This window comes from Danio rerio, chromosome 17, assembly GCF_052040795.2.
Source record: "Danio rerio strain M-AB ecotype USA chromosome 17, GRCz13ab, whole genome shotgun sequence".
NCBI lineage: Eukaryota > Metazoa > Chordata > Actinopteri > Cypriniformes > Danionidae > Danio > Danio rerio.
In genome coordinates this window covers 15,766,492-15,910,670 of record NC_141037.1, presented here as the reverse complement: position 1 = coordinate 15,910,670, position 144,179 = coordinate 15,766,492, and the positions used below count along the sequence as shown (strand labels likewise).

Sequence of the window (144,179 nt, the reverse complement as noted above, 5' to 3'; positions counted from 1 at the left end):
AGCTTGTTGTGCATGTCTTGAAATACATAAAAAAATGTAATTTTCAGCTAACATTAGATATATATCTTACCTCACAGTCTTTTCCCATTAAAAATTAACCTGAATTGAAGCTTGTTTTTCAAACACTAAAGCACCGCCTTCTTTGATTTGTTTGGCAATCATTTTCAGAACCTGTTGTCATTCTAACACCAAGTGTCTACATCAGTTATTGGCCTGGTTGACAAAGTAATACTTTTATAAAAACAAAAATGGGGTTAATCAAGGGATAGTTCACCTAAAAATGACATTTCTGCCATCGTTTTCTCTTGTCCAAACCCTATTTGATTGTCTTCTGTCAAAGCTCAAAAATGCAGCTAACTTCCACAGTAATTTGTATTTCCATATGGAAGTTGATGGGTGCCAGCCACCAGCATTCTTCAAAATATCTTCTTTTTAAAGAATAAACTCATAAATGTTTAAAACCACATGGTGGAGAAAAAATGAGTTATTTTTCATTTTTGGGTGAACAATCCAACTAGAAAATAATCATTAAAAGAGTCTTTCCCATAGATAAGTAATGCACTTAGTTCTACAGTCCTCAAGTTAGATTTGTGTGAGAAAAACAAAATGCATAATTCAGATACAATGAATGACAAAGAGCAGCTATTAATATTTTGTTTATGTGTTTCATGGAAAAGACAATTATATATGCATCAACTGATTTAAAAAAAATCAAAACAAACCAAAACAACAACAACAACAACAGGATGCAATAACAATTAATAGATCATTTATGCATTAATCAATGAACACAAGCAAATAAATCTAATTAAAAAAACATTACAATGCATTGTGTTGCAGGAAATATGCAAATGTTAAGCTCATTTTTGCATAGAGCCAGGTGACACTGACTGCAAAATAAACAGAGTCATGCTGACCTCACCCAGCTTGTTTGCCTTGTAAATACCTTCTAAATGGCATTTCATTTCTAACAAAACAACTCTGAAAGCAATAAATATATTGTAAAAACTTGGGCTAGGCTATAAAAAAGTCTGTAAGAAAAACTACTCGACAGTAAAGATTTTATTAGAAAAATGTGTATTTACATACGTGAAATAACATGAGGTCTAAAAAAATCTGTAATAGCTCACTTAAACATCTTTACTCAAACTTTTAAATCATTCATTACTCTGGTTCTCCCATCAGTTTTAAAATTCACTTTTATTTAAGTAAAATATAAGGTGAAACACTCGCATTTTAGACACAAGAAAAACATTCACTATATAGAAATAGTTTTAAGAAGTACAAACAAAACAACACTCATCAGATATCTAGTGTTTTCTTTTATTTGTTACTCAGACAGCTCTATTTATGCGTATTTCCCTTTTTTAAATGGCAGTTTAATCGAAAGTGCATTTTTAATTATATCAAACATATATACATTTTTGTATAAATACATAAAATACATGAAAATCCTGGCTTGTAAGTCATTAAATGACATTATTATTATTATTATTATTATTATTAAAAAATTTACTATTGTTGAATGTACTAATGTTCAATTCCTCAGATAACTTAAAGTATTCATAAACCAGGTTCCCCCTCCTTCATTTTCACATTCAATTTACTTTTAAAATCTAAAGTGCTTTTAAATTCCAACAAAAATACATATGTACATTTTAAACAATGCATACAAACTAGTGCTGGACAAAGATTAATTATAATTAATCACACCCAAAATAAAAGTTTGTTTTGACATAATACGTTTGTTCATTATATATTTTAGTGTCATATGTATTATATTATGTTAAATGCAATACACACATACATAAAAACAAATCTATAAACAAACTCTTTTTAGCATAGATATGTAACCCACTGGTCCTACTGCAGGGGTGTCCACACTTGGTCCTGGAGGGCTGGGATCAAACCGGCAACTCTCCACATGGGAGTCGTGGTTCTAACAAGGGGGCTAAAGACCACAGCTTCTAGCGCCACTAGGAGTGAGGTTTACCTGCATAGGACTTTGCTAGCTGGCCTTTGTTACACTCACCCCCTAACCCTCTCTCCCATCCCTGATGAGCCCCCACATCAGTCCTACTGCACCCAATCCGGTCTGAGCTGGGATCGAGTCTGCGATAGGGTATATGCAAAGCTAGTGTGTTTCCCACAGGTTTCTCATACCGATAAATTTCCAGTGACCTGTTATTGTGTTTTTTTCCATTTTATTTGGTTTCTTGTACAGCATCGATGTTGTAATGTCATTGGAATACAATTAGTTAAACAGACTTTGACATTAATTTAGTTGCTCAAGCGTAAAACGAGACACAAAGCCGTTTACTCGCACACACCCGTCATAATCGGCAGGCTAGTGCAGAAGCACCATTAAATATATTGGGGTAAAATAAATGCTCATATTATAAAGACATGGGGGGGGGAAATGTAATTTAATGCAGTGCTTTTTGTACAATCTGAGACCCACTTTATATCAGATATCACTCCGCCAGTGGAGATTGCTGATTTTTAAAGAAAACAGACCTTAAACGCACCGATTTTGCATTGGCATTCAGTTCACCGGAAGCAATTAACCCAGGTTAATGGCAAATTAAAAGTCCTATTAGCATGCTTCAGCATATACCCCATTGTTTGTATAGGAGTTGGTTGCTCTAACAAGGAGGCTAAAGACCATGGCCTTTAGCATCTGTCGCTAGAACACCTTTAGGGGTCAGAGGAGTGAGGCTTACCCCCATAGCACTTCACTAGCTGGCCTTTGTTACCCTCACCTCCTTAACCCCACTCCCATCCCGAATGAGCCCCCACATGTAATTCACTGGTCCTACTGCACCCAACCCGGTCTGAGCTGGGATCGAACTGGCGATTCACACAGCACACTCTATATATTATGTCAAAACAAACTTTTATTTTAGATGGAATTAATCTTTGTCCAGCACTAACAAAACTAACAAAAACATTTGACATTTTTATCGAAAGACTAAAAAATCCTACATTGATACTATTGAATATTTACTCTGGTAAAATGGCCAGTAGGCCAGGCAGTTTGGCAGTGAATGGGTTTGTAAACATATGTGGACATGCTGCTGTCATTAAAGAGCTGTATTGTCTATTTTTTTCTCTTTTACTTTTTGTGAAATTAAGTTCTGTCTGCTTGAAAGAGTTGGATCATGTGTTTTGGATCTTTGTGCTGGTCCTTTTACCATCATAAAGTTATTGGATACTCGCTTTCCAATGAGATAAGCCATTTCACAGATGCACATGAAGATGCAGACCACACTGGAAATCACCATGAAGAGTATGAAGATCTTCTTCTCTGTGGGACGAGAGATGAAACAGTCCACTGTATTTGGACAAGGATCCAGCGAGCACTTGACAAGGCGAGGAAGATCAAAGCCGTTATACAAGTAATGAAGAATATAAAGAAAACCAGCGTCGACAATGATTTTAATGAGCAAGCTCAGCAGGTAAGTCCACCAAAGACCACCACGCTTTTTTCCAGGGTTGGCGTATAAATGCTCTCCCTCATGGACGTCTGTGTACTTCTTGTTTTTGTCTTCTCTGAGTTTGACGTGGGCTATGACCATGAGCGACGGACATGTGACGAAGATGAGCTGTAATGCCCACAGATGGGTGTGAGAGATGGGGAATGTGGTGTCGGTGCAGACGTTGGCACAGCCGGGTTGCCTGGTGTTGCACACTAAGTTTTCGTCACCCCAAACGCGTTGAGCTGCCACTACAAACACCAGGACGCGAAACACAAACACCACGGATAGCCACACTCGACCAAACACGGTCGAATATTGATTGACCCCGCTCAGAAGGGACTGCAATCCCGACCAGTTCATTCCTGATCACAAGCGACGTCCTGAAATGTATGACAAAATTATTACTTTTTTTTTTTTAAATCACAGAGACAGGACATTTTTTTTAATCATTTTTGGTTTTTTTATTAAAGCTTTTGAAGTCATTATTATTATTATTTTTAACTTTTAACAAATTAACAAAAACAAAACAAAGCATTCAAATTATTATAAAGCCATATAAATAATTATATAAATAACAAAGCAATTTATATAATTATATAAACAATTTGATTAAAATTACAAGTATATAAATAAATAAATGCACATACATATATAGACACAAACAATATAAAGGTATCTAAACAATGGTAAACTGATAGCAGATTATACAAGTTTTTTGGGCAAGATTTTTATCAGCTTTCTTCAGAAATCCTATAAAGGGATTCCAAATTTTGTTTATTATTTTTTTTTTTAACACCTGTTTATACGTTATTTTTCTAATGCCATACAATTTTTACAACCATTGTTTAAAAGGAGAGCTTTCTGTATTTTTCAACCCAGGCTCATTCTGATTATGTACCCCTACATACATTTCTGGAGAGCGCCAAATATGTCCCAGGAGCTACATTTTGTTTTCGCGAATCCACAAGTGCTGTGTACACTTTTTGAGATCTCAAATTTCTCTCGCGCCTGCTGTTCTCATGCAAATCCTTTTGACTGACTGACTGACTGTCGACTGACTGATCGGCTGACCCGCCCTCCTCCTTCCCTAAACCCAACCAATAGTGTTTTCAAAAGCACCGATTGACCCGCCCACTCATAAAAGCCCTCACCTGATTTTTACCACGTTTTCAGATTCTCACCCTGTTATTTACTTCTTTATTTTATTTTTTAGCTTCTGTTTTTGTCTTACCCGCTTTCTGGAACCGTTCCTCACCAGATTCGAACCCTGTTGTCGTGGTTGACTTCTCTCTGCATCTCAAATTCGCCAATGTACATGGCGAGCCTCCGGACAAACTGGTAACAGCAGGAAAGCTGTCCGTACGGAGGTAAGCTGTCAGCTGGTAAGCGCCACAAGGAACGGCATCATACCGCCCCGTTGCATTCATTTTAAAAACAAAATGCAACCATACGTACTTCTGGCTACATAATTCGCAATCTACAGAAATGTATATAGGGCTTCATTTTCAGAACGAGCCTATGTTGATTTTTTTTCCTCAATGACGAGCTATTGTAAGTGTTTCATGTAATAAACAGAAGATCAACAATTTCTTATCTGAGCTTGTGCAGGAAAGAAACAGGACATTTTAGTTTGGGTCATAGAATCTCTTGACAACCGGTGTCATAAAAGTATAGCTCTAAATTTAACCAAAAACATAATGGCTTTTCATTATGTCTTTGTGTGTGTTACTTGATTATCTTTTTAATTAGCCAGTGGAGATTTACTTCTTTGATTAATCTTTAAACTCCGCAGGCATTCAGGCATGCAGAACAGGTACTCCAGATTGTGGCTTCGGAGTGTTTTTAAATGGAAGTTTGCGACAGGTAACCTTTTTTGGAAAAAAAAATGTTTTTTTTTTTAGCAATGATCGGGATGACACATTTTCTGAGTAACAAGGCAGTGTTGACAAGGTTTTATAAACATGCATTTCACCTGCTCATTATAAATCTTTGCTGCTTTAATTTGCAGGCAGAAATGTGGATTTGTCACGCTGCCGGATCACACCTGGGTTTGTCACGACAAGATGTCTCATAGCTGCTTCTAGTTTTATATATATACACTGTTGAAGTCAGAATTATTAAACACCCTAAATTATTAACGCACTTGTTTATTTTTTCCCCAATTTCAGTTTAATGGAGAGATCTTTCAAATAAATTTCTAAACATAATAGTTTTAATAAACAATCTCTAATAACTGATTTATTTTATCTTTGCCATGATGACAGTAAATAATATTTAACTAGATATTTCTCAAGACACTTCTATACAGCTTAAAGTGACATTTAAAGGCTTAACTAGATTAATTAGGTTAACTAGACAGGTTAGGGTAATTAAGTTATTGAATAGCGATGGTTTGTTCTGTAGACTATCGGAAAAACATATAGCTTAAAGGGACTAATAATTTTGATCTTAAAATAGTGTTTAAAAAAATGTAAAACTGCTTTTATTCTAGCCGAAATAAAACAAATAAGACTTTCTCCAGAACAAAAAATATTATCAGACATACTGTGAAAATTGCCTGTTAAACATAATTTAGGAAATATTTTAAAAAGAAAGAAATCAAAGAGGGGCTAATAATTCTGATTTCATATATATAAAGTTGGAAATATTAGCCTCCTGTAATTTTTTCCCCAACTGCTGTTTAAAGGAAAAAATATATTTTTTAACACATTTCTAAACACAGTAGTTTTAATAATTATTTTTAAATAACTGATTTCTTTTATCTTCATCATGATGACAGTAAATAACATTTAACTAGATATTTTTCAAGATACTAGTATTCAGCTTAAACTGCAAATTAAAAGCTATCTAGGTTAATTAGGCAAGTTAGGGTAATTAGACTAGCCATTGTACAGCAGGGGTTAGGTCTGTAGACAACTGAAGAGGGCTAATAATATTGACCTTTAAAAAATTTAAAAACTGCTTTTATTCTAGCCAAAATAAAATAAGACTTTTCCCACTAGAAAACACATAATAGAAAATTCTGTGAAAAATTAATCTGTGATTATCATAAGCTATTTGGTGCCTAATCTTTAATAATGGTTCTTATAATTAATGTCCTGTTTTTCACTGGGGTTTTACACTTACACAATTTACATGAGTATGAGGAAACAATAATGTTTGTGGCTTATGCCGAATGGAAATTTCCTTGTACCAAACTCTTAATCTTCTTATATATACCCAGATTTTCTTCATGGGGCACCTTTAAAACAAAAGAAAATGTTCTAGAGCCGCAAATCAGCATTTTAGAATGAATTTTGAAGGATCGTGTGATACTGTAGACTGGAATGATGAAAATGCAGGAATAAATACATCTGAAATATGTTTACATGAAAAAACATACTTCAAATTGAATATATATATATATATATATATATATATATATATATATATATATATATATATATATATATATATATATGCGCTAACTTTAACTATAACTTATCAGGATTTGTCACTAGCACTACTTTTGCCTTACAAAACTAAATTTACTTTATAAATGCACCAGTAAAATAAGCACACATAGTATTACAATAATTTAAAGATTAAAATGAAGTAAAGAAAAACAAAGAAGCAGTAGCCAGATGTATTAGATAAGCAGAATATTCTTCAGTGTGACATAATCCTTTAATTGGTCCTAGAATTTACAGAGTATGAGGAAACAATGATGTTTGTGGCTAATGCTGAATGGCAATTTCCTTGTACCAAACTCGTATTCCTCTTCTTATTATTATAGGGCACCTTAAAAACAAAAGAAAATGTTTCAAGAGCCCCACATCAGCATTTTAAACGGAATTCTAAAGGATAGAGTGATACTGAAGACTGGAATAATGAAAATGCAGAAATAAAATGCATTTGAAAATTTTCTATATATATTGAAGTCAGAATTATTTGCCCCCTGTTTATTTTTTCCCCAATTTCTTTTCAACACATTTCTAAACATAATAATTTTAATAACCAATCTCTAATAACTGATTTATTTTATCTTTGCCATGATGACAGTAAATAATATTTCACCAGATTTTTTTACAAGACCCTTCTATACAGCTTAAAGTGACATTTAAAGGCTTAACTAGGTTAATTAGGTTAACTAGGCAGATTAGGGTATTTTGGCAAGTTAATGCACAGCGATGGTTTGTTCTGTAGGCTAAAAATATATAGCTTAAAAGGGCTAATAAATTTGTCCTTAAAATGGTTTATAAAAAAAAATTTAAACCGCTTTTATTCTAGCCAAAATAAAACAAATAAGACTTTCTCCAGAAGAAAAAATATTATCAGTCATACTGTGAAAATTCCCTTGCTCTGTTAAACATAATTTTGAGAAATATTTAAAAAGAAAAATGTATTATGATCCTGTACAGTATACTTATAACTTAAGATTGCACGATCTTAAGACCTGTTTGCTTGCTAGCTTTTATTTATAGCTTACGTAGTAATTAATTAACACATAAAAGAGGTTCTTACCGTGTTTCGCGGAACTGACAGACATTGAAAACAAATCGCACAGAAAAAAACAGCCTAAATTCATAGAAGAGGGTGGTGAGCCCGCAGAAAGGCTGTCAGAAATCTTGTCAGACCTGATCCTGAGAAGTAGGCCTAACTGAAGTGCATTGGGCTATACCCGAATGTGTTGTGTTTTTGTCCACCTGTGATGATGGGAAGGGTGTGGGCTGTGTCGTGCTGCAGTGCTACATATACAGGTATTACCTTACACCGGCGGAGACTGTAATGTGAGCTGGCTTGTAGCTAATTGAGAGGCCTGTATTTCATTTCACACATGCAGAAAATATTATATAATTATTAATATTGTTATTAATTATAAAAGTATCGTAAGGAAAACACGTTTAATTGCATGGTTTATAATGGAAATAATGGCTGTTTTAATCCATGCTATTACTCTGATTTACCAGGAGATGGTGTCATAACCTCATTTTCGAACTAGATCATAGCCTATTTGACCACTTCCCAGCAGTATGAACAGATGGATTGAATATTCAGTTTAAGCTAAATGTTTACTTGAAGTGTGTGACCATTAGACAGATTATTTGGTTATTTAACATTAAAAGTTGGTTAAGCTACAAGATTATTCTCATTTAATTACCACCGCTTTGTAAATGCCACAATGCCCAAATACTCGATGTTGAAAAAGGCATATATGATATATAAAGATTTGATTTATATTGTGAAAGGTTTATATTATATATGGCTCTAAAATAGGCTATTCATTTTAAAAAATTGTTTCAGTTGAGTTGCAATGTAGATACACTCACCGGCCACTTTATTAGGTACACCTGACCACCTGCTCATTAATGAAAATGTATAATAAGCCGATCACATGACAGCAGCTCAATGCATTTAGGCATGTAGACATGGTCAATACAATCTACTGCAGTTCAAACCGAGCATCAGAATGGTTCGAGCTGATCAAAGGCAACAGTAACTCTTGTTAGGTTTGCAGAAGAGCATCTCTGAATGCACAGCATGTCCAATCTTGAGGTGGATGGGTTACAGCAGCAGAAGACCACACCGGGTGCCGCTTCTGTTAGATAAGAACAGGAAACTGAGGATACAATTTGCACAGGCTGACTAAAATTGAACAATAGAAAATTGGAAAAACGATGATGAGTCTCGATGTCTGCTGCGACATTCACATGGTAGGGTCAGAATTTGGCATCACCAACATGTAAGCATGGATCCATCCTGCCTTGTATGTATAGTTCAGACTGGTGGTGGTGTAATGATGTGAGGGTTATTTTCCTGGCACACTTTGGGCAAATTAGTACCAATTGAGCATCATGTTAACACCACAGCCTACCTGAGTACTGGTGAGGGATGCTGGGATGCTGACCATGTCCATCCCTTTATGACCACAGTGTACCCATCTTCTGATGACTACTCCCAGCAGGATAAACCGCCATGTCATAAAGCGTGAATCATCTCAGACTGGTTTTTTGAACATGAAAATGAGTTCACTGCACTCAAATGGCCTCCACAGTCACCAGACTCAACCCAATAGAGCACCTTAGGGATGTGGTTGATGATTTGCATCATGGATGTAACTTATTACATTTTCCCCCAAACATTTCATTTTAATATTTTATTTCTTTATTCTCATTTGTATGTATTATATATATTTATTTTAAATACATTTTTGAATCATTTATAGACTATATATGATTTGATTAAATTTTTATTATTACAGTATATTTATCAGGTAATTGTGTGTGTGTGTGTGCGTGTGTGTGTGTGTGTGTGTGTGTGTGTGTGTGTGTGTGTGTGTGTGTGTGTGTGTGTGTGTGTGTACGTGTGTACGTGTTTTTGTGACATATCAGAACACAAATCTGTATAATGACATGGGTATGACACAGGTTTTACAAAAAGGTGGTGAAATATGAGGACATTGGTGACGTCCTCATTTCTCAAAACGCTTATAAATCCTACAGGATGAGTTTAATCAGAGAGTAAAGCTGCACACACTCTCCTGTGATGGTTGGGTTTAGGGGTGGGGTGGGGTGAGGGCAATACAATATACGGTTTGGACAGTATAAAATGAATGGAAACCTATGTACTGTCCCCACTTTTCACAAAAACAAACATGTGTGCGTGCGTGAGTGCGTGCGCGCGTGTGTGTATGTTTGTGTGTTTGTGTGTGTGTATAATATGTATTATCTTTTTATACTATCATTGGTCATTTATCTTAATATATTTTATTGTTTTTATATCAAATAAACTATATGATTTTTTTTCTAAAATGTATCTTGTCGCCTCCATTTGCAGAAAACAAATCATATTTGGTGTTTTACATTTTACAGTATGCTGCAATAATCACACACGACAGATAACAATATCTATGACAAATTATCTTCGTAAATGTAAATCGCGTGAGAAGATTCAAGATGATTGGTCAAGACGCATCACCGGGGGGAAAAGTGACATCTATCCTCCATAACCATTCAACACTGTTTATGGCCCACGTGACTGCACTCACCAAATCATCGTCCACCTTTACTGACCGGAATTGTCGCCTGGTTACTGGAGCTCTATGGTAGAGGAGAGCTAGCCGGCTAGCAGCGTCTCTCAACCCTTTCTCCCTTTGTCACGGTATTCACATCTACCGTCAGCTCTTTGTAAGTATCTGTTTTATATAATATGTACGTTTTTTCCCTGTCATTTATAAACACCTAGATAAAAGATGAAACTTGAACTTCAGCGTGTATTTAAATATATACGCATTTAGCGGCTAAAACACGCTAGCCGGACAGGAGCGAACTAATCTCGTAAAACATTTGGCACTTTTGAAATAATAATGTACCTTTGGGTTGTATTGACAGCTTATAATGTGACATATAAACATGTAATACCGAGTTAAACTGTCAAATAATAACAATCTCGTTGAAATTGACTTTAATTAGGAAAAGCTGGATTTCATGTTAACGCAACAAGGCACTGGACATAATGCTGCTCCTGTAGAAATTAAGCAAATACGTATTTTAGAATTTTGATATTTGATTTATATGTCTTTTTTTAAATCAGTCCTTTACACATTTAAATTAATGTGTTGTCAGCAAATGTGGTAGCCCATTGTGTGCTCTGCATTAAATGTCTTTGTCTTTCTCCCCAAATTATATATACATTTTTGTTGACTCCACCTCATGTCGTTCTAATCCAAAACATAATTTAATATATTCTGTGGAAAACAACACAAAGGCAGGCAAAATTACATCTTCGGTCACCATTCACCAAAAACATGCAATGATGGTAAATGTTGACTGAGGCTGTCATTCTGCTAAACCTTTGTTTTCCACAGCAGAAAGAAAATTATAGGCGATTGAATAAACATCAAGGTGTGTAACTGATATATTTTTCGTTGTGTGAGTGTTTGCATGTGTGAGCTATCCCTTTAAGAATGAGATAATGGTCAAAAAATAGAATGGATTATGCACGTGTCAAAGGAGATGCATCTCTGCATTTTTATGTTTAAACTTTTATGAGTGATCTGGTGATTTCCCAAAATTTGAATGCATTCTCAAATGTTTTATTTGGCTTGTATATATCCTAAGATGGTTTCAGCTGTTTTCAGTCCAGGAGGAAAGTCTTTAATTCATTTAGTCATAAAATAAATATAGCATGCACAAAATAAACCATCAGTATTTTTGTTTTGGGTACAAATACATTCCTAAATAGGGGTGCTTTAAATTACATGGATTGATGTAGTTTCTCATTGTATGATAATCTTGGATAAAAATACCATGGTTTCATGTTATCACTGTATTATGATTACTGCTCTAAAGTAAGTTCTTTTTAAATGTCTAAGTAAAACAAACAAACAAAAAAAAAACTTAACTTCTTCTCTTCATTGAACATAATTTATTTTATTTTAAGAAACCTTTTTAGTATTTTGGAACTGTTAGTATGTCAGGCTAAATAATTAAAATAGATCATTGAGTTTTGTTAGTTTCAAAAACACAGATTTCTTTACAGTACATAAAAAAAAACATTTAAAAAAATCATATACCTTAGGAATCGTATAACAACAAACAGTATTAAAACCTTGACTTTTTCAAACCGTGGTAAACCTTGAAAGTGATTATCGTCCCATGCCATATTTACATGTTCAGACTTTCTCCTTAATAATATAATAAAAAAAAAGTATTCTTTGCAAATTCTAAATGGTAATATCTAGGGCTGCACAATCGTTTCAGCATTGGTATTGCAATGTGCAAGTCTGCAATAGTCACATCGAAGGGATCTGCAACTTAGCTGGGATTATAGTTGACCAGACAATTACAGTTAACAACATAGTGGAATCATTTCAAATTTGAACCATCGGGTGAAAGTTTATTATTTGCAAGTTTTTAAGCCCTGACTGAAAGAGTTTTGAGCAAACTTAAACATTTGGGCACAATAGGTTTAACAATCATAGCTTAAAGGTTACATTTGCATTTCATTAAATGAATATAGTGTTATTATTGTTATTATTATTAATATTGTTGCAATTATTATATTATTATCTGAATACTGTTTGACCCCCCAGAAAATCATAGTTTATTTGCATTTTTTGTTCATTGTATATATCTATGCTTGTCATTTTTTAAATGATATTTTACAAAGATATGCTCCCCTACAGCATCATCCCAGTCTATCTAAAATGATGAATTCCTTACATTCTATTGAAGTCATCTGGTAAAATTGTATTATATTGCAATATATATAGCAGTAAAAAAAAAAAAAAAAAAAAAAAAAAAAATATATATATATATATAGCAGTTAAGTCATCTGGTGAAATTGTATTTATATCGCAATATATATAACTGTAAATGAAAATATTGCAATATCAGTTGCAATGTCAGTTTATTCTTATGCTTATGCTTCAATATCGTGCAGCCCTAGTGAAATCATATTATCAGCCAATGACTATTAAAGAACAACATTGTTCACAGTGAAATCAATAGTGCTAATGTTGTTTTTAACTCATACTTGCATGTAATTTAAGCTCGAATATTCAAAGTACCATGGTAAACAATAGCGTGTGACAAGTTGTCACTAAACGAATGTGCAAATCTAAAACCAACTTTACCTTAACTTTACTTGGGATGTGAAATTAAATCTCGTTTTATGACATTTAACATAACTCGATTTGTTTAAACAAGAACAAATATTTGTTTCCAAGTAATTAAAATAACTTTTCTTGTAATTATATTAAGTATTTTTTGAGGTCTCTGGAGTATATTTGTTCTTGTTTAAATTAGGGAGGCACAATATATTGTTTCAGTATCGATATCCCAATGTGAACATTCGCAATTACATCGTGAGTATACGCAAATTTGAGTCTGGATTATAATCACTGTATACTTGGATACATTTTGACTCTTCAGAATACAATACAGTTTTTTTAATTGCCATATTTTTATTTATTGAATTTATCTGTGCTTATAGATTGTTTTTTTTTTATATAATTTATGCACTCTAATGAATCTCTTCAATCTAAAATGATAAATTCTTTACAAACGTTTATTCAACTCATCTAGTAAAATTGTATATATACTGCAATAAATATTGCATAGTACAAAAATGTATGTAATTTTTCCAGTATTGTGCAGCCCTACTTTTATTCATAAGCCTGCTTCATTTGAATCTATTTTAAGAAAATGTCTTATGCCTTTGTCATTTTGCTTCCCCTGTAAACCTAAAAAAAACTTAGTGCCATGATCAGGTACAGGGAGGGAAGAGTCATTCAAAACTTAAGCTACTTATTTTTTTGTAAAATAAAAATATATCAAGATAGGTAAAAATTATATTATTTAAAATAAATGTTAAATCAATATACTGTAAAATGTTGAAATATTGCGAAGACTAATGCATGTTCTATATCACTTTACATTCGCTAGTCTATTGCCATATTGTGTTTCCTTCAGATTATTCATCAAATTGTACTTGGTCTTTGCCTGGCCTTAAAAAAAATCTTAAATTGAACTTTATTAGACCTGTTAGCAAAAGCTTGTATAATACCAGTCTGGACAAATACACAATTCAGGAATGAAGAAAAGTTTAGTCCTTATACTTATTTTCTTTTTTTTAGGTGCAAAGGAGAGACAGTCACGAATGGTGAAGATAGAATGCAGAGTTCTCAACTTGTTTTCTGTTCACTTATTGAAGGTAAGTGCAAACGATACTGCTTGTTAGATATTTTTCACTTACGCAATATACACAAACACGCCTGTATGTTTTTATAATGAGAGTTCATAATCCATCCAGTGCCCAAAGTCAATATCAACTGCAGTAGAATGAGGTCTCTCTTTGGCTGTAGGCTATATCCGGTAATCGTTCGGTGTTAATGGTGACACGTTTTGATTCACTGCACTTGCTGGTTGTTGTGAGCCTTTAGGATCCACTGCCCTGGTTATTTATTGGTCACCATCCTCTTTCCTCTTCCAGGCTGCACATTTATGGCGTTTGTCAGTGTGAGTGGAGACTTCTGCCAGGCACAGCACCTGGTCATTGTAGACAAGTGAACAGAGGGCCTGCCATATGAAGATTATACTACCTGACTGCCCGTCTTACATTCTGCACTTTTGGGGAGCATCTTTTTTTGTCCAAAGTTGAAGTGTATGAATTAATTTGAGCCAATCAAGGTACTAGAGAGTGAATTGTTTTGTTTTTTTTCGCTCACTCTAGTGCCAACTGATCATCTCTTCTTTCCTGAATGGGGTAATTATAAATTGTGAACCAGAAGGATCGTCCCCTTCTTTAGTTTTATTTTAAAGCTGTTGGAGCGAGAACGTGGTTTACCTTTTTAGAACATTCAGTGATTTGCCTTAAAGTCAAATTGTTTAAACGCTTTGGAGTTGTTGACTCTTCCCTGTAAAACAATCGGAAGTTGTTGCTTTTTTCCTTCAATAAGTACAATTATAAATCATTTGAGTGTCAAAATGAATCGCCCCGCTCCTGTTGAGATCACTTATGAATGCATGAGGTTTCTCATCACCCACAATCCCACCAACTCACAGCTGGCCAAGTTTACAGAGGTAGGTTTCTAAGTGGTTAATATGAATAGCAATATTTACATGATCGTCAAAGTTGAACATGACTTCATTTGTCGATCTCTTTCAGGAGCTAAAGAGTTTTGGGGTGCAGACTCTGGTTCGGGTTTGTGAGTCAACTTATGACAAAGCACCGGTGGAAAAAGAAGGCATTGAAGTTTTGGTGAGATGTACTATTTTTATTACATTAAAAAAATTTTGTGATATAAAAGTTTTTGTTAATTGCTCGCATAAGGAAGAAATCATGTCATGGCCTCATTTATCAAGAGTGTTTAAAATGTTCAATATTTAGTTCTACGAATTACATTTCGAATGGGCCCAAGTACAAGTAAATCCATATTTATCAAACACGCACACACAGTTTTTATGCACGTGAGTAAGCAATCATTGATCAGTCACACGTGCAAGGTTACCATGCTCGTTCAGGTTTATGGTTATTAGCTTTGGGAACCTCTTTAATAATAAAACATGTATGGTGACCACACTTCTCTTTTAAAATCATGTGAATGTATTTTTTTGTCACCATAAAACTGTCAAAGAAAAGGAATTTCACAAAACACTGAATAGGCTATATGCACAGGGTTTTTTCATTTCAGCCAGCCAGTCTTAGCGCTTTCGGTGAACTGCCTTTCTGTTATAAAATAAAATAAAAAATCAGTGATCTTCACTGCCTGATAGATTTACGATATGAAGTGGGTCTCAGTCATGACAAGAAGCTTTTCTGCACTTGACTGCTGATACTGAGCGCTAGTTGGTTACACAGTCTTTCATCTTTTTTGGTGCTTGAACAACTAAATGAATGCTTAAGTCTATTTTACTGAATGCATTGTAATTACATTACAACATCGATGCTGTAAAAGGAACCTTATGAACAGGCACGTGCACACATAGGGCTCAACCTGTGCAGTGCACATTGCCTTTTTAGTCATGGATAGAAAGTGCCCTTCCAAAATTATCAAAAGTGCCCCTGTGACGCGACACACCCTCCGTCCCGCCCTTTAGTAGGCGCGCGACAACACCGCTCTTGAGTACGCGTGCTCAACCCCCCCCTCCCCCGCTTTACAGTACACGCGCGACAACACAGCTGATCAGAACGCGCGCGACGACACCGCTCTTCAGTACGCGCGCGACAACAACAACAACAGCAACAACAACTGCCCCCCCCCCCCCCCCCCCCCCCCACTCTTCAGAAAAATTATCCTGCACAGGCCCTTTGGATGGTCTCTGCACGGGCCTGCTTATGAAACTGAAAATAGTCACATTACGCTTTCAATGGAAGTTCATCATTGGCTGCAAAACACAAGCTGTGCATAGAGCCCATTAAAGATATTGGCAGATTAAGTTGAATCCAACCAACAAGTATTATTTAGTTCACTAAGAAGATCCCCAATGCAGTTATTTCAACTGGGTCTGAAGAGAGAACTGTCCCAGAAAAAAAAAATCATAAACATTTATGACAAATTATTAATTAAGTGTTTTATAATTAAGGGAAACTGGACATGCATGGATTGCTTAATGCATACTGTGATACTCAGTGTTGGGGGTAACGCATTACAAGTAAAAAGAGTTACATAATAATGTTACTTTAAGTAACGAGTAAAGTAACGCATTACTTTAAAAAAAACAAGTAATAGTATTTGACTTACTTTTTAGTTTAATTAATTAGCTTTCAGAAAAAAATTGAATTAAAGTGAAATTAGTCACAATAGCTGTGCTTTATCCAAAAATCCAAATGAACTTTATGCACAAAACTGGAATAACAAATAAAATATATGCAAATAAAGCAGCGTTTCCATCCAACGAGTCAAAGAGAACAAAATCATCACTTCCTCAGTAACTGGCACCAAATATCAACGGTAAAAACGTAATTTGCTGTGGTAGGAGAAGCTGAATCAACATCAAATCTTTAAAATCACATGATCTCTTACAACAAAATTACATGACTTTTTTTTAATTAATTTTTTTTAATGTAGCTAATAAATCACGAAGTCAATGAGAGAATGTGTTCATTGTTTTGCTTTAAACTTTCAATAATCTGTATATACGGCTTCTATAGCTCTGGGGTCAGGAAGTTCTCAGATAACATTATCCTAAAAAAATTTTTTTTTTTTTTTAAAGGTTAATATAGGTGTAGGTTTTGCAGTGTGTCGCTGTGAGCAGAACTCCTTTATTAAAAAAGGTTTATGAAACAAGTCCTGAAAGAGTTCAAGCCTCAGCCTGATAATAAAAAGTAACTCAAAAGTAATGTAATACAACTAGTTACTTCTTTTGGGTAGTATCTCAATATTGTAATCCACTACTTTTAAAAGTAACTTTTCCCCACACTGGTGATGCTTTTTATGTGTAGTTTGCAATTATACCACTAGCTTCTCTTTGTAAGTATGCTCAGGAGTGTATTTACACTTGTACACATTTGTATGTTTAAGTACAAGTTGGTTCACCCCATACTTTAACTGCTCTTATGAACACATCTGTGCACACACACTCTTAACAAGTACACAGAAATCATTTTTCTTTTTAAAAGGGTGTCTAATAAATGTCTTAACATAGTCGTCTTCGATAAAACAAAGCTACATTTGGGCTGTCAGTGAAAATCGAATAGACGTCTAAGAATAGGCCAAAACTAGACTAGTCATCAAATAAACAGAAATGAATGACGCCACATATAAAGTCTGTCTATTTGACGTCTAGTCTAGTTTTGGACTATTCTTAGACGTCTATTCGATTTTTACTGAGAGCTCAAATGTAGCCTTGTTTTAGCCAAGCTGTCTATGTTTAAAGGTCTATAAGATGTCTATTAAACAATTGTTTGCTGGGTAAGTCCAGATTCTTACATTAACCAATAATTAGGAACCTTTACAGTAGAATAATTGGTACTTTGAATTTAAATGTACACTGTGTTTTCTTTTAGGACTGGCCTTTTGATGATGGTTGTTCACCACCTGAGCAAATTGTTGATGACTGGTTGAATCTTCTCAAATGTAAATTTAAAGATGAACCAGGCTGTTGCATTGCAGTACATTGCGTCGCTGGATTAGGGCGGTAAGTGCTATCAGATCAAATGCCGTACAATTAAGTTTACTGATATGAAATGTTAGTTTGTGGACGTCTCTGTGCTGTTACCCAGTGTCATTTTAAAGTTATCTTAGAACTGATGTGCATGGACATGTTAATCTTTTGGAACGGTTTGTGTTGTAATGGTGTGAAACTCGGCTTTTATCTACAGTGCATCTGAAAAGTATTCATAGAGCTTCACTTTTTCCACATTTTTTAATGTTACAGCTTTATTCCAAAATGGATGCAATTAATTAATTTCCTCAAAATTCTACACACAATACCCCATAATGATAATGTGAACAAAATAGTTTTTGAAATTGTTACAAATTTATCCAAAATAAAAAACCTGAAAAATCATATGTACATAAGTATTCACAGCTTTTGCTGTGAAGCTCTAAATTGAGCTCAGGTACATTCTGTTTTCACTGATCATTCTTGAGATGTTCCAGCAGCTTCATTGGAGTTCACCTGTGGTCAAATCAGTTGATTTGGTCATGATTTGAAAAGACATACACCTGTCTAAATAAGGTCCCAGGGTTGACCTTAAACCAAGCATAAAGACAAAGGAATTGTCTGTAGACCTCCGAGATAGGACTGTCTCGAGGCACAAGACTAGGGAAGGTTAAAAAAAAGTTTCTGCTTCTCTGAAAGTTCCAATGAGTACCGTGGACCGTAAGTGGAAGATGTTTGGAACGACCAGGACTCTTCCTAGAGCTGGCCGGCCATCTAAACTGAGTGATCAGGGGAGAAGGGCTTTAGTCAGGGAGGTGATCAATAACCCCATGGTCACTCTGTCTGAGCTCAAGCATTCTTCTGTGGAAAGAAGAGAACCGTACAGAAAGTCAACCATCTGTGCAGCAATCCACAAATCAGGCCTGTATTCTAGAGTGGCCAGATGGAAGCCACTCCCCGTCTTGAATTTGCCTAAAGGCATCTGAAGGACTCTCGACTATAAGAATCAAAATTCTCTGCTCTGATGAGACTAAAAAAAAAACTCTTTAGAGTGAATGACAGGCATTACGTTTGGAGAAAACCAGGCACCGCTCATCACTCGGCTAATACCATCCCTACAGTAAAGCATGGTGGTGGCAGCATCATGCTGTGGGGATGTTTTTCAGCAGCAGGAACTGGAAGACTAGTCAGGATAGAGGGAAAGATGAATGCAGCAACGTACAGAGACATCCTGAATGAAAACCTGCTTCAGCGTGCTCTTGACTAGAGATCTGCGCGGGACTAAATTTTGAATCCCGCTCCCGCCAGGTTTTAGCCCGAACCCGACCGCTCCCGCTTAAATTAAGCACTTGTTGTCCCGCTGCCCGACCCGCCCCGTTTTCTACCCGCCACGCCCGATCCCGCTAAAGAGGGGAGGGAGAACAAAACCGAAAATCACCCAGTTATACGGTCCAGACAGCCTATAACAAGCTGTCTGTATAAACACACACACGCACAGCACCAAGCACACACACACAGACAAAGCTCTCTCTCGCTCTCTCTCTCTCATTCGCGCGCGCACTAACACACACACACACACACACACACACACACACACACACACATATAAGCACCAAGCACACACAGAGGCAAAGCTCTCTCATTCACGCACGCGCACACACATCTCTCATTTTCGCGTGCGCATACACACACACAAACAAGCTAAACACAGCATCGCGCTATTTCATTTACACACATACATACGCGTGCTCACTCGGGAGTCGGGAGCGATATTGCTAGACAGCCCGCTCCCATCCCAAATTAAACCCGTTACCGACCGCTCCCGTGATTTATTCGGAAATTTATACCCGCGCCGCAGAAATCTGGTCGGCGCCTGCGGGACAGCCGCGGGAATGCAGACCTCTACTTTTGACCTCAGACTGGGGCGATGGATCATCTTCCAGCTGGACAATGACCCAAAGCACACAGCCAAAATATAAATGGAGTGGCTTCGCAACAACTCTTTGAATGTCCTTGCGTGGCCCAGACCTAAACCCTATTGAACATCTTTGGAGAGATCTGAAAACGGCTGTACACCATCGCTTCCCATCCAACCTGATAGAGCTTGAGAGGTACTGCAAAGAGGAATGGGCAAAAATTCCCAAAGGTGTGCCAAAGGCTGTAATTGCTGCCAAAGGTGCATCAACAGAGTATTGAGCAACACTTGAATGTGAATACTATTGTACATGTGATTTTTTTTTCAGGTTTTTTATGTTAATAAATTTGCAACAATTAAAAATATATATTTTTTCACATTGTCATTATGGGGTAGTGTGTGTAGAATTATGAGGAAATAAATTAATTTAATCCATTTTGGAATAAAGCTGTAACATAAAAAATTGTGGGAAAAGTGAAGCGCTATGAATACTTTCCCGTTGAACTGTAGATCAGGAAATAGGAAATGTCCTATATAAAAAGTGACCTGACTCAACTGAGTTTGGTTTTCAATTAAACTTTTATTTTTATTTTTTTGGCGATCAGAGCTCCTGTCTTGGTGGCCATAGCCTTAATCGAATGCGGGATGATGTATGAAGATGCAGTCCAGTTTATTCGTCAGTAAGTCACGAAAATGACCTGTCTATTCTTTAACTGTAGAATATGATTTTGTTGGTCATTGTGTGATTTGGCCGATCATTTCTCTTTCAGGAAAAGACGCGGGGCTTTTAACGCCAAACAACTTATGTATCTTGAGAAATACAAACCCAAGATGCGGCTGCGCTTCAAGGATGCCAATGGTCAAAATTGCTGCATTCAATAAAGAAACATTTGTTCAAAGGATCTATTGACATAATTATTATTGTTAGTGTTGTTCTGATCGGGTTTTGTTTAATTATTATATTGGACCAGGAGTTTGCTGTACAGTGCCAAGCACACAAACAGGTTACACAGTATTAGTGTTTTCCTTTTTTTTGATGGCCAGGCAATCCAGCCAATCATGCAAACTCACAGGCTAAGCGGCGTATCACTAGTGATGTTTTTCATTGTGACAAACACATGGGTATAATGACCGACTGCAGTTGTTAGTGTTTTATTCCCTCTCTGAACCTAGGTGTCCTCCCCAGTTGTCTGGATTGTGTAACAACATCCTGCAGTAAGTGAAAAAATCACTTTGTTGGTGCTTCTCTTGAAGTCTGTCAGCTTCTCCAAAGTTATATGGGCACAACTACTGTATCTAATGTTCTAGATATGAAACATTCCAAGGCATATTCACAAAACTGTTGGACACTAGAGTTATGACATGGGACAGACGAATGAAATCCTAGAAAATCCAATCAACAAAACCTCTTCCGCTCACTGATTGTGAAATGAGTCAAATTCAAATAAAAAATTAAATAAAAATGTTGCTGTCGTTCTTTTTTTTTTCCTTTAACACCAAATTTACTTTAATACAAGTTGAAGTGTACAGTCTTGTTTGTTCTACCATTGTCAAATTGTAAAACAATATATTTTTTTTAATGTTTCATATCATTGTTGTCCATTTTTCCGGGGCTGGGTCGTGGGGGCAGCAGTCTTAGAAGAGAACTCCAGACTTCTCTCTCCCCAGACACTTCCACCAGCTCTTCTGTGGGGATCTCGAGGCGCTCCTAGAACAGCTGAGAGACATAGTCCCTCCAGCAGCGTGTCCTGTGTCTTCCAGGCCTATGGGAACACCTCCTTAGGTTGGTGGTGTTATGCAGATTCTAGCTCCAACTTGCCTCAACACACCTGCAAGGATGTTTCTAGAAAGCCTAGTAAAAGCTTGATTTAGCTAGCCTAGGTGTGTCTGATTTGGGTTGGAGCTAAAATCTGCAGGACACAAGACCTCCAGGACCGAGATTGAAAAACCCTTGTCCAGGAGGCATCCGAAAACAGATGCCCAAACCACCTTAGCTGACTTCTGTTGATGTGGAGGAGCAGCGGCTCTACTCCGAGCTCCTCCCAGATCACAGAGCTTCTCACACTATCTATAAGCGTGCGCCCTGCAACCTGTGAAGGAAACTCATTTCAGTATCCGAGATCTTGTCTTTTCGGTCTTGACCCAAAGCTCATGACCGTAGGTGAGAGTAGTAATGTAGACTGACCAGTAAATCAAGAGCTTTGCCTTTCGGATCAGCTCCTTTACCACAACAGACTGATACATCGACTGGACGACCGCATTGCTGCTGCACCAATCCGCCTTTCAATGTCACGCTTTATCTTTCCCACACTCTTGAGCAAAACCCCAAGATACTTGAACTCCACCTGGGGCAAGGACTTTCCTTCAACCTGGAGATGGCAAACCACCTTTTTCTGGTAGAGCACCATTTCCTTTCTCTAATGTATATAAGATAAATGCTATTTTATTAGTAATATTCTTTATATATCTATATAGACCTACAGATTTATTGTTGAGAAAAGTATCATGTTAAATCTAATGTTCAACAAGTCTTTAAGAATCTTTCAGCAGAATATTTCGAGCATGTTTACTTTTCTTTCTGTGGTACTTTCTTATCTTGACCACGAGTCGGTGCAATCCAGATTCACAGTGACAAGACAATCAAATGGATGTTTCCTGACCGCGAATCATACTATGGTGAAGGCTGGCTTTATGAATATTAATAACGTTGTCTAACCGATACTTTACGAAGTAGGGAACGTCAGTACTGTGTATTTGATTAACACGAGCTAGCTAAACTTTCGCAGTAGAATAATTGGTACTTTCGTTGTCCAAACAGCTGTAGATATATGGCAAGTAGCTTTAACATTTATTCCTGAAAATTTATATATATATATATATATATATATATATATATATATATATATATATATATATATATATATATATATATATATATAGACCATTTTGAGGGATGAAAACAAAAGCAATGGTTCTGTTTTACATTAATTTCTATAGCTTCTGAAAATCCAAAAATAGCCAAATATTGACATAATGTTATGATAGCTGTTTAACATGGAGTTTTGATTGAATTGCTTCTTGTTACAGTTATGAAATGGTTTTATAACAAGCAGGAAATGTTCATGGGCCAATGACACATTACGTTACTTATTCATTTACTCACTTCATTCGTTATGTATTCCTGTCGTTGCGGTATATATTTTCTGTCATTATTAGTAGCCCACTTGTTTAGCTTCTAGTAAAGTCACCTCTAATCCATCCCTTTACCTATTTATTTTAAAACCGACTTAATTGTGAGATATAAATTCAGATAAGAGATCGCAGAATTGCGGGAAGACATAAACAAATTGTAAGAAATAAAACCCAAATTCTGAGGAAAAAAATATGATGGAAATTCTCTGGATTGTGTGAAAGTATGTTTGAATCCTTGAAAGTTTCACAGCTTATACCTTTTATATATATATATATATATATATATATATATATATATATATATATATATATATATATATATATATATATATATATATATATATATATATATATATCATTATACAAACTAATTATTCTGAGGAAAAATGTCATAATTATCACCTTTTCAAGTGATGTCATTGGCCCATCTGCTTGTGATCGAAGTGTTTCATAACTGCAACAATTCAGTCATAACAACGTTAAATCAGTCATACATTATTTATCAACATGTTGCTCTTTTTGGATTCTGTGAAGCTTTAAAATTAAAAAATTGAATAGGACCAATATGCTGGGACCATTGTTTTTGTATACATCCCAAATGGTCTAAACACTTTTGTTGGAAATTGTCGGAATAAAAAGTCGCAACCTACCATTTTAATCTCTGGAGTGGAAACAAGCAAACATTCTTTAAATAATACATAAGTATGATTCAACCAAACTTAAATAATCAGTTAACGCTAAAATGGCTTGCCATAAAAACCTGCACAAAACACCGAAGCCAGTGGATTGGGACGCCGTTGTGACGTAAATGACCCAGTTCAGATGGCGCATCCTTTCTCCACATTCACAGGACAAAACTCATAACGCGCTGACTGAGAGCTTGAATAACACTATTAATAAATTAATTTATAGTCCATTCTTCTTTTGGAAGTTTAACATAGACGTTCATGTTTATATATTGGTCGTTCTGTTTGATTTCGCCGTCTTGCAATCATGATGCCGGTAAGTTTGTTAGAGCTGATGATACTTTACCGCCTCAGAGCTGTCAGTCAGAAGGATGATGGACAACTCTGTCTCAACATTCATTCATAAATTCATAACTCGTAATATTGAGCTGGACTACGGGGTTCCGTTAAATCATTCATTGAATGAGTGAGAATGTGAAGAATCGAGTTAGCGAGACATGTAGAAGATAAAAAATCTCTGATTTATATGGCTGTATAATGGATTTATATTGTGTGGTGATTCTTATAATTTAAATGTTATTGGTTACCGTTATATTAAGCGCTTGATGCTGAACGCATTCAACTTTCTTTAAAATATTCTTGAAAGCTGAAAACAATCCCAATCATATGTATAGAGAGGTCTCATGAAATATTCGGACACATTTAAACAGCTAAAATGCATTTATTCCGTATTAATAGCGATAATTTTGTTTAAGATTGAAAAGAATTGCGATATTTCATGCATTTCAGAAGAACTTATACAACAGCCTTTAAACAGTTTACAATCGCTTTTGGCTAAATGGCTTAAAGTTCATGTACAATAGCATCATGCTTTGATATTTTGGCCATTTATTGGTCATATATGTTTAATATAATTTTATAATATAATATAAAAGTAAACTTGTTGTTAATAGGTATGCCTTATAGAACTTTGGGTATTTCCAGTTTATAGCATGCTAATAATAAAAAGTACAAAAAACAACCACCACAATAATGCAAGTGCTTTAAGACAACTACAAATAAATCCAACATTATGGATGTGACATTTGCTGTAAAATCCCAAAACATAAAATCACAGAGAAAGTATGTCAACATTATATTGAACGATTGGTTTATATTTTCCAAAACAACTGACCACAGAGTTAGAAGATCAGAAAAACTTCAATCTGTAAACATTTTTCATATTTTAAATGAGGAAAATAATCATGTGATTTGGATGTGACCAGAGAAGTCTGTGAGTTTACAGCATACAACATACTTTGCAAAAATTCTGTGATTTAAACTCGACAACCCAAAAAACATTGCTAATCAAAAGGATAAGAGTTGACTCACTGTAGAACAAAAATGATTGATTTTATTTTGTTTGACCTTTTTTGCATTTATAAGGAAAAAGCTCTGTTATGGATGTGACTGATGTGAAATTGCCACTTGTGTGACTTTGGTAAATCAAATTTAATTGTTTGAAAACATTAACAGGGAAATTTTGAGTGGTTTTAAAGTGCTGTAAAATTCTTGCTTACACAAAAAACTCATGACGAAAATGTTTTTTTCATGGCAAGGTTGACATTTGCATGGAATTGCTCCTATCACAGTACCGTGGTGCTTATGGGTTTTGGCGTATTGGTTAAATCACTGCATTTGTCTGACATATTAGACTGGTATAGTATGGATTTTAATATTAAATATTAAAGTTATGACTCATGAGCATTTGAATGAATTAATTTGAGCATTTCAGATTTTCACTATAGGCACAAAAAGAATTTGCATGTATTTACGTATGCCTTGTTTAAAAATCACTAAATTGGATTTTTTAAAATGTAAGCAAAATGTTTTTGTAGTTTACTTGGGCTGTTGTGCAACAAGTGTGTGCATTAAAGAACTTGAACACTTTTACATTCACAATCATTTAGCAGATGCTTTCATCCAAAGGTTTGATTAATAATTATGGTAAAAATAAAGAGGGAAAAAGTGGTTAGCACTGTCACCTCACAGCCAGAATGTCTCTGGTTCAAGTCCTGGCGTGGATTTCCCCCGAGTGCTCTGGTTTCCCCCACAGTCCAAACAAATGCGCTAGGTGAATTAAATAAACTAAATTGGAAAGGCTACTGGCTACTGGAAAGGCATCCGCCGTGTAAAACATATGCTGGATAAGTTGGTGGTTCATTCCACAGTGGCGACTCCTGATAAATAAAGCAACCAAGTCAAAGGAAAAAGAACGAATGAATGCAAGACTAAATAGTTTAAAAGTTCTCTTTATTTTGATACTTTAACCAATTTTCTTTGATTTGAATTAGTTTCTCTCACACTAGTTAAACAAAGAAATTCATAATTATAATACTATTATTATTTAATTCATATAATATTACCATTCCAGATTAGGCAAGTATAGAGTCTAGATGCAAAAACCTCCAAATTTTCTTTTAAAATTAGCTTTTTTTTCTCCGACTCCTATGAATAGGCTTAGTAATTTTACTTTTAAAGTTACAAACAAGTTATTTTCATTGCCTTGAAAGTTAAATAACTCAACAAACATAGGAGCCTCAGAAAAATGCTTATTTTTGTGAAAAATTCAGATGCAAGTTCAGATGCAAAAACCTCTTAGTGCCGTCTGAAATTTCCATCAAAAAAGAACATTTATCTCAGCCTCCTTTGTTTATGTTGACATATTCCAACTTTAAAGACACGGAAAAGGACGTATTCTTTGCCATAAAAGTGATGTTACTGAATATATACAGAGGAGCCTGATAAAAATGCTCATTTTAGAGGAAAATTTCAGATAACTTTTAGAGGTTTTTGCATCTGAACTCTTCAATTACAGATGTCGTTAAGAGGTTTTTGCATCTGAACTCTTCAAGTGTTCCAAATAACCAAACTGTCTTTCATTCAAAAGAAAAACTTTTTAAACTTCTGCAATCCCAATTGCAAACAATAGATCTGACTTTCATGTCTGGATGTATTGCAAAATTGCATTTCTTTCATTTATTCTGTTTTGGCTGATATTAGTTCCACATTCTTGTTGTGTTTGTGTTCCTCATCCTGTCAGGTGTTGTACTGTCATTGTTTCTGTGTGAGAGTGCTGCAGTTGTGGCTGAGCAGAATGAAACATTAGCCTGCGGGGGAGTATTTTAAGGCTCTGAGCGCTGAGCTCTGGAAAGGTTGGGTCAGTTGTCAGAATTCCTGAATTGTGACACACTCAGGGTTGTGTGCTTTTAAAATCCCCCACACCCAAAGTCTCGGAGCACTTTCTCCAGCCATTGCACTGAATATTGTCTAAGTAGAAATTGGCGTTTTATCTCTCATCTCTATGAGGCAGCAGCGTCTCTCAGTAGGAGACTTTAGAAGAGCGAGAGCCGAATAGGGTCAAAGATCAAAGGTGAACGAAAGGAGCTTCTTCTGTACTAAAGTTAACCTTTGACCTTTGCATGAGCTGGAGTTCAGACAGATTGAACTGTGAGAGGATTTAAAGTGAGCTGATAGAGTTAATGGACTGCGCACATCCCCTGTGGTGTATTAAAGACTGATGCACTTTTCATGTTTACCCTCTTTGCCTGTACAATAGACCACAGGAATTGTTCCCTGACAGGACAGACATGTGCGATTTACCTCAGGACCTTAAATTGACGTGTAACTGAAAGTAACAGTGCTTAGATGTCTGTAAATCCAGCTTAAGCTTGAAAATTGATGCGCCAAACAACCAACACACCCATTTCTTTTCAGAGCTGTGGTTTATGTTGACTTACTGTGGATATGAATATTAATAACTCTAGAACTGCCGGATAGGAAACGCAGAAGTAATTTCATCCTTTGGGACGGGATAAATAGAATATCAAATATGATAAGCAAGCAAAAAATATCAGTCTTCATGTTAGGTTAAAGTCACAAGGATTTTCTTAAGTTTGCTGGTTACAATAAGCAATGATCATTCATATTAAATGATAAATATGCATTACCTGACAAAAGTCTTGTTGCCTATCCAAGATTTAGGAACAACAAATAATAACTTGACTTATAGTTGATCAGAAGTTTCAGAAGTGGCTCATATGAAAGGCAAAGGGCTCTAGATTACGCTTATTTTACCAATATAAAATATGATCATGCCTTGATTTTTAATGATTTAATTAGGACAGTAAGGTCTGACTTTGCTTAGACAAAAGTCTTGTCACTTAACAGAAATAATGTACAGTATAGAATATAAAGTCATGGTGCAGTGGAAAAAGAATGAATATTGTGTATGACTCCCATGAGCTTGGAGGACTGCATCTATTCATCTCTGCAATGACTCAAATAACCTATTAATAAAGTCATCTGGAATGGCAAAGAAAGCGTTCCTGCAGGACTCCCAGAGTTCATCAAGATTTTTTGGATTCATCTTCAGTGCCTTCTCCTTCATCTTATTCTAGACATGCTCAATAATGTTCATGTCTGGTGACTGGGCTGGCCAATCCTGGAGCACCTTGACCTTATTTGCTTTCAGGAGCTTTGATGTGGAGGCTGATGTATGAGAAGGAGTGCTAACCTGCTGAAGAATTTGCCCTCTCCTGTGGTTTTTAATGTAATGGGCAGCACAAATGCCTTGATTCCTCAGGCTGTTGAGGTTTTCATCCACTCTGCAGATCTTTCACACGCCCCCATACTGAATGTAACCCCCAAACCATGATTTTTTCCTTCATCAAACTTGACTGATTCTGTGAGAATCTTGGGTCCCTGCAGGTTCCAGTAGGTCTTCTGTAGTATTTGCGATGATTGGGATGCAGTTAACAGATGATTCATCGGAAAAATCTACCTTCTTACATTTTTCCATTACTAGTAATCAAGTTATTATTTGTTGCTCTTACAACTGGGATCGACGACAAGACTTTTGTCAGGTAGTGTATATTTAAAATAGTTTTCAAGAGTTCACACTTAGCTGATGATTGATTATAAAGCTTGCTTGGCATGCTATCCTGCGAGAGAACCCTGAGCTCATAAGATCCTCGAGCCCCAGGCTCCCTCCCTTTTGTAAGTTGAGAGGGGAGTTTGAGCTCAGGTAGAACTCGAGAACTCCCCTGCTGTAGTAACTAATGAACAGATAGTGATTGCTCTTAAGAGATAACTACTTGGAGTATGTCTGTGGTGCTAATTTGGTTTAGGTATTAACTTAAGTTGCATATTTTTAGACTGTGGAAGAAAACTGGGGAATCCAGGGTGAAACCATGTGAGCATGGGGAGAACGTCTAAACTCTGCACAGAAACGTTGATTGGCTTGATAAGGACTAGAACCAGTGACGTTCTTGCTGTGAGGCAACAGTGCTAACCACTGGGCCACTGTGCCACCCATCTAGGAAAGGAGGAGGAGTAGGGGTGGAAGGGGAGATTCTTTAAAACAAAGATGGCTGTTATATGGAACTTAGGGTATTTATAGTGGCTTAGGAATCGTCTGATTGGTGAATCAGAATAATGCGAGACCAGCCGCAAGCAATCATAAGCATGTGATCCTCTCGAAATTAGTTTATATGTAAACTTCGCTTAATTCTATTTGAATGCAGAAGTCCCTGTCTTTATGATTGAATCATTAGATCATTCATTCAAATGTTTCATTCAAAACAGACGATTCATTTTAAAATGAAGCTAGTGACTCCTTCTGAATCGATCATTGAATCATCGGCTCACCTGATTCATTAAACAGATTCATTCAGCAAGTTAACACTGCAGCTTTGCTCTGAGACATACAATATTTTTTTATTATAAAACTAGCAAAATCTGAAATGTCTTGGTTGTTGATCTGTTCCAAAAATTACTTATATAGGTAAAATAGACTCTGATATTAATATTCAGTTTAATTCAAGTTTATTTATAGTGATTTTTACAATAATCATTGCTTCAAAACAGCTTAACAAAAGGCGCACATAGTCAAATTAAGTTATGAATTAAAATCAAATCTAAGTTATTATATATAAACAGTTAACCAGCAGTATCACTGTACTATCACTATATAATATCTGTCTTACAACAAAAACAAAGACTTTTAGCTTTCACTCTCATCCTAAATGAAGTCTAAAAATGTGATAATCTCAGCTAGCACATTGCTAATACGAACACTTCAGCTTAAGTCACATTCCATGCTATTAACTATACTGGCTTATTACATGCCTGTTATTAAGATATTAACTGTTTACTAGAAAAGTAAAGATTGTAGACAGACTTGAGAGAGCTTTGTCAGAAAGTTTGACAGTTTCAATAATTGAAGTAGTTTTAAGAAGTTTTGAAACAGTTGGCATATAGATAACTACATGTGTTAGCATATTACTAGTATGGACTGGCATGTTTCTTGTTAGGCGGTGGATATGGTGTTTGAGTGGTTGCTAAGGTTTTGCCAGGGTGTTACAAGGTGGTTGCTAGGGTGTTCTAATTTCTTGCTAGGTGGTTGATAAGGCGTTGGTAAGGTGTTCTGAACGATTACTAGGCGGTTCTTAGTGGTTGCTAGGGTGTTCTAGGTGGTTGTTGGGTGATTGCTAGGAAAAACTTTTTTTTTCCCCCCAAAATATAATATATTCCCCAAGAATAATATAATAATAGTAATAATAATAATAATAATAATATAAACATAAATACATATATATATTCAGCGTGCATGTTAACAGACGGGACTTACACCGGCAGCAGAGCAGCGCGTCAACGTCATGCAGGAACGGTGCGTGAGGTGCACAGGTGTGTTTTTTTCAGCGCACATGCTCAGTTTGCTTTTTGATTAAACTACATTGCCTTCTCCAGCGTTGGTTTGGTTATACATAGAGAATAGTGTATTTATTCTGGGATTACCACTCCTAATACATACACTTGCATATAAAGTAAATAGTGTCTCAAAGCAATTACTGGGGCACTGACGATTGGGTCTATCGATACCCCTGGTTTGCAGCAAATAGATAATTAATCCCCAATTGGTGCTGTCTTCAGCCTGAATATTCACAAACATCTACCACTGCTAGTACGACATTTCTGACAAGCAAATTCTGTGCCAAGTGAGTTTATGTTTGCATATTGGGTAAGTAAGCTGCAGAATGTAGTTTGTTTACTTCATTTCCTGTAGATACAAATATCCAAGCGGTAACGCTTTCTTTTACAACCCGCAAAGTACCGCGTAAGTACAGTGAAATTACAGTGTACTTTTCTGTACTTACTGTGTAAGTATAATGAACGTATGTGTAGGTATGAGGGAACAAACCGTAATGCTTGGGTAAAAAGGGGGTAACAACCAGATGTTCATCACGAAAATTACCGCGTAAGTACAGTGAAATAACGGTGTACTTTTCTGTACCTATAGTGTAAGTATAAATAACGTTTACGTAAGTATAAGGGAACAAACTGTAATGCTCGGGTAATAAGGGGATAACAACCAGATATTCAGCATGAAAGGTACCGCGTAAGTACAGTGAAATAAGGTTGTACTTTTCTTTAAATTGCAAAAGAACAAACCATAATGTTTGCGTAAAAGGGGAGTAACAATAAGATATCCATCACGCAAAGTATATTAAGTTTACGATGTACATTTCTTCAAGTATTGTATACATATGAAGAATTATGCAAGGATGGTGACAACCTATTGCTATCTGCAAATGTACTGTATATGCACCTGCGTGAGTACATTAGTACTCTTATTCAGTGCTTGGGTTTTATATGGGGTGTTTAATGAATAAAAGGTTTACAACCTGTGAAATTATGAACCCTTATTGTATACTGTATGTATTTTAAATCTGCAATTCAATATAAAATATATTTCCATACACTACTTACCTTATGTTTACTCGTCGATCTCACCAAAGCCATCAATGTCTCCATAACTCACTATCAACAAATAACTTTGCATGACATAGGCCTACCGTCAGGGTTCAATGCAGATTAAAACAGGCTCGCATCTTTACTGCTGTTGCACAGGGGGGCTAACTGTTGCATTTCAGTAAATGTATAGCTGATGCTTTATAGAAAAATCTAGTAATTTGGTCTTCAATCAATAAAAACTGCTGCTGTAGTTTACTCTGTTCTTAGTGTTCAAGTATACACTAGTATGTTAAAGTTCAGCTTCTTCCCTCTTTGTTCCCTGTAGTTAAAGGGTAAATACAGTATTTGTTCCCTCCTTGTTCCCTGTACTTACAGGGTAAATACCACATTTGAGGGTTGTAAATTAAAGTGAAGCTTTGTTCCTCCCTTGTTCCCTGTACTTACAGGGTAAATACCACATTTGAGGGTTGTAAATTAAAGTGAAGCTTTGTTCCTCTCTTGTTACCTCCTTGTTACCTGTACTTACAGGGTAAATGCCACATTTGAGGGTTGTAAATTAAAGTGAAGCTTTGTTCCTCTCTTGTTACCTCCTTGTTCCCTGTACTTACAGGATAAATACCACATTTGAGGGTTGTAAATTAAAGTGAAGCTTTGTTCCTCTCTTGTTACCTCCTTGTTACCTGTACTTACAGGGTAAATACCACATTTGAGGGTTGTAAATTAAAGTGAAGCTTTGTTCCTCTCTTGTTACCTGTAGTTAAAGGGTAAATACAACATTTGTTCCCCCCTTGTTCCCTTTAGTTTACAATGTAAAATCTTGAAGGCAGTGAAATAAATATACAAACACACAATATATTTCTTCTTTACTTTGTAACCTTTATTTTAATAAATAAGCATTTTAAAAGACTTCATATTAATCAAACATTGTCTTGTCTATCATTGCCTATACTCATTCATTTTCTCTTCGGCTTTGTCCTTTTGTTAATCTGGGGTCGCCACAGTGGAATAAACCACCATCTTATCCAGCATATGCTTTACGCAGTGGATGCCCTTCCAGCTGCAACCCATCTCTGGGAAACATCCATACACACTCACTCACACGCATTCACTACGGACAATTTAGTCTACCCAATTCACCTGTACCGCATGTCTTTGGACTGTGAGGGAAACCGGAGCACCCGGAGGAAACCCACGCGAACGCAGGGAGAACTCCATGCAGAAACCTTCTTGATGTGAGGAAACAGCACTACCTACTGTGCCACCGTGTTGCCACCCAGCTGCAACCCATCACTGGGAAACATCCATACATACTCATTCACACACATACACTACGGACAATTTTACCTTACCCAATGTCACCACATATTTTTGGACTTGTGGGAGCACCCGGAGGAAACCCACGCTAACATGGGGAGAACATGCAAACTCCACACAGAAATGACAACTGACCCAGCTGAGGCTCGAACCAGCGACCTTCTTGCTGTGAGGCGATTATGCTACCCACTGCGCCTGCCTATACTCAAACAGCAAAATAACACATTATTTCCTTCCCCCTTTTTTTCTGGCATCTCTTGCTTGGCTTCCTCTTCTGCTCTTCTCAGCTTCCACTGAGGACTCTGATGGTGAGTGGCTGATGAAATCCCATGGGTCTTGCTGCTCTGCATTTATATAAAATATATAAACAGACAGAAAGGCTTTTAGTAAGCTATAGACATGTTTATTTTCCTGTTTAATGTGTGTGTAGTGGTTGTCCAACAATTTCACACACTAAACATTTACAGATACCATACAGACACTATACATTACTATCAAACAAAAGTACTATCATCAGATCATATGGGAGATTGTGATCATTTATAGTGATAATAATTAAAGCGCAAAGGGGAAAAGGCTTAAATAGTAGGCTACTGTGCTAAAGTCCTAGGCAAACGTTACTAGTAATTGGGTGGGGGGGGGGGGGGGGGGTATTGATATATCAAACTGGCATGCTACAGAAAATATCAATTTACATTTCCAAACATTAATTTTGTCATTAACTTTGCTGTAATTAACGTATAAAGGGAGAAAATCGTCAGCACAGTCAGTATGACAACAGCCACAGAGATCTGACCTGCTCATCATCCAGTCTTTCTGGAATGACATGAAGAAACTAAATCCATAGGAACTTTGGCAACATCTCTAAGATGTGCAAAGTAAACGACAGTAAACATTGGTAAATATTCGCTGCTGGCCGTTTAGATTCGGCCATGAACTAGCGTTAATTTTACGCTAAAAACAAATGAAACAAAATAAATATAATCTGGTTAATGCACAATTTCTAATCGTAACAATAGCCTTATTTACTGACAACGATTTACTCACATGTGTTACATTGTGACAAGACGGAGCAATTCCAAACGTCCCAAAAGTCTGAAAAACCTCGTGGCGTTCTGCTGCAGTTTGATTCGGATCTTTAGAGGCTTCTTGATTCACAACTCGTTTGAATCAACAAATCAGTAGGCGCGTACCTGAAGTGATACAATATCGCGAGATGGATTTCTAATGCACACGGAGCTGTCTGTTGTTCTCGCGATGTTTTGATGTCACACTGATCGGTTTGTTGAAGACGAATCGATTCAACTCTCCGTCCTCCATTCCCAGAATTTCCTGTTCACGGCAGTACAAGGACGGCAGCGCGAGGTAAATAAAACAAGTATTTTTATGACGTTATGTACATATAAGTGTTTGTTTAGGTTTTTGTTTATATCTGAAGTTTGTACCTATTTTTAACAATTACACCCTTTTCACAACACTGTTATGACGCGTTTAACGATCATCAGGATCTAAAATCCTTGAGTTTTTTATATGATTTTTTTTTATAAAATAACATTTATTTGTATCTACGTATGCATTATATAATATGATTACATGTGCGAGGTGTTTCAAACAGTGTCAATGGTCATGAGTAAATTAGAAGTTATTCTCTCTTCTTGCTGGCGTTATCAGTTTCACACTATATTTTTATTTTTCTAATTGTCGAGACAACACCATCGTAAAGTTTTCATTTTATTTGAGCAAAGAAGATTGTAAAAAAAATGTGTTGTACTTTCCCATTCACTGTGCTGAAATGTAAAAAGGGTCCATAACAGTACATCAACCATATTATGTTATCTTTCACTTTATTTAGGACTAATGATGGGTTAAGACATGTACTTTAATCAAAAACTAACCTTAGGGGTAGTTAACCCAAATGTTACATTTACTTACCATTTAATGAGTGACACAGAATTTAAATATGTACACTGAACTGCAAATAATCTTTACTTCAAAGTCTATACTGCCTGCACATATATTTAAGCCTTTTCCCCTCTGCGCTTTAATTATTATCACTATAAATGATCACAATCTCCCATATGATCTGATGATAGTACTTTTGTTTGATAGTAAGTAATGTATAGTGTCTGTATGGTATCTGTAAATGTTTAGTGTGTGAAATTGTTGGACAACCACTACACACACATTAAACAGGAAAATAAACATGTCTATAGCTTACTAAAAGCCTTTCTGTCTGTTTATATATTTTATATAAATGCAGAGCAGCAAGACCCATGGGATTTCATCAGCCACTCACCATCAGAGTCCTCAGTGGAAGCTGAGAAGAGCAGAAGAGGAAGCCAAGCAAGAGATGCCAGAAAAAAAGGGGGAAGGAAATAATGTGTTATTTTGCTGTTTGAGTATAGGCAGGCGCAGTGGGTAGCACAATCGCCTCACAGCAAGAAGGTCGCTGGTTCGAGCCTCGGCTGGGTCAGTTGGCATTTCTGTGTGGAGTTTGCATGTTCTCCCCATGTTAGCGTGGGTTTCCTCCGGGTGCTCCCACAAGTCCAAAAATATGTGGTGACATTGGGTAAGGTAAAATTGTTCGTAGTGTATGTGTGTGAATGAGTGTGTATGGATGTTTCCCAGTGATGGGTTGCAGCTGGGTGGCAACACGGTGGCACAGTAGGTAGTGCTGTTTCCTCACATCAAGAAGGTTTCTGCATGGAGTTCTCCCTGCGTTCGCGTGGGTTTCCTCCGGGTGCTCCGGTTTCCCTCACAGTCCAAAGACATGCGGTACAGGTGAATTGGGTAGGCTAAATTGTCCGTAGTGAATGTGTGGGAGTGGGTGTGTATGGATGTTTCCCAGAGATGGGTTGCAGCTGGAAGGGCATCCACTGCGTAAAACATATGCTGGATAAGATGGTGGTTTATTCCACTGTGGCGACCCCAGATTAACAAAAGGACAAAGCCGAAGAGAAAATGAATGAGTATAGGCAATGATAGACAAGACAATGTTTGATTAATATGAAGTCTTTTAAAATGCTTATTTATTAAAATAAAGGTTACAAAGTAAAGAAGAAATATATTGTGTGTTTGTATATTTATTTCACTGCCTTCAAGATTTTACATTGTAAACTAAAGGGAACAAGGGGGGAACAAATGTTGTATTTACCCTTTAACTACAGGTAACAAGAGAGGAACAAAGCTTCACTTTAATTTACAACCCTCAAATGTGGTATTTACCCTGTAAGTACAGGTAACAAGGAGGTAACAAGAGAGGAACAAAGCTTCACTTTAATTTACAACCCTCAAATGTGGTATTTACCCTGTAAGTACAGGTAACAAGGAGGTAACAAGAGAGGAACAAAGCTTCACTTTAATTTACAACCCTTAAATGTGGTATTTACCCTGTAAGTACAGGGAACAAGGAGGTAACAAGAGAGGAACAAAGCTTCACTTTAATTTACAACCCTCAAATGTGGTATTTACCCTGTAAGTACAGGTAACAAGGGAGGAACAAAGCTTCACTTTAATTTACAACCCTCAAATGTGGTATTTACCCTGTAAGTACAGGGAACAAGGAGGGAACAAATACTGTATTTACCCTTTAACTACAGGGAACAAAGAGGGAAGAAGCTGAACTTTAACATACTAGTGTATACTTGAACACTAAGAACAGAGTAAACTACAGCAGCAGTTTTTATTGATTGAAGACTAAATTACTAGATTTTTCTATAAAGCATCAGCTATACATTTACTGAAATGCAACGGTTAGCCCCCCTGTGCAACAGCAGTAAAGATGCGAGCCTGTTTTAATCTGCATTGAACCCTGACGGTAGGCCTATGTCATGCAAAGTTATTTGTTGATAGTGAGTTATGGAGACATTGATGGCTTTGGTGAGATCGACGAGTAAACATAAGGTAAGTAGTGTATGGAAATATATTTTATATTGAATTGCAGATTTAAAATACATACAGTATACAATAAGGGTTCATAATTTCACAGGTTGTAAACCTTTTATTCATTAAACACCCCATATAAAACCCAAGCACTGAATAAGAGTACTAATGTACTCACGCAGGTGCATATACAGTACATTTGCAGATAGCAATAGGTTGTCACCATCCTTGCATAATTCTTTATATGTATACAATACTTGAAGAAATGTACATCGTAAACTTAATATACTTCTTTGCGTGATGGATATCTTATTGTTACTCCCCTTTTACGCAAACATTATGGTTTGTTCTTTTGCAATTTAAAGAAAAGTGCACCGTTATTTCACTGTACTTAAGCGGTACCTTTCATGCTGAATATCTGGTTGTTACCCCCTTATTACCCGAGCATTACAGTTTGTTCCCTTATACTTACGTAAACGTTATTTATACTTGCACTATAGGTACAGAAAAGAACACTGTTATTTCACTGTACTTACGCGGTAATTTTCGTGATGAACATCTGGTTGTTACCCCCTTTTTTACCCAAGCATTACGGTTTGTTCCCTCATACCTACACATACGTTCATTATACTTACACAGTACGTACAGAAAAGTACACTGTAATTTCACTGTACTTACGCGGTACTTTGCGGGTTGTAAAAGAAAGCGTTACCATCCAAGCTTCTGGGTAAAACCATGACGGTTTTTCATTTGCTGCGAGAACATGAATCTGCCTCTTCTTGTCAATTTCCGGTTTATGGATTGAACAAATTGTGCCCTGGGTGATTGCAAGCAAACACGCACGCATTCGGGCTCGGGTTTGCTCTGTGGAAGGCAGCTTTTCTGGCTGCGAGATTACAACTTGATCTGCACTCAGAACAGAGAGTGTTGGCAGCCCGAGATCTCTAATACGTCCCGCATGGCTGTAGTGGGCAGCTCAGCCAGTGTGTGCTTTAGTTATTAGAGTCCACGCTAGTGTCAATCACTGCTCCCCAGAGCCTCGTTGCTGAAACTGTGATCTTACTGTATTGCTGAATCTCTTGGCCTATCTATCTATCTATCTATCTATCTATCTATCTATCTATCTATCTATCTATCTATCTATCTATCTATCTATCTATCTATCTATCTATCTATCTATCTATCTATCTATCTATCTATCTGTCTATCTGTCTGTCTGTCTGTCTGTCTGTCTACCTTCCTTCCTTCCTTCCTTCCGTCCGTCCGTCTGCTTTTCTATCTGTCTGTCCGTCTGTCCTTCATTCTGCCTTCAGTCTGTCTTTCTGTCTATCTTCCTTCAGTCTGTCCGTCTGCTTATCTGTCTGTCCGTCCGTCCTTCTGTCTGTCTGTCTTCCTTTAGTCAGTCTTTTTGTCCATCTGTCCGTCCTTCATTCTGTCTGTCTGGTTATCTATCTATCCATCCATCCATCCATCCTCCGGTCTGTCTGTCTGCTTATCTATCTGTCTGTCCGTCTGTCCTTCATTCTGCCTGTCTGTCTTTGTCTATCTATCTTCCTTCAGTCTGTCTGTCTGTCCGTCTGCTTATCTGTCTGTCCGTCCGTCCGTCCGTCCGTCCGGCCATCTATCTATCTATCTATCTATCTATCTATCTATCTATCTATCTATCTATCTATCTATCTATCTATCTATCTATCTATCTATCTATCTATCTATCTATCTATCTATCTATCTATCTATCTATCTATCTATCTATCTATCTATCTATCTTCCTTCCTTCCTTTGGTCTGTCTGTCTGTCCGTCCGTCCGTCTGTGTCTGTTGGTTTTATCAATTGTTCAAACATTCTGTCTGCTGTATATCAGTCTGTTTGCTGTTCTTCCTGTAATTCTATCAGTCTATCTTTTATTCTATCCACAGTATAATTTATGATTCTGTTTGTCTTTGTGACATTCTGTCAATTGTTATATCTTTTGTTGTATTGTTCATTCATTTTACTTCCATCACTATGTTTAAATCTCTGCTTTTCCATTTCCATCTCTCTTTTCGTGATTCTCTCCTGCACTTGTTCAGACTCAAACCTCATCTCACCACCTTAACCTATGCCATTTCTCTTACATTGGGGGAACGAAATCTGTGTCTAATGGTTATTGATTATGAGTAAGAGGGAGACTATGAACGCCCTCGGGAAACTTGGAGTTATTTATGAATCCCTTTATGGAACTTATTCTCATTTCTCCCTTCTTTTCAGGTTCCTCTCAATGCTTTTTCATGCTGTCAAGCTCAAAACTTCCATCAAACGTGAAATCCAAACATATTCCGGTGTGTTTTCGAGCTCACTTGTTCCAGGTGTCAGCCGTGAGAGCGAGGAACTGTCAGAGGTGTTAAATGCTTAGAGATTGAGTGTGCTGTTTACTGCTGTTAACTGCACTTAACTATGCAAGTCTTCGACCGGCAGTGTAGTTAAAGATACTTGCCTGGTTCTGTGGATGCAGTCGTTGCTATGGACAACCCTATTGACGTCTCGGTACAGTAAATCAGGTGGCATTCACTGTGTCAACAATCCCACAATGCTTTTGCTGGGGCACATTTACCATCTGCATCAAATAAATTCAAACACTTATAGCAACTTTTTTGGTTTTTAGCAGTTTTAAGATATTCAGTGAAAATTCAAGCGTTCAATTGTCTTTTTTTCATACAGAAGCATTTTAGTCTGTGACATGTTGATATAAACTATAGGAAGCAATAACAGTTTTTACAGTGGAAACTGGGCAGCTATACCCAGTCAGATGTGTCCCAGCCAGAGCTCTATTTGTCAAGACTGCCTGAGACTCACGGTGACAAGGCCTGCCTGTGCCCTGAGATTTATTATTGACAAAGCATTGAGTGCTGCGACTTCACCTCCTTCTTTGGCATCAGAAAATCTTCTCTTGCTTACAGAGTAGATACTGTTTAATCATCATGTGCAAATGAACGTGAGTGCTCAACTTTACAGATTAAGTCAGTATTGATAACTTGTGTACTTATTATTAGCAGGCACATCTATATCTTACATTTTGCAGCAGTGGTATATATTTCATTAATTCATTCATTTTCTTTTCAGCTTAGTCCCTTTATTAATCAGGGGTCACCACAGCGGAATGAACCACCAACATATCCAGCATATGTTTTACGCAGGGGATGCCCTTCCAGCTCTAACCCATCACTGGGAAAACCCATACACTGTCATTCACACACACACTCTATTTACAATTCAGCTTACCCAATTCGCCTATAGCGCATGTCTTAGAACTTTTTGGGAAAATCGGAGCACGAACATGGGGAGAACATGCAAACTCTGCACAGAAATGCCAACTGACTCAGCCAAGGCTCGAACTTTCTTACTGTGAGGCAACAGCACTACCTACTATGCCACCGCGCCGCTGTGGTATATGTTCATTTATCTATTTTTACTTTTTTTGGTAGTGATACTCAGATAACGAGATTTTGCCTAATATCGATAATATATTTACTTGTTGAGCTGAGTTAGCAATAACAATAAAAGTTTTGACAGTATAAGAGACTTAAGGCTGATTTATACCTCTGCATCAAGCGCACACGTATGGTCCGGCATAGACTTTGCACAGTTGCATAGCCCTCAGACAGACAGACAGATAGATAGATTAACGTTAACATTAATTACCCAAAGACCTGAGATTTCTTTGCATGAAAGACTCGCGAATGGCAGATTATCCTGCTGCTGCTTCTCCAATATGGTAGTAGGATATTAAATATGAAAGAAATTTGGATGATGTGTCGAGATAATTGACAGGGCACGTATAAGCAACATAACGATCTGTTAACGAGGAAGTACAATGTCCCAAAGCCTGCATACTCATTTCTTACACACTCAAAAGTAGATACTTTTCTGATGGGAGAGCTGGTGGATAGAAGGGAGTAGAAAAGTGTAAGTTTGATTTAAGAGTTCGACAGTTTTCTTGTTTTTATTGCCATGTATTTCATGTCATCTCTTTGCTGATAGGACTTCTATTTTTCATATACAATTGTATGTTTGTATAATATCTGGAAAAAATAAAATAAAAATATTGAGGAAAAAAGTAGATACTTTAAGTTAATACTTTTACGGTGTAGTATAAGTAGGCTACGTGAATTAGGACGCATCAGTATCGTTCAGAAAGAACAAAACACCTGTGAATAAACTTGACACAGAGGAAAATAACCTACTGCCTGCTAGTGTTTTGGAAGTGTTATTGCAGAGCAACACAAACCTCATGCAGAAGTATAAATGCACGACTATGCACAAAGCTTGTGCAGTGGGTTGTGCCGATCACTCAACACAGAAGTATAAATCAGCCTTAATAAGGGATTCAAGACATTTTTAGAAACTCAGCAGCCATTAGCCAAGTCCTGGTAATCACCTAGAATAGCAAGACACTCACATAGCATTTCTTAGAAACTGCTAAGCAATGCTAATCCATGGTTGAGCAAGCTAGCTACTGCTTACCAATGTCTTTGCAACCAAATGTCTTCTGCATTGGTCTGGGTAACATCTACTATTTAAAAACTGCTTAAGAATGCCTTGCCAATGACCCATAACACCATAGTGAGCACTTAACAACACAAGAGTAACCATCCAGAGCTTGCTAGGAACAGCTTAGCAATGTCTTGGCAATAATCCACAATACCCCACTAACCTCTTGGCATCGCTTTGGTAACTATTTACAGTAGAACACCCTAGAAGCTGCTTGACAATGGCTTTGCAACCATTCAGAACAACCTAACTGCTTAGCAGTGCCTTGGCAACTATCCACAACAACACCCTAGCAAACACTTAGCAGTGTAGTAGAAACCATCTACAGTAGAACACCTTAACAACTGCTTAGCAAATTCAAAGTCCCTTTAAGGCAAGCCATTTCACTTGACGGCCATCTTTGAAATGCCTCTCAGGCAGTATGCTTTGGCATTCTGTCTGAATAAGGAAACATCAAATTCTCCAAAACTGTTAGCCAAGCTTACAATTACATTACATATGTGGAATCACCAATAAAATGAAACAACAACCGTCTTTTAAGTTTCAATTCTAAGTGTCGGGCAAAACTGCCCTATTTTCAGGTGTCCGAGCTAATGCACATGCACACTCAAAAGCAATGAGATCACTACACCAACCTCATTTATGGTCGTTCTTCACACTATCATCTTCTGGATAATGATCGTCTGATCACGCTGCTCAAAAAAACTTTACAAAAAACTTCTCAAGTGCACTTGGTTTATTTAAAATTACATATTAAAGCTTTATTTGGATATATATTCTGTAAAGCAAGTATTCGCTGTGATTCCAGTGCGTTTGTTGACTGTCGCTGACTGTTGAAACTGTCGTAAAAGCACATGTCTGGTCCAAGCTTTCTCCCGGAGATATGTCAGTCTATAGCGATAGCTGATTGGCTACTGTACTAGTAGGTGGGGCTTCATTCGCCATATCGACTGTTACACTTTTCCCCATGCAAAACTAAAAAAATATGTGAATGACATGTCTTGTGTATTCTATAGTCTTTGGCAAATCCTTGTCCTCCATTCTGAACATTTTAGCAACTAAAGCTATGTAATTAGAAGGCTATTGTGTATATTTACCAATGCATTGCTAAACGGTTGCTAAAATGTTGCTAAGGTGTTCTGAAGGCTATTGACTGTCTCCTATAAAGAGCATGTTAAAAGTAGGACTTAAATATTAACAAAAAATATTAACTACTTAACAATGCTTTGACACCATTCAGAAACCTTAGCAACAGTTTAGCAACAGTTTAACAATGCATTGGTAAATATGCATAATAGCCTTTTAACTACATAGCTTCAGTTGATCATCTGAGAAATCACTTGACGATGTCTTTGCAACCATTTTAAAAACTTGCTACTGCTTAGCAACTCACAGTACGCTAGCAATTGCACAACAACACCCTGGTAACTATCTTCCGTGGAAAACCTTAATGGTACATAGGCATGGGAGGATAACCGGTTTCAAGGTATACAGTGGTTTGGAAATGTCAAGGTTTTAAAATTTTTAAAAAGTGTTCTGGTATAGCGTTCCTAAGGTATAGATTTATTTATTTTTATTTTTTTGTTTAAATTTTTTTTTTTTTTTACAGTTTTTTTTACAATTATTTTATGTTGTTTTCTTAGGGCAAAAGCACATCCAGCAGAAAAGGAACCTCCAAATCAAAAGCTACTGGTCCAAAATACTTTACTGTTTCTTAATATAAAATATATAGTGTTCAATGAGGAAAAAAGTTTTTGTTTTTACCCAGTCATTTAAAAAGAACTAATTTTGAAGCAGTAATCACGAAAAAAAAAAAAAAAATTATCCAAGGTTATCGTACCGTCAGAATCTTAGACCAGCCTATGCCTAATAGTACATTCACAGCGCTACTGTTGACAGCTTTAAAATTTATTATATGTGTAGTGAGGCTTTTTTGTGAATATTTAAGTGCTAGTTTACTTTCAACATGCTCTTTATAGGAGACAGTTACTAGCCTTACGTTTTTTACTAGGTCTTAATTTTAACGCTATTTTGTATGCATCATGTATAATAAACAGAAACCAGCCATAGCAACAATCAAGCTCTGCTTCGTTTAGCTTTAGAAACATTGTAGTTGAAAAACAAATTTTATAGGACTGCAGTCTCTGCAGTCCACAAGCATTAGATTAGTATATTGCGATAGGTTGCTGTCGAATCCTGTCATAGGTAATAACCATAAAGCTGTCCTGATTTCAACTCTCCTTGACTCCCACACCAAGTAAGAGGTGACACGCCACTTTTGCCGGAGTTCACCGCTGGCTCCCATTAAAAATGAACGACTTCTGGCTATTTTGACGCTCTCCCCAACAGACAACCATCCAGACCGCCCTAGCAACCGTGTGTTTTTCACAGCAATTCCTTGGTTACCACCGTCTAGCAACACTTTTCTACAAATCAATATACAAATTTAACTTGTTTATAGGAGCAGCTCAGTGGTTAGCACAGTCGCCTCACAGTAAGAAGGTTGCTGGTTCAAATCCCGGCTGGGCCTGGAAGCATTTCTTTGTGGAGTTTGCATGTTTTCCCCATGTTCGTGTGCTTTGTGACAAAACTGGTCGCAAGTGAATGAGTGTGTGTGTGTGTGTGTGTGTGAATGAGAAAGTGGAAGGGCGTCCTCTGCATAAAACATATGCCAGAGTAATTGGCAGTTCATTCCGCTGTGGCAATGCAGAGACTAAGCCAAAGGAAATTGAGTGAGTTTGTTTATTGCTAATTGATGATCTGCACATTTTAAAGCAGATGTCTGCATACATCACTGCATGCTGTCTATCTATTCCACATGCTTCTTCCTTCGATAACACGAGTGGTATTAGCATGACTTCCTGTATCAACTTCACTGTATGAAAGTGTGTGTGTTTTAGCCTGAGCTAGCGTGACGTCGAATTCACTGTCTATCAGTGACATGCCACAGCACTGTCTGTCTACTGTTACCAGATACCTCTTATCTTCCCCTGGCACCTCCGCTTGGTCCTGGAGGGAATGCAGTTTGGGAGAGACAGAGAGAGAGAGAGAGTGTTTGCCACCCACCCTCCCATTTCCCAAATACCCCCAAACCCCGCTCCCCTCCTCTTCTTGACCACTCTGTAGTGTCTAAACACTCTCACACACACTCGGTCAGACAGACAGTCAGGCTCCCAAAGGAGAGAGAGAAGGACACACTCCAATGGGCTCCAGTGAGCCTGGGCGGGTCGGCTCCTCCAGTCCATCAACCCCCAAATCCAGAGCTCCATGAGGAGGTTCTTTAACATGGTGCTCCGCAGCCTGGTCAGCACCTCCAAAGGCAGGCCGTGGCTGCAGAAGAGAGTGCGGGCGCAGGGGAAGGACGACCAAAAGGCGACTAAGGTGAAAGTCTGGTGGGCTTACAAGAATAGGGACAGATGAGGAGTCTCTTAGTTTAGAAGTTTAGACACTTGTGTGTGGCTTAAAATAGCAGGACATGTCTGGCGCGTGGATTTCGGCAGATTGACATTTGTTGTTAAGTGCATGTGTAAGTGAGGAGGGTTAAATGGAGACTTACTATAGTTGGAGTGGATTGCGGATTTGATTAATGAAAGGATGCTATTTCACGCACATGTTTGTGGCATGGTGGAATGAGCTTGGTGTTTGTGCATGAAGGGAAAATGTGGTTTGAGAAAAGTGGTGGTTGATTAGGAGGAAACTTTGTGCTCTTTTAGTATGTTTTGCTGACTGAAATGCACACTCTTAAATGCTGGGTTCACTCAGAAAATGACATTTGCTGTTTGTTCAAGCTACTTATTTAAATTGAGCTGAAACAACACAAGTCTTGAGCTTTTTTGGGAGATGAATTAATTGTTTAATGTTTAATCTACTTACATTTGTAAAAACTAGCATGTTAACTTAATTGCTTCATGTTGTCCCAACACAAATTGATTGTGTGGAACCCAGCATTTTTTACAGTGTTGTGTTAACCTAACGTTGGGTCAAACGTGGACTATGCAATTTAAATTTAGTTACAATTGTTCATATTTGACCCAAAATTGGGATTTTACTACCCAGCATTTTTTAGAGTGCACTTTTAATGGAGGACTATATAAATAAGATGGAAGGTTTTGAAAATGAAACAACATTACAACAAAAATGAAACAACATACAGTACCAGTCAAAGGTTTGGGGTCAGTAGGATTTTTAAATGTTTTAAAATAAGCATTTATTGTATCAAAACAATTGTGAAATGTTATTGCACTATAAAATAACTGTTCAAAAATAGTTTAGAAATTACTTTAATAATATAATCCTGTGATTTTTGAAGATGAATATTCAGCTTCATTAATCCAGTCTTCTGTCACATGATGCTTCAGAAATCTCTCTAATATTATTTATAATAATAATGATAATAATAATAATAATAATAATAATAATAATAATAATAAGTATTATTATTATTATTATTGTTGTTGTTGTTGTTATTATAAATAGTAATAGTAATACAAGCAATAATGATTTGAAAGATAATTTGAAACTACAAACAATAAAAAAGCTATTTAAAATTGTAATAAATATTTAACAATTTAGCTTTTTTTAATTTACATGTTATAAATGGCAAATCATTTTCTTAAAAAAAAAAACACATAAAAAATAAAAAATGTACCCCAGACTTTTGACTGGTAGTGTATTATTTTGAACTGCATCTAAATCTAAAATAATAAGTAGGGCCAGACAGAATCTGTGGATATTTTTTGCTATTTCTGCTGAGAATTTTGGTAAAAATCTGCGGATTTCTGCGGAATTATTTTGGGAGTATCATAACTAAAAGCCTAATATGTGAAATAAAAAAGTAATACCCTTTTAACTTTTATTTAATGTTTAAAATGCAAATCCGGTTAGATTCTCTTTATTTGGTAAACAAAGCAAGTCTTTCATAAAATTTCTCTACTAAAAAACAGAAAATATTACTTTACAAACTGCATTGTACATAAATCAGATGAACATTTTTCAATAATATTACTATAATTAATTTAAAAACTGAATAAATATAGATTTACACACATTTTAAAAAATAAACTGAATTAATGATGGGAAAAAATATACGTAATTCTGCGCGCGCAGATTCCGTGTGGGCCTAGTAAAAGGATTCCACATGAAAAAATACTTTATTAAATTATAATAAATACTACAGCGTTTTTGAACCATACTATAATAAAGGATTTGAATTATTTTCTTGTTGCAACGGAAATGCAACCACTAAATTAATATAAGTTGTAGAAGCTAGTTGTGGAGTTTTCTACAACTATTGTATATATTAGACTACAATACACCACTATTTAAGTGTAAACTAAAGTATATTGCAGTATTTATTGGATGTTTTTATTACATTGAGGGCTCTAGCATTCATTGACAAAGTGTTGTAATACACACAGTACAATATACTTTAGTATGAGATTTACTGGATACTGGAAATGCCTATTATAATTGTTCATGTAGAACATTTTAGCTGACAAAAGATTGTTGGCTTCATAATTGAAACCTTGTGGTTTAAAGGAGAGTGGCAAAGAATACACATTACAAATGACATATAGTCAAAACTATTGATAAAATAGAACAGTTTTATTTTAACACTTAAAATGCTGGGTTGTGTTAACGTTGGGTCAAATGTGGACATTGTAATAAAAATTTAACTGAAAAAAATTAACCCAAGACTTGGGATTGTCCATTTTTAACCCAACGTTGGGTTAATATACTCCTGAATTTTTAAAAATGCCCTTTTAATGGAGGTCTAGAAGTATATTATGCTTAATATAAACATTACTGTCTGCTTTTTTTGTTTGCCTATGGGACAAACATAAGATATATGTATAAAAAGTAAGGGTTTACGGAATAATGAAGCAACATACTTATTCTGAGCTGTACTTACTAAAGTAACAAGGATCCAACATGTAAAATACAATAATACATTGTAATAATACAGCTATAGTAATATATAAAATGACTTGGAGATTTCTACAACTATTGAATATATTAGACTTCAAAACACCACCGTTTACTGTAGTACAAACTAAAGTATACTACAGTATTTATTATAGTTTCTCAGTTCATTGAGAGCTGTAGCATTTAAAAAAAGTGTTGTAATATATACGGTACCATAGACTTTACTATAGTATGAGATTTACTAAGACTGGAAATGACTATTATAGAATCACACAACATTTTAGCTGACACAAGACTGTGGTTTGAAGGATAGTGGCAATAAATACAAATTTAAAATGACAAATAGTCAAAAATAGAAATACCACCGTGTTGCCACCCATACACACTCATATTCACAGACATACAGCCAGTTCAGTTTATTCAGTGTTTTTATTCACAAACTGTGGGGGAAACCGGAGCACCTGGAGGAAACACACGCAAACACGGGGAGAACATGCAAACTCCACACAGAAATGCCAATTGACCCAGCCGAGACTCAAACCAGCAACCTTCTTGCTGTGAGGCAACAGTGCTAACTATATTTTCCCCTGATAGTCAACAGAACAAACCATCGTTATACAATAATTTAACCTGTAAAGTTAACCTAATTAACCTAGTTAAGCCTTTAAATGTCACTTTAAGCTGTATAGAAGAGTCTTGAGAAATATCTAGTCAAATATTATTTACTGTCATCATGGCAAAGATAAAATAAATCAGTGATTAGAAATGAGTTATTAAAAGTATTATGTTTAGAAATGTGTTGAAGAAAGCATCTCTTTATTAAACAGAAATCAAGGAAAAAAGAAACAGGGCGGCTAATAATTCTTCAGACTTCAACTGTAGGGTCATACAACATTTTTCTAAAAATTGACAAACCAATGACATCAAATGATTCTTCCAAATATGATTTGCAAGGTTTTTTGGGGTAAATGTTTATAGTGCTGGATGATTTTTTATGTGGTTTCTTTAGTAAATCCTGTTTAAAATGTATGAAAGTCACTCTTTTCTTTGCTCAGGACACATTCAAGTCTGCAAATAAAAAGGGCTGTTTTACACTTTCATTATCTTGATGCTTAAAAAACTCCCGTTTGTCTTTGGAACCATTTTATTTTCCATGCTAATCCAAACAGTTTGTGTGGCCTAAAGCAGGCCTTCTTTTGTGTTCATAAGAATAAAGTAAATAGTGACAGAATTTCCATGTTTGGATGAAATATTCCTTTTATTTTAAACAATTTACTTTTTGTGATGGCTTTGGCTGGTAATTGAGTTGTTCTATTGCAGCGTTAGCATTATTTGACTTTTTTTTCTTGGCCCTGGGCTATTTTAATATGAGACCTCGTGACAATAAAATTCCAGGCAGCTGTCCAGATCGGGATTATCCGCTGTCTTCACAGATCACAGCAGCATTTCCCTTTCTGGATTTGTTTGGCTTCGGCCAGCGAAACAGTTTTCTTAGCTCTGTGTTGCCACACGCTCGCATGTTTGCACCCCCTCCTAATCAGATTATTATAGCTCTGCCCTGTAATCCAACCCTCACAGAATTTCTCTTTCAATCTGCTGCTTGCTTGTTTGGAGGGATTGTGTTACACTTTAGAAGTAAAGCCTCCATTCCTGGCCCGGGTGGGAATTGAATTCAGCTGCTTTCATAAGATGGCTAGTATTTACATTTTTGAGTGAAGGGAAGGGAAAGTGGGATGAAGTATATGTAAATGTGTTTAGATTTTATTGATGACTGGTGTTATAAAATAGACGCATCGCATCGCCCAAATGCCTGATATACCACAAAAAAAATTGTAATAATTATACTTGGGCAACATAGGGGCTCAGTGTTTAACATTGTTGCCTTACAGCAAGAAGATCACTGGTTTGAGTCCCGGTTGGGTCAGTTGGCATTTCTGTGTGGAGTTAGCATGTTGTCCCCGTATTCACGTGGGTTTCCTCCTGGTGCTCCGGTTTCCCCCACAGTCCAAAGACATGTGGTTCAGGTGAATTGAATAAACTAAATTGGTCGCAGTGTATGAGTGTGTGTGAATGAGTGTGTATGGGTGTTTCCCAGTACTCTGTTGCTGCTGAAAGGGCATCCACTTTGTCAAACATATATTAGATAAGTTGGCGGTTCATTCTGCCGTGGTGACCCCTGATGAATAAAAGGACTAAGCCAAAAAGAAAATTAATGATTGAATGAATAATTATACTTACTGTGCAGCAAGGTCTTTACAAAAGTATAGATGTTTTCCAAAATAGTTTACAAGATTTGTGGATTTTATTTGTTGATATAGAATTGTTGATTATTAAGAATAAGTATTATTTTAGTTGTGATTTCTAATGTTAATTACCTAACACATTATTTTAAAAAAAGACTCATTTGTAATAATTATTCTAACAAAGTTTTTCCAAATTCACAGATATTTTCCGAAATATTTTACATGACAACAAAATGTTTTTTAAATAACAAAACAATTTTTTTTGTGTTTTTAAAATATTTATATAATATAATATATAGTATAATAAGTACTTATTTACCACCCAAAAGCTGACAAATGACATCAGAAATATGTTTTAAGAATACTGTAACCTTTTACGACAACATTTTTTTAAATAAACAAAAACAATTATCATTTTAGTTGTTTATAAAGTTTTTATTTATTTATTTTATTTATTTTTATAGTACTTATTTACCATCCAAAAACTGACAAATAACATTGAAAATCATTTTTAAAATATTTATTTGTAAAAAATATTTTACTGTACCCCAAAGTTTATCTGAAATTATTTAAAAAATATATTTGTGATTTGTTTTTTATTTTTATTGATAACTAATTAATGACTTGAAATTATTGATTATTAACAATATATATTATTTTAGTTGTGCTTTCTAAAGTTTTTACCACACAAACTAATAAATGTCATTTAAAGAAATTGTAATTTGTAATAATTATTCTAATTGTACAACAAAGTTTTTTCAAATTTACCAATATTTTACAAAGTATTTCACATGGTATATTTGTGAATTATCATAATTAAATAATTATAAAATTAATAATGTATTGTAATATTATTATTAAACAACAAAAACAATACTTATTTTAGTTCTGCTTTCTTTTTTTCACAGAGAAACTGACAAATGACATTTAAAAAAATATTTGTATTAACAATGTAACAATTATTCCTACTGTATTGCAAAATTTAGCCAAAATTACATTTTTTTTTTTTTTTTACTAAATATAAATAAATATTTAACATTTTTGGTGGGAAAAATCCCAAAAAATTCATCCCAAAAACATTCATCCCAAAAAATGTATTTGTGTTTTTTTCTTCTTCATGTTTGTTATATGATTTTGCAATGCTTAATCCAATTTGCCCGACCATTAGTTTAAGCCTCTTTAATAAAAACCCTGCTGGATGATCCTTAAAGTATCATCTAATGCCAGGATTAAATAACTCTTACATTGTCGTCTGGGTATGACACAAAATAGGTTGTCCTTTCCAAAGTTTTGACATTTTCCATTTTGTGTGCTTAAAGTCTTCTCGCCAATATGCTTGGTTTTGGTATGTAGGAGATAATAGCTCAGAAATAATGATTACTTATTCTTGAATAAACATGCAATTCCCTTGATTTCAACTCAACTTGTGAATGTCCTTTAATTGGCCTTCGTCTGCCTTTGCAACTCATTTGACCACTGGAATAATGAATGTAAACAGTTTGAGAATTATAAGGCTAAGATGAAGCCCACACAGTCAAAAATGAGAGGCTGTAAGTTGACTCAGATAACCTCAATATTCTTTCCTCTTTGCAGACGATTCTGACCGTATTCCTGAGTGATAATCAACAGTTGCTGACCGAGGTGCCCATTACTCCAGAGACGCTCTGTAAGGATGTGGTGGAGTTCTGTAAGGAGGCCGGAGAGAGCGGCTGCCACCTCGCTGAAGTCTGGAAAGGAAAAGGTACCCATCTACCACCCTACAGTGCCTATAGAAAGTAATATTTGAAATAAGTACCTCCGTGAAGTTGGCACCCCATAAAAACAAATAATCCCCAAAACTATGCCATTCGTTTGTGCAACGTTTGTGTTGATTTGTGCCGCAAAAACGAACGTTTGAGCTGGTTTGGGGTCTGAGATATTAAGCATTATTTTTTTTGACCGTGTGACGTCACTCTCCACCCCTTGTTGTGCAAATGACTTCAAAACAGCACAGGTCGTTTGTGCTCGGTTTGTGCTGGTTTGTGTCGTTAAAACGAACACGGTATCCGTTTTCCTCCTTTCGATATAAGCAAAATATTTCGGGAGCCGTGACGTCACTCTCCACCCCATTTCCTCTAAATCACACAAAACTGGTCTCATTCGTTAGTGCTGGATTTGTGCTGGTTTGTGCCGTTAAATTAAACACTTTATCTATTTTCGTTGTTTAGATATAATCAAAATATTTCGGGAGCCGTGACGTCATTCTCCACCCCAGGTTGTCTAAATCACACCAAACTGGTCTCATTCGTTTGTGCTAGGTTTGTGCTGGTTTGTGCCGTTAAAATACACACATGATCTATTTTTATTGTTTAGATATTGCCTTATCAAAATATTTCGGGAGCTGTGACGTCACTCTCCACCCCAGGTTCTCTAAATTGCACAAAACAGGTGTCATTCTTCAGTGCTGGATTTGTACTGGTATGTGCCATAAAAATAAACACTTTATCTACGTTTATTGATGAGATATTGCCTAATCAAAACATTTCGGGAGCCGCAACGTCACTCAGCGCCCCATTATTTCCTCTAAATTGCACAAAATAGGTGTCATTGGTTAGTGCTGGATTTGTGCTGTTTAAATAAACACCCTATCTATGTTTATCATTTAGATATTGCCTAATCAAAACACTTCGGGAGCCGCAACGTCACTTTGCGCCCCATTATTTCCTCTAAAGCGTACAAAACTGGTGGAGCAACATGGGGTGGAGAGTGACGTCACACGGTCAAAAAATAATGCTTAATATTACAGACCCCAAACCAGCACAAACGTTCGTTTTTGCGGCACAAATCAGCACAAACATAGCACAAACGAATGGCATAGTTATGGGGATTATTTGTTTTTATGGGGTGCCAACTTCACGGAGGTGAATTACGTACTTTATTTATCATACAGCCTGAATTCAAGTCACATTCCAAGTAACTTTTCCAGCCTTTGAAATGTTTTTCCTCCTCCTAACCTGTGCCCTTCAACAACTTTATCCCAAATGTCTTTTAAAGCAGTGTGTAATGTGAGTAAAGGCATATTTTCACAGGGTATGAAGATTTTCTATAGACACTGTATACACTCTGTAAGCAAAATTTAAACTAACACTAATTCAAAATTACGTGTAACACGTTAAAAAGTTTTAGAGCATTATTTGGAAAAAAAAAATGATGATTGATTTTTTTTATTTTTTTATGTGAAAATGTTCTAACACCATGTTTCATGTGCTTGGCAGAGTCTAACAATTTTCCAAACAAATGTTTACCAGGAGTGTCTTTTTGCCATGGCTGTATACACTATAATGGTAAAATAATAGCATTGAGCTGGTGGAAATTCTTATGAAATGTTCTTTTGTAAAAAAGTTCTTGTAATCAGGGCTTGACATTAACACCCACCAGCCTGCCTAATGCGGGTAGATTTCTGCTTTGGCGGGTTTGACAGTCACTCCCACTTGCCACTTTGGCTGGTTGAAAATTTTTAAATTGTGGGTTTCTTAAAAGCAGGGTTCGACTATAAGGATGACCAAATATGCGTGCAAATGTGATATTAGAATTGAGAAACAGCACGACTAACAAAAATAATGGTGTTCGCGCAAGCAAAAGAAAGCAGGTCAATAGTGAATAAGAGGATGATCACTCATGTTAACAGCTGATGTGATGTGAGCGACTATTTAAAACATGTGCGCGCTCCCGTTTCCTTGCGCGAAGCAACTGTGCCTGGAAGGCAACTGTGATCGGTTCTTTTTCAAATAGACTACACAAAAGTTATACGAATACACCTACAGTCTTGCTGCTTACAAGAGCTCCAGATTTGTCTTTTTGTAAGCAGCACCGGTTGCTTTCGCTTTGAACAGATTATTAATTGGTCTTAAACATGTGCGTTTGATCATCCTTTCATTATCATACACAGTATGTTTTTCACCTGCTTTCTTTTGCTTACAATTATTTTTGTTAATATGGTTTAATTATCTTCTTTTTACAATAGCATTGCTTTAATGGAGATTAACTCACCATTTATGTGTAGTTAACTGGTGATCTGAGAGATCTTTAGCCAAGACAGATTACTGTGCATATTTTTGATACATGACAATAATTCTGTTTTAAAGAAAGGCTTTTTAAAGGTTTTTTTTAAAGAAATGTTTTATTAAATAAAAAGTGTAGTATACAGCTATATGTTGCTTGTTTTGACACATTTAAGATTTGTGGCTAAGAAATAATTATTGTTTGGCGTGGTCAAAGATACATTTGGTTAATCCTTAATTTTGAGTTCTAAAAAAGTCATGTGAAATAAAAATTAATTGCAATAAAACACTATGAAACCCCTTTGCTTATACACAACACACAAAACGTGAAATGAATGAGGCGGCATGTGGACATAACACTAAATCTTAATCAAGTATTTTAGCATGTCAACGTCATATTTAAGCATATAAAAATATTTTCCCAACAACAAAATTGTGACTAGTGAAAATAGTACAGAGTGGCTAGTAATGTTGGAAAACTACTAGCAAAAGTACCATTGAGAGTGGTTGAGATAAAGCACATATTGCAGGTGTGTCCAATCTCGTTCCTGGAGGAACAGTGTCCTGCATATTTTAGTTTCAACCCCAATTAGACACACCTGAACTAACAAATCAAGCTCTTTAGGTATACCAGAAACTTCCAGACAGGTGTGTAGAAGCAAGTTGGAGCTAAAAGGACACCGTCCCTCCAGGACTGAGTTTGGACACCCCTAACATATAGCAATAGTGTGCTGAATGGGGCGGGGCATGTCAGAGAATAGAGAGCATTTGATTGGTCAGAAGATTTGATGAAAAACTAAAGTATGAATAGAAGTCAAAAAATGGATGATCCATTGAGCCAGAAGTGACAAACTGCAAGCTTTGAATGTTTATCTCTTCTAAATACAAATTTTGTCAAATTTTGAGCGCACTAGGTCATAGATCTCTTAACACTAACATACTAATGCTAATATCTAAAAAAACATTGTTAGAATTTCACAGGGACTTAAACAATATCAACATTAGCATGTTAATTGATGGTCCATTAGCCTGCCGTCTGAGGCTGAGACTATAGTGTTAATTCAACATATAATATTCATTCATTCATTAAATTTCCTTCGGCTTAGTCCCTTAATTATCAGAGGTCGCATCAGAGGAATGAACCACCAACTATTCCAGCATATGTTTTACGCAGTGGATGCCCTTCCAGCCACAACCCAGTGATGGGAAACACCCATACACTCATTCATACACTACAGTCAATTTAGTTCATCCAATTCACTTATAGTGCATGTCTTTGTACTGTGGGGGAAACCGGAGCACCTGGAGGAAACCCACGCAAACAAGGGGAGAACATGCAAACTCAAACCAGTGACCTTCTTGCTGTGAGGCGATCGTGCTAACCAAAGAGCCACCGTGCCGCCCAACATTTAACGCAGTACTGTAAAACTATGTGGTGCTTTATAGTCTCATCCTGAGTTACTGCTGTTTTCAGCTACTTATGAAAACTAACGGCTTCAATTCAGTGAGTACAGACTTGCCATATGTGCAGTAGCATTTCTATATGCTCTTCTCAATATGCCAACAGTTGTATTATTTAGCTCTTTTACATCCTGATTTAGCACTGAATGGACCCCCTTATGGAGCGGATCCCACAGAGAAAGCAACACTGTCCATCACGGAACAATGATGTCCTTGTCAGAGTTTGTCCTAGACGGTGGGTGGTAGTTTTGTGGGTCGGGATGTCTCAGGGCCTTTAGGTTTGTTTACATGACTCCTGTGGGCCTGTTATTCTAGTGTCCTACGCATGGCACATGGCCCGCGCTGTCTAATAAAACGCCTACAGCAAGGATAGCCAGACCTTTCACATCTGGACGTACCACCATGTTTTCGCTACAGGGCTGTTGTGTAATAGAAAGGGCAGTTTTCAGTTTGAAGTTTTCATATCATGTGGGCTAGATTAAAATAGAGAGGTATTGTATTGGTTTTGACATTGACGTCCTGTGAGTTGAGAGAGAAGGTTTCACATCCTAATGGAAACAAAGAGTGTTTGTGTTGTTATTTTGCAGAAAGAGCCATCCCGTTTGATCAGATGATGTTCGAGCATCTGCAGAAATGGGGTCAGAGGAGAGCGGAAGTCAAGTTTTACCTGCGGCATGAAGAGTGTCCCATCACAAATGCTTCTCAAGGTAAGGAAATTATCTAAGGAGTCAATCACCTTTGGATATATACAGTTGAAGTCAGAATTATTAGCCCTCCTTTATATTTTCCCCCACTTTCTGACTTTCTGTTTAATGGATTTTTTTTTGATACCTTTCTAAAGATAATAGTTTTAAAAAATGATTTATTTTAACTTTGCCATGATGACAGTATATAATACTTTACTAGATATTTTTAAGGTACTAGTATTCAGCGTAAAGTGACATTTAAAGGCTTCATTAAGTTAATTAGGAAGTTAAGGTAATTAGGCAAGTCATTGAATAACATTTGTTTTTTTCTGTAGACAATCGAAAAAATATTGCTAAATGGCACTAATAATATTGATCATAACTTCCTTCGCCTTTAAGTGGCCTTAAATGGCTATTTAAAATACTTTGAATGTTTTAAATTTTGTTACAGACATACAGTGTCATCCTGCAACTGTTTTGCTGCATATGAAATATCTCAAACACAATTTTTAACCGTCCAAAATGGGGGAAGAAAGTTGTTTTTAGTCTCTGATAGTAAAAACATGTTAAAAAATGTATATGTTATATATGCATTAAAAACAGTCAGGAAAAGTTTTTATGTAAATTTGGACTACGAGACCACGTATATGGACATAATTTTTCTCTAAAAGTACATTGTATCAAAAAATGATACTTATGTTTTATTCTAATTAGGTTCCAATAAGCCCAAATAGCAAAGAGAAATTAAAATGCATGTAAAAAACACATTTTTATTCTAGCCAAATAAATAAGAATAAGACTTTCTCCACAAATAAAAAATGTTACAGAAAATACTGTGAAAAATTCCTTGCTCTATTAAACATTAATTGAAAAATATTTGACAAAACAAAACATTGAATCAAATTATCAAATCTATTAACATTTTCTTTACTGTATAATCTGAACATTCTGATTAAAGAGCAGCGAATGAATCTCTCATATTGATTTTTCGTTTGATCACATCAAATAAGAGGAGTCATTTTAAGAAAGCACACATCTGTAATGAAAGCATTCCATTGCTTTCTTAACTGTTTATGCTCATTTAAGACAAAATTTGTTAAAGAAAACCCACCAAGATCAACATGTTTAGATTTTATTATTATTTTTATTATTATTATTATTATTATTATTATTATTATTATTATTATTATTATTATTATTATTAGTAGTAGTAGTAGTAGTAGTAGTAGTAGTAGTAGTAGTAGAAGTAGTAGTGGTAGTAGTAGTAGTAGTTGTATCAGTAGTAGTAGCAATAGTATATGTCTGTTCAAACACGCACCCAAAACCCAGAGTGTCCACTTTCGCACCACTTCAAATTGCGTGAACAGAATCCATTTAAGAAGCAGCGTCTATTTATCAATACATGAACTGAATTTTGAGGATAGTATAGGAGGGGCAGCGGTGCCTGTGATGGAAAGGAAGAGAATCTCGCCATTTTTATATTTATTTCAAGGTGTTTTCATACCTAAATAAAATAAAATAAAATCACAAAACAGACTTACATTTAAGAGCAAGGGGCAGCCTCTGGGGGTTTGGCAATATGGGTTGCGTATGGATCGGCTTTTTAATGTTTATTCCCACCCTTCATTAAAAATATGGGAAAATACCTTTACGGGATGATAGCAGGATAGAATTGTAAAATACGAGAGAATCCGGGGAAAAACGGAAGGGTTGAAAGGTATGAAAACAATATGTTACTGTTTATGATGTAAAAATGACTTGGTTGATTATAGGGACTTTTCTTGTTAATTGATACTTATTAATACGTAGCTTGCTGTACTAAAATGATAAATGAACAGTTCACAGTAAAAAAAAAAAAAAAACTGTTCCCTACATTAGTGATTTAAATACTCCACTTGACAGAGTGAATTCAGCTGCTGATGAACACCTGCTGTTAACAAGCAAAATCACTGAAGGGAAGAACAACAAGAACATAAGCACAATAACTACACAGTCACAGCCTTAAAAGGAGAGTTCACCTAAAATGTAAATCTCCTCATTATTTACTCACCTTCAAGTGGTTCCAAACCTTCCTTTCGTATAATGAACACAAAAGAAGATATTTTAAAGAAAGCTAAAAACCTGTAACCCCTGACTTCCATAATAGGAAAAACATATGGAAGTCAATGGTTACAGGTTTTTAATTTTGTTTAAAATGTCTTCTTTTGTGTGTTCAATAGAATAAACAAACTGATAAAGGTTTAGATCTAGAGAAGGGAGGGTAAATAATGACGGAATATTTAGTTTTTGGTGAACAGTCCCTTTACTTACTACAGAGGATGTAATTGAATAACTTAGAATCAAACAAATGTGTGCATGAAATATAGACATATTTAGGAAAAATGTGGCTTTTATAGTTGATGTATAACTTTATTACAATTTTAATAATATTACGACAAAAAACGATGGATGGCCATAACAGTCAAATTGACTGCATGAATGTTGGCGTCTGCTAATTTTTCCTTTGCCTTTAAATGTACAATGAATTATTCATATGTCCTCTCATAAAAGCAAATACTACTACTGCTACAAATAATACAAATAAACATAAAACATAAGTCATCATTATTGCCACATGTGCTAATGTAATTTGTACTTTGGCAAGTTGCTACAATATATTATATTAAATTATATATTACATGTGGTAGGCGACGCGGTGGTGCAGTACGTTGTGCTGTCGCCTCACAGCAAGAAGGTCAGTGGTTCAAGCCTCAGGCTAGTTGCCATTTCTGTGTGGAGTTTGCATGTTCTCCTTGTGTTCGCATGGGTTTCCTCCAGGTGCTCCTGTTTCCCCAACAAGTCCAAAGACATGGGTTATAGGTGAATTGGGTAAGCTAAAATTGTCAGTAGTGTACATGTGTGAATGAGAGTGTGTGGATGTTTCCCAGTGATGGTTTGCAGCTGGAAGGGTATCCGCTGCGTAAAACATATGGTGGATAAGTTAGCGGTTCATTCTGCTGTGGCGACTCCAGATTAATAAAGGGACTAAGCCGAAAAGAAAATGAATGAATGAATTAGATGTGGTAACTGTATTTTTACTAACATGTTTAACATATTTCTAATAATAATTCATTAATGTTGTCTTTGCAACTAATTTTATTCTTTAGTGCTCTCTGACATGTTCTGTCAGTAAAATAAACATAAGTAGTGATGATAATTTTTTTTTTTTTATAAAATTAAATTATTTTTAGTAACTTTCTGAAACAAACAAGAAAACATTTTGATAACAAAAACACAATCTTCAGGCAAATCTTTCAAACTTTTTAAAACAAACTGGAAACTTTTTGAAACTTTAGCATGTTTGCTTATTGAATATAATTTCAGGAAATTTTAGGCTGATGATTTCTAACTTTCTATTAGATCTAGTGTCCAAACTTAATTTGAGAATTAATTTTGAGAATTCGAGTGCTGTCTGCTTTGTGCTTTGCAGAGTTTTGCCTCTGCAGTTTTCTGCGGTTACGTAACTAATCCTCTTTGTGTGTAATTGGTCTCCCGCCTTCTTGTGCTCGTATCTGAACCTGAAACAAACCACTGCTCCATCAGACTGGAGACAACCCGCAGACAAACACAGACTTTGGATTTCAATATAAGATAATATGAGATCATTCACATTGCTCATACTTTAGAATTAGTTTCTGAAGAAACTGACTTTGTGATTTTAGGTTTTCTGTGATAAGAAAAATTACAGGAATTTTCAGCAAATAGCTTAAAGCTTTTTGGAGTTAATTAATCCTGCTAGAAGGATTGCAGAGATTTTTTAAGGATTGTGCAGACACAGTCCAAAAATATTTGTGTTAAAAAAAGGAAAAGCTTCTCACAGAAATGAGTAGTTTCCAGATAATAACAAATAACACCTAACAGTATAAACATTTCAGTGCTGGAATTATAAATATTATAAATTATAATATTTATAATTATAAATATTGTTGGATTTATTTATTGTTTCTAATTCATAAATATACTTTTGTTAAAGTGTACCATGCATTAGGCATTAACAAAATGAAAAACTAAATTGAAACAGTTTTTATAGACTATATCCTCTTTTTACCTTTTCAATATAATACTATAATAAATATTATTATAATAAAATATTAAACACAAAAAATATAAATTTAATTATTATCAATACAGGCGACACAGTGGCTCAGTGATCAGCACTGTCGCCTCACAGCAAAAAGGTCGCTGGTTTGAGTCCCGGCTGGGTCTGTATGAAGTTTGCATGTTCTTCACATGTTGGTATGGGTTTCATCTGTGCTATAGCTGAATTGGATGACCTAAATTGGCCGTAGTGTATGTGTGTGAATGTATAGATGTTTCCCAGTACTGGGTTGCAGCTGGAAGGGCATCCACTGTGTAAAACATATGCTGGATAAGTTGTTGGTTTATTACACTGTGGTGACCCCTGATGAATAAAGGGACTAAGCCGAAGGAAAGCCAGGAATTGTGATTCTTCGACATAAATACAGATTTTCATACTTTCTGAGGTCAGGAATGTAATTGTAGACCTTCCTAGACTACTGTGTATATAACACTTATATTGTGTATAGTCCTATAATGTGACAAAGATTTGTTAATATTAATAGTAATATCACACACACACACACACACACACACACACACACACACACACACACACACACACACACACACACACACACACATATATATATATATATAGTTTATATCTCATTCTTAATACAAAATAATAATAATAAGTTATTTAGTGCCTTTCCAGAAAAAAAGTCAAATGTCTTTTAGTTTATATACCAATTCAATATGAAATTATATAGTCTTAATATGAAACAAATAAGAACTAAATTACAATAATGTACACTATAAAATTTCAATGCTAACATTTACATTCAGATACTTTGAGTAAATATTAATGTTTGTCACTTTTTAAATGGTATAATACAAGTGATAAACAATATTTATTTATTGTTTAGCACTTTTAAAAGGTATATCAAATTATTTAAAACTGATAAACAATAAATATTATTTATTATTATTATTTTATTAAACAATTTAAAAAGTGATAAATAATATTTATTGTTTATCACTTTTAAATACTTTAATATACCATTCAAAATGATAAAAATGAATATTATTGTAAAATGAGATATGAAACAAATAAAGAAATGTATTTTTAATGTAATTTAATTTTTAAATGAAATGAAATTAAGTTAAATTACATTTAATTTTATTTAATTTTATTTTTCAACTGAACAACAATGGACCAAGTTCTGTCAGAACACCTTAGCAACCAAAAAATATCCGTGTAACATTAAGGCATCTTGCTTTAGCAAGTAAAGCAGCATTTAGCACATATGCACATATATATATATATATATATATATATATATATATATATATATATATATATATATATATATATATATATATATATATATATATATATATATATATATATATATATATAACCCATCTACTTTGTCGTATCACTATATTCTAAATTAGTCTTTGAGAGCAGAGGGCAGTCAGTGGGATTGTGGAGAGACCTATCAGATGCAGCGCGTTCATGAAGGTCTAGGTATTTTCAGAGCCTCTGACAGGATTACACATAATAACACAGCCCTGGATTTACAGAATTAAGCCCCTGCTTATTTATAGATGCCACGGCTAAAAGCGCTGGCGAAACAAAGGCTCACAAAAGAGAAATGACTGGAGGTTGCTAAATGCTGTTCAGCAAAATCCAGTGTCTCGACAAAGAGTAATCAGGGTTAATATGCCAGCTAAAATCCCACTGCTAGATCACATGCTCTGCAGACTGAGAGGTATCCGTAATTTAGTCATACATGCGACTTATTATATATATATTATATGGTAGCAAGCTTTATGTTTGAGAGTTTGTGTTTTGCCATCGTTTTGACTTTGTTCGAGTGCAGGGTTGGATGATGTAATCTTGTTTTATTCCTAACAGGAAGTCAGACTGCAGATCAAGCTGACAGGAAGTGCAGAGGGAATTCGGACAAGCCCTCCGAAAATGGGGTATGTTTACATTCCCGCTTCCCTTCTAAACTGATTATCGTACCTCTTTGAGTGCATACCAATGGTGTAATTAGCTATGTTTACATCCACCTATTTTTATGTGCATTATAAGGAATTTCACATTAAAAATGCTTGATGGAAACTCCAGGATGCACATCAATTCAGAAAATTTTAAGCTAATGTTTACATTCAGGTATTTTAGAAATACCTTTTTAATTACTTTATTATACTATTTAAAAATGATAAACGATAAACATTATTGTTTATCACTATTAAATAAATGCATTTAAAAGTGATAAACAATAAATAATATTGTTTATCACTTTTATTATACCAATTAAAAGTGAAAAATGGTATGGTTTTTAAATGGTATATTAAAGTATTTAAAAGTGTATAAGAGTGATAATAAAAGCGATAAACTATAATATTTATTTTTAAATGGTATATTAAAGTATTTAAAAGTGTATTAGAGTTATAATAAAAGCGATAAACTATATTATTTATTGTTTATCACGTTTATGATACCATTTAAAAGTGATAAAACACTTTAAACACATAAAAGCACTGTAGAAAATGCACAATCCCTTCATCTTGTTGCAACTCAAATCAATTAAGATAACTTAATGGTTTTCTCAATTTTACGCTGATTAAACATAAAACAATTATGTTGTCCCTAAAAAAAACTCAAGAACTTTGTTGTTTCAACTAGTTTTAAATAAGCAGCACAACTGAGTATAAACTTTTTTATCAGATAAGAACAAATGTGCATGAGGATAGAAACGTAAACATGTATAGTACACTTGAGAATATAAGATGTTGATGGTGTTTAATGCATTAGCAGTGAATGAGCGATATGAGATTACTGAATATCCCGGGACAGATTGACTTTGTAAAATTAGAGTAAGATGGGTTTGTCTTTTAGGGCTTTGATACCTAGAGTACACAGGATTTAATATAAATATAATAATACATTTTTTAACTTGAAAAATTAAAAATGAAAATGTGGTCTTTATTTACTTTAACTCTCTGTACTGTAATATTGTTTATTAAATATATGCTTTCTAATCTCTAGTGTGTACAGAAGAATAGTAGTTGACCAGAAAAATGGTCATATCTGCAAGAAATATTGTCCTAATTCGGTCCCACTTAATATTAAGCATCCTCAACTACTATGTACTTACATCAAAAAAATAAATACAATGTACTTACTGTGTTTATAATGTATTTGAGAACACTTGTGGTGCTCTTGAGTTGGGATAGAGGTTGGATTATGGACAGGTTTGGTGGTGTGGGTAGGTTTAAGGGTGGGTTAAGGTGAAAGGGATGGTCAACAGTGCATTTACAAATGTACCTACAAAAGTTAACTACAGATGTAATTACATACATGTATTTAATCAAGCATAAGTACACAATAAATACATGTATTTACACAATAAGGACATTGTAACAACTATTACTTCCTATGTAAGTACATATTAGTGAAGGCCACTTAATATAAAGTGGGACCCTTAATTCTACTAGTATCCATTTTTTAATTATATGTAAATATGACATTTATGTATTTAGAATATAGTCTTATTTAGACTGACTTAATAAAATGTATACATTTAAAATGATTTCAGATTCAGTTAATTTCATTCATATGAACATTTAATTGTAATTAATAAAAAAACTTTGTCTGATTTTTTAAATTTATTTTTTAATCAGATTTTATTGTCACTTGTCATTAGGGGTCAAGCATGGAAGGTGTGTATGCACCTTTTGTATCCATTCCGGTTCTTATTATTATTCTTTCGGCTTTTTCTTCTTCCTCTTCTTCTTCTTTTTCTTCTTCTTCTTCCGCTCTGGGAGTCTATGGCAGCCCTATGAACCGTTTGCGGCATTTGTGCAAAGTTTAGCACACTGATAGTGATATAGGACAGTCTGATCTTCAACCACAACAAATTTGGACTCTCTAACTTAAATTCTTTAGCACCAGCATTTGTCCAAAGTTTCACTTATGTTTATTGCTATACAACATTTTAACAGAATGGGCTACAATCAAAATTCTTTTTTTTATCTCTTCATTCCTTGGCTCAAGCTGATTTAAATGCATCCCTCAAACAAAGTCATTTTTTAATTTTGACTTTTGAATAGTTTTGTCTATTGTCATGAGGCTGGTCTTGCAGATTCCTTGGATTATACATATAATTTATTCCCTAATTGACACAACTTCCTGTCCACCATTTTGAATTAGTTTGAAAATCTGCTGTTTTAAACTCTCCATAGATTGTTAGCCCAAATTCCACCATGGCTCAGACCATGCTTCCAAAAAGTTAAAGAAATTATCCAATCGCTCTGTAACTTGTTGCTGTGCTTGTTTATGGTGTGGCTGCTTGGCCCCGATAATTGCTGCTTGCAGCTAAATTTTTATTTATATTTGTTTAAATAATTTTCTATTATTAAGCTGCTTTAATGTTTTAATTGACTTTTTTTCTATATTTATTTAAAGTTTTTAAGTTGAATGTTAATCTATTATACTCTATTATAACCCTTTTAGTACTGGGTTGTCGCTGGACATATGCCAGAATATTTGGCAGTTCATTGCGCTGTGGCAACCCCTGATAAATAAGGGACTAAGCTGAAGGAATATGAATGCAACTCATTCTTAATACTATTAGTTAATAATAACAGCACTGCTTCGGAAAGCCTGTGAAATAGTAAACTGTTAGGAAAATAATGGCAGAAATAATATTTTTAAGACAGAACTGCTACTTTAAAGAGTCAGTTCTGACTGCAGCCGCCATTTAATTCTGGTCCACATGAGAGACTCCAGTTGGAAGTTAAAAGTTGAAAGCTTCGCAGCTGGAAGCTTGTGTGCAATGTGCTGATAAGCTCCAGTCCTCCGCCAAAGTCATCAGCAGTGGACTGGTTCATGTGGCGGACGCAGGACATTTAGAGAAATACACAGATTTCTCTGTTGCCAAAAAAGAGAAAAAGACACATAACACTGCCTTTCTATTTTACTCCAGATGAAAGTGATCGTGCTTTAAAAATGAGCCTGTGTTTTCTTTTTCTGAGCTTAAAAGCACACATCTACATTCCTCTGTCAGTATTTTGAGAAACAGGAAACTGTGATAATCCAGATTTACATTCAGCTATAACCATAAAACTCTGAAAGATTCAATCATTTCACTTGTTTCAGTAGTATTTATAGTACTCCATTTTAGCTTTTATTTTTATTTTCAATATTTTGACAAATTTAGTACTTAAAAATTATAATTACTTTCCTTTGTTTGAATATTATTTGTTTTAATTTTGAATTTAAATGGCTAAAATGTAATAATGACAATATTTTTATTCTTTTAAATGTCATTTAGCTAGTTTTGTTTTGCTACTTTATTTTAAAATCTTTTGAATTTCAATTAGAGAGGTTTAACTATCTAATATATTTATATTATAATGTCACATATATATTACATATCTATTAGGTAACACTTTATTTTGATGGTCCATTTCAGTATTAGTAGACTGTCTGTTTAATGTCTGTTGATAAGAAACTTTGCTAGTACATGTCAATTTACACTAACTCTAATCCCAAACTAACAGTCTACTTATAATCCAATGAGAATTAGTTGGCATGTAGATGCAATGTAACTTAAATTCAACAAGCGGACCATCAAAATAAAGTGTGACCATCTATTATAAGCTGCTTTGACACCATCTTAATCATTTAAAAAGCGTTATAAAAATAAAAATGAATTGAATTGAATATATTTTTTTCATTCAAGGTACACACTTGGTCAGTTTTTGGGAATCTGGGAATCGAACCCAACTAGCAATGCTAGTGCTTTGCTCTACTGTTTGAACTTTAAGAAAGCCTAACAAGTTCGTTATAGTTGTTATTTACACTGCTACAGAAGATTTGGAAAATAGTGAACATTTAATCTAGACAGAAGAATATTTTTTTTACATCACTGTAGTCGCCACATGATTGTTACACATAAGCAAAGTATGTTCGAGAATCAGAAAACACAGGTTTAAAAAACAACACTTGCTTTCTATTCTTCTCAATATGATACCCATCATGCCTTTTTAAGAACGTTCTTTCTCTGAGCTTAAAAACTCACATCTACAGTACAATACTCTACATCTACAATACTCAGAGTATTTTAAGGAAAAGAAAATTGATGTCTGCATGTAATAATCCAGATTCACATTCAGCAATTATCATAAAACTGTGAAAGTTTCAAACATTTCACTCATTTCAATAGTGTTTATAGTACTCTATTTTAACTTCTATTTAATTGTTTGACACTTTTAGTACTTATAATGTATAATTACTTTCATTTGTCAAAATATTTTTATTTAAATGACTAAAATCTAATAATGGTAATTTTGTTATGCTTTTAAATGCCATTTAACTAGTTTTGTTTTGTTATTTTAATTAAAAACATTTTAACTCAATCAGATTATAATATTTATGTGATAATGGCATATATTTCATTTACATGTATCTATTTTAAACTGTATATATCTATGTTAATTCATTTATCTAGGTTAAGCAGCTTTGACACAATCTAAACAATGTAAAAGCACTATAGAAATAAAGATGAATTTTAATTATAATGGAATATATTTTACATTCATGCATTTGGCAGATGCTTTTTATTCATCAAAGTTTGACATTGTTTAAGTTCTTGCTTCAGCGTACATTAACAACTAAACATTTCTTATACCTCTTCGGAGTGAAGATGAATAAATGTGTAATTTGTAAATCTTGCATTTTTCACCTTGAGGTGACTTTGAAACATACAGACTTTGTTAACAATTTGGCGCTTACGTTTTCAAAATAAAAGTCTTGAAAACATGGTGAGTGAAATATATGCTTAAAATAACTAAGGGAGGAAAACTATCACTGTTGAATGACTAGAAAACGTTTAGCTTACCGAACGCAGACTGAGGCATGCATATTAATGATTTTAGAGTTTTTTTTTAATGATCTCAGAGGTGCATATGAACAAGTAGGTATTGCTGCAGCCCGAAGACCTCCAAGTGGGAAGGGATTACACCACAAGTAGGTTGGATTTAGGTGGTGTAGGTGCGTTGGGGTAGGTGTAGACATTCATAAAGCACAATATTTGACTCTGTGTCATATACAAGACATTTAATAAATAAAAATTCCAGAAATGTACAGCCCACATGAAGCTCGTAGGCCCACCAACTTGGAGCTCAAGTCCCTCCCAGTTGGAGCTGGCTTCGACCTTCATTTATTCCCTTCTCCATATGAGTTGTGTTCATACGATGATGTCTGCCACTCATGAGGTCTGGATAAATGACCTAAAGTAGGCATACATGCAAATGTGAAAGGCGTGGCCTGTGAGTCTCGTCACAGTTTGTTTTGTTTTCTGATTGGCCTATTGTCCACTGGGGTTTTACACTCGTGGAATTGACATGAGAATGAGGAAACAGTAGTGTCTGAGGCTCATAGTATGCCCATTTTTAAATACTGATCTTTTATTATTGTTCTGTGCTTCGGTATACACAGATTTTCATTATAGGGCACCTTTAAACAACATTCTTTTTCTAAGCTCAAAAACTCCCATCTACATTCCTCAGTGAGTATTTTAGGAAAAGGGAAATTGATGTCTGCGTGTAATACTCCAGATTCACATTCCATACTGCTATAATCATAAAACCCATATAAAGCCGCTCAGCACTTGAACAGGTGGTCATCGGGACCTTCCCAGCATCACCAGTTATGTTATAAATGAGCGACGCTATTGCTCCGGTATCTCGATACGCTTTCCTCCACGTGTCCCATCATGCAGCTGTTATTAGAGATAATCCAGACAGTAGGGAGCTTCTCTTTCAAGCAGGATCATGTGATGATATTTTAATTACATCCGGCCAATAAACTTTAGGACTCGTGAAGCCCTGCGCTGGCCTGATTGTATACGGTTACTCTAAAACTGTCAGCATAATATGCAAGTCTGCAAGTGTGCTCCACTTTAAACCAGGTCAAAGGGCTGGAAGGCAAAATATATTAGATGACTAGATGTTCGGCACACCAAAAATCCCGCTCTCCCTTGATAATACAACCTAGCAGCTGCGAATCAGCAGTTGTGCTTTATCTTTATATAGTGATTCTTTTAGGGTCAGAATGCATCAGGCTTTGTTTGGGATGTTGATGTCATTATACACGTGTCAACAGTGCGTAAACTATATATTTAATGTTGTTTGCTTTGAATACATCTTTTTTCCGAGAGATCAGGTGGATGAAGGATGGTTTTATAGCACTGTTCGAAAGATGCTCAGCATGTGCTGCATTCATTTGTGTGAAAATGCAATAAGTTGCGTGATATTGAGAAATTATATTACAAATTCAGGGCTTGACATTAAGGAGTGGCCTGGAGGCTGATTTAAAAGACAAGTGGTCAAAGTTTGTTAAGTGTGTAAGCCGTATAAATTAGAATACCCACAAACTATTAGACCATTCGAGTGCAGGAAGACACTTAATTCAATACTCATAGACGTTTTCTGTGTGCACAGATTGACAACAGATTGTTTCGTTTCAAAAACAGAAACATTTTTACACTGTAAAAAAAATGTAGCATTTCATACAGTTCATTCATGTTGTCTCAACACAAATCAGTTAATTTAACTTAACAAATTTAAGTTGATCAAACAAAACAATTAAGTTGTCAACTTAAAAACCTAATGAACTGAGTTGTTTCAGCTCATTTTAATTAAGTAGTTTGAACAAGCAGCAAAAAGATATTTTTGTAGTGTACCATGATTAACCGCCGCTGGTCTCCCATACGTAATCAGCAATAAACCAGTTAGATTGATCCAAGCCTACAATAAGGCCCAATTCCAATTCTTCTTCATGTGAAGGGGTAGAGGTGTCACAGGGGGACTAGATAGGCTAGGTACCCCCTCAAACCGAGATTTTTCAGGACCATACTCAAAACCAAGGGATAAGAAAATTTCCCAGAATACACCAGCCACAACGGCAGCATAGCTGCATCCGGAATTAAGAAGATCCACAAATTAGTATTTTTTGTCATTATTATGATTTTTTACAACAAACAAGCATATGATTTGTTGGTTTCACACAATTCCTTATTGTTATCCCAACTCAAATAGATTAAGTTAACTTAATTGTTTTACAAATTTAAGTCGATTAAACTTGAAATTATTAGGTTGTCCCCAAAAAAACTCAGAAACTGTTTATTCAGCTCATTTCAATTAAATAGTTTGAACAAGCATTTGAGTGAACTTTTGGCCAAAATAGAGCACTTTCAGTCAATTTCACAGGTCTGGTTCAAATTGTTTTGGACAATGTCGTCATCTATACTTCTCACATCAAAAAATATTTCTGTTTTTAGCACATTGCTGTAGTGCAGTGATGCCTAAATAAGGGCCCGTGGGCCAAAGTTGGCCCATTGTAAACTTTGATTTGGCCCACATCCCATCTAAGAGAGTGAGAAGAATGGAGAGGGATTGGGGAGATGCCTTTAAAAGAAATCATAATTTCTAATTTGATGTAACTTTTTGTTGTAAGTTTGTTTTATTGCTGAGCTAAAAAAAAAAAAAATGTTTTAATTAAATGTTGCAAACAAATCTGATTTTTTAAAAATGTACAGTAAATAATGTCACTTGATGGATATGGACCATGGTAAGCAAATCAAAGCAAAAACTAATGCTTCATTCAACAGTGCTCCATTTTGTTATAAATGAGATTCCTTTTACTATAATAATTTCTTTATAAATATAAAAAATGATGCTTTGTTAGTTATTATAAAGCAATGCTTTTTAGTTATTTTTAAATATTATTAAATTAATTCAAAATTTACAGATGGCATCTTTATTTACCTTTGGCCTCAATCAAGTTTGGTTTTTGGCCATTCATGAGAAAAAGTTTGAGAACCCCTGCTGTAGTGTAACCACACCGTAAACACACTCAGTAGTGTTTGCCACTGTTTTCAAAGTTGTCTGATTTTTCTTTACAGATTTTAATTAAACCATTACATTTAATTAAAAAAGGCAAGCACTGGCTTTATGCATCTCCACAGCGTGGGTGATTCCAAGCCGCAGTCTGGACAAGACTTTCATGTTTGGCTTTGCAAGAATATAAAGAGATCTTTCATCAGGCTCGTTGTTGGGTTTTCAGGCCTGTCAGCTTTGTCTCTGCCCTTGCATTGCTCCGATATCACTATCATTGACCTTCTCTTTCTTTCTCTTTTTCTGCCTCTAGATGCTCCTGTAACATTCTGTGATGATGCTTACAGAGTTACCATTTCGGTCGCACTGTGCCTCCTGCATCCAGCAGATAAAACTTTATTAGATAATCAAAATTCACCGTAAAATGCGATTAGGAGTTCTGCGAGAATGCAAATGCTCCATCCGCAGAGATGAATGCTTAGCCCTTGAAAGTTGCAGAAGATCTGCGCTTGTTTTCCCTCAAGGCACTGTGCATAGTCATAAAAGAGAAACCTTTCTGTTTAAATGCTGCAAAAAATATCTGTGAATTAATGTAATATTTTGTTTGAAGACAACACTGTAAACTCTTCTAATTATAAAAAAACTACAGTATTTACAGAATTGTGCTGAAATAACATTGTTGCTAACTGTTTTTCCTTAATGACCCTGAATTCAAAAATGTACTTCAAATTAAACATTTAAAGGGGACCTGTTATGCAAAAATCACTTTTATAAGGGGTTTAAACACAGTAATGTGCCAACAGTGTATGAATATAACCAGCTTCTCATGGTACAAAACTATTAATTTTAATTTGGCATTCTCCCTTTGTACTATACATGTCATCAGAGGAGAAAAGCCCCGCTCATTAGTGATGATCTCTCCCACATTGGAGGTTAGTCTTGTTTTTGAATCTGCCACTATGCTGACACATAGTCATTTGTAGCTCCGCCCTCTTTTAAAAAGTCTCATTTGAATTTAAAGTGACAGTCATCAAAATTACACAATGAGGATCAAAGACTAAAAGGGGCAATTTCAAAGGGTTATAAAACATTATTTGTGGGATATTTTAATCAGGCATTCTTACAAAGGCATTCTATAGGGATATCAGAGACTTATTGTTCATCTTGTAAACGGGCATAATAGGTCCCCTTTAAATATTTCACCCAAAAAAAGAATAATTCTGTTATCATTTTTTTCAACCTTAACTTGTCCACAACCTCATTTACTTTCTTTCATCTAAAGATGATATTATGAAAAATGCTGGTTGTTGGACTTCCACACTAATTTTTTTTTTCTACTGTAAAAGTCAACAGCTACTTTTATGCGCATTTTGGATATGCGCATAAAAAACGGTTAATGGAAATGACATGATGCGCATAAGTTTTGAAAATGCGCATAAAGAATGTATGTGCATAACTGAGTAGGATAAACTTTTTATTCAATAAGAAAAGATGTGCATAAACTACGATGGAAACACTTTTACTGAACAAATGCCAGGATTCGCGTTAAAGAGGTCATGTGATTTTGTTATAAGAGATCGTGTGATGATAAAAATATCTGCGAATGGACAAACCAACAGGCTGAGCACACTAAAACATCTGAAATGTTGTTTTGGTCATTCTAAAATGCCTTAATCATTTCAGTATTAGTGTTTTTACAATAATATTTAACTCCAGAACTGTCAAGAGCATCTGTGTTCCATGTCTTACACCTTTAAATGCCAAGACGCGTTCACTGCATGTCGGCATTTGTCTTCTGAGGCGCGAGTCATTTAATAAATAAAGAAAAGGTTGACGCAGCTTCTCCTACCACAGCAATTCAGATTTTACTGTTGACATTTGATGCCAGTTAATCAGGAAGTTACAATTTGGTTCTCTTTGACTCATTGGATGGAAACGCTGCTTTATTCGCATGTCTTTTATGCGATAATCCAGTTTTGCACATAAATTAAATTTTAATCTTTTGATGAAAACATGCTAATGGCTGCCAGCAATTAGCATTCTTTGAATTATCTTCTTTTGTTGCTAACAGTAAAAAAGAAACTCATAAAGGTTTAAAACCCCACAAAGGAATGTACAATGTAAAACCCAACAGTCATCTTTATCAAATGAAATGAGTGTAGTTAACTCAAAATTTACTGAAAGTTTATTCTACTCCTTTGAAAAGAGTTTTGAACTCAGTCTTGAAGGTAATTTGTTAATTAAATACCTCATTACTTTAACGTAAATGGAGTAAGTTTACAGTACTCATATGGATTAGTTTTTTTTTTTACTCAAATGGTTTGTAGCAGTCGATTTCCTCAAATGGTTTGAGTTGCCTTAACTTGTTGGGTTTTAAGGTACTCAGTTGGTTTGAGTTCTCTTCATTTATTGGGTTTTATTGTGCTCAAATTGCTTCATGTACTCAAAAAGATTAAGTTCACAGTACTCACTAGGATTACTTTTTGAACTTAAATGGTTTGTTGCAATCGATTTCCTCTAATGGTTTGAGTTACCTTAACTTGGGTTTTACAATGTAAGTGATGAGCTAATTTTCATTCTCGGGTGAACTATCCCTTTAAGTTTATTGTTTTATACTTTAAAATCTTAATTTACTGCTTTCCATTATGCTACTGAATTTTATTTAAGTTTTGTTTTTTAAGTACTCAAAAGTTCTACCCTAAAAGAAAATGAGACACGCTGCACTGCAACTAAATTAAATAAAACTTTTTTTTTCATGTTTTCTTTTATTAACAGTATTATTAATGAAAATGTTTCTTTTATTAAGTTTTACTAATTATTTTTAGTTCAAGTTAGCAATAATAACCCTGACAAACACACTCACTTTTTATAATTTATTTAATGCATTATTGCAGTATAAAATAATTAGTTATGCCATTATGCTGGTATACTAAATTTTTATTTAAGTTTTGTTTTTGAAGCAACTAGATGAAATAAAATTTTTTTTTTTAGATAATTTCTTTTATTAATATTTGTATTCTTTAAAATGTCTGTTTTTTTCCTAAGTTTTAGTTTTCTTTTTTAGTTTAAGTTAGCGATAATAATCCTGAATCTATTAGAACAGAACTGCAACCCATTTTTTTCTAGTTTATAGGCAGTGATTTACTGGCTACTTAAAACGAACAAAAAAACTAGAGCAATTCAAAGAGTAGGAACAGTCCCACTGCTGAATTCTAGGTTTAGATGGTTTGTTCAGAACAACATGTGATTATGCATCTCCAGTTTATGGATTGCTCTTTATTTGTCCCGCGTTGTTCTCCTGCAGTCGCCTATTTTTGCAGAACAGAATCATCCCTCTAAAGAACACGGCTGTCTGATGCACATTACGCTGAAGTGGAGAGCACAGATTTTGGCCTGTGGCACTAGCAGTGTTTTTTTTTTTCTTTAGCGTATGGACACATGAAGGTCAGTCATGAGTGACCGCGGTCAGTTAAATGAATCAGTACTAGGAGCTATTAAAATGCGGAGAGAACTAAATGCCTGGATCAGCATTATTATGCCACTTATTGACTGTGCCCATTTCTGTCCGAGATACCTCATCCAACTGGCACAAAAAGCATCTTGTTAAATTGCTCATCGCTGTTGGAATACTAATAGGCTATAGCCCGCATCTCACAGAAAGACATGCATTTTGTGCAGAATTGTGCATCTAAACCCCCTCGTGTTGGCTTTATTGGGTGTTTTAATTTCGAAATATGCACATTTGTAATACAATTAAGACATGTGTAATACTATTGATTAAACTGAGTCGCAATCTCTTCCCCAGTTTTAATGTAACCAGTTTGATTTTGTTTTTTAAACACTGTCTTTATTCAACTTTTAAGTATGTACTGAAGAAAAACAAGACAAAACATAAATAATTATTGTTAAAATATTATTAATAAAAATTACAATTACATGTATATAAATAAATAAATGCATGTACATACACATGCAATATAAAGGTATCTAAGCAATGGTAAATTAATAGTATGTGATACAAGATACAAGACAAAAGATTCTTATCAGCTTCCTTCAGAATCCTACACTGTTTACTTGTTAAACATCAGTCAGTCTCGTCAGCTTTTGTAATGCATATAGCGCATTGTAAAGCACACTCATGCTGTAAAGTTGTGTCGCAGAGCTGCAAACACTGAAGGCAGATGCTGTGGAGCCAGTCACGCATCTGAGTGTGTGCGGGACAGCGGTGGCGCAGCGCGGGGCTCTGACAGTGGCGCCCCCGGGAGAGGAGAGGAGAGGAGGGGAGGGGAGGGGGCTCTGGGTGTTGTGAACGAGTCCTTTTTTTGGAATCAAGTTATTTGAACTGATTCAAATACAGTTGAAACTGAAACGGAGAGAAGATTTTTTCAACAAATTTCTAAACATAATAGTTTGAATAATTAATTTCTAATAACTGATTTCTATTTTCTTTGCCATGATGATGGTATTTAATATTTTACTAGATATTTTTCAAGATGCTAGTATTCAGCTTAAAGTGACATTTTTAAGGCTTAACTATGTTAATTAGGTTAACTAGGCAGGTTAGGGTAATTAGGCAAGTTATTGTTATTGTTCTGTAGACTATACAAAACAAAATAGCTTAAGGGGGCTAATAATGTTGAAAAATAAAAAACTGCTTTTATTTTAGCCAAAACAAAAACAAATAATGAGCTTATAATAAAATAAAAAAAAAAAAATTAAGCTCATTTAGATGATTTGCTGAAAGAAAGAAGAAAGGTTTTATTATTATTTTTGCCCATTTAAACAAACTTAGATTGTGGTCATCGCAAACGAACTCATCTGACAACCGACTAAAAGCCTCTTAAATGAATCAGTTTAATGCCAATGTAAAAGGATTTCTTGTCATTTGGAATTTTTTAGGCAAATAAAGATGGGGAAAGTCAATTTTGAACAAATAACCATAAAAATAATACAATTTGCATTAAAATAGGCCTACAGGTACCAAATATGATAAACATAATACCGGAAAAAAAAACATGAAGTAGATTTTTGTCCTTCAGGTTTTCAATAGATTTTTACTGTGTAGTCTAATAAAAAAACTACACTGCTACATTTAATTTTTTTTGTATTTAAATGTAAAAAAAAATATTATGGTCTCATAAAAAAGTTTTTTTAAATTATATTTACATTTTAAGTAGCTTAAATGAAATTTATTTTAGTTTTGTACTCTCAAAAAATAAAAAGATTCTTCTGCTTGTTCAAACTACACTCAAAAAATGATTACTGCTGCTTGTTCAAACTACCTGTTCAAAATGAGCTGAAACAACACAATTCTTGTAATTTCTTTGGCCAATTAATTTGTTTTATAATCAGTTCACTTAAATTTGTGACCTATTAAGTTAACTTAAGCGTTTTGTGTTGGGACAACATGAAGGAATTGTGTTGGTTCAACTACCTGGTTGGGGGATTTGTAGTTCCCAGCATGATTTGCATGGGATTGAATTAGGAGAGGGAAATGTTGACAATAAAAGTAATCTTAAGTCTTTAAAGTTTATAGAAAGACTTGTTAGAGTATAATCTATTCTTTAGTTTGAATATTAAAAAAAAAATGTATGTAATCCATTGTGTTTTGAGATTACCACCTTGCAGAAGCACCCATGCTTTGGGTGTTGGCAGCTTAATTAGCACAAATGCAGTTGGTCAGTGAGCAATAGCTGTCCTAAAATTAGTTTGAGATCAGTCTCAATCAACTGTAACTCATGAAATATGCTTAAAAATGGCTCTTTTATAGTTCGTTTTGGATAACTTCAAATAAAACTAGAGACTTTGAAATGTACAACACATAATAGACATTCATGATATTATCAGACCTTTGAGTTTGTATTTAAAAAAAATGTATTTAAACTTTTATTCGATAAAATCATGTTGGACCAACTCACTTGCATTTAATTGTGTAAATAGTTTTTTAGTTGGTGTTAAACACATTTATTGGATGTAAATCCTGCCCACAATTAAATTGAGTTCATCTAATGAGTTGTTTTGAGTGTACTTATTGGAAGTGAGATAAAACAACATACTTGTTGTGGTGTTTTGGACAACTTAATTGTTTTATGTTCAATCCATTTAAATTTGTTAAACAATGGGCTCTATTCACAGCTAGTGTTTTTCAGCTACTTTTAAAATTTCCGGTGAAAGCTTAATTTGACTATTTTCAATTTCATTAGGTTTCTTTTACAGCATCAACGTTGTATTGTAATGACAATACATTCAGTTCATTAGACTTAAGCAATCATTTAGTTGTTCAGGTGTAAAACGAGATGAAAGACTGTGTAAAAGCTAGCGACATCATGATCAGCTGATGAGCACAGAAACGCCATTGAAAATACTTATATTTTATATATATATATATATATATTTATATTTTAATGACATGGCAGGGGGAAATAAAATTTTATGCAGTGCATCTTGTCCGGTCTGGGCCCTCTTTATATCGTATATCTATCAGGCAGTAGAGATCAGTGACTTTAAAAGAAATCAGACCTTAAACGTGACAATTTTATAATGAAAAGAAGCGCTGAGGGTGGCTGGCTGAAATTAAAAGTCAGTGCGCATATACCCAATTATAGTGTAACATAATAGATTTATCTAAATTTTACTATTATAAGGCGATATGTTGCTATTATGTCCAATATTTTTGATTAGCCCATTTATTCTGTTAATCAGTTTAAGGGTGTGCCACTGATACTAATACTGAATCGTCTGAGAACGCTTTGAAATACTCATCCGATAGATTCATTAAAAAGAGCCGACTCAGCAGAACGACTCGTTCAAGAATCGGACATCACTACTGCAGTCTACTCCTGGGCGAGAGAAACACGCACACACATTAACAGCCAAAGAAGTGCTTGCACGTCAAATTTGAGCTTGAGAGAGCGAGCGAGAAAGAGAGAGAGAGAGCAAACTTACGCAGTCTCCATCATCACAGATCCACATTAACATTTGACAAAGGTCACGTTTTCTCTTTCCAACATATCAGTGTTTAACGTAGTGTGTGTGCAGCCTAATTACTCATCAGAGTCACGAGACTGTAACTATGTATAGTAAGCAGAAACGCGCAAAGTCAGTGGCGCGGGAGTGAGGATGACAGCCTGACTCATCGCTAATGTGCTGGATGACTTCACTCCTGCTTTTTGGAGAGGGGATTGCGGATTGGGACTGTGACTCTGGGGGTCTCATAACCACCACAGCGCCGCAGATACACACTACAGCTGCACTGCATCCGTCCGCCGCCGACGCATTGCTCGTAAATGAAGGACCGCGCACCTGACTCTTAGAGAAATAATGGAGTGGAATCACGTCGAGACTGTGCAGGAATTCACAGCTGAAGGACAATGCAGCAAAATTAAGGTCCGATCATGCAGAATAACCTGGGATTCTCACCAGGTAATGTCAGCGGGTTGGTTTGTGTTGCACTGGTTTGATTTGGCACGTTCGTTTAATTCATTTTTTTTGTTGTTGTCACACTTGTGCGTTGTGTTTATGGGCAGGGGCATGGAGAGATTGATTGAGCAGTTGTGATAAGTGTCAAAGTGTTGGATCAGGTTACTTTGTTGTCAAGTTATAGGAGCTGATTGATAGATAGATAGACAACTGTATGTACTGTATGGAGAAGAGATGCTCTGGCTGACATGCAGTATTTGGGTGGTTGATATGACGTTTCAGACTGTAAGAAAATTATTTTGTTATTATGCAAAACTAAATTTTTTAACATGAGATTTATTTTTTTTAATTATTGCATTGTTTTTTTAATCTTAGTGTGGTGAGAGTAATTTATTGTTTTTTCCCCCAGCTGTTTTGTGAACTCCAAAAAGCTAAAATGGCAAAAAAAAAAAAAAAAAAAAAAAACATAAACGCAAAATCATACTCGTATACATATAATTTATATGTTTATAATATTTTTAAATGCAATATTTTTTTTCTATATAGGTAAATAACTTCAGATTTCAAAATGCTGTTATTTTTACAGATTTATTTTCCTTTCAAAGTAATTTTTTCAAATAGTTTTGACTGAAAATCACTTAATGAATGAGTGATTTATGAGTGAGTGAATTAATCCACCATGCATCAAATATTGATTTCCAAACTTTTAAATTAAATCATTGGTATTATATTGCCTAAAGTTAAGCACTTTTGTTATTTAATTTAAAAAATGTTTTACACTTAAAAAATATATATTTTTAAAAGTTTACACTTTTAAAAGTTAACAATTAAAGTTATATTAAAATATGTCATATCTGAATGACATAATCTGACATAACATGACAGAATCTGCAGACATATCTTGCTATTTCTGTGGAGGATTTTGTTAAAAATCTGCGGATTTATGTGGAATTATTTTGGGAGTATCGTAACTAAAAACCTAATAAATAAAAAAAAATACCTTTCAACCTTTATTTATTGTTTGCAATGCAAATCCATCTAGATCTACTTATTAGGTAAACAAAGCAAGTCTTTCACTTAATATATCTACCAAAAGACAGAAATTATTACTTTACAAACTGTATTGTAAAAAAATCTAAGGAACACTTTACCACATTACCAAAATGTATTTAAAAACTAAATAAATATAGATTGACACACATTTGCACAGGTAAATAAATAGACTCAATGGTGGGCCAAAAATCTGTGGAAATCTGCAGATTTCTGCGCGTGCAGATTTTGTGTGGTCCTAGTAAGCAGTTTACAGAATAAAACAAATATCATGCTTTAAACAAATGCATAACTGTAAATCATAAAATCAGAGAAACTGAGAATTAAATAAAAATTGCATAACTTTATACATGCATAAAATATATATTCCGTACAATTTGCCAAAACATAAGATTCACGTAGTTTGACTGTTTTCTTCCGATTATTATTCCTAGTAATTTCTCCAATAGTCAACTGAATCGAAAGTTCTAAAACAATTGCAAAAACAAGTGCATTAAAGAATAAGGTCAGTAGACTGAACATGTAGCACTGCTTCATTTTTGCATTTATATGGAAACCAAAATGGCATATTTAAAAAAACTAAAACGTACACTTTGAAGCCTTTTTTGAAAAGTTTGCATTTGCAGGTCCCCAAAACACTCTTGTAAAACGAACAGGCAAAACATGAAAAAATTCCCATTTTTAATTTACAACTGACATGTAGCTAAGCCCCCCTAAGCGTGATGAGCTGAAGTTTCAATATAGCTTCCATGTTAAGCCTTAAAACATGCATTTCTGGTAATTGTTCCTGTGACAGGAGGAAATGAAAGTTCTCTAATTACGGCTCATTTGTTAGACAAGACATGAATAGCGGCTGCTGCGGGCAGGCGATGACCTAATGGACTATGTCATATGTGAAAGAGAGAATTACGTCTCTCGTAGATAACATTGTTGCAGGTACTGTTTGCTATAAATATAAAATGGGTATAATTTGATATCAGAATTGTCAGACACTTAATGCATCGTATGAATTGAAAATATAATTGTGGAGTTTTATAAAAATTCTGAATAACGTCTCTGAAATGATGGTCTGTTCTCTCAGACCCATCAGGTGTTCATGATCCAACACCAGATCAGCCTCAGGGGTGACCTCGTTTTCTGTGGCTTGTACAGCATTTCAGGCCAATCCTTCAGGCGTGTGAACATCCAAGGTTACTAACACTGGCATTCTCTAAAAGGATGTGCTTTTGACTGTTTGTCTGACACTTCCCTAAGTGTTTCCTTTCCCCGTTTTGCTTTCTCTGTTTGTCCTTATTTAATTAATCAAGTAGTTTATCACAAGACATTCATCACATTTACAGTTTAGGTTGGTGGACTTAAATTTCCAGGGTCTTTAGGATGTCTTCATAATGTTTGCACCTGATATAAACATGCGTTAACAGTGACCGATCATAAGTGGTCAGCTGAGAGAGATGCATTACCATTTTCGCCTGGTATTACAGGCGACCTATTATGCAAAAATCACTTTTTTTAAGGGGTTTAAACAGTTGTGTGGCAACGGTCTGTAAATATAACCAACTTCTAATGGTCAACATGTCTTAATTCTATTTTTTATAATCACGTTTTAAAAACAGACTGCAGAAACACTTTAATATTCTCAATTTGTACATGTCATCAGATTTTTTCTTCATTAGCATAAGACATTAGTCTTGTTTTCAAATCTGCCACTATGCTGACACATTTGTAGCCCCACCCCCTTTTAAAAAGAGCACAATCTCATTTGAATTTAAAGCGACAGTCACCAAAACGGAACAATTATGATCAAATCCTAAAAAGGGCAGTTTTAAAGAGTTATGAAACATTATTTTTGGGATATTCTGAGCTGAAACTTCACATAGATACTCTAGGGACACCAAAAACCTATTTGACAATTTGTAGAAAGGGTCATAGTATGTCATAGCATTGTCCACTTGTGATCTGACCAGGTTGAAAAAAAAAATACATTTCCAAGTGCCTCTATTAGGGAGTTTTAAAGGGGTGGTCTACTAAGATATCATATTTTAAACTTTAGTTGATGTGTAATGTAGCTGTGTGAACATAAACAACAACAAAATGTAATAAGCATTAACTTTTACAGAGTTAGTTTGGCAAAGCCTACAGTGAACGAAGTTTGGGGACTATGAAGAAATACATCCAGGCTTGTGAGACCACAAGGGCTTCTTGTTACGCACATTCAATACAGGCGCTGTAATGTTATAGCAAAGAAAGCTAAAATGCCGTCCAAACGCTGCTGTTTGCACAGAGCTTGTTCTGTTTCTGTATTTGGGCTTCTAAAGGACACGATGCAAAGAGAGAAGTGCTTACAGTTTAATTTTAATTATGTTCTAGAGAATTATAAAAAATATATAGATCTAGCATTTGACAAAGGAGAACTGTCAGAATCTCTCCCAGTTCAGTGCTGGATTCAGCTAAATACTCCACCAACCGATGAAGCTGTAGATTGTGAGCCACAACCTGAAACTATTTTTAATTGTTAAAAATTATCTACCACATGCAGTGTCTAATGTTAACGGTATGTTGTTGCAAGGACATAAACAAGCTTCTGTTACTACATGTACAAGTGTAACAATGGTGAAGACTGTTTGAATTAAATTTTTTGTTCCAGACGAACTTGGTTAGCCTACCTTTTACTGAACGGTTCTCGCGGTAGTGAGAAATAAGAGACTGTTCTGGGGAAATTGAGACTTCTGATCACCATTATGGGTGAATAAAACAGAGCTATTCAATATTCTGATTGGGCTACAGCCACTCTGAACCCCAGTTTAGCACCGGCGTCACTGTTTTTGAACAGCAGCGAACCAAAAGGAATACTTCACATTATCGACATAAGAAAGCATAAGGCAAAGAGGCGTTTCAGGTGACATATCGCAAATTAATTCTTCAGCCAATCAAGGGTCCCCTTCTTCCGTGGGTCCTGAGGCTTCAGCCCCACCTAGCCCTTACATTAATCCGGCCCTGTTTATGTATAGTCTTATTTATATAGATGATTTTTTCTTAATAATTAAAAATATATGTATAGGAGGTACTACATTAGTCAGTCAGTCAAAAACCATTGAGATAAATAAGTTTATTTTAAATAAGAATATTAACATAAGCAAAGCAGTGGCGCAGTAGGTAGTGCTGTCGCCTCACAGCAAGAAGGTCGCTGGGTCACTGGTTCGAGCCTCGGCTCAGTCGGCGTTTTTGTGTGGAGTTTGCATGTTCTCCCTACGTTCGCGTGGGTTTCCTCCACAGTCCAAAAGACATGTGGTACAGGTGAATTGGGTAGGCTAAATTGTCCGTTTTCTGTGTGAATGTGTGTGTGGATGTTTCCCAGAGATGGGTTGCGGCTGGAAGGGCTTCCGCTGTGTAAAAACTTGCTGGATGAGTTCTGTGGTGACCCCGGATTGATAAAGGGACTAAGACCGACAACAAACTGAATGAATGAATGAATGAATTGACTGTATAAATTCTCTCAGAGGTGTGCACGGAAATCTCTAGCATTAATTCAATCTTAATTGATCAGCCCCAATTTTAACATCAACTTGCCACATTGACTTTTCTTTTAAAATCTCACCGATGCCTCCATGAGATCATTTAGATAAGTGTACCCTCCACATGTAAGTGAGGTTTTCGCAGTACTGCTCTGACTCACCGGGGCCTGTCAGATATGCTTTAGACATTAAAAGTATAACACGTGTCCAGTGAGCCAGTTATGGGAATTGAGAGAAGCCAGTGACTCAATTATTTTGAACGTGCGCCATACTGATGTGTCAGACTGAAAGACTATCCTAGATTTGTTCAGGACATTCGGGAACATTCATCATGTATGCATCTGCTCATGTTAGTTGTCAGTGTATGGTGTGTATGTGCGCGCTCATATCAAATGACTGAAGGTTATGGAGTGTGTATGTGAGTTTACACAATTGCAGGACGTGGCATGACTCTAAGCATCCTGTTCGCTCTCTCTAGGCATTTCCTTGTGATTCTTTGCTGATTTATGGTTGAGCCTTTTATTTATTTATTTTTGACTGTACTTGTTGGGTTGTTGTTTACTGCAGATGTTTCTTTTACTCAGTGCCACACAGCTGTATACCCTGCAGAAAACAACAGCTTGAACGAGATTAAAGGTTTTAGTTGGCGGTTCATTAGTGGCACAAACTAGTATGCATGAAACATACTGTACCACAGAAAGCTAACTTAAGGAGGTCAACATTTTTCAACAGAATCGGGCACCTTGATTTCAAAACGACGTCAAAAACTCCCTCTTATCTTTGCAACATGCTTGTTCCCTACATCCCTACTTGCTCATTATGTTCCTCTGACTCTGGCCTTCTTGCTGTTCCTCGGTACCACCTCTCTTCAATGGGGGGCAGATCATTTTGTGTTATAGCACCCAAACTTAGGAACTCTCTACCACGTTCACTTCGTTCTGTTAATAATACCTCAGAATTTATATCTTAACCTAAAACTCTTTTCTGAATGCTACACTTCTGATTTGATAAACTGACCACTTTGTTTGAACATCCTGTATTCTGCATATTAGTCTCTTAGGTCTTGTTTTATATTTCCAGTTTGACTGTCTGTACGTTTGTAAATCTAATGTTGTCTCTACTTGATTATTGTTTTTTTCAATGTCTGCTTGTACTATCTCTTTTTGTTACATTCTTTGTAAAGTGTCTTTGAGCTCTGGAAATGTGCTTTATAAATAAAAATGTATTGTTATTATTATATCAAGAATTATGACAAAAAACACGTCAAAAATGTGATGTTAAAACTTTGACATCTATTTGACATCCACACATTGATGCAGTTTTGACCACCAAAATAATGATGACGAAAATGTCGACACAAAAAGGTCTGTCCTGTAATGTTTGACCTGTTTTTGACACCACCTAGCAAACATTTTTTTGTTTTTAAAAGATGTCTAATAGACCTCTAAACGTAGACACCTTGGCTAAAACAAGGCTAAATTTGGGCTGTCAGTGAAAATCTGATAAGTCTAAGAAAGTCTAAGAATAGGCAAAATCTATAGCCATCAAATAAACAGAAGTGAATGACGACACATATAAAGTCTGTCTAATAGATGATTTGTCTAGTTTTGGGCTATTCTTAGATGTCTATTAGATTTTCACTGACAGCCCAAGTTTAGCCTTGTTTTAGCCAAGCTGTCTACGTTTAGATGTCTATTAGACGTCTATTAAACACAATATTATTTGCTGGGCAATGTTGGATGTCAATTTGATATTTTTGTTGACATTAAGGTAGTTTATTATCATCAAATTGATTCATGGCATGTTATTTTATGTTGTTTTGACATCAAGATGCCCGCAAGGTTGTTTTTCTTGGATAGTGGTCTCATAAAAGTTGTGTGAGTCAGTCCCAGTATAACCAGTGTAAAATTTATCTAAAATTAAATAAGGTAAAATTTTCTGCCTGCTTCATTAATCATTTGATTTGTTGTAGGGATAAACCATTTTAACTAACAATGAAAACACCAATATTTGCACATTGATGATTTGATCGTAGTGTTTTCTTATATTTTGGCCTAGTTATTTTCTTTTTGGCTTAGTCAGGTATCACCACAGTGGAGTGAACCGCCAACTTATCCAGCAAATGTTTTACGCAGGGAAACCCAGCACTGGGAAACAACCATACACTCTTGCATTCACACCCACGCCTAAACTACAGCCAATTTAGTGTATTCAGTTCCCCTTTAGCACATGTCTTTGGACTGTGGGGGAAACCGGAGCATCAAACTCCACACAGAAATGAACTGACTCAGCCGGGCCTCAAACCAGCGACCTTGCTGTGAGGCCACTGCACCACCTTATCACTTAGCTGATGATTGATTATAAAGTGAGTTTGGCATGCTGTCCTGGGATTTTACATTGATCAATTCACTTATGACACGTTTTTTTGGCTGTCAGAGAAAACCGGAGAACCTGGGGGAAACCCACGCGAGCATGGGAATACCATGTAAACTCTGCACAGGAACGACAGCTGGTCTGTTAAGAATTTGAACCAGTGACATTCTTGCTGTGAGGCAACAGTGCTAACCACTGGGCCACCGTGCCGCCCTATAGAGGGAAAGGTGGAGGAGTAGGGGTGAAGGGGGGATTCTTCAAGGCGGAGATAACTGCAGAAAGAAACTCTGGTTATTAATCGTGAGTTAGGAATCATTTGATTGGTGAATCATGCATTAGTTAATGCGGGACCAGCCGTGTTCAATCATAATCACGTGCTCCTCCTGAAATTAGTTTATAAATAAACTTCACATGTTCAAATTGTGTTTAATATCAGCACTTTTTGTACATGTCATTAATATTTTTGTTAATAAGTTGAATTTCAGAGATTTTATTTCCTATTTAATTGTTGATAAGAGATTTCATTTAAAATTCTACCAAGATGAAATGCATGTTAAAACAAGTGAAGCTCAGCGTGTTTGTGTACAAAGCTGATGCTACAACACTTTGTGGGTGGGAGCGTGTGTGTGAGTGTGCTTGCGAGTGTGTGTGTAGGTGGGAAATCTGTGTTGTCAGAAGCTTTGCTAAGTGTTTCCTTCCCAGTACTGCTTTCCCAGTACTTCCGTACTCAATTAATCAAGTGTTTAATCGCATGTAATTTATGGCTCAAGGTGATTGGCTTAAACCTGAAAGCAGAACTGAGCATCTATGAGCAAAAGGGCTGATTTCACTTCACAGAGTTTGTCAGAAACAGTGAGATTATTGAGAATTTTACAACAAATAACAAAGCATTCATGATTTGGATGATTGATTCCAACATTTCCAATTTTATGTGTTCCTGAGGTTATGTCTCGAGGTCCCGAGGTTTATGTCTATCACGTATATTTTAATGTACTTTTTTTTTTAATATCAGTCAGCAAGATGAATGAAATTGCTATTTAAAATATTTTTGCAATTTTTTTTTTTATTTAACTCTAAATATAATATATAAATATATATATACAATTAAAAGAGGTCAGCATGGTGGCGCAATGGGCAGCACAATCGCCTCACAGCAAAAATAGGTGCCCTTTAAAAAAGGATTTTTGGATTCTCGGAAGCTGTAGAAATTAAAAATGTAAAACAGGAAATACATTGGGACCATTGTTTTTGTTCACATCTCTCAAAATGGTCTATATAATCTGTTGACTTAAAGCCTGTATGAAACTACCGTCCTGACAACAAAAGATGGCTCATTGTTTTTATTTTAATAAAGATATCATTTAAATTTAACCAAATAAAATAATTATTAAGCTTGTGAAGTTTAGACTGTTTGCTTCTAATACAGATTCATCAATATTTTGTGTGTATGTGTGTGTAGGTGGGGAATCCACGTGTGGAGCTAACACTGTCAGAGCTGCAGGAGATGGCAATGCGACAGCAGCAGCAGATCGAAACTCAGCAGCAGATGCTTATAGCGAAGGTAAGCGCCACTGGATGAAGCCTCATATCTTTATTTATTCATATGTCCTCAGATCTGAACTGTTAAATTAAGAAGAAGTGACCTGCCCTGTGCCAAACTCCACTGTTTTTGTTTAAGCTAAGATGTGCACATTTCAATTTTAGAGTCGTTTGCAGATTTGTTAACGTTGCTCTGTTGGTTTGCTGATTTCTGCTTATTAAAGTGAAGACCTCTGTGGTTTGCCATAAGCAACTGTACACACATACATACTGTAAGGGGCATATGCATGCGAACACATGGTCATATCATCTGGGGTGCATGAACTGTCAGGTTTGATTAATTGTGGTAGCTCGTTCCCATGCATCTCAGGACATTTTCTAAAAGCCTTTTAAATGATTTGCATTTCAAACGCGCAGTTGAGCTTGACGTCATCCTGCTTTAATTTGGCTCTTTTGATATTGTGTTCTTCAGCGCTGTGTCTCATGTACATACTGTCTTGAGGTCAGCATGTGAGTTTTATATGAGCCTTAGACTCGGGTCAGTGCTGGAGGGAACTGTGCTTGTTGCCTGGATGCAAAGTACTTTTCCTTAAACAACAACAGGAAAGAAAGTCCATTCGCAGAGGAAATGAGATCAGCACGAAACTGCAGCTGTCAGGAAGAGGGTGGACGTTCTGACCGCTGAGCATTGCGTGTGCTTGTATGTGTGTTCAAGAAGGTGTAGGTAAAAATTACCAGAATCAGTGAGACTTTGCAAATCAGCAACACGGGGTCTATCGATGTTCAGTGAAGTAGACTATAAGTGACGTATTGGAAATATTACTTGTTGAAAGGTACAGTAAAATATAATGCTTTATTTTTGCTAAAAAGGCTGATTGAGTTGGTGTTTTCATTTGTATTGGTGTAATTTTTGCTTATACATAGTCATGTGCGGATTGATACTAAAATATCTAAATGTCCGATACCATATGTTCTACAATCGATAACCTTATCAAAATATTGATATTTCAGTAATTTGGAGCAAATATGTAGTTTATTGGAACTAGAAATACAGCGGAAAGTAACCATAATTACCTTAGTTTATCTGAATAATGCCAACTTAGTTGGAACTATTTGTTCTTCCGCCTACCAAGTCATGTGCGTAATACGGCACTGTACAACTGCAGAGCTTGCTAGCTAGCCACTTAGTCCGCTGACACATGTTGTTCAGTCACTATTTCATTGGATATGGGTGACCGCAAGCGAAGTTATGTGTGGAGTTACTTTACTTCCATAAACTCAAACGATGCATTTTGTGACTCGTGTAACAAAACAGTGAGGTACTGTGGCAACACCACAAACCTAATCAAACATCTACAGATAAATCACAAGACAGAATATGACAATGTCATGACTAGGCGGTTAGAAGAGGAGGGAAGGAGTAGCACAGGTGATGCTAGGGCGAGACAGACATCGCTTTCAGAGTGCTTAGGTGCAGCAGGCAGGCACTATCCAGGTACAGAGGGTGAAAATGTGGCTGTATTTTGGGGGCTTGGGCTTTTGTGATAGTGAATATGTAAGTTGGCTCTTTTTTTGTATAATAATTCTTCATTAATAAACAAGAATAACCCATAATATGTTTCGTATTCAGTATGAAGTGACATTTTTAAGAACACTACTTGTTACTTTAATTTTCCAAACAGTAATTTTTAGGCAAAGGTCGCTGGTTCGAGCCTTGGCTCAGTTAGCGTCAGACTAAGCCGACAAGAAAATGAATGAATGAATTTTTGGGCAAAATATCAGTATCGCTCATACTCGCCTTCATTTTACTTGGTATCGGATTGGATAGGAAACCAGTGGTATCGCACATCACTACTTATACATTTGTTTTGTGAATTAATTTTTGGTAACTTCCATTACGTCCGAATAATTTAAACACTGCATAGAGAATAAAAAGAACATAATTAATGCATGCATGTTAACGCAGTTGTAGTGTAGTAGCCCTGCAGTTAAAACCTGCTTTGTTTGTCTGTTCATTTAGCACTGGATTGTGTCGAGTCAACACTCTGGGACTGTTAGGCCTGGCTTTGTATTTGCTCATTCTTAAGCAGACCTGAAAGTGCTAGTCAGCATGACCGCCTATGCTTCCCTCTGCTTTCTATTTTAGTCCCATTCATCATGCATTCACTTTTTGGTTGTGTAATGTTGTAATATCTCAAATATCTGAATCTTTCATACTGTTTGGGTAATTAGTGTTTGATTTTTCTCCCTTTTTTGTTGTAAGATGCATCTTTCATCGTCTCTGCTGACGTTAAATCTTAGTATTCATATTCTGTGAGGCCACTGGAATTAAATATATGTTCTTTTTTATTTCCTCTCTCTATTTTACCCACTCCTTCCTTATTGGCTTCATCCCATTCTTGTGAAGCTCTCCATTGTGCGTAGTGAGGTGTGTGTGAAAGGGCTTTTGTTGATCGGTTGCAAGATTGTTTTGATGATCAGTCAGTGCAGCATGTTCCTTCCCATTCCGTAATTGACCGTCACCCTCTCCTGTCCTCTCCTCCCATTTCCGCTCCGTCTTTTAGGAGCAACGATTGCGGTATCTCAAGCAGCAGGACCCATGTCAGGGCCAGTCTGCGTCTGAGAGTGACAAGCTCCAGAGGTTGAGGGAAAGAGTGGAGAATCAAGAAGCCAAACTCAAAAAGGTCCGTGCCATGAGGGGTCAAGTGGACTACAGCAAACTCATCAATGGCAACCTGTGTACGTACAACCATGTAAATTTCAAATGTTTTAAAGTTCCAATTCACATTTGTAGACTGTATAAACAGATGCTATTATTTGTCAAAGGATGTCCAGGCTGTGTTTTTAAGGTGGTGGGGTATTGCAGATAAATAGGTCGTTGAATGCCAAAAATGCCAATTTACTCACCATTTACCACCCTTATCCTAATCCTGCATGAGTTTGTTTCTTCTGCTGAAGATATTCTTTAAAATGTTGATAACCCAAAAGTTGACAGCTGCTGACGCTAGTAGCCTTGTGGTTAGTGTGCCAACCTATAGCACTAAGGGCGTACTCACACTAGGTACAGTTACCTTGAACTGTGCCGAACCGTGCTTGTCTCCCTCCCTTCTCCCGCGAAGGCCTGCACTCACATTGCGATTTACCTTCACACTTAGGTCAGTGATGATGCCACTGTTCAGTTTAACAGGAAGACAAGTGCTCTCCCTCAGTTCAGTGGACATTGCTTTAGTCATATTGTTTTTTTTTTAGTCGTTTGCCATGCAGTGACACGCAGTCAAATATTTCGCGGAACAGATCTACCACTTTTGACACTCATAAATTACCATAAAAGTCCTCATGCTGCACGTATTAGGAGATTTGCTGAAGGTGCAGCGAGGGGATTGTATCTTTAATAAACCATGACAGATCGTGTTTATTAAAAATTAAGAATGGCTAATAAATCCATATGAAACAGTTTCTTTAAAATTAACGTTGCGCGTTCAGATTCGCGCTCAGGCGTGCTTTGCACTCATACTACCAAACTGCACTCTAGCACACCTCTTCCAACTGAGCCAGGGTCGGCCAACTGATCCGCACCTGGGCCCGATTCACTCGACATCGAGTGCACTCGACATCATGAGTTAGTTTCACAGCTCGAGGTCCTTTGATGATCCTGTTTCCATCAACAATCTCCATTCTCCTGTCAAATTAAGGCCATCCACACAAACATGAGTATTTTTCAAAACTGCTGTTTTTACTATGATGTTTGGCCATGCATCTACATGAAAATGCAGTATCAGGTAACTGAAACCAAAACTTTTTTTTTTAAACAAAGGCGGAAAAACTGTTTATAAAATACTTTTGTAGACATGAACATGGCCTAAAGGTTAATACCCCTAAAAACACGCATACATGCAAAAGATGTGATTAACAATTAGATGTTTCTATTGTGGGCAGCACAGTAGCGCAGTGGGTAGCACAATCCCCTCACAGCAAGAAGGTCGCTGGTTCGAGCCCTGGCTGGGTCAGTTGGCATTTCTGTGTGGAGTTTGCATGTTCTGCCTGTGTTGGTGTAGGTTTGCTCTGGGTGCACCGGTTTCCGCAGCAAGTCCAAAACCATGTGGTATAGGTTTAATTGGATAAGCTAAATAGTCTGTAGTGTGTGTGTGTAAATAAGATTGTATGGAAGTTTTCCAGTTATGGGTTGCAGTTGGAAGGGTTGGATCCGCTATTTAAGACATATGCTGGACAAGTTGGCGGTTAATTCCGCTGTGGTGACCCCAGATTATTAAAGGGACTAAGCCAAATAGAAAACAAATGAATGAATGTTTCCACGGAAGGAAAAAGATTCTCCTGAAAAATACAAAATGATATTTCACCAGTTCTTTCTTTAATTTTGTTTAAGTATGTCAGAGCCTTTAGTCCCCACCAGTATGGAGTCACAGCTGGAACAGATTTTGAAACCCTAGGCATTGAACACATGCCAACTTGTAAATGGATATAAAGGAATATTATACACTAAACAGCTGAGGATCACGCACCACCAGACGTTAAAGTCATTACGAATAAACATACTTATGCGGAAATGTGACTCATTGTTTGGAGCTAGATTACCAAATTGGCTCAGTATATCAAACATGTCTTTATCCCATCTAGACATACAGTTAAAGTCAGAATTATTAGCCCCTTTCGACTTTTTAAAATATTTTCCAATGTTGTGTTGTTTATGTTGTTTAACAGAGCAAGGACATTTTCACAGTATGTCTGATAATATTTTTTCTCCTGGAGAAAGTCTTATTTGTTTTGTTTCGGCTAGAATAAAAGCAGTTTTTAATTTTTTAAACACTATTTTAGGGACAAAATTATTAGCCCCTTTAAGCTATATTTTTTCTCGATAGTCTACAGAACAAACCATCATTATACAATAACCTAGTTAAGCCTTTAAATGTCACTTTAAGCTGTATAGAAGTGTCTTGAAAAAATATCTATTAAAATATTATTTACTGTCATCATGGCAAAGATAAAATAAATCAGTAAGAAGTGTGTTGAAAAAATCTTCTCTCCGTTAAACAGAAATTGGGGAAAAAATAAACAAGCGTCTAATAATTCAGGGGGGCTAATAATTCTGACTTCAACTGTATTCGTACTTTGAATCCATGCACTGATAGGAGTTTTACTTTAAATCCGTGAACTCTGATTACACAAAATGTAAAGACTGGCAGTTGCATGGAAACTTCCAGATTGTAAATCAAGGCAAAAATCTGGACAAAAGTCATATAATGTATTCCAGACGTAAGTCAAATCTTAGCAAATCTCTCCAAAGAAGTCAAACTACAACTAACAGTTATTACTATTGTTAGACCACACAGTGGAATCTCATTCCTTGCCCCAGTTGCTTTTACCATCCACTCCCTCTGTATTGCTGGCAGTGGATCAGACATTAGGATTATTTCTGAACTGGGAGTTCTAGCTGGGGTGCGGAAGAGCCTTTGGAAGTTCTCACCCCTTATAACATTCATAAAATAAAAACAAAGATCACAATTTCGTTCCTCTCTATTTAGAGTTTGTTTTATGACATGGACTTAGCGTGCGGACATTTGGCCAGGAAACAATTTTGCACTGGACCTCACTCCCACACATGTGTAAACACACCCACTGGAAAAATCCACAGGCGCTATCATATGCATAAAGCGTTTCAGCAATCGTGCAGCTATTCACTCACTACGGTAGTATTTTTATAAATGGAATGCTTTATGTGTGCCTTTCAGCTGCAGAAATCGAGCATGTGAGCAGCCTGTTCCAGGAGAAGCAGGCAGAGCTGCAGTCGGCCATGCTGAAGGTGGACCAGCTCACGCAGCAGCTAGACGATCTGCGGCAGGGACGTCTCAATGGACTGCAGCCTCTAGGGGGACCAGTGACCAGTAATGCTGCACTGGAGCTCCGCAAACTCTACCAGGAACTGCAGGTACATGTAGGAACATTGTGCTTAAAAGATTAGAATTAAAATTTCAGATAATTGAATCACCCTTTGTCATCCAAGATGTGCAGTTATTTCTTCAGCCAAAGGAAACATTCCAGGATTTATCTTCACATAATGGACTTCAATGTTGCTCATTTTTTTAACTTTCAAATTTCAGTTTTAGTGCAAATGGCCATTGGCATCATTGTAATCATAAAGTTGAATGTTCAACTCAGTTTATCTTAAATATGTTGGACTCACTTGGGGAAAGTAATAGGAAATATACTTTCTTTTAATCCATTAACGCTGTTTGATCATCAAAAACTATTCCATTCCCTGGTGCATTTTTGAAAGACTTTGATTTTAATGCGCTTTCCTGTTTTGCCACACTTGTTTATTCTTTCCTCAAACCTCTCTGAAGTTGTTTGTGGTTTACTTTGCGCCCCAGAGTGATGCTGCATAAAATATTCAAATTACCAAGCGTGTTTTCAAACTCCAAAGATATTAGCTGCATAAACATGTGACACTTGATGAAATGGGAAAATATTCTGACGCACTAATATAATCATCAGTTCTGTATGCGGATGTATGATGCATTCATGATTGTATTAACATTTAGATCCGGAACAAGCTAAATCAGGAACAGAACAGCAAGCTACAGCAACACAAGGATATGCTTAACAAACGTAATATGGAGGTGACCATGATGGACAAGCGAATAGGGGACCTTAGAGAGCGTCTCTACAAGAAAAAAGCAGAGGCAAGTGATAAGGAACCAGTATGCAACTTCAGATTTCTACACCAGATATGTAATGATGCATTGAGTTTCATTGAAAATACGTTATGGTTTTTAAAGATACAATGCATCTGGAAAGTATTCATAGCACTTCACTTTTTTCACATTTTTTATGTTACAGCCCTATTCCAAAATGGATTAAATTTATTGATTTCCTCAAAACTCTACACACAATACTCCATAATGACTATTTGAAAAAAGAAAATTTTAAATTGTTGCAAATTTATTAAAAATAAAAAAGCAGAAAAATTACATGTATATACGTATTCAAAGTCTTTGCCAGGAAGCTCTAATTTAAGCTCAGGTACATTCTGTACATTCATACATCCACTGATCATTCTTGAGATGTTTCACCAGCGTAATTGGAGGTAACCTGTGGTAATTTCAGTTGATTGGACATGATTTGAAAAGGCATACACCTGTCTATATATGGTCCCAGAGTTTGACAGTGCATGTCAATGCCCAAACCAAGCATGAAGACAAAATAATTGTTTGTAAACCTCAGAGACAGGGTTGTTTGAGGCACAAGGCTGGGGAAGGTTACATAAAAATATCTGCTGCTCTGAAAGTTCCGATGAGCACAGTGGCCTCCATCATTTGTAAGTGGAAGATGTTTGGAACCACCAGGACTTTTCCTAGAGCTGACCGGCCATCTAAGATGAATGATCGTTGTAGAAGGGCCTTAGTCAGGGAGGTGATCATAACTCGATGGTCACTCTGTCTGAGCACCAGCTTTCTTCTGTGTAGAGAGGAAAACCTTACAGAAGGACAGCAATCTGTGCAGCAATCCACCAATCAGGCCTGTATGCTAGAGTGAAGCCAGACGGAAGCCACTCCCCGCCTGGAATTTGCCAAAAGGCATCTGAAGGACTCTTCAGAGTCAAGGACTCTTCAAAGACTAAAATTGAACTCTGGAGTAAATGCCAGGGGTTACGTTTGGAGAAAACCAGGCACCGCTCACCACTAGGCTAATACTATCCCTACAGTAAAGCATGGTGGCAGCAGTATCATGCTGTGGGGATGTTTTTCAGCAGCAGGAACTGGAAGACTAGTCAAGAGAGAGGGAAAGATGAATGCAGCAATGTACAGAGACATCCTGAATGAAAACCTGCATCAGAGTGCTGTTGATCTCAGACTGGGGCAACGGTTTATCTTCCAGCTGGACAATGACCCAAAGCACGCCATCAAAATATCAATGCAGTGGCTTCACAACAACTCAGTGAATGTCCTTGAGTGGCCCAGCCAGAACCCAGACCAAAATCCTGTTGAACATCTCTGAAAAATCTGATAATGATCTGTAAATGGCTGTACACCGTTGCTTCCCATCCAACCTGATAGAGCTTGAGAGGTACTGCAAAGAGGAATGGGCAAAAACCCCAAAGACAGGTGTGTCAAGCTTGTCGCATCATATTTAAAAAGACTTGAGGCTGTAATTGCTGCCAAAGGTGCATCAACAAAGTCTAGAGCAAAGGCTGTGAATAATTATGTACATGTGATTTTTTTTTTGAGGGTTTTTTCATTTTTATAAATTTGCAACAATTTCAAAATTTCTTTTTCACATTGTCATTATGGGGTACTGTGTGTATAATTTTGGGGAAAAAAGAATTTAATCCATTTTGGAATAAGGCTGCAACATAAAAAAATGTGGGAAAAGTGAAGCGCTATGAATTTTTTTCCGGATGCGCTGTACCCTGGAATTGATTATTCATTTAAACCTAATTAAAAATGTTTCAGACCAAAGTATGACTTTTCACATGGGAACCCACATTCAAGGGCCTATATACTGCAAATGCATAAGAGTAAAGAATAGAATTGTAGTAACAAACCATTTATTGCAAACTTGTGGATTGAGTGACCATTTTTCTTCTCTGTAGCTCGGCCGAATGAATGGTCCTCCCTCCCCTCAGCCTACCCCTGGCAGTTCAGGGCGGGTGGCAGCGGTCTGTCCCTACATCCAGGTCCCAGTGCCTGGAAGAAAGGAAGGTTACACTTTACCTCCAGAGCCCTTGAAGCCACACTCTTTTTCCACAGTCAACCATGCTCGTTCCAAATCAGGTCAGTCTCCTATTCTTTGACCATGCTTTACTTTTGTGCTTGCAGCTTTCTAGCACTGTAACCGAAAATTTTGAAGGATGTCTGTAGATTTGTCAAGGGGTGAATGTGTATCCGAGAACCCTCTTGATATTCTTACACATAAAAAATATCCATATAAAAGATCTCTGTGGTAAAAATGGTGCACATCAAATGGGTTTACAAGGGTCATGACCCCATTCAGGAAGATACTGCTGTATCAGTTATGATAGATGTATAGTGTCATTAAGCTTGTGTGGATATCCATCACTCAGCAGCAGAAAGCTGCTCACCGGCTCTCCTTGCGAAAATGAATCTTCTTTCACACCACCACTGTGAAATCATTCATCTCATTTGAAATATCTTTCTACGCCTCTTTCATTTTTCTGATTTGAAGTCTTTGTCATTCTTGACGTCATAAGCGTTAACATCTAGTTGGATAAAGAATCCCAATATCGCTTTCCATCTAAAAGGGAGAGTTCATAAGCACCAAGTTTTGAAACATATCTTTATTTAGATATTCTCATTAATGTCATACTAAAACATCTTTGTTTTTCATCCAGCCTTTAATTGCTAACATGCTTTTCCATTTTCTCATGTCTGTCATCTTTTCTTCTCCTTCCCCTATTCGTTTGTCATGCTTGTGTGTCACATATGTTGGGGCGGCGGGACAGAGGAAGACAGGGTGAGGATGCCTGCAGGCCCATGGAAGGTCTCAGACTTAGACATCATAGTGGACCCTCTGGTGCCATCCTCAGAGCCTAGCAATGGGCCAGACTCCGACTGTTTTTCTAGTGAGTTTTTCAGGCACAAGGAAATCTTTGATCAGAATGCATAAAAAGGGTTACACAATATAGACATTTCCTTGTGTTTGCTTTAAAAAAAAAAAAAAGATTTATGGTGTAGAACAGGTATATTTAACAACTCCAGAATTAATTGATCAATTATTCACTCACACTGAAATAATAAATCGTAAAAAAATCATCTTGCACTAAGGTTGTCAGTAGACAACAGAGAAAGTCCTATACATAATGCCTTGGCTAAACGAGTACCGGCAAACATAAAGTGCATTGACAATTTAAGCTGCACTCATTATTCTTCAAAGCACACTTAATAAGTACACTTACTGTATAGTAGTCCAGTAGAAGCTAAAGTTGGATTCACAAGACAGTTCTCAACTGAAAAAAGTAGCAGTTATGTAACAATGTTTATTTTTGTAAGTAGTCATGAAGATGTAAGTATTGCCTTAAGGATACATAACAAAGGGCTACATTCAACATTAACCACCGTTAATCGCTGGAAGATTTTGACCTATTTAGAGAAAATAAAACTCATATTTGTTGATGTAGTATTATAGTCATTTGCTTCACTGCATTTCTTCATTGTGGGACTCAGCCAGTGAGTTTGATAGCGTGTCTGTCAGACGGATGGGATAAACATGCGTCATCGCCCATGGCTTTGACAAGCAGCGCAGTGGACTTGGACACATAGGCTTAGTAATCCATTTAACCCAAAGAGAGCTGGATCTGAGCAGAGGACAGGACAGAAATATACCCCACTCAAACACCTGATTAGAAGTGCCCTGATGTCACAGGGGTCAGAGAAGTGAGTGTAGTCTTGTTTGAGACTCATCTCCTGCTTTAATGACCCAATGAGCAGGTCAGTCTGTCATAATGAGGCTGACTGAAGAAAGAACATATACGTCTCAGTCTCTTCCTTTGTAACTAATACTGCTGTGCTCCCAACAGCAAATGATGCAATCTGGCCCTCCTTCAGCAGTAATAGGGTTCCTCTAAAACCTCCAGATTGGAAAGACGCAAACCTAGATCATACCAGCAAGATGGGTACCTCAGACAAGGTGAGATTTAACAGTCTCCTTAGAGCCTCTTCTAAAAGACGTATTTGAGTCTTGTCCATGCTTAACTCGTGGTGTTGTCTCTTTACAGGAAGCCCCTAAGCTCTTAGGGACAGTAACAGCATTGTCTAAGCAGCCTCCACCCATCTATGGAACCTATCCCAGTGCAGGCCATCACTCCACAGTCTGTGCTACCAGCTCTTTGCCCCGCTCTGCTCCTGGCACCCTAGGTTGGCAGAGAGCACCCCCCACCTCTGGTTCCACTTCACAACAAATCCAACAGCGGATTACTGTGCCTCCCAGTCCTACGCCTGGGTCAGCTCTTTTTCCTCACGGTGAGAGAACAGAACCTCCTCTTGCTGTTGCGGTGCGTCCCTTTATTCCAGACAGAGGTTCCAGGCCCCAATCTCCAAGGAAGGGCCCTGCCACGATGAACTCCAGCTCAATCTACAATATGTACCTGCAGCAGCCTACAGCCAAAAACTACTCCGGTAGCAGCAGAACTGCTGTTAAAGCAGGTAAGATGCAGTTGCAGCTAAGCAGGAAATTAGCTTAGACTACACGTTTCCTTATTTTAAACTTTATTTATTTTAATTTTCTTACAGTATATGGAAAACCAGTCCTACCAGGCTCCACCTCTCCGTCTCCAGTTCCACTCTACCAGCAGTCATCCACAGATGAGACAGACAGAGAGGCAGCCCAAGAGAACCATCCCTTACCTCCTTCTAGTGTGGAAAACATCCCTCGCCCTCTCAGCCCTACCAAGCTGACCCCTGTTGCCCACTCCCCTCTCCGTTACCAAAGTGACATTGATTTGGAGGTGCTAAGAAGGAAGTTATCCAATGCTCCCCGACCACTGAAGAAGAGAAGCTCCATCACAGAACCAGAAGGCCCCAGTGGGCCTAACATCCAGAAGCTCCTGTACCAACGATTCAACACCCTTGCAGGGGGTATTGAGAGTGGAGTAGGTGGTACACCCTTCTACCAGCCTGACAGTCCTCTGAACTACATGGCCACTGCTTTGGGCAATGTAGACACAGCTAATGGGAACCTGATGGAGTCAAGCATGTTAGTTGAGCCTTCAGCAGAGCTGGTAATGGTTCCTCCTCCCACCGCTTCTGTGTCTCCTACAGCTGATGACAATGAGAACAAGTTGACACATCTTTCTAGTGACTCAGGGGGTGCCCAGTCTGCTGATGCCTTAGAACATTCTCTTAAAGACACCCATGAGGACAATCATAACAACAACCACACAAATGTCACGGACACACAACCTAGTTCAGTACCAGAACCCCACTCCCCTGCAGAGGAAGACATCACAGCACAGTCGGGAATGTCTCCTGGTTTATCTACCGTGAGTTTGCGATAGCATGTTGTCTAGATGTAGATGTACCCTCTTTATCTAATATAACACTTATTCATTGTATTCATGTAGTTTTAAATGTTAGTCTTCAAAATGTGAAAACGAAACTAATATTTTATGTCACAGGTCAAGCGTACCAACTTGAAGAAGCCTGGTTCTGAGAGGACAGGTCATGGCTTGAGGGTCAAATTCAATCCTCTTGCACTACTTTTGGATGCATCTTTGGAGGGCGAGTTTGATTTGGTGCAAAGGATTATCTATGAGGTACAATTTAGCTGCCAAATGCACCTCACACCTTAAGTACACACTGTATACTTGACCTTAAGTTAATTTCTTCTCAATTTGTTTTGACTCCATCCTCAGGTGGAAAATCCTAGCACACCAAATGATGAAGGTATCACCCCTCTCCATAATTCGGTATGTGCAGGTCATCACCATATTGTAAAATTCCTGCTGGATTTTGGGGTCAACGTTAATGCAGCTGATAGCGATGGATGGTAAGGAGTATCACCTTTTCTGATAGTTTACCTCCTGAAATTTGCCTGTATTAAAGAATACTTGATGTTTTCATTTTATTTTGTACAAACAAATTTTTTACCTATAAAGCGATGTCGTTAGTTTCTAATTTATGATCTCTCTTGTGACCAGGACACCCCTTCATTGTGCAGCTTCATGCAACAATGTTCATCTTTGTAAATTGCTGGTGGAATCTGGAGCTGCCATTTTTGCCACTACTATCAGTGACGTGGAGACGGCAGCAGACAAGTGTGAAGAGATGGAGGAAGGTTATGTCCAGTGCTCTCAGTTTCTTTACGGTAATTTCCAAAAACATTTTTTATACTTATTGTTAAGGGTGTAGTTTCATAACGGTTCCTGATTTTTAAAGCTAAGTTTTTCTTTTTATTCCAGGTGTGCAGGAGAAACTGGGGGTAATGAATAAAGGGACTGTTTATGCCCTGTGGGACTATGAAGCTCAAAGTGCAGATGAGCTGTCTTTTCGTGAAGGTGATGCTCTCACTATAATGAGTCGTAGGGACGACAGCGAGACAGAATGGTGGTGGGCCAAAGTAAATGACAAAGAGGGCTATGTACCACGCAACTTGTTAGGGGTAAGATATCTGCATAAGCTCATTTATTTCTTTGCTCTAGGGCTGCACAAAATATCATTTCAGCATCAACAATGCAATGTGCACATCCACAGTTACAGTATGTGCCATTTCAAGATGGGATAATTATTGACTGGGCACCACAATTTAGAACACATGTGATTTCTGGAGACATTGCAAAGTTTAACCATAATAGAGAGAAAGGTTATCATTTGCATGTGTTTTTATGGACTGTGAGACATGCATTTCAAGCAAGTTCAGGCAGAAAAAATTTTGTAAAAAAGTTTGTAGCTTTATTTCAAAATCACCCAAATAATTATAAAATAATAAATTCTTTCTAAGAATTAGCTATTCAAGTCATCTGGTAAAATTGTATTTAGAAGTGATGGGCAGTTCGGATTATTTTACTGACTCTGACCCTTGAGTCTCGTTCAGTGAGATGAACATCTTTTTTCAAGTCATTTAGTTAATTTCGCTAAAATACTATTAAAATGATTAAAGTTGCTTCCAAACGCATCTACCACTACACCAAACGTTGATCACACTACAAACAAGTCATAACTAGAGTGCTATAAGAAAGAAAAAAACAATTATATACTGTTTACCTAGTCTTAAGTCTATTATGTCAGGTCACCTCTTCTGACATGTCTATAAATTTGAGTAGTTTGTTCACTTTACACTGACAGTCTTAACCAATGCACACAGTCTGAGCTGAAAAGAGCCAAGTTTAGTTCACCTTTAGAGTCTTCTGGTTATTGAGTCATTCATTCATCACGTGACAGCATGTGAAGAGAGATGACTCAAATCAAAGACTCGAGAAACGAACGGATCAGATAATTTCTCTGCTCTAAATGCATATAATTGACTTCTGTCTTTCACATGAAGAATTAATTACTCAAACCTAGGACTTGAGAGATGAACGAATCAAATCTTTTTCCGACTCTAAATGCATATGATTGACTTCTGTCTTTCATGTGATGAATGAATAACTCAAACCTAGGACTTGAGATGAACGAATCAAATCTTTTTCCGGCTCTAAATATATACTTTTGGCTTCTATCATTCACAAGATGAAAGAACAACTAAAAATGAGGACTCGAGAAATGAACAGATCAAATCTTTTTCCGGCTCTAAATGCATATGATTGGCTTCTGTCTTTCACGTGATGAATGAATGACTTATAGAAGAGCTATAGATGACCGATAGAAGACTCAAAAAAGGAACCAATCTTCTACTCCACCTGCACGAATGGGGACATGCGCAAATGGACAAATTACTCTGAAAGGACACATTGTTCTCGAGTTGTACAAAGATTTTCTCAAAATAACCAAATAGTTCAAGAACGACATATCACGTCGGCACCAGTGGTGTAGTGGTTAGGGCATCGACACATGCACTGCGGTGCTCACGGCGACCCGAGTTCAATTCCCACCTCACGGTCCTATGCCGATCCTTCCCCTCTGCTCCCTATGCTTTCCTGTCGATAATCTCTACTGTCCTTTACATTAAAGGTAAACCCCCCCCCCAAAAAATTTTTAAAAAAGAATGACCCATCAGTAGTATTCATATTGCAATTTATCCCAATATTGTGCAGCCCTAATTTTGTGCATTAAAATATTTTGTTCAAATTTTAATTAGGAAGTTGTAAATAGTTTGCAAAGTATCTTCTTAATTTGGAAGTTGCTGTTCATTCTTGTTTTTCCAGCTGTACCCAAGAATCAAACCCAGGCAACGTTCTTTGGCATAGATGGCCTGAAGAGACAGTATTATACACAGCACTTGGCATGAAACTGTGGGATGCTGCCCTGCCCTGTCTTTGCCGTCACCACAACACAGAGCCCACAGGGGTGGCAAGATGATGGAGCACGTCTGGTGTCGGACAAGATGGATTTACCCATGAGCGGGGAATTCAGTGGTCTTCTGTTTGCATCCCAGATTTATTCGTCACTATGATGTGTTGTTTTTGCAGTGTCCCTCTCACCCATATCTCTGTTGAGGAACATGTTAGCTATTCTGTCCTCTTCCACAGCACAGACCTCCTGAGTATGTGTGCGTTTGTGAGTGTTTCAGAGTGGGATGTGTTCTGTAAGAGTGGGAAGTGCATGTGACATGATGATAAGAGTTGGTGACAGAGTATGCGGTCTTGGATTCCAATGTTTCGTGCTCTGTGGGTATTATCAGGCAAAGAGGAAACCAATGGAACTGAAGTTTCATTTCCCACGGTTAGGAAGTCGCTGATTCAGGGAAAAGGAAGGAAGGTGCTGGAAAGTGTTTACAAAGAGGCCTTGAGGCTGGTCAAGCTACTGATGGATGATAAGGAAGTGGCCTGTTATGGAAACATGTATGTATGTATGTTTGTGTGTGTTGAGGATTATATGGGCTTGAGGAGGTGAAATTGTGTAGTCATTTGTGACTTGGGTGCTGGAAGAAAACTGATGACATGACTAATACAGTGGCTGTTCTTCAACAGGGGATACTGTCAACATATCACACAAAACCTATAGCATATTCCTATGCTTAATTTAAGTCAGGCTTGATATTTTTTTATGCTACATGATTCCCTTTTAAGGGTTCTTTATTTAATGGAAGTAAAAAGAAATTCTTTAAACAGCTTGATATAAGCTTTTATGGCTGCCAAAAGAGCCAGGATCTGCCGAGTGTTTGTGCTGCCATACAAGAGCAGTTTATGTAATGTCATGTATATGTGCACAATAAAATTTCCACATTGGGACAAAGTCATAAGTTGTACTGGCTCTATTTTTCAAAGCATGTGTTTTATAGTGATGCTGTGTACTGAGCACAAGTAAAATGCCTTTGGGGGTTTAGTCTTGAAATATCAATATATATAATGATGGCCTTGTTGTGTAGTTCGATATGCACATTACTGATAGGCTACTAAGTTTTTTTCTCATTGTTTTGTTTCATTACTATAGTTTGACTATAAAATCCTATGTTTATCGAGGTGGACAACTGTTAGCAATCAGTATGACTATAAACATAATATTAAATGCAAGTTAAGCACTATCCCAGACTGTTTTACGTTACTTTTACGATATCTTTGAGAACAGTTTCTCATAAATGAATAACCCAAGTTTACCCTACATTACATAATTTCGCAAGCTGTTGAGGTTTATCTAGCATCTTTGGACATTAGTTCATTAGTGCCCGATTGCTTTATTGTCAGCAAATGAACTTTGAGCTCCTCGGCAGTGCTCATGCTAAAGAGAATCGTCTAGCAACGGAATAGGTGAGTGGACTATCAAACAGCAAATTAACAAGTAAGACATTGTACTTTTTATGTGTAAAACTCAGACTTGAGATGAAAAGCGCGCGAAATCGATCATGTTTTATGTTCGTCAGTTTGTGCTAAGGTTGTTTACCAACCGTAATGGGACATTGTTGTTTGCTCTCTCTCCCTTCTTATCTGTTTGCATTGCAGAACATTTTGAGGAAAAAATGTCAAAGCAAAATGGATTTCACGTCGTCACCCCACTTCTCGAGAGCACGGGCATGTCCAAGTTGGTGGGTAGCACCGTGTATCTGAAGATGGAGAGCTCACAGCCCGCCGGTTCCTTCAAAATCCGTGGAATAGGATACATGTGTCAAAATGTGAGGAAAAATGTTGCTTGTTTCTAAAAGTTAAGAACCAAATTTCTTGAAAAACATATAACTGTATATAAATGTCACCCATTACGTATTTTAAAATTAGTTTACATTATTAAATTTTAATACGTTCGGAGCACGTTCAGGCCTGTATAGTGTGTTCGCACTACCCTCTGGTGTCCTCTAGGAAGAACTGCATATTTTTTTCCAGGAGTACAAAAAATAACAATATGTTTTTATTCATTTATAAGGTTGCAAGCTCTAATAAGTCTAGAGGTGTAATTTGTTCTTCAGGTGAGTGAAATGATGAACATTCGTTTTTTTCCATTCGTGTATAGATGTTTCTTTGGCTCATTCCACCAGAGACGTACATTATCTGTACCTAAAATAGAAAAATTTACAGTGAATTAAAAGTATTTCATCCCAAAAATTTCTAAAATGGACTGATTTTTGATTTCTGTGAGCTGTTCTGTAAAGGAATATGTCATTCATTTGTTTCTTAGGTTTTTTTCTTTATTTAAAACACTTTAATGTACAAACTCTGTCATTGTCCTTGTCCTCAGCCCAATTGAACCTACAGCTATAATAGTTTTGTTATTGCTAAAAACTGTCTTTTAGGAAGAAATACTTCAAAAATAGCAAGTTTAAGTTGTTATCATTCACATCGATTGATTAACAACAAAAAATGATAAATAATTCTACAAAAAAAAAAGCGGCAAATATATAATACAAATACATTTACGATTGTCCCCATGTTTCTGTCAGTCCTGTCACTTTTGCATTAAATTTGACATATGTGTGCAATACATTTTTTTAATTGAATCTTAAAAAAATAAAATCACTGTATTGAAGTGAAAGCATCAATCATTAAGAAAAAAGAATATCATAAGCTTTAAATAACGTATTCATCTCATTATTAATAAGCTTAAGAAATTCAATATTGAATGAAATTTCATCAAGAAAAGTATTAAATCTAGTTATTTCCTTTAGGAACTTATTTTTGTGTATAAACAATTTACAATAAGATTGAGAGCATGATCATTACCAGAGAAATACAGAAATATATCTTTTATAGATATATTTATTATATCTATATTTATTATAGAAACCTATCTTTTATAGATATATTTAAATAATATTTAAATAAGGACGATAAATAAAAAATATTGTTGTTCCAAAGAAGTTTAACATGAATGTAACTACAAAATAAGTGAAATAAAGTCTCTTCATGTGAATTGCAGACAGTACACGAATTAGATATATCAAAATAATTAGCAATATGGGAATTTGTAGGATATACATTATGCAAAATGGTAAAATGTATCTTTCTTATTTTATTGGACATGCTAAACTTTTCAAGTAATAACCATGCTCTCTTCCATGAATGCTGTCATTCAAAAATGGTCCAGAAAAATGTACATCTCTGGGAAGTATATACAGAGTTCCTATTCTGAAAAATAGATATGTGAACGGCAATTTTGCAATATTTAAAATATATGTCTGCAACATTATATTGCTTTATAGTAACTTGTAGTCTTATGGCAATATATCACAGAAAGAATAAATATCGCAGTGTCATATTTTTCCAAATATGTTGCTGCCTTAACACGTATATCTAAACATTTATCTAATATTTTTAGACATATGTTTAATATGATAAAAATAATAATAAAACCCTTAATTCATTATAATAATTATTTATTAAATTCATAAAATTTTCTTTGCCTTAGTTTTAGTCGCCTTATTTATCTGGGGTTGCCACATCATAATGAACTGCCCGTATTATATAATAATACTATAATATTTATATATAAAATGGCTATATATAAAAATATATGAACATTTATATATAATTATACTAATTTATTTGAACATATATGTACATATAATTCCAATAGCTGAAAAGAAACATGTATATACAGAGTATAATGCATGCAATACACTTGTAAGGCTATGACTCAGAAGTGACATTGTTTGACGGAGTAGAAGCTGACAGTGATCAAAGATGCGTTCTATCATTGAATTGTACGATTTTATGCTTGTTTTTATATGATTTTTATTTTGTTTTATTAGGTGAATATGTGCAAATACAGAATGTTTGCAAATATATATGACCCTCAACAATTTACTTATGCAAATAAAATTAAAACTATTTATTTAATTCTATAATTATTTATTTGTATGCTTTTTTTGAGGATGACAAGCTAAATGTCAGACCCTGTCACACTTTTTTAAGTAAAAATGTACGTTTCTGGTATATTGAGCCATTTGTTCAACCCAAAATGAAAGTTTACGCTGTGAATTTACTTGTATACAGGCTATCCAAGATGTGACTTGTTCACCTACTTCTATAGGAGCAAATTAACACTACATGTTTATTCTGTCCAAAAACGTTTTTCAGAACCACTTTAGGTGTATAAAATTTCATTTTGAGTGAACTGTCTCTTTACACTTTTGTTAAACAAAATTGTCAGTATTGCGTTTAACATCATTCCATGATACAAATTACATATTACTCTTTTTTTTTCTGTCCCTGTATGTACTTATAGGTGGTAATGCTGGAATGGCCACAGCATATGCAGCAAGAAAACTTAACCTACCAGCCACTATTGTTTTACCATTATCGACACCTGAACTTGTAGCTCAGAAACTTAAAGACCAGGGAGCTACGGTCAAAGCTGTGGGCAAGGCAAGATCACAGTTGTCATTCATGCATTTGTTTCCAGGTCTTATCAAGGTTTTACAAGGGAAATCTTTGTCATATTGTAGGTATGGGATGATGCAAATGCAGAGGCCCTACGATTGGCTGAAAGTGAAGGTCTTACTGTAATACACCCATTCAACCAACCTCTGGTTTGGTGAGTTTGTACAGTAGATATTGAATGTTTTTAAGTGACTTTATCCTGTAAAGCCCCCTTGCATTCTAGGCAAATACCTATGCACATTCAGGGGGCCCAATAACAGATTATATTATTAATAACACATTAAATTATTTATTTTAATGCTGAAAGATTTTAAGACAATTGTTATATTAAAGAAAAGATCTAAAACATATTGCATGAATATACAGTTGAAATCAGAATTATTAAACCCCCTTTGATTTTTTTTAAAATTATTTCCTAAATGATATTTAACAAAGTGAGGAAATTTTCACAGTATGACTGATAATATTTTTTTCTCTCGAGAAAGTCTTATTTGTTTTATTTTGGCTAGAATAAAAGCAGTTCCTATTTTTTCAAAATCCATTTTAAGGTCAAATTATTAGCCCCTTTCAGCTATATATTTTTTCGATAGTCTACAGAACAAACCATTGTTATACAATAACTTGCCCCTAACCTGCCTAGCTAACCTAATTAACCTAGGTAAGCCTTTAAATGTCACATTAAGCTGTATAGAAGATGAAAAATATCTAGAAAAATATTATTTACTGTCATCAATGCAAAGATAAAATAATTCAGTCATTAAAAATTAGTTATGAATACTAATATGTTTATAAATGTGTTGATAAAATCTTATCTTTGTTAAACAGAAAATGGGGAAAAAATAAACAGAGGGGCTAATAATTCAGGGGGTTTAATAATTCAGACTTTAACTATAAATATAAAATATGCATCAAAATATATGTGTTCAGTTTAGAGAGGCCTCAAAATTATATTACTTTGCTCATGACACAAAAAAGGTAAATCTAGCCCTAGATGTAAATCTAATATATGGTAATTACATAAGACATAAAAGTCCTTATTCTGAAAAATATATATGTGAACGACAATTTTTGCAATATTTAAAATATATGTCTGCAACATTATATTGTTTTAAAGTAACTTGTAGTCTTATCACAATATATATCACAGAAAGAATAAAAATCACAATGTCATATTTTTCCAAATATGGTGCAGCCCTAACGCATATATCTAAACATATATCTGATAATTTTAGACATATGTTTAATATAATAATAATAATAAAAATAATAATAATAATAATAATAATGAAAATGATAATAATAATAATAATAATTATAATAATAATAAAACCATTAATTCATTATAATAATAATTTATTAAATTCATTACATTTTCTTCACCTTAGTCTTAGTCGCCTTATTTATCTGGGGTTGCCACAGCATCATGAACCACCCATATTATATAATAATACTATAATATTTATATATAATATGGCTATATATAAACATATGTGAACATTTATATATAGTTATACTAATATATTTGAACAGATATGTACATATAATTCCAATAGCTAAAAAGAAACACATGTAAATAGCCATTTTTACAATATTTTGAAATATATATTGCATATCTGACATATTTTATGTATGTGAAATCAACATATGAACTTGTATGTCATATATAAACTGAATACAGTTTAAAATCTTTAGTTAAGGTCATTGCAACATTTGATAATGTACTGTTTAATGCTTTTTTACATATTTTTACAAAACCTTTAGGAAAGGACATTCCAGCATTGTGCATGAACTCAAAGCCTCCCTCCCATCCAGACCTGGACTTATAGTGCTGTCTGTAGGTGGTGGAGGTCTGTTTTGTGGAGTGATAGAGGGCCTGGATGAGGTGGGCTGGGGCGATGTGCCTGTCCTGTGTATGGAGACCAAAGGTGCTGATTGTTTCAATGTTGCCCTGAAAGCCAAAAATCTAGTTACCCTGCCTGACATTACAAGGTACAAGTTAAGAAATCATTACACATTAATGAACACCAGTCAAATTTAAGTTTAATTAACCACATGCAATTCACTGCCTATTAGTCAAGCGGTATGTTTGGGAGCAAAAACGGCATGCCAGCAAGCATTTGAGTACGGCAAACGGCCCACTGTCATTTCAGAGGTGGTGACAGACCTGCAGGCCCTGGAGGCGGTGGAACTGTTCCTGGGTAAGTTTATCAATATGATTGAAGCTACTAAGCAGTTTAATAGCCTTACAAATGTGTCCTGTGGTAATCCTGTCATACAGTACAGCATAAATGTACACATGAATGGGAAACAGCTCTTTCTGGTGTACCAGATTTACCATTAGATACCATATGTGCTTTTTCTATGTTTTTTTTGTAAGAATATTACAGGAATATTAACTAGAGTACAGTAAAATCCTGAGGTAAATAATACAAAAATGTTAATCTATTATAAAACATTACCACAAAAATATTATGGAAATATTGCATGGGGTACATAATATTCCTAATATGTACTATGACACATATTACACAATGCATTATGACACATTACGACAAGATCATTACATGGACTATAAAAAATGGTCAAAGTATTTGGAAATGAGTGAAAAATTCACAATGAGTGAAAAATTCTGACTTTGTATTTTAAATTTAATTATAGCCAAGTTGTGACCACAATGCTTTAGTTGGGGACTAGTTTCTTTGTGTTTGTGAACAGGGTATTTGATTCTGTACAGTGATACTGTGTTCTATTCTGTATTTTGCTTAAGAGTCGATAAAACTGTTAATCGCTAATATCATTACATGGATTTTACATAAAGTAATAGAAAGATGTGAACAACATAATACCACATATTGCCACAGGAATATTAAAAATATTACTAAACAAATCTTATTCTAAATACTACATAAATGTAAAAATAGCCAAATACCACAAAAATATTAGACCTACTATAGACCATTTCATTGTAGTAATGCCATTGACCCGTTTACATTTCCTGTTTAATATCAAACTATTTCATAACTGTAAAAAAAAAAGGCAATTCAATCAAAACTTTACATTAAAACAGCTACCATAGCATTATTTATCAAGCATAATATGTCAAGTTTTTTGAATTCCTGGAAGCTATGAAAATTAAAAATGTATAACAGGAAACATGTTAGGACCATTGTTACTGTTTACATCCCTCAAAATGGTCTATAGGAATATTACATACAGAACTATAAAATCCTGTTACAAATATTACAGAGATTTGAAAATAATACCATATCTTACCACAAGAATTTTATAGGAGTATTGTAAACATTACAACAGAATCCTGTAAAAATACTACAGGAATCAGAAGTTGATATGACAGATTACAACAAGAATATTACATGAAAAATACATGGAGTTCTTCAAAATCCTTCTGTAAATACTACAGGAATGTGGATGTAATATCACACGTAACCACGATAATATTAGGTTTATGACTTAAATTCAGCGGGGAAAATAAGTATTGAACATGTCATGTTTTTTCCTTGGAATAATTTGTCTTAAGGATACAATAGATTACCACAGGAATAATACTATAAAATGAAATATAGCAAAATATAATATAAATTAGATATAAAAATCAAGCAGAGCCTCGGGCCTTTCTTTTCTTGTTTGCAAATTTCATTTTTATTTCTCTAAACTTAATTTTCCCTTTGCAGTTCTTTATTTTTGTTAACAACACACTAATTATATTTACTGGATTGTATTCATGCAGTTTTTTGCACAACACCAAAAAAAAAAAAAAGACAAAACAACTTGAAAGTGAATCTTGTCTTTCCTATTTACAGCAAGAATCATTTTGAATATCGCATTTGAATATCACCAGCAGTGAATTCAACAAATTTCTTTTATCAAGACTTTTTAAAACCTAAAAAAAAAAAGTACTCTCTTTAATGTAAGTATTAAGTTTAAGTTAAATGTTAAGTACAGTAAGGACTTCCATAGCACTACATATGCTGGGGTGTGAATTACAAAGGTGCATTACTGAAAATTAATGGTGAAAATCCTTGATTCTGCTGTTCATGAAAATGTGGGAATATTACAGGTTATTTTTGTAAGAGTACTGTAAGAGCAATAAGTCCAATGGATTGTTGTGTACTGTATGCAGATGAGGAGCGTGTGTTGGTGGAGCTGGCCTGCGGAGCTTCATTGGCTGCAGTGTACAGCGGTGTCGTCAACAGGCTCCAGGATGAGGGACGTCTTCCTAAACCTCTCGGCCCGCTGGTAATGATCGTGTGTGGTGGCGGCAGTATGAACATGGCTCAGCTACAGCATCTACAGGCAGTAATACGCAAATAAACACACCGGTAGATTCTCACATCTGAGGAGAAATGGTCTGTGCATTTGATTTGAGTTACACTGAAATTGTTGTGTTCGGTGATTCCTAAAATGAACTGAATAAACTACTGTAGTGTTGTCGCATTACTGGAATTTTCAACTACGATGCAAAATCTTGAAAAATATCGGTATCCGATACTATTTTCCATACTGTGGAGAACTAATTTCACCACATCAAAAGTATGCAAATGAAGTAAAAAGGCAAAAAATAACTTAACCATAATATGCTTATACCAGGTATGTCAGTAGTTTTTAAGTCCAAAAGGCAATCAGTTATAAAATAAATAAATAAATTAGTGCAATCCCATCTTATTTTGATAAAAAAAGTGTTAAAATTGCAATAATACACTACCTGACAAAAGTCTTGTCACCTATCCGAGTTTTAGAAACAAAAAATAATAACCTGACTTCTAGTTGATCATTTGGTATCAGAATTGGCTTAGATGAAAGGCAAAGGCCTCTAGATTATTTTACGACTCTCATGAGCTTGGAGAACTGCATCCATACATCTCTGCAATAACTTAATTAATTAATTAATTATAATTATATTAATAAAACCATCTGGAATGGCAAAGACAGCGTTCTTGCAAGACTCCCAGAGTTCATCAAGATTCTTTGGATTCAAAGATTATAACCTCCTCCTTTATCTTACACCAGACATGCTCAATAATGTTCATGTCTGGTGACTTGGTTAGCTAATCGTGGAGTACCTCGTGGAGTGACCTTTTTTACTTTCAGGAACTTTGATGTGGAGGCTGAAGTATGAGAAGGAGTGGTATCCTGCTGATGAATTTGCCCTCATCTGTGGATTGTAATGTAATGGGCAGCACAAATGTCTTGATACCTCAAGCTGTTGATGTTGCCATTTACTTGCACGCCCACATACTGAATGTAACCCCAAACCATAATTTTTCCTTCACCAAACTTGACAGATTTTTGTGAGAATCTTGGGTCCATGTGGGTTCCAATAGGTGTTCTGCAGTATTTGTGATGATTGGGATGCAGTTCAACAGATGATTTATGGGAAAAATCTACCTTCTGACACTTCCAAATAATCAACTAGAAGCCAAGTTATTATTTGTTGTTCTTACAAGTGGGATCAACAACAAGACTTTTGTCAGGTAGTGTATAATTAACTATTCATCTCTCTTCTCAGGCCTGTAGCCGGGGGGGTTTAGGTTGTACGAAAGACCAACCCCCCCCTCTGACAAAGTCCAGAATTTGGCCCCTATATGAGCTCATTTATCCCATTTTTGACTGTATGTCATCATCAATTGTGAAAATGACCAATAGAAAAAGGCTTTAAGAAGAATAACCAATAAAATAGCCAATAAAAGAAAGCTTTTATAATTTAAATGGACAAATTCTGGAAATGAGCTGGCCAATTTGTTATTTGCCTATATGCTACAGTTTTTAATTTAAAACAAGGTTTAACAGATTCCCATTTTTTGTTTGTTTGTCTATGATACATGAAAATTAATTGGCATTTAAAAATGAGCATTTTTCACATTTCTAAAATTCTAATCTCATTACATATAATACTGTAATAACTTACAGTTTAAATGCACATTTGTAAATAAACATACATGTTTGTAAACAAAAAATATAATTAATATTATAAAATATAAGATAATTAGTGCTTAACATGTCACTAAAAGTAGTATTTGAACCTCAAATAGCTGCAACTAGGCCCACTTTTCGAGAAAAAAAGAACCACCCATATTTATAGGCTGGCTATGGACCTGTTTCTGGTGAGAAGAGAGAGTGCAAGAGAACAAAGCCAGTATCGATACTAACCAAAACAAGATTGTGTCATTTAAAATATTTCAGTATAGATATTTAGCGATATATCAATATGTTTGACAACACTAATCTATTGTATTTCAAACAGAGCAGACTGTCTAAAACAGGGGTCTCAAACTCAATTTACCTGGGGGCCGCAGGAGGCAAAGTCTGGGTGAGGCTGGGCCGCATAAGGGATTTCACAAAAAAAAGTCCTCAAATGTCATTATTAACAGTTTTAATTATTTCTTCTGAACATGAAGTGTCCTGAACATTAATAGAACATTGAGTGAAGATTATGAACAGTTCTTCTGAACATGGCATCTTTTGCCTACTTCTTGCTGCCAGAGACTTGACAGCGCTTCTTCTCACAAATCTAAACCACATTTGGCTTTAGAGCGGAAGCAGTTGAGACCCTCAGTATGGCTTGAAGATGATCATCATTAAGTCTAGACCTGTACTTTGACTTATTGAAGTCCTAGGGAAAAAAGTGGGGGAACTCACTCAAAACTTCCATTCCCTCACCTAAAAAAAGGCGTATATATGTATAAATAAAACACCCCCACCACACTCCAGTCACATCAGTCTGTACCAGTCTGTATCTACCTATAATATATATTAGATGCAGGGCAGGCACGTGCACACATAGGGCTCAACCTGTGCAGAGCACATGCCCTTTTTAGTCTTGCATAGTAAGTGCCCTTCCAAAATGATCAAAAGTGCCCCCGCGACGCGACAAACCCTCGGTCCTGCCCTTCAGTTGGCGCGCGATAACTCCGCTCTTGAGTACGCGCGCGACAACACCGCTCGAGTACGCGCGCGACAACACAGCTGATCAAAACGCGCGCGACAACGCGCATTGAGTGACAAGCGCGCTGTGTACGGATAGAATCAGCGGAGCGGGGATCGCTCTCTCTCCCCGCTCCGCTGATTCTGTCAGAGTACAGCGGTCGACGCGGGCCACAAAATATTGCACTGAGGGCCGCAAATGGCCCGCGGGCCGCGAGTTTGAGACCCCTGGTCTAAAAGAATCTGTTTTGAGCCACCAGTAAAAACTAGAGTAATTATTTGGATTTCCTGTAAATGATTTGCTTTAGTGAAATGTGGTTTGTGTAATAAAATCTTTGTATGGAGGACCTCAGAATGTTGTCAATTACTATCTGTAACCAGTGGGTGGCGCTAGTGTCTGTCATTTTGAGATTTGAACACTACAGCACGTCAACTATGAATATGATCAGCGATTCTTTTCCTAGAGTGGAAATGAAATATAATTCAACCCTAAATACAGTATATGTTGAGTTATATAATATTACCTGTACTGGTTGATGTATCACAGGAAATTTTATTAGGAACAGCTGTTCAACTATGGGTTAATGTAAATATCTATATAAAATAATAATAATAATAATAATACTAATAATAATAATAATAATAATAATAATAATAATAATAATAAATATTTAAACAGCCAGTCACATGACAACAACTCTTTGCATTTAGGGATGTAGAGGTCAAGATAAACTGCATAAGTTCAAAGTAAACGTCAAAAAAAAAAAAAGAATTTTAAATATGGCAACATCTGCTCATCTGAGTATTTCGGAAACTGCTGATGTGCTGGGATTTCTAACCAACTCTAGGGTTTACAGTGAATGTTCTAAACCAGTAACTATATTTAAAAAATTATTATTAGAGCCAGAAGTCAGAGGAGAATGACCAGACCAGTTTAAACTGATAGAAAGGCAACAGTAACTCCTATTACAACATAAGGCCTTCAGAAGGGCGTCTCTAAACGGACAATATCAAGCCTAGATAAGCTATAGCAGAAGAATATGAGCGTAAAGGTGCCACTACTGTCAGATAACAAACAGCAACAACAAACTGTGGCTACATTATTGGCAAGTTTGGCAAAATTGGACTAGAAAGGATGCCAGGTCAGTGGGTAGCACGATCTGGGTCAGTTGGCGTTTCTGTGTGGAGTTTGCATGTTTTCCAAGTGTTCGCGTTGGTTTCCTCCGGGTGGCTTCAGTTTCCCCCACAAGACATGTGGTATGGGTAAATTGGGCAAGCGAAAATATGGCAAAAAGTCCTTCATGACGGTATTAGTTTGATTGTGGTGTTTACTTCAACAATGCCACTAATATAAGCATACTCCACATGTCTTAATTCCATTTCTGTTTAGCTCAGTTATGACTTTAGTCAGATTAAGGCGATCAAAAATTGCTGTTTCAAACTTATTTAGGCCTACTTTTCAAAATTCATGTTTAACTGAATAAACAGTTAGTAACCACAAGTCCATCTTATTGAACTATTTATTTTCAGCACCAATTAGCATATAAAACGGCTTCCTCAAGCAGTTTGTGATGCATTTTGGAAACAGGAGATGAGCCCCTGGTCTAATGTACCACCTGGCTTGAGAAACCCTTTCTCAAAAACTTACTTTTAGTCATTATTTGGGTTGTACACATATTGTGAATGCCTTTGGCAGAATTCCAATGAGTATTGTATCTATAGATTAATTCCAAGATTACAGTGAGATTAATCTAGATTAAAAAAAAATGTATCTATGCCCAGCTATAATATTTATACACTTTAGTTAGAATGATATTTATATGTGATCAAACTAATGTGCAATGTAAGCAAAGCTTATTCATTTTTTAATTATTTAGTTTTGTAGTTTGGACCCAAATAAATATTTGTTGCATTTTTAATCGTTAAATTGATTTGCTATATAGAATCTTTAAGCTATGTTTTGATGTTTCACTGTTGAGTTTTAATTTTTTAGGGTATCTGATGCATTGTTTTTTTCATTATGTTAATCAGCATTAACTGTGTGGATCAAAACACACAGGCACACTCAAGATGGACTTCCAGTGTGGATTATAATTGTATTATAATAATAAATGTCATTTTGTCAACTCTAATTATTTCCTATTTATGGCTTTAGAGCGTTTATAGAATAGAAGTTGGTAAACATATTCAAGGGTGTGAACAGATGGGTAGTATTCTGATTTTCTGTGGTGGGAAGCTCTGGCCAAAAATGCCAGGGCTGATTTTTTTTTTTTTTTTTTGTCCCAGTCCAGCCCTGACCACAGCCTACCTGAGTTAGACCACAGTGTAATCCATCTGAGACTGGTTTCTTGAGCATGTCAGTGAGTTCACTATATACTTGGTTAGTCCAGTCCAATGGAGCACTTCTGGGATGTGTTGGAACGGAAGATTCACATCATGGCAAGCTCTTTAGGTTTTCTAACAACTGGAACAATGCTGTTAATGCTTGGCTATGCTGTAGCTAAAGAGCTGCTTTGTTTCCTATATATGGGCTTCATCCATGTACTGTAAATAATTCTGAAATTACCAAGTACTTTGTCATTTGATTGGGAAAAGGCAGGTAATTGTTGTTAGAACAAAGACTGTGGTTGTACATTACACGCTCTATGGTGGACTGGATGCTATAAGATACTTGATTGTGGTCAAGATATTGTTCTGTTTCTGACATGAGCAGACTTCTTTTTGCATTGATTGATGATTGTTTGAAATGACTGATACATGAGAATGTTTATGTAGTTATACGTTATTGAAGAGCTTAAATAAGAGAATGTTTTATGGAACCGGCTCTTTGTGGGTATAAAATTTTCTGCCAAGTTTGATCAGACGTGAATGGCTTTTTGAAGAGAGAGTGGGGTTTAAGCTTCTCACAGTTTTTGGTCATAAGGGTTAAATGCAGATCAAAGCTGCGGGATTGACTTTGAGCCCCTCAGAGGGCCCATAATCTTCTGTACTTCTGGCTCTTTTTGTCTGGTACTCTGGAGCTTTATTTCTGCAGAAACAAAAACAAACAGCTAAGAGAATTTGTTGAATAAACAAGGCAATGATAAGCTACGTAAGAGATAATGTACAGCTAGGCGTACAGTTGAAGTCAGAATTATTAAAACCCCTGAATTATTAGCCCCCCTGTTTATTTTGTCCCCAATTTCTGTTTAGCGGAGAGAAGATTTTCTAAACATAATAGTTTTAATAACTCATTTCTAATAGCTGATTTATTTTATCTTTGTTATGATAACAGTAATGTTTTACTAGATATTTTTCAAGACACTTCTATACATCTTAAAGAGACAATAGGTTCATTTGGTTAACTAGGAAGGTTAGGGCAATTAGACAAGTTATTGTATATCAATGGTTTGCTCTTTAGACTATCGAAAAAAAATAGCTTAAAAGGGCTAATAATTTTGACCTTAAAATGTTTTTTTTTAAATATATAACTGCTTTTATCCTACCCGAAATAAAACAAATAAGACTTTTTCCAGAAGAAAAAATATTATCAGACATAAAAATTTCCTGAATCTGTTAAACATCACTTGGGAAATATATATAAAAAAAAGGAATTCAAAGGGGCTTAATACATTGATCTGAGCTGTATTAACTTACTAAACTTTTAATTAAATATACAGCTTTAAGACAAAGAAAAGGCTGAATGCAGCTTACACGAACCTATTCAGTCAAGATGGTGCCAAATCACAGGTCTCAAACTTGATTTCAAAGTTTTGGTCAACCCTAACCAAGCACTGCTGATCCAACTGACTACCAGAGACTATTAAGCAAGTGTGAGTTGGAGGTGGTTGGAACTAAACTTTGCAGAGCTCTCTAAATTCTACAGTGGCCCTCCAGGAATTGAGTTTGAGAACATTGTGCCACCAAACAGTCACGAACAGCAGCATCACAGCAGATACATATGTTTATAATTATACTATCTAACGGTCAAGATGATTTGTAGTACACAAAAAATATGTTTGTTGTATGTTATAACTACTTACAGAAAATGAGCTGAACAATACAATTCTTGAGGGTTTTTTTTTGGGAACAACTTGATTGTTTTATATTCAATCCACTTAAATTTGTAACTTAATTTCTTTATCTTGCCCCCACACAAATTAGTAGTGTGGGACACAGCATTTTTTACAGTGTACCCAGATGAGCCTCATTTCAGCTGCTGTTATCTAGAAATAACCAATGAAATCTGACGGCAATTTATAACTTTTTGATTTAGTGGCTAGTTTGTATTAGTTTGTTCACTGTAAAACCTAAAAGCCAACTTTACAAATGAAATGAGTGTAGTTAACTCAAAATGTGCTTAATGTTAATTCTACTCATTTGGAAAGAGTTTTGAACTCAGTGTTGAAGGTAATTAGTTAATTAAATACCTCATTACTTCAACTTAATTAGAGTAAGTTCACAGTACTCATATGGATTAGTTTTTTTTTACTCAAATGGTTTGTAGCAATCGGTTTCCTCAAATGGTTTGAGTTGGCTTAACTTATTGGGTTTTACAGTACTCAGTTGGTTTGAGTTCTCTTCATTTATTGGCTTTCACTGTGCTCAAATTGCTTCATTTACACAAATGGATTAAGTTCACAGTACTCACTGGGATTACTTTTTTAACTTAAATTGTTTCTTGCATTCGGTTTCCTCAAATGGTTTGAGTTACCTTAACTTTTTGGTTTTTACAGTGTACAATCTCATTTGTACATTTAAGTTGGATTTGTTCATCCCCCAATTAGGGACAGGTTTAGGGATGGGGTTGGGAACATGCCTCCTTTTTTAACTGCCTTCTCTACCAAAATGGTTGACCATGTTTTGACTGTATTAAATAATGACTGTTAAAGTTGTTTAAAGACTGACTGTTTTAAATAATGGTTTACACACACAGTATTGTTGGTTTACAAAAAAAAATCTATCAAATATAATCTTGTTACACTACTAAACTTGATTTTGGTTTTATTGTAAAAAAAGAAAACCAAAACAAGAAAGTGTGTTAAATGAGATTCTGAAATATTTTATGCCACACTTCAAAAAATAAAGATGATTTAGTATTTTTTATTTAATATTATTGAAAATAAATTGGCCTTACAACTTCATATTTTCAGATTTTTCATAGTATATGTATAAATCCCAGTAAATCGACATATCAACCATTTGGTATGGGTTGATATTTTGAAAATTATTGGATGTGTTGAAAAAAAGTGCATTGAGTGTGTTAGCTAGTGTCATTTCATTAGTAGTTAATACATGCACACACCCCCCCCCCCCACACCAAAAAAAATAAATAAATAAATCAAAAATTTGTGGTGGGGCAGTTAAAGCATAAAAAATTTAAGTTTTCATATAAACATTAACATATAAATCTGTATGAATTAGCCACTTTTGTGACATAAAATTGGGTTTCATAAGATTGGGCTGGATTAACATATCTCAATGTCTTGATTGACCAATGAGAATCAAGTATTACAGAAACCTGTGTAATACCGTATACTTTAGTATAGTAAGTTGATAGATAGCTTTGCAGTGTGCAATGTTTTCTTATAAGATTCTTACAATTGAATTATACATGAAAGTCAAAGCAGGATTACATAAAAAAAATGTGGATTTAGAAATAGACCACAAGGGTTTAGGGTGCCATTTGGGTGTAGGGATACAGGGGGAGAAAATAGCAATCTGTTAAAGTTTTAAATTTAAAACTGTGGCCTATTGTGATTTATTAGGCAAATTACAAACTGGCAAACACATTCAACTGTCCTCAGTCTCAGAATTTGACCAACTGATTAATAATAATAATAAAAAAAACTATGTAAAGCTTCATGACTTTTCTAGCTTTTCTTGTAAAGAAAAAGTTCATTTGAAAATTCATGGATAACAACAATAGCATAATAAGTATTATTATGGGCCACTGTTGCTGCTTCACAACTTTTTATTACCCATTTTTTCTTTCAAGAATAAGGTCCAAGATTTAAAATAAAAGTTACTTATAAAATGTTTTCTCTATAACAACGATACAGTGAAAGTTGACTTTACCTGCATCAGATTCCACTTAGTCTTAAAGCCTTTTTCAATGGGTTATTTTGATAACTTAGGATGGCAAGTCGAAATTGGACAAATGGGCTCATGTAAAGGACAAATTCTTTACCTTGGTCAGTGGGGGGTGGGGTTATCTTTCTAACCACCCAAACCCCCCTGGCTACGGGCCAGGGATGTGTTTCAAAGTTTCTTATTTGCATAAACACAGATACTCAACATGCACACTATCTAGATTAATTGTACAATGTTTCCAAACGTCACTATTGATAAGTGATATTTGCACTTATTTAAAAAACAGTTGCAGTTAGCTTTAATCCCCTCAAACATGCACTCATCAACCTGCTTTCATCACTAGTGAACTTTGAACTTTGGTTCTCTCTCTCTCTCTCTCTCTCTCTCTCTCTCTGTCAGCATAAAGTCATCAGCAAAGGTCAGTCTAGTCTTTTGATTCTTTTTGATAATGAAAGAACTGCAGAGGCCTTTAATTCAAATTCTCCTAAATCCATTTATATTTCGTAGACAGCTAGACTTTCTGAAGAAACTGAATGAGTTAGTGACAGTATAAAGATGCAGCATTCTACACTCTCAGAAATAAAGGTACACAAGCTGTTTCTGGGGTGCAACTTTTTCAAAAGATACACGTTTGCACTTGAAGGGTACATATCGGTCCCTTAAAACTATGTATTAGTATTATTTATTTTAGCCTCCATAATCTGCTCATTTCGGTGTCTTAATACATTGTAGCTGTTTTTGTAGCCTGTGACTTTAAATGCAAATGAGCACCTTCACCCCGCCTACCGTCCCCACATGCGCGTCTGCTTCTCATCATGCATTACATTAGATAAACAGCAGTCAGTGATAAGACAGACTCAGATGAAGCTGAAATACAGCTCATTGGTAAAAAATAGCAAGTAAGTTTTTTTGATGTATTTGTGGTGGAGTTTATTCAAGCCTTTCTGAAATGACGAGTCTCACACAAATGCTGTTTGCAGTACACACACATATTAGCATTTACTGACACCATGTGGTCGTGGTGAGTATAGCGGTTAAGAATTACATAGTGATTTTACTGCCTTTATTACAAACATGCTCTGTTTAAAAACATTTTTAACTTATAAAATCACTGAGAATTTAGGGATTTCAGATTGTCTGTTAAAAAATGTTCTGTGAACGTGTATACATGTTAATATAGAAACATGGCGTCTGTCAATCAATCGGTGGGCAGGGAAAATCCACTTTTACGTCATGTTGCTGTGGAACTCTAAATCACTGGCATTTGGCTTCTGTTTTAACTTTAGGAAATTAAAAAAGAGACTTGTTGGGTTTATATCACTCCAATATGACAGTGGACACTCTATACATACAGAGAGTTCTGTCCAAACAGCTCACAAAAGTAGATTTTCATCGTAGCTGCCCTTTAAGGATATCTAGTGTGCTTCAAAACAGTGACAAAATTCACATTTAGAAAATAAAAACATCCAAAGCTTGCAGTTTGTCACTTCCACCAACAGTGGCGGTTCTAGTTTAAATGGCACCCTGGATGAACCACATACTTTTAGAAATGTACTTTATTAGAAATAAATTAAATTAAATTATTATTATTATTATTATGCAATTATTATTTTAAATGAATAACAGAAATTAATTCTAAATGTATCTTGAAAAAATGTAAAAACACAACTGGAGTGATATGCTAGGATCTTCATGTTTAAGTTTAGTTTACAATCAATTTCAAATAACAAATGCACATTTTAAAACACTTCACTGGACCTTTAAGTAACCTGGTTACATATTTTTACTGTAGCATTTTTATGGTTATTTTGCCCTAAAAATCATGGCTTATTTTTGACTTTGAAATTTAGGACAGGGTATGTTGTTCTTTAATTTTGATTTCCACTGTGATACTGATCTCAGACAGTATATGTTTGCATTGACTTCTCTTTCAGTGTTATTTGCAATGATATTAAAGCACTTCCTCCCAAATTCTGCTCAGTAATTACAGTGACAGTAAGGGTTGGACAGGCGTTACATAGATAAGTCATGTAATCCAGACAGAATTTGGCTTGAATCCTTAAGTAGATTCAAAGAGCGGGTTCGATTTTGAGCTGCTTATAGAGATCATCACAGACTCATTCCCATCAGCTCCCGCTCCAGTAACAATGTGCAGACCTGCGCTGCTTAAATATTTACACACCTCTAATACTCTCAGCCCCACTACTTCCAAAACGTGGACTTTTCTATACATTAAACAGACCGTCTTTCCGAGCATGACGGCTCTAGTCTGGCGAACGTGCTCTGAGCTGAAGTGAAACGAGCAGCTTTGGCTTCTGAAAAGACTTTTACTGACTGCCAACACAATGAGGCCTGCTGAAAGCCAAGTTACGTGTCCTCAGTGAGTTTTCGGGTGTAAAGATCTGTTGCCAAAATAGCTGAAGGAGAGATAGTGATTATGTACAGTTGTAGCAGGGAGTGGAGACATGCAGAAACAGTGACTTTTGTTTAAAGAGAAATAAAAGTAAAAGATGTGGAAAGAGCAGCAGGCAGCAGATGTGTTGCTAATATACTCGTTTCATTTCTCTCAACAAACAGTTAACTTGATGATAATGAAGAGTGTTGTGGCAATTTCAGATAAAGAGACTCTTACTGATCAAGAGACAAAGTCTTACAAGGTTTGCTTCCAAAAAGATTTGGCAACACTTTACAATAACTGTACATGAGTGATGATGCATCAATATGTAAACTAAACGTTATAATGAATTATGGATGAGATAGGGTGTGCGCTAATCATGAACTAACTTTAACTACAACATGAGTCACAAGAGTTTGTGACTAAACAGTTACTGTAATTAGTTCATGTTGTTAATTAATGTATTAATAACCAATTAAGTTCAAGCTAAATGTAACCATCATGAGCTGTTAACAGTAATAATAATAATAATATTTTCTTACATTTATATAGCGCTTTTCTGTGCAGTCAGAGCGCTTTAAACAATGGGGGGGGATCTCCTCATCCACCACCAGTGAGCAGCATCCACCTGGATGATGCGACAGCAGCCATTTTGCACCAGACCGCACACCGTACACCAGCTGAAAATAGAGTAAAAGTATCTGCTGTAAATATAAATCAAAGTATAAGTAAAAAGTAGACCTTTTAAAAGTACTCATGAGTAGTGAGTTTTATGCTGTAAAAAGCTGATGCATTTACATATAATTTGTGGATGTGTGTAAACGTAACATTCTGTAGTGCATTTATTCATTGCCCAGCAGGCACACAACGTCATAAGATGTTAACATTAGGTTAGATTTAGGTTGTGATGTCAGGTGACCAAAATTCAATGTCTAGTCAGCGTCTAAGGACAATCTTATTTTGATGTCCAATAACCACGTCAAATGTTGTTGATTTTAGGTTGTGTTGGAAAGTGACCAAAATCCAACGTCGCACCAGCATCCTAAACAAACGTCATATCAACGTCAAATACTGATATTTATTCGTCAAGTACTGTATAGCTACCAAAATTCAGCATCTGATAGACATCATATTGGTAACGTCCACACAAAATCAAGCTGTAATATCATTAGACGTTGATATTTGGTTGTATGATGTGGGCGCAGTGGGTAGCACGTTCGCCTCACAGCAGGAAGGTCACTGGGTCGCTGGTTCGAACCCTTGTTCAGTTGGTGTTTCTGTGTGGAGTTTGCATGTTCTCCCTGCCTTTGCGTGGGTTTCCACCGGGTGCTCCGGTTTCCCCCACAGTCCAATGACATGCGGTACACCCGGAGGAAACCCACGCAAACGCAGGGAGAACTTGCAAACTCCACACAGAAACACCAACTGAGCCGAGGCTCGTACCAGCAACCCAGCGACCTTCTTGCTGTGAGGCGACAGCACTCCGTACTGCGCCACTGCTTCGCCCCATTATTAATATAATATAATATAATATAATATAATATAATATAATATAATATAATATAATATAATATAATATAATATAATATGATATAATATAATATAATATAATATAACATAATATAATATAATATAATATAAATAAAAAATAAAATAAAATATAATACACGTAATATTATAATATTTAATATAATATATGAATAAATATCAAACATGCTTTGTCTTAAATCAAAATTTTTGACTTGGGACAATAATTCCTGGCATAGAGCCTGCGCTTTTGTACTGTATTTGGGGAATTAACTTTGATCATGGTTAAGAGCGGCCCCGTGGCCTCGTGGCCCCATCTCCATGACCAGCTGCTGTCATGTCTGTAATTCCTCCAGACGGCCTTACATCTACAACCATTCCCATAATCCCCTGTAAGTCTGTCTGCGGCCTGCTTTTGCCTAAATAAATCCTGTATGGATCTCTTTCCTCAATTGCTTTTAAGTGGTATGAGTGAGGCTCAGTCACATGACTGGCTGTATTTTGGGAAGGTCTTGTTAATGGGACATCAATGTTCAATTTGTATTAAATGCTTGTTCAAAAAAAAAAAATTCATATTTTTAATTTTTAATGTTTTATGTGTTATAATTGTTACATGTTGACACTATATGCCATGAATTTGATCATTGCTTTTGATATAAATACTAAACTGACTTAAAATTACGATATGTGCATATATATTTAATAATGTAATGACTACCTATTTCCAGCATTCTTCAGAATATCTTCTTTTTAAAACTTGTACAGGTCTTAAACAAGTGTAAGGTGAGTAAATGATGACAGAGTTTTCAGCTTTGGGTGAACTCTCCCTTTTATTATTAAAAATGCAATCGGATTGTGGTATTTATTCAGCCCTGGAAAGTCACCTAAATGTACAATTTGCCTGCTAATTAGTGTTCATTATGTTAATGGCCACATAATTACATGTTCCTGTGAGTTAATTTGCTGTTTATCTGCTCAGATCAGCCCTTGAGATTTGGCAGGACTTCTACCAGTTCATCTATTATAACAGAAATGATTGTGACATTATACAAAATGGGAACGGGAATATCTATTTGATGTAAAAATTCCAATAGACCTCACAGAGAGCAAAATAGCATGCTGTATAATGCAAGATTCTCAAGTGCTCTGTAAATTAATGTGAAAATAGAATTAAATTATATTTCATGTCAAATAAGCTAAACTAATAATGTTTTTTGTATTTAAATATGAAATGTTTAATTCAGCTCTTTTAATATTTGTTATTATGATTTTTTGTTGTATTATTTTGTATTTATTATATTTATTTATTTATTGTATCGTACATGATAATAGCTTGATAATCTTTTAAATGTTCATTCATTCATTTTCTTTTCAGCTTAGTGCCTTTATTAATCTAGTGCATGTCTTTGGACTTGTGGGGGAAACCGGAGCACCCGGAAGAAACCCATACGAACATGGAAAGAACATGCAAACTCCACACAGAAATGCCAACTGACCTAGCTGGGGCTCGAACTAGTGTCTTTCTTATTGTGAGGCGATCGTGCTACCCACTGCGCCACCATGTCACCGTGTAAATAATCATAATAATAATATAATAATTTTTATTTTAATGCAATAATGTGCACCTTTTTTAAAGCTGCTTTGAAACTATAATTGTGAAAAGCGCTATACAAATAAACTTGAATTGAATTAAAATGAAATGTTGCCTATACTTTATATTTTAATATTGTGTTTTATATAATTTTATTCAAAAATATATAGTGTACGTTCCAATCTCTGTTACATTTGTCAGTCATCGTTTCCCCCATTCTCTCTTCCCATCCTACATTTCCCAGTCATGCGTCTCTGTCTTTTGCGCATGCGCTCTAGCGTCAGGCCAAATCCTGAAATAGATGACGTCACCTGTCTGTCGGGTCGTGCTGTATTGTTGCACAGGGGAATGAGAGCAGCGCACGAGCTCGGAGCGTCCGCGGGGAGGATGGGACTGTTTACAAGGTAACTTCTCAATCTCCACCGCCAAACTGACAGCCACATGACACCTCAGGAAAAGCAAAACAGCCTGAAAACAGCCGACATTTTACTCCGTGTGAAGTGATTTGCCTTTAAAGGGTGGGAAGTGAAGAGACACGCCAAATCAGCGGCTCAATGGCGAATTCTCGTCTGATTTATAAAACAAATCAAACACATTCGCTTCCAGTCCCACTGCGTTCGTTTGTATCGTGATTAATTGATTATTTCTTCACTTTGATCGTGTTCACTTCAAAACCTGTGCTTCTAGTTCACTTACCAACTCATGACAGTTTGATGCAATGTTGCTATTTAAAACTCATTTACATGCTAGATTTACTTCGTCTTAATTCAGACAGTAGTTGTCACTGTTTTGCCAGCTGTTTTGCTACAGGACAAAGGCAAGTAATTATAATTATGATCTATTTTTCATGCACTGAACATGTTTATTTTGGTGATAATTAAATGGTTTGAAAAGTAAAACCCACGGATGTAACGTTAGAAGAAATGTGTTGCTCATTTAGGACAGAAGTATGCAATAAGTGTGGAGGAAAGCGATTTTGTTAGTAACTTGTGGTCTTGAGAGAGTATGCGTTGGTTTTTGGCACATTTGTTGTAGTTTTTTCTTCCTCTTGTAATAACTTGATACTGTGGTTGTTGTGGCTTGTATAAATAAGGACAAAGCTGAAGCCATGCTATTCTTTGAAATTAGATCCCGTTTGCAAAACCCCTATGTGAGTTTTGTGGCATTTCGTTTTGCTAGATTTGAAGTCATGTAATATGTTTGTGTACTTCTAGAAATGGACAAAATACTGTTTAGTGGACTTGCATCCAAAAATATCTCCTAATAATAAAGCTTCCGCTGGTTTTTTTTTTTTTTTTTTGCGGTGATGCTACTAAAAACCCCTTTTTTTCCCCAACCTTTCAATGAATAGTTTTTAAATTGTACAGTTATTACATTGTTTGTGGAACATTTTATTAATTTTAAGAACGTTTTGTGGACTTTACAGGTTCATCAATGAACCATTGATGCCATTTTACTGTTATTTTTTATTAATAATGTTGACTTTGTTATCGTAAAAAAATGGATCATATCCAGATTAGTGATGTACAGTATATCAGTATTGGCCGATAAATGTGTATTTTTATGGTAAAGTTGTTTATTGTGAAAAAACAAACACTATATCAGTACAAATAGTTACATATCATTATCTTTGTTGTTTTTTTACAAAAGAGAAGAACATTTTTTTTAAATAAAAATGGGAAAAAACTAACAAAAATAATAATAATAACAGAGAAAAAGAAAAATGAAAACAAGAGTAATAAGTGTATAGAAAATTACAACCATCTATCACAATCAAATGTTCAGATACTTTGTCAATGTTGAAAGTAAAAATTTACAATTAAACAGTGTAAAATAGTATTAGAGAAAGCAAACAAATTAAATTACTACAAAATAAATAAATCAAAAAGGGAAGGAGTGTGCATCTATTAAATGGAAGGCAATACCTTATGAGTTAAAGTTATAAAACATTACCACTTTTTAAAGAAATTAGTTTTCCCAGAGCATCTAACCTTTTCCAATTTTAGAAATGCATGGTATCTACAAGCCATTGTGATGTAGTTGGAGGCTTATTTGATTTCCAGTAGAATACGATGCCTGGCTAATAGTGAGGTAAAAGCCAAAATATCAAGCTGTTTAGAATTGAATTGGGACCAAATCTTTGGAACCGCAAAAATGGCAACATCAGGGGATGGGTCTATATTTACCTGCAACACCTTGGACATAATTGTAAAATAATTAATCCAATAATTCAGTAACAGAGGGCACATAAAGAAAATATGACTTAAATTACACCTTGGTGCATGACATTTGTCACATCTGTCATCGATATTGGGAAAAATTTTACATTTCAGCCTGGTTTTTGAGAAATGGATTCTATGAAATACTTTAAATTGTATTTAAAGGCGAGCACAAGTTGTACTAGAACGTATTCTCTGCAGCGCACCAAGCCACCATTTTTCCTCAAAACATAGTCCCAATTCATTTTCCCAAGATATTTTAATTTTAGTAAGAAAACAATCATCCAAGCTTAAAATGCACCAAAAGATTTTAGAAATTTGGGATTTGTGTTGCGAGTTTAGTTGCAGTAACTCTTCTCGTACCTGTAGCTTTGGCAGAAATGGGTAACCTAAGAATAAAGTAGCAGAGCAATGTCTAGCCTGTAAGAATAAAAAAAATAAAAATAAAAAATGGGATTCTGACAGCACCATTTCAGAGGAAAGTTGTGCATAGTTGCAAAAACAGACCATCCCAATGCAGGTCCCGAAAATTTCTTAAATCTTTTGCAAACCATTACTTAAATACAGGATCCGTGAGGGATGGTGGAAACATGATTTCCCAGTAGTGGCATTGTAAATTTTAATGTTATTGGTATCTGCCAGATGAGAATATAAATGATTGGCTAAATAAATAATAGATTATTTTCCCCTGTGGGGTTTTGACTGGTGCCTTTTTCTTTCTTGGAAGTTTTGTTTGTATTAGTTGCAAAGTCATATTTACATAAACACCGGGTGCATTTAAATAATGTACCTTTCTAACATTATTATAAATGAGTGTAAATTGATTTTATGTTTGCTTAAAAAAATTTCACTACATTGAATCATTGTAATTTCTGTGTGGAGTTTGCATGTTCTCTTCCTGTTCGTGTGGGTTTCCTCTGGGTGCTCCAGTTCCACTCACAGTCATGCAGTATAGGTAAATTGAATAAACTAAATTGGCCGTAGTGTGTGTGTGTGTGTGTGTGTGTGTGTGTGTGTGTTTAAATGTGAGAGTATATGGGTGTTTCCTAGTACTGGGTTGCAGCTGGAAGTGCATCTGCTGTGTAAAACATATGCTGGATAAATTGGAGGTTCATATTGCTGTGACGACCCCCGATGAATCTTTAGGAATAAGCCGAAGAAAATAGAATGAATGATTGAATCAGGTTACATTCTGTCATAGTCTATTTTTTAAACACTATGGTGTTTTGCACAGTTACTATTGCTACATTTTGTCACAGACATGCCTCTTTTGGTCAGTTTTGTCCATCTAATGATTCACCAGTTGCATTTTTTTGGGTGGACTGAAATTGCAAACTTTTGACAATAAAATTGTAAACTACAAAAACCAGATTCTGTGAAATTATCCGCTTGTTAATTCTGACGTCATGTAGGGCTGGGCCGATAAATGATATCATATCGAATTACAATAAAATTTATGTCAATAACAAAGATGAACTCTCAACTTCTCTATATGGGTCTAAGAGCCAATCACACAGCCGAAATGTGCAACAATGGGAATCTGGAAGTGTGTTGATATTACTGAATTTACAGCCACTGAAAATTATCATTTGAAAATATGTTATGCCATTTAATGAACCCTCTAATTTTTATGGCTTTAGTTATTGTTGGGGTACTCTTTTAAATCTGAAAAAGCAATAACAACTTGTATTTAAATACATATCGTTTTCGTTCAATATGGAAAATAATTATTGAGATTGCATTTTTGCCACATCGCCTAGCTCTAACGCAACTTACTGGTTCAAATCTCTATCAAACTGTACGAGAAGGCTCAACAAATGGTACTAATAAACCTTTACAAAGCTCTATAATGCTTTCGATAATCATAATCGCAATATATATCCATGCCTAATATCAGATGGCCAGAAAGGGATGAAAATATTGCAAGGGATAAATATATTATATATTGTTTAAATATTGATGTCTGTGATGCAGAAAGTCCAGAGACTGTGGATTTTATAAGAAATTCACTATAATGTGTGATATGACTTAAAAGTGGTCATGAACAAATATTTTTTCAATTCAAATGAGTAGCGGCTTGGAGCCGGAAACAGTATTCCAAACGTCACAACTTAATAAGCGGGTGGAGATCATTTGCATGGATTTTACATGTTAAGTCTGTGGGCACGAACGTGTGTGTTTACAAAAATAACATTGCCATCGGGTGACGTGGTGGCTCAGTGGTCAGCACTGTTACCTTACAGCAGGAAGGTCGCTGGTTCGAGTCCAGAGTGGGCCTGTTGACATTTATGTGTGGAGTTTGCATGTTCTCCCCGTATTCACGTGGGTTTCCTTCTGTGTTTTTCCCGACAGTCCAAAGACATGCAGTATAGGTGTATTGGGTAAATAGAATTGGTTGTAGGGTATGAGTGCGTGTGTGAATGCAAGAGTGTATGGGTGTTTCCCAGTACTGGGTTGCAGATGGAAGGGCATGTGCGTAAAACATATGTTGGAATAGTAGGTGGTTCATTCCACTGTGGTGACCCCTGATAAATAAGCGACTAAGCTAAAGGAAAATGAATGAATGAATGAATGAATGAATGAGTGAACATTGCTGTTTACTGGCTCGGCATGCATTATGCAGCTTTTTCACAGTAGCTTTTGTAGATTCATGTCAACACGAATCATTTTCACAGTATTTTGTTTTGCGAAATTTAAAAAATGCAGCTTTTAAAGACTTTTATCTTGCTTTTCTATTTTTAAAACCCGGAATTAGGGCTGGAGGATTAATCGGAGTGTTATCGAAATCCGAATCTAATTTTTCCAGGACAATGTTTTCTATTACTTTCCCTGTGTGGAGTCATGTGACCCCACTTTGTCAAGGCTAATTTATACTTATTATAAACCATTTCAATGAGGTGATGTTATTGGCCTATAAACGTATCCTGCCTGTTGCCAAATTATTTCATAACTCTAACAAGAGGTGATTTCATCATATCTTAACGTTAAAACTATCATATATCAAGCTATCATGACATTATTCATCAACATTTGGACGTTTTGGGATTCTCGGAAGCTTTAGAAATTAGTAATGTGAACCAGGAAATACGTTGGGACCATTATTATTGTTTACATCCATCAAAATGGTCTATATTATGATTTATACTTATTATATTATTCTGATATTATACTGCCAAGCAAACGTGTATGGTCCGGCGCAGCCTCGCATACCCGCACACCTCTCTTAAAAATAAAACTACACATCACAACGACATGTAGCATAGGCTTGGGTGGTATCCAAATTTTGATAACATCAAACCTCTTCCCTATTTTATCTCGGTATACGGTGTTTCCGTGCATAATAAAAAGTTATGATGTAAGGCTCAGACTGCGCCACCAAACTGTTGGCCTGTGCCTAAGCAATTCAGAAACTGAATACCATATATGCGTCTTTAGGTTCGCTGTCACTTGTTAGTTACACAATTTGCAAATTGTCTTGTTCGTATTTACGTCCCTTCTCATTCAGTCGAAACCCAAAATACTGCCAAACTGCAGAGGTTGGTTGTGTTCTTTTTCAAGACCAGGTAATTTTGTGCGTGACTCGCCATCTTTTCTCTCCTCTTTCTCTCTCCTCCACACTGTCCCATGATGACAATCATGCATACGCATTTTAAGGCATTAAATAAATAATATTTAAACTTATCTGCTATATAAATGCATTGTTTTTTATGACGGTATAACAGTATTGAAACTGAAACCGTTGCTATTTTTAGATCCGATATACCGTATTACCGCCCAAGCCCAATGTAACATAAGTTTTGTGATTGGTCGGTTTGGTAGCAGTGACAAGGGTGGGCGGCGTGGAGAGCAATGTTTTAGGCAATGTGTGCTTTAATTTCAGTTGTTCATTGTTGATGTTCAATAAATAATCATAGATAGCTGATAGTGTGTGTTTACTTCAATTATTTTATAATCAAGTAATGTACCCTTCATTCAGAAATCTCTCACTTGTAATATGTGAACACATTTAATGTACAAAACTTGTGAGTGAACTATGAGGGAAAAACATAAAGTAAATAAAATAATCGTTCATTAATCGTTATAAAGTTAAAATGTTTAATTAATTGAGATTTTGATTTTAGGCCAAATCGCCCAACCCTACCCGGAATTCCCAAAAAAATCCTCTCAAGCAAATTCATGGCTTGTCTCCCATTCACCTTGCAGCTCTACAGCAGTACAATGATCTTAAATGATAGTGAAAGAAAGACGTGTGGGGTCCGTCTGAGAGGATGAATCAAATAAAGCCTCTCCGACACTTAAATATCTTATTTTCTCCTGCATCGTTAATTGCGTGCTAAGTGGAATCGTTAAATCGGCCATCATTAGCACCGTCTGCACGCAATCCTCCCCAGTATTTGAAATAAATGCAATATCGAGTAGTTCCAGCATTCTTCTATGATCATCCTCGCATGCACAGACATGCAGTGACAACGTAAGTATTAAAGACAAGGGGAATCTCTGATCCGAGCTGAAATCGCTGCTCGCTCATGGATGATAATGCAGGTTCGTTCACATCGAAAAGTCATTTCCACATTCCTTCATATCCACGGCTGCTCATCCGGGGCTGTTTGACCTTATTAATTTGTTGCAGCGTTCAGCCATTTAGTCACACCTCTAGTACTTAACATGCCGGGCGATAAGCCAGATCCCTCCAGCATGGCCCAGAATCCTCTTGCCTCTCTTCTAAATTTTGTAGTTGATGGTTTTTGTGAACAGGGTGTGTGTGTGCATACATGGCGGTGCACAGCAACGGGAGTTTGTTTTGCCTAATTAGCCAGGCTGGTAGAGATGCTGACATGAGACGTGTGGGAGATGTCTTTAATTACAGAGGTGGAGTCACATTGACACTACTGCAGTATCTCAGGGCTGGAGAATGCCATAGTTATGCCAAAGCATGATACTGGGACTTCTGTCAGACTGCAACCGATACCAGACGCAATGCTCCACCCTTCCATTGGCCTGTGAGCTAATTTGGTGGAGCGCTTTATTTTGGGTTTGGAGTGTTGTTTATGTGTTGTTACTTAAGTATTTAGGCCTACAAGATCAACTTCAGTATAAACTACCCTCTGAGTAAGTTAGTATGATGACATTTGTGTTGAATAGAACGGTGTGTATTGTGTAATGTGCGTGTGTGTGTGCATTGATGGTGGTTTTCTTTTGCTTTGGGTGCAGAATTGAAAGTAATAGCAGGACGGGTTGGTTTGGATATTCTGGATTGTCACATGCTCATGCTGCTTTGATAAGATAGGAGATGAATTGTAATCTTGTTTCAAGTTTGAAGACCGCATGCAACCACTCTGTGTATCCATGGCAACAGATGTTCTTAAAGCACCGTGAAGGATGTCTCATGTTTGTCTGAAGTGCTGTGCAGTGTATTTATTATTATAAAAAAGCACAACTACTGTTACTTGAAAATATAAAAAGATATATGTGCCAAGTACATGTATGGCTTTTTATTTTATTGGCTCCACTGGATGTATTGTGACCTTTTCATGACAGTTAAAGGGATAGTCAAAATGTAATCACACTTTACTATTTATTTTGTTTCTATTGGACACAAATATTGAAGAAGGTTGGAAACCAGTAACCACTGACTTCTGTAGCATTTGTTTTTCCTACTATAAAAGTCAATGGTTACAAGTTTTTAACATGCTTTTAAATATCTTCTTTTGTGTTCAAGAGAAGAAACTCAAACTGATTTGGAACAAGTCAAGCATGAGTAAATGATGATTTTTTTCCTTTGATATAATACAACAATATTCATTGTTGTCATAATGTATGTTACAAAATAATCTTTATTTTTCATTAAAGTATTTGTAAATTCATATAAATTAACCAATAATTCTAAAATAATTTAGTATGTAAACATAAAATAAATGTTATTTAATTATACACTCACCGGCCACTTTATTAGGTACACCTGCCCAACTGCCCGTAAACAAAAATTTCTAATCAGTCAATCACATGGCAGCAACTCATGCATTTAGGCATCGTCAAGACAATCTGCTGCAGTTCAAACTGAGCATGAGAATGGGGAAGAAAGGGGATTTAAGTGACTTTGAACGTGGCATGGTTGTTGGTACCAGACATGCTGGTCTGAGTATTTCAGAAACTGCTGATCTACTGGGATTTTCACACACAACCATCTCTAGGGTTTTCGGAGAATGGTCCGAAAAAATATCCAGTTAGCAGCAGTTCAAATGCCTTGTTAATGCCAGAGGTCAGAGGAGAATGGCCAGACTAGTTTGAGCTGATAGAAAGGCTTCAGTAACTCAAATCACCTCGTTACAACAGAGATATGCAGAAGAGTATCTCTGAGCACACAACATGTTGAACCTTGAGGCGGATGGGTTACAGCAGCAGAAGACCACACCGGGTGCCAATCCTGTCAGCTGACAACAGGGAACTGAAGCTAAAATTTGCACAGGCTTACCAAAATTGGACCTATAGAAGATAGGAAAAACGTTGCCTGGTCTGATGAGTCTCGATTTCTGCTGCCACATTCGGTTCGTAGGATCAGAATTTGGCGTCAACAACATGAAAGCATGGTTCCATCCTGCCTTGTATCAATGGTTCAGGCTGGTGTAATGGTGTGGGGGATAATGTTTTGCCATTTTTGAGCCTATTAGTACCTAATAAAGTGGCCAGTCAATACACGTACTCTTATGTATAATTATTAATACATATAGTGTAAATAATAAATGGACATTTTGACTTGCATTTTAATGAAAAACTTTTGTTTTTTTGTTTTTTTTGTTGTTCACTCATGTTTTGCATTTTAGGTGCTTTTTCCAATGATTTTAGTTTCATTGTGAGCATACTTTATTTATTGTCACCTGCTGTTTGTTTCTCTTTCGATCTGTCCTTATCAGAGGGATTGTGTCAGTCCTGGTGCCAATCCCTTTTCACCTGTTTGTATTTGACATTTACTACACTATAAAGTAATTGCGATAAGTTTTATTGTTGTATGCCACTGACTATATAAGGATTATACAACAGCATAAACCTTAAAACGCTGTTTTATATTTTTATTTATGCATTAGTCTGTATGTATTATGTCTTTTTTATTGTTACAATATTTCTATAATTATACAAAAAGTGAATGTTGTAAATTTGGTCTGATTAAGCCATGAAATAGCCAGAAAAGCTGATGTGGCAATACATTCAAAACTCTAGAATGATAATGAAAACTGGCATAAAAGCCTTAAAGCGATAAAAACCTTTCATTTTTAAGGTTATTAAGATTCTGTGATTTGATGTTAAGTAAAATGCAAATGTCCTTGTAAAAGGGCTTTAACGTTATTTGTGAAACTCAAACTCTTTTGGACAACTTCTCCCAAAGCATCAGTAGTTTTCATGAAAATATGAAAAATCCTCTTTTCTTCAGTGGTCAGTAAGCAGAGTTTTAAATGGGTTTTCATAGCTCACTGACACATCCAACAAAGATTAGATTAGATGAGATGACAGAGGCTAAAATCAGCCAATGACATTCATTATTATGTAAACATGATATGGGCTATATATCTATTCCTTCGCCAAAATGATTAAAGTCATGTCAATGTGTTGTACGATAAGTCGATATATCGATTATTATTATAATATATTGAATATGATTAGAGTTCACTGTAGTGCATACATTTTCATTGTTTTCACTGCAAAATCCTCACCGCTTGCGCGGATATAGGAGACATTTAGGCTGAATGCATCTTTGCACCTAAAAACGTCAAACGCAGCACTCAGGAACAAATTAAAACAATTATTATGTGAACTTACCGAAGTAAAAAGGCCCTCAATGCTTGCTCCGTCTTTGTGCTCTTCTTATTGGCTCTCTGCTCTAGAACTGAACGCGAATGATTGGTTAATACCAGCCATCAATCACTCAGTCAATGCCTTCTGCCTTCAGATGACAGGAGCTACAACCGTGAATTTGTGAAGCGCTGAAGATGAGAGAATAAAAATAACACTGACAGATTTACCTACAGTTACTAATAATGGCACATCTTGTTAGTGATCATGTGCTGAATGTTAATCCACCATTTACACATTTCCTAGAATGGATAAAAGACTTTCAGTGGTTTCAAGTCCGCTACTAAAATAACTAAAGCCATTCTCTGTAAAGTCTGTGGGACGGGGTTTGCAGGTAACAGCGTTTGCCACTGAATCTACAGATTTTAAGCGCGAGAGACGCTGTATAATGCTTCATTTAGTCCTCATGATGCTGTCAGCTATGCAAGCGGCAGCTATATGTAACATTTAACACAGCTCAAGAAAAGGCTGTTATTGCTATTAAGATGACATGCAAATGATAAGTTATATATCAATATAAATGTGGGGCGGGGCGATGGATCGCGATGCCGGCTCAGCATCGTGAAGTTTGTCGGCCATCGTCTATCGGCACAGCCCTAGTAGAAATGTATTATCCTCCCTCCCTGTTTAATTTGATCTAATCCGAGTCCTGAAACACACCCCCTCTCATGCTTCATTTCTTATTCTGACGGAGCAAGCAATTCTTTTGTGAATGAATCTCCGCTATCAATGACTCTTTCACTTAGCCGACAATAATACAAGTTTCTAGCACTGCAGCAACTTATCATATTTCATTTACACTGTTCGCTTATTTTATTAAACAAAACTAGCATAAGCCTAGAATTTAGTGTGAGTTGGTGCTACTTTTCCTTATGGTGAATGCAACTGACTGTATTATCATTATCAATAACTTTACTTGTTTTGCACAAAAAGTTCATAACATAAAAACGAAATCTTACCTATGAAAAGTTCTGCCTTTTTGCTTTGTTTTCTTTGTTTGCTTGTTACTACACATGTACATCGTGCTAAAGTCCAGCATCTTCACATTGGCACACTGTCTTGTCTAGTGCAGTTCAATGACTTTTGTTCTGGGAGCCAACAAATGTAGCAGCGCTACTGACGCATACTCAGGGTCCCTGTGTGAAATTCCAACACAATCTCACGGCAATTCGTAACTTTTTCATTTAGTGGCTAATTCGTACAAATTCGTACGATCTAATTCGTACATTTTAGTACGATCTGCGTATCCCCCAATGACGGTTGGGTTTAGGGGTGGAGTTAGGTGCCACGCCTCCTTTTTAAAATCTTACATTTTCTTACGACTGAACTTAGCCACTAAACTGCCAAAACGTAAAATACTTACGTTTTCTCGTGAGATCAGGCTGGATATTCAGTGTAAATATCTATGCTGTGTTAGAGCTGCACAGTTTTGAAAAAAATGACTTATTGTGTTATCGAGTATAATCTTACCAGATGAGTTATATTGCTCGATTTGCAGTGGGGCACATCTGCACAACATTTAACAAACCAATCACATTCATTGATAAATTCAGTAAAGGAAAGTTCGACATGAAAAAAAAAAAACTTTATGATTTTCTGGGAGTGTAGCAGTATTTAGGTGCACAACCTGAATATTTAAATGAAAAATGACACTTTATAATTTCCATTGTGTATATACACTTACTGGCCACTTTATTAGGTACATCTCACTAGTAGCGGGTTGCACCCCTTTTTGCCTTCAGAACTGTCTCAATCTTTCTTGGCATAGATTCAACAAGGTCCTGGAAATATTCTTCAGTGACTTTGGTCCATATTGATCCTAACCCTTAATCAGGTAGGCTGTGGCGTTGACACGATGCTCAATTAGTACTAATGGGCCCAAAGTGTGCCAAGAAAATATCCCCATTTAGCACCAACAACCATGCTACGTTCAAAGTATAATCCCCTTTCTTCCCCATTCTGATGCTCTGTTATCATCTTGACCATGTCTACATGCCTAAATCCATTGAGTTGCTGCCATGTGGTTGGCAGATTAGAAAATTTTGTTAACAAGCAGTTGGACGGATGTACCTAATAAAGTGGCCAATGAGTGTAAACTGTGCATAAATGCAACTAATCTTTATTAAAATTGCTAAATTGTCAATTTCTTGTTCATGAATGCTTTAAATTGGCTTAAAATGCTTACACATTCACAGGGCTTAAAAATGAACACATTTTTTGGTAACATTATGGTTAAATGACTCTGTAAATACTGTGTTTTTATCTGTGGCTCCTAGTAAACTATATCCCGATTTGACATTGCAGATCCAGTGATATGACTTTTGCAGATGCACACAGTGCGATATCGAAGCTGAAATGATATATTCTGCAGCCCTACTGTATATATGCAATCATTTTTTTGTAATTATATCTGTTTAAGTAACTTTTGTTATTAAAAAGCTTCAGCAATTAATCACAACAAGAAATCCTGATGCTTCATAAGCCTCGAGTGTGTATTTGTGTGTGTCTCTGCCTGAGGGATTGTATGCACCGAATAAAGGATGGTGTTTTGGGAGGCCTATCCTCTCTCTGTCCAGTCTACTGGAACAAAAGCCCAGTGTAGCTGCTTAAATTTGCCATTCTCTCCTGGATGAAGCTCAGACAATGCTGTGATCTCATGTTATTCATATTGCGCTCTTGCTTTGGCACCTCAGAGCTCAAACAAGCATTGCACCTCTAACCACCCAGAGACAGAGGCTCTCAGCTGGAGCTGGGACACAAAAACCATTCAGACGATCCGTCATTTATACAGGTTCATCCAGTATCAAGCGCTGCCGCAGCCCGGGTTGCCTTGTTGCAACATATGAATGACGCAAGAGCCCTAGTCACATTCCATAATACAAGACACTGCAGGTGAATAAAGCAAAACAATAGTTATCACCATACTTGCACAGTTGATTGATTTCCTTAAAGGTCCCATGAAATTAAAATAAAGTTTTTTTTTTTTTTTTAGATTTTAGTATCAGTATTGTTAATTTTTAGGATATCAACGAACTAGTGTGCTCCAAAACAGTAACACAATTTGCCTTTAGGAGATATAAAACCAATATAAACATGTAAAGCTTGTAGTTTGTCATCTCCGCCTAAATAGATCAATTTTATTCATGTCATTTCATACCTTCAGTTTCTCATCAAATCTTGACCAATCAAATGCTTTCTAATTTCTGACATGCCCCAACCCCCCCCCCCCTCTTTAAGATGCTTCTCATTTGATGCGCTTGAGCTCAAGCACTCTCATTGGCTGAGCTGTGAGAAACTAAATGCTATTGGCTGTTTTTATAAAGGGGAGGGGCTACACTGTCTCGCCCTCTTTTCATGTTTTGTTTGAGATTTTGTCAAACATCAAATAAAAATGCAAATTTCAATGCACTTTACGGAACATTTTAAGAATTGCAAAAGTGTTTTTGTATTATGTAAGTTTATCATAGTTAAAAGTACGTTGGTCAAGCACATTTCAGAATTTTTCATTGTCAGTTTTAGCAAGTTGAAATGGTCAATTTGGAATTTCTACAACCAGCACAGAGGCCCAGGAATGGGCGAGAGACTGGATTGACCTCCCCAGATTCAAAATGCTCAAATATGCTAATAATGTCATGTTTACTTAAATCTACATTAATTTGCTTGCATTTCTGGCACAAAAATCTAAATATTGGATAGTCAGAATAAAAGTCTTGTTTCTTTTGCACATTACACATTAGGGTCAAAGGCTATTACAGAGTGGATTTTGGGAATCTGTTTTATCACTCTATAATTTAGCAAATACAAAGATAATTTATTTTCACAATTTTTTTGTGGAATAAAAAGAGCACATAAACACATAAACAAATCAACAGCGTTTAAGAACAGCGTTTTTTTGTGTGTGTGTGTATTGTTCCAGTCTTTGTGTATCTGTGTTTGCACTTACTGAACAGCAATTAAGAGTGGTGAACTGATGACCTTCATGGCCAATCACCGTCATTTCTGTTGAGCACAATGGCCAATCAGCAGTGTTTAAGAACATGCTTAACAGCGCTCAAATGTAAGTGGGAGATGGACGATTTTAAAATTTCACTAACGAACTTGATACTTTTGAGAAGCCTATAAGAAAGGAGTTATGAAAACTGCAAATAAAAAAAAAAAATAAAAAAAAAAAACTTATTTCAATAAAAAAAATGTATGCTCGCTTGAAGTGGATTTGGGTGTGAAAAAGTAGTGTTAATGTGAGTAATGGGAGATGGAAACAGATTTGCCAAATAAATTCCCGAAGTAGCGAACTCTACCTGCGTCACATTTCAGAGGCTGCATCCTCCGAAGGATCCATTTGAAGTGTGCTTGCGTCATCACGGTGCACCGAAGGCTGTCTCATTTTAAAAAAATTTGAAGGCTCCTTTAAAAGCAGCCTCAAAATATGTCCTTCGTTTCAGATAATGAAGGACACAACCGGTGGATTCTTCACGGCCTCGAACGGCCCAAGATTCATTGCGCAGATAACGGCAAGACATTTTTAATAGAAAACTCCAGTTTAAATGTATTAATTAAGTTAATTTACTTGGATATCTAAACACATGTTATAAAAACAAAAAGAGTATGACGTGTCTTACTAAAAAGGGATTTTTATAGACCGTTTACATGTTTATGTGTACATGTATGGATCAAAGGAAATATATTTCCAGCTTCTGTATTACCTTGTTTTGCCTTCAGATCGCTTAAAATAAGTTTTTAAATCACTTTGAAAGAAAGTCATTACAAATTTTATCAGCGCTTATTAACAGCAGCTGTTACAGTTGCCTGATGATGAGATCCATCCTTTGTTGGCTAGATTGTCTCATTTCAAAACGCTCAGTTCAGCCTGTGTGGACTTCGAATAACTCACCTTTAAAGTCTGCATCCTTTGGAGGATGCAACCTCTGAAATGAGACAGCTACTGATTAGTCACATAACTTCATTATGCTTGCCTTGTTTACTGTTGGTTGTTAGATTGCCAATACTACAGTCAGTCGCGCTAACAACTTATGAAAACGCAGCTAATCTACATTTATTTTGTATTTTTTACGATCTTTGACAAGATTTGCTTCATGTTAGGATGGAAACCTGGCTATTGATAGCATGCTATAACAGCACCATTTAAGTGTAAATGGAATGTTTGGTTTATATTTAGACTGAAAAAAGAACACTTGATAAAAGGTCAAAATCTCAAAACTGACATAGATGATTTTTTTGTGAGCGCACACAGTGTCTCGCCATAATAGAGATCAATAGAGTGCCACTGACTCCGTTAAAACTATTCTACTTGGATGGTGTACTACTGTTTGACTTCTCTTTAGGAAGGTTTCTTGCTGTATAAGTATAACCAGATCCAGCATGTAGACTTTGAGCGTGACGCTGGATGGAGAGTTGCCAGTTTAGATAAACAAAACCTAAAGGCATTTCCAAATGAGGTAAAAACTGCAAGGGTCTATCTAATGTTTACACAGATCAGGTGTGGAACATGCTGTTTGTGTTTTCAAGGCTTGTAACACAGAATCTCATATTCTTTCTTGTAACCCAAGGCTTGGAAATATTCAGAGTATTTTGACTTTGTGATTAGTATCCTAAATAGATTTTTAAAGTTGCTGTTGTTGCAAATGATGTGATAATCTCCTTATGAGGAAAACAATTATTAAGTATTTTACAAATGAATTTATTTTATGAATGTTTGAACTTCTGTGAGAGCACACTATAAAAATATCTGTTAATTAACAGTTTCCGTAGTGTTTTTCATTTATTTACGGTTGTGAATTGCATTATGGGATGTTGATCTCGGCTCTGTTTGCTTTTGATGGTGGAAATTCAACTTCACAGTTTAACAAATGGACTTTTATTGAGATTTGAGTAGTTTGAAATAAAATAACCTATAAGAAATAATATACATACAAAAATAAATCTGTTAAATAGCCGAAAATGCACTGGCAGTTTATTGCATGGCTTTTTAAGGAAACATACAACATAAACCCAGACAATATATGTGTAAAGTTAATAAAAGTCAATTTTCAAAGTTTTTTTAAATTGTTTTTTTATTACTTTATTTAGAGAAGTTTTCATGAAAAAAAATAAGTGAACATCATGTATATATATTAACAAAATGATGTCAGTGTTCTTACCTGATACCAACTAGAACATGCACCAAAACACTATCAAGCAATAGAGCATTTATGCAGCACCATCAAAAAAATCTCAGCCAGACTAATGGAATAAGAAACAAAATAAAATCATGTAAAAAATATAACCGAAAAAAAAATTACAGAGTCATTATTAGAATATACATCTAAGAAAGGGGCCCCGTATTACATAATACATCTTCCAATTGCCGAATCTAGAGAAACGTAATCTTTCCAGCTTGAGGGTAGAAACCATTTCAGCTAACCATTTAAAAAAACTTAGAGGTGTCATGGATTTTCACTCCATCAGAATCTCTCTCTTGGCCAGCACCATGCCAAACATAAGGGAGAGTTGTGGATGTTTAGGCCAAATTAGAGCCTGGTCTGATCATCCAAACAATGCTACTTCCACATCAGTTTTAGGGTGCTTTCATACTTGGTTCAATTGCCTGGACCGAACCAAAGTTTGATTTTCCCTCTTGCCACCTTCTCGGCTGGTTTGTGTTCACACAGTCTTTTTTCCTTCTGAAAACCGGGATGCTTGTGTCATCAAGCTGCTGTTTTTTCTACAGCTGTAGGTGGCGGCCATGAAAGCAAAGCACCAAAATTGATACGTCCCCATATCTTGGTCAGTCTGCTTGTACTGAATCTTTTAGTTTTGTTATCACCAAAACACCAAAATATAGAGAGCCACTTGCTGCATCTATCTGCCGCAAAAAATATTAAAAACATTCAGAACATCGTACAATGTCTGCAGAAGTCGTTTTTGGTGGAGACGAGCAGATATTATCACTGTTCGCACTGGTGCAATCCCACTTGTCACCAAGGAAGGTGAAAAAGACATAAACACACAAATGAACGTTATGAAAACTGAAGTATGTTGTACAGTTGGTGGTTCATTCATACCAGAAGTGAACCGGACAAACCGTACCCCAAACCACCTCTTTCAGGTGGACTCGGGTACGATTCATGGGTGAGTTCAGAAGACAGCGTTCACACTAGCTATACCTTCCGTACCTTGACATCAAACGAACTTGGGTGCGGACCAAAAGTGCTAGTGTAAAAGCACCCTAAGATACCTTTCCAAAGTTCAGATACTTCTGGACAGGAACAGAATATATGACCATAGGTCCCGACTGCACCTTTGCATCTAAGGTGATACAGCTTATTAAGTTCGGCTTTAGTATTGTGTAATCCATGCATCACTTTAAATTGTATAAGCTGTAGTCTTACATTTATAGAGCAAGAGTGAATACGACTTAATCCCTCCTCCCTAGTAGAGGACGAGATGTCAGTTCCTAATTCTCTCTCCCAAGAATCTTTAAGGTGCGCAGTGGAAGACATTTTATGGGTTAAAACTTGTTGGAATAAAAGATAAAGGTCCCATAATGCAATTCAAAAGCATAAATAAAAAGGGAAATATAAAAACATACATCACAAACTCTAGGAAACTGCCAATTTAAGGATATTTTTTTTTACAGTGCAGCTGAAATTTCTCTTATTTTTTAAAATGAATTTTGTAGTATAATCCTTTTTCTTAGAATGAAAAATGACCCATTATGCTTTGCGTGTAACGAGGATGCTTCTATCTTCCTTTATGCGTACAAGTCACATTTGGACAGCTTTGAAACAATAGTTTTAATCTATTTTACTTGCTTTTAACATCTTTAAACTAATACTATTGTTGATCAGCGCCACCTGCTGGACTGATTATTTAAAAATACGATCTAATAGGTATGAAAAACAACATCTGCAAATCATTTAGGCTTGCCATCAGACAGACGGTGCCATTTAAATGAAGCCTCGTCATCCCAAAAGTGATCATTTTCTCTTTTTATACATTTATAAACACCAAAATGTTTGACACACACACACACACACACACACACACACACACACACACACACGCACGCGTACTGTCCCACTAACACATTCATTGAAAGAGTGGCACAAAGTGAAATGACAAAAAAACACATACCGTGGTAAATACTACACAATAAAAATGAACTAAATAAAACATAAACGGCTCGTGATTTAAATCAACATGCAAATCAGACAGAATGTCAGTAACATACTTTTTATTTTTTGGAAATTGCATGACTTATCATTACATACCTGTTGGGTTTCATCACAGTAATATGGTTTGCTGTATAATGCAGTGGTTATTGCGTGTGTGTGTGGGCACTGAAGAGCTGCTGAGTACAGTATAGCTGACACGTCACGAACACTGACGCTGTATTTCAGCATCTGATCTAATGGCAGACACTGAATTAGGAGAACGTTTTTCTTTGTGCTTGAACTGCATCTGACAGAAGTATATTGGCTTTAACACGTGTCTTTCAGAATCAAAGTTGTGGATCACACTCCGTAGGCTACTCAAAATGGTATTGTCAACTAGGGCTGTGCGATTTGAGGAAAATATCTAATTGCGATTTTTATTTATTATTATTATTATTTTGACAGACATTGCAATTTGATCTTTGATTTAATTCAAGTTTTAAGATGATTTGAATCTAATTCAAGCTTCAGCTCAATAATCTGTAAGCCATGTCAACAATTCTGTGACAGATCACACTATTTCCTTGATGTAGGGTGTTGTGGGAAGTCGTAAATAACACATGAACGTCTTGACACAAGATTCAATCGTTTCTTCTCGTGTGAAGTGGCATAGTTCATGACAGCTGATACCATGTCTGCGACGCCTCACGACTCTACGCAGAAAGTGAAGTATGTGTAATTTTATAAAGCATAGCGGACTGGTTTTGAAGATATTATTCGTTATTTTTGTTTACATAAATACTTTATATATTCTATATTGCAGCCTTTTACGATTTAACTAATTGCAACATTTCAAATTTCGTTTCGATTTCAATTAATCGCACAGCCCTATTGCCAACCATTTTCGGATCAAGATTTACTAGTTGTTAACACTGTAAATGGAAGTTCTAAGCATCCTACCAGAAGTTTACAGGAACCCTCCATGGAGCAACGAAAAAAAAGGTCTATAGCAGCCAAAATTATATTTTTATTTTATTTTTATTTTTATTTATTTTATTTTTATTTATTTTTATTTTATAATTTTTAAAAAATAATTAATTTTTTTATTTATTATTTATTTATTTATTTATTTATTCATTTATTTATATATCATTTATTCATTTTAATTGTTTATTTATTGATTGATTTATTTATATATTTATTTATTTAATTATTTATTTATTATTTATTGATTCATTTATTTATCATTTATTTATTAATTAATTTATTTTATTATTCATTCATTTTAATTGTTTATTTATTTATTTATTATTCATTCATTTATTTATTCATTCATTCATTCATTTATTTATCTATTAATTTATTAATTTATTTAATACATTTAAATGTAAATTTTGTTTGTTGTGGGAGATAATTGCTTTTTTTTGTCAGCTTTTTGCATTTAATTTTATTTTTAGATCATTTTTCTCCATCTTGAAAACCCCTGTCCTCAGTGAGACACAGGGAAGGCGTGACAGCTATCCTACATGGAGTTTGTTTAAACTGATGACTACACCATATGGAGAAAGTGGCGTCCAGCAGCCATTGTCCTTTTGAATACACATCAGAGGCTTGAGTCATTTACCTCAAACAGCAGACACATCCCAGCCTTGAACTCCACTTGCACCAGGAAGACAAAACCGACAATTAATACACATGGGGATTGAAACAAAGACGTTTTGGACTTCATTGTTCATTCAAGAGCTGAGGGCGCTGTAGCTAACTTTGCCAGCGTTAACTAAACATTTCAGTGGGCCATGAAATGTGTGCAAATGTGGGTTTAGCTTAAGTGGAAATGCAAGACCGCCGAGGCTGAAAATGCAATCAAGTCTGAAGGTTTCTAATTGGCTCTGGGTCGACGCCGACACATGCGGTAGGGTGTTTCCACACAGTAGCCACTATGATTTTTTTGGGAGGTGTATTTTATTACCCTTTTTGTTACCAGGGTGAACCAGCGGGTTTGGCAGCGACTAGAGGCCCTTCAGGCGCACATTAGAGCAATAATAGAGGAGAAAACTGACTACATTTGTCCTGCAGCGTGGAAGAAAGGCCGCAGAGCTCTCGGCTACATCCCCTAGACTACGGACAAAAGCAAGACTGTTTGCACCACCAGAAGTATTTTTATGCCAAAAAAAGAGTGAACTATTTATTCACTTTCTGCTGTATTTAATGAGGCCGATAATGGTTGCGGTAGGGTTTGGGAATGCCGGGTCATGTCTCTGACTTAATTATTTCCATGTTGGCTACCACTAGCTGTCAGACTTGATGGTTAAATAACGCTTGTCAACACTGGCTGTCATACGCGGCTATATGTTTAAGTCCAAATAAATCACAGGCTGTTTCTCAAGGGCGGAGGTGCAGG

The 144,179-nt window shown here is 35.8% G+C and overlaps 5 protein-coding genes across 37 annotated transcripts in view; 4 read left to right on the top strand and 1 right to left on the bottom strand.

Moving 5' to 3' along the window:
* Nucleotides 1-1,181: 1,181 nt before the first annotated feature.
* On the bottom strand, nucleotides 1,182-8,023 carry gjb9a (gap junction protein beta 9a). 2 transcript variants are annotated; one of them, XM_087288827.2, is made up of 2 exons: nucleotides 7,983-8,023; nucleotides 1,182-3,859 (listed from the first exon to the last, which is right to left on the bottom strand). In XM_087288827.2, exon 2 carries the CDS (start codon nucleotides 3,837-3,839, stop codon nucleotides 3,084-3,086), a length of 756 nt encoding a protein of 251 aa, XP_087144953.1. In that variant the 5' UTR covers nucleotides 3,840-3,859; nucleotides 7,983-8,023; the 3' UTR covers nucleotides 1,182-3,083.
* A 2,512-nt stretch (nucleotides 8,024-10,535) lies between these two features.
* On the top strand, nucleotides 10,536-21,445 carry ptp4a2a (protein tyrosine phosphatase 4A2a). Of its 2 annotated transcripts, NM_001005583.2 has the most exons (7): nucleotides 10,536-10,645; nucleotides 14,098-14,174; nucleotides 14,454-15,043; nucleotides 15,129-15,221; nucleotides 17,970-18,100; nucleotides 20,588-20,662; nucleotides 20,753-21,445. In NM_001005583.2, the coding sequence occupies exons 3-7, from the start codon at nucleotides 14,948-14,950 to the stop codon at nucleotides 20,862-20,864; spliced, it is 507 nt and encodes a 168-aa protein (NP_001005583.1). In that variant the 5' UTR covers nucleotides 10,536-10,645; nucleotides 14,098-14,174; nucleotides 14,454-14,947; the 3' UTR covers nucleotides 20,865-21,445. The 2 variants fall into 2 exon arrangements, 1 of the variants encoding a protein (NP_001005583.1); XR_015512532.1 differs by lacking the exon at nucleotides 20,753-21,445 and having other exon boundaries at nucleotides 10,561-10,645; nucleotides 17,970-19,812; nucleotides 19,952-20,662.
* A 2,549-nt stretch (nucleotides 21,446-23,994) lies between these two features.
* On the top strand, nucleotides 23,995-101,469 carry ppp1r13ba (protein phosphatase 1, regulatory subunit 13Ba). 23 transcript variants are annotated; one of them, XM_087289260.1, is made up of 19 exons: nucleotides 23,995-24,176; nucleotides 51,139-51,286; nucleotides 55,634-55,753; nucleotides 61,713-61,780; nucleotides 85,520-85,621; nucleotides 88,007-88,027; nucleotides 88,164-88,338; nucleotides 91,347-91,543; nucleotides 92,157-92,297; nucleotides 94,208-94,388; nucleotides 95,078-95,197; nucleotides 96,152-96,261; nucleotides 96,350-96,776; nucleotides 96,864-97,612; nucleotides 97,748-97,885; nucleotides 97,985-98,118; nucleotides 98,270-98,436; nucleotides 98,531-98,730; nucleotides 100,433-101,469. In XM_087289260.1, exons 1-19 carry the CDS (start codon nucleotides 24,168-24,170, stop codon nucleotides 100,472-100,474), a joined length of 3,249 nt encoding a protein of 1,082 aa, XP_087145386.1. In that variant the 5' UTR covers nucleotides 23,995-24,167; the 3' UTR covers nucleotides 100,475-101,469. The 23 variants fall into 23 exon arrangements, with proteins under 23 accessions (XP_087145386.1, XP_088507383.1, XP_087145389.1 ...); XM_088651257.1 differs by having other exon boundaries at nucleotides 51,139-51,344; nucleotides 55,524-55,753; XM_087289257.1 differs by lacking the exon at nucleotides 23,995-24,176 and adding an exon at nucleotides 44,541-44,758.
* Nucleotides 101,470-101,908: 439 nt separating this feature from the next.
* Nucleotides 101,909-112,323, top strand: sdsl (serine dehydratase-like). 2 transcript variants are annotated; one of them, NM_001327936.1, is made up of 8 exons: nucleotides 101,909-101,974; nucleotides 102,167-102,336; nucleotides 102,582-102,624; nucleotides 104,880-105,019; nucleotides 105,100-105,188; nucleotides 106,796-107,023; nucleotides 107,108-107,232; nucleotides 109,176-109,855. In NM_001327936.1, the coding sequence occupies exons 2-8, from the start codon at nucleotides 102,184-102,186 to the stop codon at nucleotides 109,364-109,366; spliced, it is 969 nt and encodes a 322-aa protein (NP_001314865.1). In that variant the 5' UTR covers nucleotides 101,909-101,974; nucleotides 102,167-102,183; the 3' UTR covers nucleotides 109,367-109,855. The 2 variants fall into 2 exon arrangements, with proteins under 2 accessions (NP_001314865.1, XP_087145439.1); XM_087289313.1 differs by having other exon boundaries at nucleotides 101,933-102,005; nucleotides 109,176-112,323.
* Nucleotides 112,324-123,886: 11,563 nt separating this feature from the next.
* daam1a (dishevelled associated activator of morphogenesis 1a) overlaps nucleotides 123,887-144,179 on the top strand; it is a 133,070-nt gene continuing 112,777 nt past the window's right edge. For all 8 annotated transcript variants that reach the window (XM_087290168.1, XM_087290164.1, XM_087290163.1 and 5 more), the window contains exon 1: nucleotides 123,887-123,965. The gene's annotated coding sequence lies outside the window, so the exon portion shown is untranslated. The remainder of the gene's footprint in view (nucleotides 123,966-144,179) is intronic.

Excerpts from the sequence above, each read along its gene's own strand:
- ppp1r13ba (XM_087289257.1), top strand. The coding sequence starts at position 44,645 with ATGAGGAGGTTCTTTAACATGGTGCTCCGCAGCCTGGTCAGCACCTCC. Across the intron at positions 61,781-85,519 it reads ACAAGCCCTCCGAAAATGGG|GTGGGGAATCCACGTGTGGA; the intron begins GTATGTTTACAT and ends ATGTGTGTGTAG. Across the intron at positions 98,731-100,432 it reads TACCACGCAACTTGTTAGGG|CTGTACCCAAGAATCAAACC; the intron begins GTAAGATATCTG and ends TTGTTTTTCCAG.
- ptp4a2a (NM_001005583.2), top strand. The coding sequence starts at position 14,948 with ATGAATCGCCCCGCTCCTGTTGAGATCACTTATGAATGCATGAGGTTT. Across the intron at positions 15,044-15,128 it reads AGCTGGCCAAGTTTACAGAG|GAGCTAAAGAGTTTTGGGGT; the intron begins GTAGGTTTCTAA and ends GATCTCTTTCAG. Across the intron at positions 20,663-20,752 it reads GCAGTCCAGTTTATTCGTCA|GAAAAGACGCGGGGCTTTTA; the intron begins GTAAGTCACGAA and ends TTTCTCTTTCAG.
- gjb9a (XM_087288827.2), bottom strand. The coding sequence starts at position 3,839 with ATGAACTGGTCGGGATTGCAGTCCCTTCTGAGCGGGGTCAATCAATAT.
- sdsl (XM_087289313.1), top strand. The coding sequence starts at position 102,184 with ATGTCAAAGCAAAATGGATTTCACGTCGTCACCCCACTTCTCGAGAGC. Across the intron at positions 102,337-102,581 it reads TAGGATACATGTGTCAAAAT|GTTGCAAGCTCTAATAAGTC; the intron begins GTGAGGAAAAAT and ends TTCATTTATAAG. Across the intron at positions 107,024-107,107 it reads ACCCTGCCTGACATTACAAG|TCAAGCGGTATGTTTGGGAG; the intron begins GTACAAGTTAAG and ends ACTGCCTATTAG.